The 144,179-nt window shown below is 36.8% G+C and overlaps 2 protein-coding genes and 1 non-coding gene across 27 annotated transcripts; 1 reads left to right on the top strand and 2 right to left on the bottom strand.

Moving 5' to 3' along the window:
* The first annotated feature begins 13,463 nt into the window (after nucleotides 1-13,463).
* Nucleotides 13,464-13,566, top strand: LOC118973843 (U6 spliceosomal RNA). Its single transcript, XR_005063372.1, has one exon. It is a non-coding gene; the product is annotated as a U6 spliceosomal RNA (small nuclear RNA).
* Nucleotides 13,567-25,483: 11,917 nt separating this feature from the next.
* On the bottom strand, nucleotides 25,484-82,115 carry LOC108386307 (caspase-12-like). 20 transcript variants are annotated; one of them, XR_012132558.1, is made up of 16 exons: nucleotides 81,910-82,064; nucleotides 80,714-80,965; nucleotides 79,359-79,418; nucleotides 79,116-79,193; nucleotides 78,879-78,956; nucleotides 75,755-75,849; nucleotides 75,154-75,327; nucleotides 74,039-74,273; nucleotides 73,467-73,613; nucleotides 70,541-70,650; nucleotides 69,321-70,159; nucleotides 49,979-50,013; nucleotides 48,100-48,191; nucleotides 45,818-45,902; nucleotides 35,801-36,753; nucleotides 25,484-27,503 (listed from the first exon to the last, which is right to left on the bottom strand). XR_012132558.1 is itself a non-coding variant. In XM_073239355.1 (12 exons), exons 1-11 carry the CDS (start codon nucleotides 81,914-81,916, stop codon nucleotides 70,061-70,063), a joined length of 1,335 nt encoding a protein of 444 aa, XP_073095456.1. In that variant the 5' UTR covers nucleotides 81,917-82,064; the 3' UTR covers nucleotides 66,904-69,446; nucleotides 70,042-70,060. The 20 variants fall into 20 exon arrangements, 3 of the variants coding, with proteins under 3 accessions (XP_073095456.1, XP_073095457.1, XP_073095455.1); XR_012132559.1 differs by lacking the exon at nucleotides 49,979-50,013 and having other exon boundaries at nucleotides 35,801-36,008; nucleotides 36,484-36,753; XR_012132561.1 differs by lacking the exon at nucleotides 49,979-50,013 and having other exon boundaries at nucleotides 69,321-69,446; nucleotides 70,042-70,159.
* Nucleotides 82,116-88,868: 6,753 nt separating this feature from the next.
* LOC108385984 (caspase-13) lies at nucleotides 88,869-118,295 on the bottom strand. 6 transcript variants are annotated; one of them, XM_073239352.1, is made up of 15 exons: nucleotides 118,126-118,295; nucleotides 117,256-117,573; nucleotides 115,409-115,468; nucleotides 112,444-112,559; nucleotides 111,647-111,820; nucleotides 110,988-111,222; nucleotides 110,422-110,565; nucleotides 100,868-101,119; nucleotides 97,198-97,307; nucleotides 96,261-96,434; nucleotides 94,853-95,087; nucleotides 93,922-94,065; nucleotides 92,642-92,751; nucleotides 91,047-91,150; nucleotides 88,869-89,311 (listed from the first exon to the last, which is right to left on the bottom strand). In XM_073239352.1, exons 2-14 carry the CDS (start codon nucleotides 117,533-117,535, stop codon nucleotides 91,052-91,054), a joined length of 2,133 nt encoding a protein of 710 aa, XP_073095453.1. In that variant the 5' UTR covers nucleotides 117,536-117,573; nucleotides 118,126-118,295; the 3' UTR covers nucleotides 88,869-89,311; nucleotides 91,047-91,051. The 6 variants fall into 6 exon arrangements, with proteins under 6 accessions (XP_073095453.1, XP_073095454.1, XP_017499094.3 ...); XM_073239353.1 differs by having other exon boundaries at nucleotides 117,256-117,522; nucleotides 118,126-118,210; XM_017643605.3 differs by lacking the exons at nucleotides 110,422-110,565; nucleotides 110,988-111,222; nucleotides 111,647-111,820; ... (2 more) ...; nucleotides 117,256-117,573; nucleotides 118,126-118,295 and adding an exon at nucleotides 105,558-105,659.
* Between the last annotated feature and the right edge of the window lie 25,884 nt (nucleotides 118,296-144,179).

Genomic DNA, 144,179 nt, shown 5'->3' with positions numbered 1-144,179 from the left:
TATACACAATGGAATATTATGCAGCCCTACAAAAAAAAACAAATCCTACCATTCGCAACAACATGGATGGAGCTGGAGGGTATTATGCTCAGTGAAATAAGCCAGGCAGAAAAAGACAAGTACCAAATGATGTCACTCATATGTGGAGTATAAGAACAAAAGAAAACTGAAGGAACAAAACAGCAGCAGAAGCACAGAACCCAAGAATGGACTAATAGTTACCAAAGGGAAAGGGACTGGGGAGGATGGGTGGGAAGGGAGGGATAAGGGCGGGAAGAAAAGAAAGGGGGCATTACGATGAGCATGTATAGTGTTGGGGGGCACGGGAGGGCTGTGCAACACAGAGAAGACAAGTAATGATTCTACAGCATCTTACTATGCTGATGGACAGTGACTGTGAACTTGGTGACAAGTAGTGATTTTACAGCATCTTACTATATTGATGGACAGTGACTGTGAATGGGGATGTGGGGGGTCTTGGTGAAGGGGGGAGCCTAGTAAACATAATGTCCTTCATGTAATTGTAGATTAATGATACCAAAATAAATAAATAAATAAATAAAAATAAAAAAGATGTGACAACAAAGCAAGTCTGGTTTTGCATGAAAAAGAAGATTGTGTCAAAAGAGTTTTGTCTTGGTTGTATTCTAGATGCAGATAACTATCTTGAGTGATTATTCACATGAGTGTCTTTCCCTACAGTCCTCAGCCTTTTTGATGAGATCTTTATCTTACTCACATTTGTAATTTCAGGACTTAATACAATAGATAGTAAACCAGAGAGAACAAATAAATATTCAATGAATAAATGAAAATAATGGACCACAATTTCCTGCTTCTATAAACTGAATACTCTAGTATCACCATCAACAACCTGTAGTACTTTATAAATCTAAAAAAGAAGCTTCATCGATCAATTAATATAATATACCTCTCATTTTAAATAGAAGTGAATAGAGACCTAAAAAAATAATTTATAAATCAGACCAGACTTCTACTCAGGTTGTGTATTTATTGCATCAAGTGTGAGAGTTATTTAAGATGAAATGTGAAAAGTAGAAATAAAAGATTATCATGATATATAGAAAGACACATCACAATATACTTTTTTTATTCAAAAAAGCACGCGTGGTCATTACTGTGTTATTGCAATGCATTCCAGTGCTACTCACATTTAACCAGATGTCAGCATTTCATACATAGCCTAGAAATGAAGGTTAATTCCATGGAATTACTATTTCTTTCACCTTTGTGTTCTGAGATATTCTATTATTTTGACCTTTAGTTTTACTCCCTGGTTTCATCACAAGATGGTGCCAGTGTGTCTCTGTCACACAGAGAAGAATTAACAGATGCTCTGCATGTACTTGCATTGGAGATTGGGTACATATATAGTGAGTTCCAACCACCTTCACATTTTCTTCTTTCTTTAAAAATTCCAGTACCCCAGCGAATATGTCTCTAAGAACTATCTTCAAAGTTTGAATATTTTTATATGTTAGAGAATTCCATGTCTACATATGACTCACATATGGCTTCTGATTTCAATGAGTAGCACCCATCTGTAGGAACACATGCACAGTATGCACACATGCTCAGGATTATGGCCATTATTCTTGTTCCGGTCCATACACAGAAACTTTTCTACCAGGGACCTCTATGTATTATAGGCGCTGGACTATTATATCTATCTATTATATAGTGATCCAATTTCTACAGGCTGGTGGAAAACGTGACTTCAACTATGCTTGTTGTCTTCCTCACTCAACTCTTTGAAATATTTAACCACATTAAACATCATGGAAGATTAATTGGTCACTGATCATCTAAATTCTATTTCCTTTGAGAATTCCATCCAGTTGACAAGGCCAATTACCCACTGTTTCTGTGCCTTCCTTAGATGTGGGGATCATTACAGTGCTTGGAAGCCCTGAACTCTTCCAGACTTCTTGATTTAACATGTGGCTATTCATTCTGAGGTTCTGCCACATCTTCAGATCATTTGGCCTCCAAATCTTTTGTTCTCTCTCATGATCTGTGAGATGTATTGATTTAGTGAATATTGCCAAGTCTCTCTTCTTAAACAGCACAGCTTACACACACATGCGCGCACACACACACACACACACACACACACACACACACACACCTATCAGCCTAGAGGCATTTCTTTTTAGTCTAGAGATAAACCATATCTCCTCAAATCCTATTATTTTCAATGGGCTTAGACAATTGCAAACAAAAGCCAAGAAGCCCAAACATAAACCTTACCCAAGCAAAGAAAGTACTTTGTGGCTCTCTACTTAAAGAAGGGAAGGGAAAGGCAGAAAATGGAAAAATAAAACCAGATACAGGTAAAAAACAAAATTTTGTCTCAGAAAATCAGCTTGACAAAAATTTATTCAATAGCTATAGACACCAGGCCTCTTTTCCCCATTGTTTTAGTAGATGTAGGAAGCTTTGCTAGGTTTTGCTAAAACAAAAATCCTTGACCAATGTCTGCAAATGGGGGAGCTCACTGTATAGCAAATGTCCCTGAATCAAAGAATCAGTTAATCCATTTATGGTAAATAAATTATTTTTATAATGCCTTAATCATAAAAGGATTCATGCAGCCCTGAACTATTCAACTACAGTGCAACAGGCACAATTTTCCACTATTAACCTGACTTTTTCTTCTGTTAGTCCATGATGAGACTGCATCTTGAGTCAGGCTAGTGATGGAATGGTTTGGAGGAATGGGGAACCTATAATACTCCTTGATATTAAATATTAGTTTTTAATCTTCTCACCTATGTATACATTGCTTTATACCATTATTTGTTATTTTCTGCATCATTTATTAGTATAGTAGACCATTTTCCACTGAAGAATCTCCTGAATAGTCCATGCAAAAGTCCTACCTCTAATAATCTTGGTTAATTTGAGAAGCAGTAGTTAATAAATATTTTTAGGGAAGCTTTCTTTCTTTGATAGATTTTACCAATGCTTCCTCCAAATAATGTGTGTGGGCACGTATACATGTGTGTGTTAATAAATTTGATCCAAAGTAGAAAGCAAAATGAAACAAAAAAAAATCTACCCTTTAGCAAGAGAACTTAGGGCCTACTGACTTAAACATTTAATCCTTGAAATATTTTTAGATGTAATAACACCAGCAACCCAATCACTTTTATGCTCTGGAACATGCCAAAATAAACACTAAATAAATACAAAATTGTCACATATCATGCCTTTAAAATGAACAGTGAAATGCTTAACAGGCACAGTCCTTATAACTCAGCTACTTTTTAGAGCAAAGGAAGTGTATATATACATACATACATGTATTTTTTTAAGTCTCTAGATAATGATGACATCAGATATTCAGTGAGTTTTCTTCTCTCCTGTCTTTTACTCAACCTGTCAAAATTGGTGCATTGCTCTTTTTCTATGGTTTCAAGTTCTGTATAATGCATAGCTTTTTAGAATGTTTTAGTTTCTCAAATTAATTATCTTATATTAATTTAATTTTTCCCTAATCTCCTTTGCCAAAGTACAAAATAATTGCATTTGTTTTACCTATATATTTTCTTTCTCACTGCTACATTCTATTTTATCTTTAATACTTATTTTATTAACTTCTATGCTCATTATTAGAAGATTTTTAGTATGCATAGAGCTGAGGGGGAATATGAGATGTCCTATATTTTATTCAATCATTCATTTGTTATTTTATTCATGAAACATTTATTTAATAGTACTATGAGCAAGACTCATTATTTTTATCATAGTGTCCAGGGTTTTCAGTTGTGCTTGTCAAAAGACACAGCAAAAAATGCATTTACTCCATCTACATGGACGTGGAAGTCTATTATTGCTTTTTATAAGTGATTTCAGTGAATATTCCATATGCTATTTTGAATTTGAAACCCTGGAGTATGTTTCAAAATGCTAATCTGGCTTATTAGTCATGTCGCTCCCTTATTAAAACTATCCAATGGTTTTTGATCATTCTAAGGACAGAGTCTCGGTTCTTTAACAAAGCCTGTGAGGTGTCAGATCGTCGGGACTCAGGCCATCTCCAGCTGCATTTTACGCCTCTTGCTCTTTACCTTCTCCTCTCCAATCATCCTTCTGTCAGTTTTTCACTCCTTTTCTCCCACCTCCAGTCTTTAAGCATGCTCTCTCCACTGGGAAATCCATTTCCTCTGTTTGCCCGAGTTACCCTTTCCATCCTTGCTGCCAGCTTTAAGGATCTTTCCTTGGTGATGCCTTCCCTGTGTGCCCAAATCAGGTTAGGGCCCCGTTAGAACCGCCCATGTCACCCCGTGCTTCCGCTTTATAGCATACTTGCAAGTAGTATTTCATTAACCATGTGAAATAGCTCATTCTCCAGACTATGAGCTTTGCAAGGGGTCCTCTCTTCTGTTCTCTCTCATGATCTATGAGATGTTCTGATGTTACTTCCGTTGTTCAGCATTGCCTCTGGCATATTATACACACACACTTCCTTTCATTGTGCTTTGCTTTATTGCACTTCATAGAAACTGTGATTTTTTTAAAAATTGAAGGTTTGTGGCAACCCTGCATCAAGCAAGTTGGCATCATTTTACCACAGCATTTGCTCACTTTGTGTCTCTGCATCACATTTTGGCAATTCTCTTAACATTTCAAACGTTTTCATTGTCATTATTTGTGTTACGATGATCTGCAATCAATGACTATGACTCGCAGAAAACTCAGGTGATAGCATTTTTTAGCAATCAAGTAATTTTTATTATGTTTATGTACTTTTTTGTAGACATAATACACACTGAATAGACTACATTATGGTGTAAACATAACTTCTATTTGCATTGGCATACCAAAAATTTCATTTAACTTGCTTTATTGTGATACTTTAATAGTCTGAAACCAAACCCACATTTCCAAGTTATGCCTTAATGATCAATGATTACACATTTATTAACATTAAATATTTTATATGTAAACACAAAAACTACTCTTGAAGAGGCAAAGAAACTATCTCAGGATTTGAGCAAATCCACCGTTTTATTTATTTGACAAGTGTTCAGTTGACCCTACGTCTCAGGCACATAATCTACCTATGTGTTAAGAGTTAGAGTCATCCAGAGATACCCAATCTTTGTCTTTTAAAGTCTTGTATCTTAATAAGACAGGCAAAAACATAAAGTACATAAGAATTAGAAAATGTGATAATTTCCAGAAAAAATAAATAGAATAATAAAATAGAGCAAAACTGGGGGAGGCTGCCTGGTAAGGTTATTAGGAGAAAGAATATTTTAGACAGATCAAACAACCAATGCAAAAGTTATGGTCTTATTTTGCTGTTATGTGTGTGTGTTTTAACTTAAGGAACTGGGTAGATAGCAGTACTGTCACCATACTAGGGAAGCCTGGGGTTGTTTTAGGTATTTTGGAAGAACTCAGAGAAAGAAAAAGACTGGGGAGTTAGAAATCTTGTTTTGAAAATCTTACGTTCGAGTTACCTATTAGATTTACAAGAATATATGTGAAGTAGAAAATTTTATGTATGAGACAGGAGCTCAGTTTTTATACAGTTCTGTATATTCTTTCAATTATTGTGAAGGATCAAGGATACTTAGAATAATGTTAGACACACTGTCTTCAACATTAAAAGTGAGCTGAATAGCTGAGAAATCCTTATTTTCAACAGGTGACTAGTACAGTCCTGACTTAAAAAAATAGTACTTCAAACTATAACTAAAAATATTGCTTTGGTTTCCTTTTCACACGGAAAAGCAACAATCACTCCTTGAAAATTTTTGAGGAACTGAGTCATAAATTCTATTTATTATGCCTGTCAAGTCTATAACCTACATGAAAGCACTTGTTTCCCTAGGAAATCTAGTAGTGGACAAATCATAAATATAGAATATATTATTTATTTGTCCCAATATACTTAATCATTACTGAGGTTTGTTTTGCATAGTTATTCTTTAAAAGTTAAATAATTATTGTGTGTACTTTTCTGAATTTAAAAGAGTATGTCTCATTGAAGTTTTCTGAACTAATTCAGAAAAAGAGGCCAAATGACGTGAAATAAATTTTCCCTCGACTCATCTTAGCTTTTTCATTATTTTCTCCTTAGTTATAGTTAATAATGTAACTGTACAATGTGTTTGTGGACACTAAGGAAGGTCATGACTTCAATGAGAAAATGTGGCCTATAACCTGGGAGTGTAGGTGTCATCAGCTACCAAGCCAATGAAAACCTTACGCAGGTTCTGGCCTCTAGTAGAGCTTTGTGGATGCTGATTCTGTGGTCTCACCTTCCACTGTGAGCTGACACCTGAGTTCACCAGGGAAGGAAAGGTGTCCTGCAAAGAGAACAGCTCAAGCTCAGGCCTGGAAGCTTGCCAGGATGGGTTTTGAGCAATAGGCCTGATGTTCTGTGTGTGTAAAGCAGAAGTCAGCTGGGGATGAGGCTGGAAAGGTTTTCAGGAATAAGATTACAGCCACCAAAGGCCATTCCACAGAACTGAGACCCCTCAACTGAAAGGCCTCCAAAGGAGAACATCTGGCTCTCTTTGCACCCACAGAAATATAAACAAACAAATAAGCAAGCAAACAAATAAATAAAACCATCTGAATGCCATCTTTCATTTTTCTTCCCTGTGACCAAGCTGATTTTGGTACATGTTGCTCATCTTAACCTTAAAATTCCCTTTATTATCTTCTTCCAAAGGTAAAAAAGTTACAATTCCATTGGGGACATCCTGCATGACTATTTCTCTCCTCGGAGCAGTAAGTGGGCAATGCAGGCTCTTTTTTGGGATGACGGTTTTTTAAAGTTTTTTAAACATTATGCCATATATCATACTTCCCTGTGGGATATTCTTCTTTACAAAGAGTGCATTGCCTATAGGTGCAAAACTACCCGTAGGGGTACATGACTTTCCCAACAAGTTAAATTACATGTAACCTTTGGCAGAAAGACATATTGTGCCTTAGACTCCAGAACTGCATACTGTCCCACTTGTTCAGTGCCAAGGTTAAATCCACTGTACTCTATCAGTGGCCCCTAATTCCCTCATCAAGATAAAGTGTGATTCTCTCACACGTTAAGAAATCTCAGAAATTACGCTTAAGAATGTACCAACTAGTTATTACAACAATAATGCATGTAACAAATTATCTCAAAATTTCAGTGGCAACTTTAGGTCAGTTTTTTCTCACCCATTGGTGTCCAGGTCAAATAGGGAAACCCCTGCTTTCTAACATAGGTCAGTTTGGAGCATCCTACCCATGTTTCTCATCCTCCCCCAGAACTGGTGGTCTTCTGCCCTGGCAATGGAAGAAACTGAAAAGACACATCCTACTCTCTGAAGCACATTTCAGGTCTATGCATCAATCCATTGGTCTTTTCAACCACGTAACAGTTTCTATGGAAGACCTAATGCATGTTGCCCAAGACGCTTTTCTTATCCTCTACTTTCTGAAAATTTCTCTGATGGACCCAACCCAGAGAGCTCTGTTGGTCTCCTGAAGCAATTATTTTCTAATCTGCTTAACAACAACAACAAAAATGTTTCACAACCTTTCCTGTAAGGTAAGTTATTTCCAATCTGTAATTTTCTCTCATGTTTGAAGATACCTTGAAAGCATACACTAGTCATTTTCTTTTTCAGATTTTATCACGTGTTCACAAAGTCTTAAGCAGAATAAATTATTGTCATTGATGGTAGAAACTATAGAAGAGGGTAATGAATTTTGGAGTCAGACAGTTTGGTTTGAGCTCTGTTTATCAATGTGTATCCATCAATATAACTGCACAGTCTACATTATGTGTGTGTTTTAATGCAACCAAGGTTTATTACTGACTCCATACCCAATACAGTCAGCAAGGGGCTCTGAAAATTCAGGTGCCTGGAAAGGTGCAAGCTCCACCTTGCAAGTTGGTTTCACCATGGCAAATAAAAGGAACATAGCAAATGGTACACAGGCTCCTAACTTACTCTCCCACCTGGAGGTCCTAGTGTATTACTTCTGCTTATTTCATTAGTGAAAGCAAGTTATATGTCTACAACTAACTAGAGACAAGGTGAATGCTGAAATCCTAACACACCCCCAGTGGCAGAACCAAGAGATAAGAACCTTTATTACTTATATGGAAGAAAGTAAGATTGAAGGCTGTAGATAATATCTGAAGCCACACAACTAGAAAGTTGCCAGTTTGGAATTTAAATCCATGCTTTTAAGAAAGGATAAGCTAAGCTTTTAATCATAGCATTTTTCTACCTTTCCACATGAAATGCGCTCACTGAATTAGACAGCACATCCTGAAAAGTATTCCGTCCTGTTTTTCTCCCCTAGTGCATTTTCTAGTTATGATGAGCAAGATTTATAATATAAAGATTGAATAATAATAATTTTTAAAATGTTGTTTCTCTCAAGCTGTTTAATGTCCAGGTCTAAGAAAAAGGGCTCGTAGGCTGTCAGTCAAGAGACCTTGCTGGTCCTTAGTTTAAGGGATGCCCATTATCAATAGAGATGTTAGTTAAGCTTAAGAAGCCATAATATAAGTCAAAAATATCAATTTCCTCATGAGTTATACAACTTCTATAAAAAAGAGAATATTTGTACTCATATAGCAAGGCCATTTTCTTTCAGTTAGCTGACCCAACCTGTAATAAGATTGCTAAGTCAAAACAGAATTAGCTAAGGGAAATCAGATAAATCCAGGGTAGTGTCATCAAGCTAATAATTCCAGTTTGCAGAAGAAATGCTCTCACTTATGGATTAGGGTATTAACAATCCACTGGTTACCATGCTTTGCATCACCACTAAATATTTGTCATCATTTGACTAAGGGTCCTTCTCCCAGGAAGGAGAGAGATGGATACTTCCACCTGCTGTTCCTGTGATTCTTTTTTCTTGTTTCAGTGTCTGTTTAGAAATAGTGTTCCTTGAATGTGTATTTACATACATTTTAGTTACCAAGTCTCTTAGGCTTCAGAGTTGTTCTTTACTATCACATTTCATACCTTTGCACTATTATATTTTATAGATTTTTAAAGTTTAATTATCAGAAGAAAATAGTTTTCTTTTATCCAAATTTATCAGGATATTCTCATGTATAATAACTATAACATAGATGAAGGTATAGAAAAAGGATTAAATGACCCCAGATTTACTTCTAAGGACTTTTGATTTCAATGGACAAAATATTGTGGCAATACTTGGAGTAACATTATATACTTATCTCTTACTAATAAATGTGCAGTCTATTTACTTTAAAATTACTTATAGGTAATTTCCAAGATAGGTTCCCGAACTCAGTGAGAGTATCACTACACAAGATACAGCTTTTAAAACTAACTTGGCATGTGAGTCAGAAATTTTAAAAAGAGGTGGTGGAGGAGAATGTTTTCAGATAATGTAGAGAGAGGGTCATAGTTTTTAATCTTTTGAAATACTTAGCCTATTTTCTATCTCTTGATTCTGATATTCAAAATTATCTCATATTTTTCTCCTGTTGCTATATGTATTTGTGCCCTCCAAAATAATTATAAGATTATGGAAGCAAAAGATTACAGGATTCATGTCCTCAAGCACCTACAACATATTTGTGAAAACCATGTATCAATATTATTTCTCTCTTTAACTGTATGATTAGGGAATCAGGGAGCAGGGTGTATCTTTCCTCGAAGTAACAGAAAATGTTTTCCCTAAGTTATTTGTTTTATTCCAGGAAATGCCAGTTCTTCCAGGACAGATAAGAAAATATTTTTCTTTTTTTTATGTTTAATTGTTTTTCTCTAAGTCTAATTCTTCCTTTCTCCTTGGCTCACATTAGTAATTATTCTACCCTACATTCGAATATAGTCACAAAGAAGTAACTGTCATGACGGAGAAAGAGACGTTGACAGGAAAGGAAAGGGCAAAGAAGAGAAAGGGCTAATTGAATCCATTTCGTTTGTACTTTGGTTCTTAACTCTGCATTCCAATTGTATACAATCTTAGGTTCAGAAATTTTGACCTACACCTGCTAGCATGGGCAGCTGTGGTTTTACATATACTATTCAATCTGCCGTCCATTCCACAGGTCATCTTTCTTAATCACAAATCTGGCAAAATAACTCCTCTGTTTAATATTCTTACATGGCTTTCCATTGTCCCTATCCAGCATACCTAATGTTTTCTGCCTATACCTCATCTTTCATTTATAACTATAGAAACATATTTAAAATTTTTCCTTATTTACTCTCATCCTCAATTTTTGTACATGATTTTCCCTTTACCTGATAAAAATCTCTTAGTTCTTATTTTGATTGCTCATACTCAGTCCTTTCTGGTCTAAATCTTAAGAATCATCAAAGATGATGGAAGTCACTAGGAAATCTTTCCATATACTACCAAAGCATCCTATCTCAGGGTTTAACAGACTTGAGTTATAGCAGCTTATTTACTAATACATTCATATGACTAGACTTTGAAATTCATGAAGATAGTAATTGTGTCTGATTTTTAAAATTTTACATGTAAGGCTTAAAACAGTTTGCATAGATGATTCAGTAAGTATATTTCAATGGTGCATTCTGTTTGGGGAAAGTTGCAATTCTAATTTTCTATGATTAATTTATACCACAATTAGTTGTATCTCAATCAGCTGAAAAAAAGAAGGCTACTATCTGAAATATTTAGTTTGAGATAGAAGAGCTGTCCTAATGGTGTTTATGGCCACTTCAACCTCTTTTTCTACCCCAAAAGGCATTTTATTTGAGCAAAATAAGAAAATCCATAGTAGACAAAGGGGGAAGGTTCAAAAGTGCAGGACAGGGTGAGCCTCACATGTGAAGAACAAGATGCGAGGGGCCAGGAGGGGAATTGGGGTGCTCTTGGTTTTAAACCAGTCCCCGGTACATGGGAGAATTTAACTGGGTTTTTTGTCATGTATGCAGTCCAGATAACCGCAATACCACATTTCTATTTCAAGGCTGTATCCTTGAAGCAGCTTCTGAGAGTAGGGAAGACAAGAGGAACACACATTCGAAGGACAGGGGAGGGGATGGGAAGCCTCCAACTGCCCTGACCCCGCTGGCATGTCGACTGGTGGTGATGTCTTCTTGATGACCTCCTCCCGTAGGTACAATTAGAAATGATACACGTCTCACCTCAGTAAGAGACTTCTGAAAATACTAACTGTAAACCTCTCTATCCAACTCTGTGCAGAGCCAAATAATAGAGGCAAAGAATCGACTAAGATCAATCATTCTAACTGGCTTAAATGGAGGGAAGGCTTAACCTTGTTAGGCTGGTTGATAATATCAATATTGTTCAAGTGAACACTGCTTGAAACTATAGCATTAGGTTTCATGCAACCATATATCCCTTAATTCTAATACAGTCATGGTCTTTATTTAGATATCACTGGTTTTTTCGTATTTACTCTTGTTTATAATGCAAATTTTTTGACATGGAGTGCGTGCATGTGTTTATGTTTAGTTCATGTACTCTTTGATAATTAGAAAAAAAACAATGAAACACTAATTGCATATATAAACTGAGATTGGATTGATCATAAATAGTTACAAAATTGATATTCAACTGTAACAGAACCATATGTCAGCACTTAAATTTTATCCCTGATTTCAAATCAAGATATTCAGAAAAGATTTACAACAGGACCTGGGCTTTAATGTAGTCACTCTCTCCAGTCCTATATCCAGCCTCTTTTCACTGTATATTTATTCCCTTTCCCTACATGCCAATGAACTTAAATTCTAAATCTCTTGCTCTGCTTAATCTATATTTTATTCTGTTTAATTTCTCAAAAGGTTTATGATAATTTTTATTTAAAATATTTCTATTATTTTTCTGATTTTATTTGTAATAAACCCATTGTAGAGTACCAGAAAAATACTTACAAAATAAGGAAGAAAAATACACTATTGGTAACATCTGTCAGTCTTTCCTTCTATATATGCATATTTTCTAATGATACTGCTTTTTACCATATTTTTAAAAACTAAGCATGTATCATGAATTTTTCTCTTTTATCTATTTTAAAAATCATGACTTGTAATGGTAACATAATATTCTATCCTGTGAATTTACTGTACTTTTTGTAAGAAATTTTGTGGTTCATTTTATGAATAATATTTAGAAAAAAATCTGGAAACTATATTTGCTCATTGCTATTAATGTAGAGTCATTTCAGGTCCACTCTGACAGAGCTAGCCTATTTCCATACCTGTATCAGTACCTATATGTGTCTATCTATATCATTTATCCAGTAAGAATTGTATGTTCACTATACATCCCCAATTCATTCAGAACCATAAGGCTCATTCTAGTTTTTCTTTTTCTATGTTTGTCTCCTTTTTCTCCAACAATGAGAAACCTGCTTCCCTACCTCAACATTTTTATTTTAATTGATCAATTCAGATATTAATAACTAATTTTGTGGGTATACAGACACAGTACTCGCCCTACTCCAGCTCAGATACCCTACACTGGGCTGCCACCATTGTCTCATTTGGTTGCCTTTCTCATCCTGCCTGAACTTCAGCACTGTAATAAGGTGCCCACCATGTCCTCTTCAACATGCTACGCTGTGACACCCCATGCTGGGCCCCCGTTGTTACTCTCATGAGTGGAAACTTCATTGACCCCCTTGGCCTCTAACATCCTACACTTAACCATCCTCATCTTTGACATCCCATGAACACTTACTTACTCTACCGAGGCTCTGAAAGATCTTGCTGGATTGCCAAAGCTTGGCAGCTGCCACCACACATACATACCTTGCTTAGTTAGTACCAATTAGTTTTTATTTTTAGTCTGAACTGCCCAGGAAAAGTAAGAATATTCTTTTTTTGTCATTTTTTAAAAAGATATATTTTCATATCAGTTAAACATTCATAATCTTTGTCTTTTAATTGGAGCATTTAGATCATTTATGTTTAATAGGATTTTTCATATGGTTCAGTTTAAATATACTGTCCTGCTGTTTCTTTTCTATATGTCCAATTTTTAAAATACATTTTTTCCTTTTTTCTACCTTCCCTTGGAGTACTTGATTATTTTATATGCTTTCTTTTTATCTCCTTTGTTGGTTTATTAGCTATAACTCTTTGTTATACATTTGTTGATTTAATGTTTATACTATATATCTCTACCTTATTCTAGTTTAATTTCAATTGATATTATACCATTTTATGTACAGTGTAAAAATTGTTATACAGTTGTTGATTTAATGTTTATACTATACATCTCTACTTTATGCTAGTTTAATTTCAATTGATATTATACCATTTCATGTACAGTGTAAAAATCTTATATTTATAATACACTTTTATTTCTTCCCTTCTAGCTTCTGTGGTATTATCAAATTTTAATTGCACATATGTTATAAACTCAACAATATAGTGTTACTATTTTTCTTTAAACAATCAGTTACCTTTTAAAATTTTTAAGCAAGAAAGAAATCTTTTGTACTCAGGCAGTACATACACTAATATTGGAACAATACAGAGAAGATTAGCATGGTCTTTATGCAAGGATGATATGCAGATTTGTGAAGCATTCCATATTTTAAAAACAATGAAAGAAGTCTTTTATATTTACCAACAGTTACCATTATAGGTGTTCTTCATTTATTTGGGCCATTATTTTCTCCTCCTTTATCATATTTTATAGTGCATATCTGCTGGTGATGAATTATTTCAGCTTCTATGTGTACAGGTATTATTTCAGTTATATTTTTGAAAAATCTTTTCCTTGATATAGAATTATAGTTTGACAGCATTGTTTAAGCACACTGAAGATATGCCTCCACTAACTATGCTTTACAATATTCTGACAAGAAATCTGCTATCATTTCTTTTCCACCTACTATACCTTTTTCTCTGGCTGTTTTTATGAATTTTTTATGACTAGAATTGAGTAAATTGATTACAATGTGTTGTGGTATAGTTTTCTTAATTTTCCTAGGGTTTTGAGGTTCATAGAGCTTCTTGGATCTCCATGTCTATAGTTTCTATCAAATTTGGGAAAAATATTGGACATTATTTTTTGCAAATAAATTTTGTCTCTGTTTCCTCCTCTTTAGGCACTCAAATTCCAGATATATAAGGTTTCTTGAAATTGTCCCACAGCTCGCTGAATCTCTGTTAATCTTTTTCTCGGTTTTTCTTTTTCTCTGTGTATTTCATTTTAGACAGTTTTATTCCTATATCTCTAATCCTTACTTCTGCAATGTTTAAACACTGTTAATCTCATACCCTTTATATTTCATCTCAGACATTGCTTTCAACTCTACAAGTTTACATTAGGCCTTTCTGGTATCTTCTGCTTCTCAGTTTATCATGTTCAAATTTTCTTCTTCCACATACTGAATGAATTATAATAATCATTGTGCTGCCTTTACCTATTCTATAATCTGATATTTTTTTAGAGGCTGTTTCTTTTGATAATTTTTATATTGTATTGTATTTTCTTGTTTCTTATTACACTTAGTAACTTTGTATTTGATACCAGCCACTGCTAATTTTACCCTGTTTGGTGCTGGATATGTTTCTGCTTCTACACATATTTATAAGTAGTTACTTTATGTGGAAATTATTTGATCCTTTTGGTTTGGTTTTTAAGGACATTTTTGGACAGGATGAGCTTTTAGTCTGTAGTTAATTTTATCCTACTTGTGGAGCAATCCCTTTCCTAGTACTGTATCCATATACCCGAAAGTGTCATGAATTATGAAGGTTTCCATTCTTGCTATTGGGAATAGGTAATATTCCTGGTTCAGTGTGAGTTCCCCTTATCTTTCTCTCTCTTTCCTTCGGATGTTTTGTCCTTGGTCTCTGGTAGCTACCTCACATGCATGCACTGATCAATACTTAACTGAAAACTTGAGGGAACTTTGCACACCTCCAGGTCTCTCTCCCTTTCTCTCTCTATCTCCCTCCTTCACGTCCTCCTCTCTTCCTGCAGTTCTCTCCTCTCTGCTACTCTCCACTCAAATTCTAGTTCCTTTTCCTTCCCATACTACTAGTTCCTTCTTTTAGCTCAGGATAAACACTAGACTGTCCAAATTCTTCTTCACTGCACTGTAGTAGGAATCTCTTTCTAGGCAATAAAATAGGATAATCCTAGGATTTACCTAGTTTGTTTCTCATTTCTCAAAGATAGCTGTCCTACTTTCCCTGGTATTCAGTATCATGAAAACTATATTTTCATATTTTTTCTGTGTTTTTTATTTGTTGTTGTTTTGGATAGAAGGCTAAATCTAATCCCTGTTAATCCACACTGACTACAAATGAAAGCCATTTATATTTAGTTTTTAGTATGCTGAAAGTCTTTCTACACCATCTCCATGGATATAGAATTTATTCTACAGTAAATCAAGGGCCAACAAAAATCTTTTAAAATACACTCAATGTATTTTTGGAAATAAAGTAATTTGACATTGTCCAATATGGATTTGGGAATGAGAGATAGTGGTTGTGAGAGAATTTAGGTATTTACCATAATTTGTAATTTACATGACTGTAAATTCTAAGTTTACATACTTCTGAAGGAGTTCAATAGAGATAAAAATGGAAAAAATGAGAATGATGAAAGTTGAGGAATATTTTTTAAATTCATACAAAATTGCCTCAGTGTGGTAACTGTCTTAATTTGTGTTTCCTCAAATGCAGAGTCTTAGTCAAGGACTTGTGTGGAGAGAGGTTTTTAGAAATTGATTCATTATTTTTTTCTTTAATTTACCCTATTTCTCAACAGTTGCCTTAATTCTCCCCTTTGTTTTGAAACAAGGAACATGTTAAGCATGCTAGATCTGTGAAGTTACATACTTAAATTAAAATTGTCTCTGCAGCCTAAGAAAGGTGGTGCTGATCCAGTCTAGAGATGTTTTCTGTCACCTTAATTTGAAAACTTGTTTCATATGAAGAATATGAAGGGATTTCTCTTTTTAAGGTTGGGGATAGTGAGTGGCTAAGAGTCTTGTATTCATTCTGCCTAAACTCAAATCTGGGCTCTTTCATACTAGCTATGTGAACTTGGACATGCTACTTAACTCCTGTGTTTTTCAATGTTGTTCTTGTCTATAAATTGGAGATAACATTACTAAATATATCATGGAACTGTTGTGAAGATTAAATGATTCATACATGTAAAAACTTAAAAAGTACTGACATTATAGCATGCAAAATTATCTGGCTATTATTATTTCCTTAGCTGAAAAATGGTTATTTTTTCTAAGTAAATCTGTTAGTGCTTTAATACTACCATGATTATTTTATTTCAGTCTAACTATCTCATTACCTTAGATCTATATATAGAGAGAAAGAAAGGTTATTACCTTACTAACTACCCAACAATAATCCCAAGAAGACTTTGTGATTAAAAGAGATGGATCTAATTTCTTTCCAAATAATATATGCTCTCATCTGACCTTGGGCAGTAATATCTGTGGAATAGTATTCACATAAAATATCACCTAATAATCATAAAAAATCATTTCATTAAGGATACTATAATAGAATAAAATGATTTTTTTCCTCTTAAATTTGTATAGTATATTAGGAAAAATAAGAAAGTAAAGATTATATTTGAGTCCTCCTGCTTAGGACTGTAAGAAAATTAATTTCTATGTAGTATCTTGAGACCAAACTAAAATAGAATGTTTGAAGATCTAGGTCAGACACTGTGATTCAGAAATGATGACAGTAATGAACCAGCAATCTCTTGAGGTCTGCTGTAGTGTTTTCTGAAATGTTTCTCTAGAATTGTTGAATCTATGACCAGTAACTAGAAAGAAACATATTTTCTGATGTCCAATATACACAAGGGAAAAATAAATAAAATGTACCATGAATAATTATTTTAGAGGCTTGTTTGTCAAAATAAAAATTAATAAAAAAGAAAAGTTACAAAGTAACTTTTTTCAGTACATATTCTTAGAGAAAGGAACTAGAACCACTAACTAAAAAACACAGCAGTTAAGACTTACTAGGTGTTCTAACCTATACAAGCATAGTGGAGAGCAATCATTTTTAAATATAGAGACTAAAGTTGATCACAACTTAGACAATTTAACAGAAGCATGAAACTGAAATATAGCTTTATTTTAATATGCATTTTTCCTATTTATGAATCTTTCATATCTTTTGACATTTGGCCTAATCTCTATTAGAATTTTCTATTAAAATATTCTTGAATTTTACGATTCCGTTGACACTGGTGTTTGTTTTGATTAATATTTGTTTTCATGCACAAGCAGTATCATAGAGTTGAATATTTGGGGAATTTTTTCAGAAATTCAAATGCTATCTATGTAATTTCTCTGTTACGACATCTTGCTGCCTCCCACATTTCTTAGTACATAAAATTCTTTAATTAGATATCTTGGTTTGATGCTAATATCTATTAATTATCTTAGTGTGGCAAAAACCTTTGTAAGTGTACAAGTGAACGCATAATCAACAAAGGGAAATTCACTCAATTTTGCTAAAGAAAATTAGAAAATTCTGAATTTCAGAAAATATCACAAACCATAATAAAAGAATAAAGACAAATAGAAATAACCTGGTTGTACCAGATATGGTATTGAAAAGGTTAGTATACTTTAAACTAAAGAACTTTTACAGATAAAAAAAAGAAAATTCTCATAATTTTAAATGTCTTAAAAATAGACATGTAATTCACAAATAAATAAACATTCAATGAATGTAAAGAGAAGTTCAAATCAGTTTTAGAATTGTAGCAATAACAAATAATCTCTATTAAGTCCTTAATGCATTCCAGGTACCACATTAAATTATATCATTTAAACGTCATGGCAGATGTAGGTGGTAAATATTACTGTAAAACCTTCCTGGCAGGTGATAAAATTGATACATGAAGAGGGCAATTAAATTGCCCCAAATTACTCAGTGGTAGTGCTGGATCAAAAATGTAGGGTTGACCAACTTCATTATACAATGTTATTAACCACTCAGCTACAGAAATATAATTTAGCACAACAGTGAGATGCTATTTAATATTTTTACCTAGAAATTAGCAAACAATAAAAAAGTGATAGTGTTCAAAGTTGGCAAAGATATATAAAAAGAGACCTTCTTTTACATAGTTGGGTGAACTGTAAAGTAGTAAAAACTTTTTAGAGATCAATTTGAAGAAAATATATTAAAAAATCTTAAAGGGTGATTTCACTGATCAAATAACTCCGTATCATTTATACTTTAATATTATAACCAGCAAATTGTCAAAGATTAAACTAAAATTGTACCTGTTATGGCATGTTTATTCAATAAAAAAATAATATACAAGAAATAGAGAATTCATTATGGTATTATGAGATATTCATACAATTATTTTATTAATTACTATTTATCTTTATTAAACTTAAATTTGTTAATAAATTGTATATAATGTAAAATAAATTAACAAATTATAATTTATAAATTACTGTTAATTTTTATTATATTGCATTATAGCTAATAAATTAAAAATTTATTATATTTATGCTATTTTATTCAAATTTCTGTTTTAGGAAAATATTTAATACCACAGAAGAAGTTTTAATGTTTTTAAGAGAAAAATAATTACAAATGTAAACCCAATTATACAGTCACAACACAACTAAAGCATATATGATAGAAAAACTGGAAGACTAAAGCAGCAGTTAATTGTTGCTGCCCACGAATGATGGTGTTATGAACAGGTTTTACTTTTTTCTCTGTCCTTTTCTGTATCTGACAAGTTTTCAAACATGATTTAAGAAATGCTATTTTTAAATTCTTAAAGAAACTATTATCAAAAAATATTTTAAATAGTTATAATAGCACATTTTGCCTATATTCATTTATATCAATTACCTTATTATGTAGGATAAAGAAACAAACCTTTTGTCCTTCATAATCCATTTAATTTTTTTATTAAAAATCAACTTTTTCAAAATATTGCAAAAGTTATGATGGTCAGTGTTAATGAACCATATTTCCAAGATGTGATATCACAGGTCAAGACACTCAAAGAAAGTGAGGCTTGATTATGCATGTGTGTTTGTCGCCCTCTTAGGATGTGAGAGTAAACTAGCTGATGCAGACATGAGAATTCCTAAGCTCTGCCAGCCATGTTATCAGCAAATGAAAACCATTTGCACTAAGTAAATCAGGTGTTTACTCCTTACTCCCAAACCATCTTGGGTGCTTCCTTCAAGTATCCCTGTGGGTATATACAGTGATTCATAAAGAAGTTATGGTGTGAGTTTAAATAATATGGCTTTTTTCATTTGTTTTGAAGACTTAAAGCACATGATTTAGATCATATGGGTATGTCTGAAAGTATTTGTAAGTTTGAAAACAGTTGAGAACCCTTCACATTGAATCATTTACCATATGCTTACTAGGAAACGACATCAAAAAGGTAAGTTCAAATTATTGAATCACAAGTTCTTCTTTTCTTAATTTCTGTTTCAATTTCAGAGAATCAAGAAAGCAATCTAATACTGTGTGCAAAGCATAAAGACTTCTATGCCTCCAGAATCATCACAGATTTGGTGATGATTTCTTAATTCCTACATTTGAGGGAAACATCCTAGAATACACCTCTGGGAGCTGTAAAATCTGACAATATAAAACAGTCTGATGTCTGGCTGGAGAGATAAGTAGTTCAAGATCACAGATGGAAAACATAGATGTGTCTTGAGCTGGTTTCATAGAGATTTTGTATATCTGAGCCTGTATTCTAAAATGTCCTGCTTAGGCCTGTTTCATTCTTATAGGCATATTCTTTTCATATTCTTCTGCTTAGTTCTGAAGGTTTATCACAAGATGCTACCTTTCCTCTGTTTGTAAAGGTATTTAGTTTATCTGCTGTCTAGTAGAAAACATATGAATTATTTGCTGTAATAATGCATTTGGATAGCACTATTCTTAAAGAACCTCTGTGTTTATTAAATGATTTGATTCTGACAACAATGTGACATAAATAGTATAAATATTATAGTAGCTATTCAGTGTAGAGAGTTTCAAAAATCTAGGTTGGGGTACACAGTTGAGCAAAGGATGCAGTGAAAGCTTCCCCTATGAGTAGATCGGGTTGGTGGTGTCACTGAGGAGCATTATCTTGACTTCGCTCCAAGATCTCTCTTTTACCAAAATGTTCTTCCATCTCTCCCTATAAAATTATGTATGTTGTACACTTACGATGGGTGATTTTATATGCGTTAATTGTATTTCTATCATATTGTTAAAAAAAAGCCTGGCCATTATGTCTTTGAGTAACTTTTTAAGTGAATATGAGGAGGAGTAACACATTAGTGTAGAGAACATATATTGAAAATTCACTTACTTTAAATCCTGATGGGCCCAGATGCCAAAGAAAAGGAGAGAACCGCTCATGGCTGGAGTGTGCTGTAGATCCCTGGGGCTGCTTCCCGCTTTTCACCTGGGGTGACTCTTTCTCTGCAAGGACGTTCTGCCTTCCAGTGTAAATTAGGTTCTCCCACTGCTACATGCCACCAAGAGGGAACACTCTTTATTTACACCTATTCTGAGCAGCTGTGGCAGCAACTTTATACAGTGTGAAGCCCCACAGTCAATCATACATAATAAAAGTGAAGCCTATGTAAGTCCTTGAGACACAGTGAGAGCCAACTCCTCATAAACCGACAACAGAGCTTACAAACAACTACATGGCTGTCATTTTTGAATAGCCCTATATCATAAAATTTATATTTTACTTTAATATAAAGGCAATGCAGGCACTTCAAAATTTTTACAAAATTATAAGAATGGGGAAAGAAGGACCTTTTCGAAGTATACAATTTAAAGGTAGAGGCATACAGATTTTAGGGAAAAAAACACATTCAAGAAAACATTAATGTATCTTCTATCTTAGAGGATAGAGGATGAGAAGGAGAATGGACAGCCAGTTAAATTGAAATTATTTCTGATTCAATAATAGAGTTTATATTTTCCACTAAGTTTTTGTCAAAATTAAGCAAAATCATTAAAAAGACTTAAAGGTTAGAATATATAAAGAAAACTCTGTTAGAGGATCCACTCTACCAATTAATCCTTATTCTAAATTTATGCTAGGTACTGTGGTAAATGCTGAAGACATGCCAGAAATTAATTCAGATCCCTGCCATTACATAAGGCTTAGGTAGGCTCAATATAAGATGTTTACAGTGTTTATATATACATGTCTCAAAGGGATAAAAGATTCAGGGTGAAAACCCACCATAGATTGGTGGAAGCAATAAACAGAGGAGGCTTCAGAAATATGGACTTTAAGCCATTTCTTAAAGAATAGGTTGAATTTGTATAAGAAGGAGGATAGGAGCTAATGATTAACTAGATCTTTAATGTAAAAGCTCAAACTTATGTTTAAAGCACTATAACCACTCATTTAAATTTTGTTCTGAACCTCAATTTATACAGTATATATAAACATTTACAATTTTCTTTACAAGTAAATAGCATCACCAGCAGTTTTTTATAATCCTTAAGGGTATATCCATAAAAAAGGATACTTTACTATTGATAGGGTGATATAATATCAAACATAAATTAAATAATAACAGAACTCACAATCCTACTACATCATCATATTTATACTTTAAAAAATTTACTTCCAGTGTTTCCTTGTAAACTCCCTTGCTGGTATTTTTCAGGATATTTGTATTTTGTTCTTATAATTGGAACTCAAGAAAAATTTGTTGAGAAATCAAGAAAGGGATTGTTCTGCAAGGTTTAAAGCTGAACAGTCCACCTAGAGACATCACTGAAGGAAGATAAGCTGATATGCAGAGGCCAAGGGTAAGGCTGCCATTTCACAGGCAGGAGAGAAATGCCCATGACCTCATTGGTCAGTCTTGTCTGTATCTGTAGTTATGAGCATCCATCTATAGTCCTCTTTGGCTAATGGTGAATCATTTTTGCAAATAAGGTATCCAAGAAACAACAAGTTTAGAAAACAAAATAAGCCCTTAAAATGGCAACTTCAACATGTGAGTCTATGTGTTGCTGTTAACCTTGCTAGGTGAGCGTAATAATATAGTATTCAAATACTGTCCAGTAATGATCACAAGTGGTTTCCAGTATTTGAATATTCACTGTACACTGCAGTTCCTTGCAAATACCACTAATCTTAAAGTTTCATTTATATTGAACAATTTTCTAAAGATATCCTTAATAATTACTAAAGGATATGAAGAATGGTGAGATTATTTTTAAGAATGACATGATTTTGGCAATTTCCAAGAATTCCTAAGAATTCAAATTCTTTGTTTCCAAATCTGAGATTGGTATCTGATTAGAAACACCATACCTTTGAATCTTAGTTCACAGGAAACAGTGTAAATAACAAAATTTTTGAAGTTTATTCTTACCAGACTTTCTAATGATATTTTCCTGTGCATCATGATTATTCTTAAAGCATAATATTTGTCTCTGACTCAGTTTGACTTCATTTCTGTGATTTAGCAAATTCTGACTGTTTCTGCAGACATACAGATTTGGGGTGGATTAGTTCTTGACCTCACTGCTTTACAAGTTTTGTTCTAAGACTTGTCTATCACCATAATCAAGTTCTATTATTTAAATTTCTTTTACTTAGAGCAATATGAAGATCTAAGAATAGTTCAATTACCATGGGATATTTCAATTGCAATCCAAATATTTTAGAGCTATTTTAAATGTATATTTTCAGGGGTCTGCTTGGAGATTTCAACATTCTCAATTCACACATTATAAGAAGTAGGCTTAGGAAGTGACTAAAACAAAACTCCAAGAATTGTAAGAAGAGGATGCATTTTGATAAGAGTATAAAAATGATCTACCTCAAATAAGGCCACATTTAACACCCTTGCTTGTCTTGTGGAAATTGACACATCACGTTTTCTTTTTCAAACCCCTGAAGCCATCTGTTTTCAGAAGAAGGTCAAGAAGGAAGAATGCTGTCTTCAGCATCATTCTGATTTTAAACCTAAAATTACATCTGCCCTGGATTCTGGGAAACATTTTTAAGCAATAAAATATTTCATCTAGTAAATTTGCTCTGATTCCATGTTCACATTTCCAGTGAATACTGGGAAATTCAAGAAATTGTGAGTCAGAGGTGACATAAAATGGTAGTTAAATGTTTATACTTATTTAAAAAATATTTTCTTAGAAGATATCAGGTGTTTATTACAGTGAAAAATGGGAACATTACTTTTGCTAGAAGTCAATAAAATACCCTAAAAAGATTCACTAAGTCAAGAAAACTCATTGACTTACTAATAAATCACATGACAAGTTCCACATGATTGACATGTTTCTTTCTTAATTGTCTACTCAAAACTAGCAATGTACTTGAAGAGTGAACAGACAACTATTTTCCATATATGTGTATAGAGACAAGCATGTGAAACCTTTATAAAATGAGAAACCCAAAGTGTAAAAAAGCAGGGTGCAGACAGGGACTATGAAGTTGTTCAAACTGCTGCTGAAAGGAAGTCAAAGCTATGGTGCCATTTATCTCAAATTTCCGCAGGTGATTCCTGACATAACTGGTAAATGCAAATTCACTTGTTTTCTGCATAGGAAGATAAAAACACCAAAAACAGCACCATTAGCAGAGCTGAAATTGTTTTTTGTCTAAAGATATTTGCAGTGTATATGAACAACTGCATGGTACATCTATAGGCCCAGCCTCAAACTCAAAAGTAGCCACATGAGTTTCCTGAAAGAAGGAAAGAAAAAACAGAGGAAAATGGGAAATAAAAGAGTGATGACATAACTCCAGTTGACTGTGAATAGTGATTTATTTTATTACCTAAATTTTGAAACTAATCACAGGTATTCTAGTTTAAGACAATGAGGCATTCCAAAGTAGCTAAACTATAAGGGTGTGCATAAAAAAATATCCCTGTCAATTGCCCTTAAGATACCTTAAATTGTCCAGAAAACTAGAGGTGCTCATTCCACTTGTCTGTGCAGACAAGTCTGCAGTGTGCTCCCAGTTCACTCCTGTCCGAGTACTGCAGGCTCAAGGACCCCTTTACTTGACCAAAACATGGCTATGCTGTATCTTAATCCTCCACACCAGTCGCTTGTCATTTCCAGAGTGAGAACTAACTTATTTAAGAACTTAGCCTTGGTTTCTAAGTTATTAGAAGATTAAGAAAGGATCTCCCCCTCCCCTATCTCTGTCATTATTTTCCTTAGTGGCTAGAAGTTTCAGCAGCATTATCTTGGCTAAATTACCCAGTCTTTGTGCTCTCAAGTTTCTTCATTTGTAACGTAAAGGTCATACAATGTTTTCACTAGGCTACTATGAAGATTCATCAAGATAAACTTGACACATTTTAATGGTATCTATCCTATAGAAAACAATAATATTTAGCAGTTACTGTGGTTTTGTTGTAGTTGCTATTGTCATTGTCCCCAAGTAGTGGGGACGTGTGACCAATGGCAGGTTGAACCATAAGGCCTTGCGCTGTAAACTTACCAAGGACCTGAGTCTAGTTATTCTTCTCTCCATCTGTTGCAGTGTTTGAATACACAGGGGGTTCTCAATAAGTATTCTTTTTAACAAAATGAAAGTTTGCTGTTGATCTAAAATATAAGTACGATGGCAGGCAATTTTTTTTTCAAATTTTTAATTAAATATAGTTGATACACAATATTATATGGGTATTAGTGTACGATATAGTGATTTGATAATTATATAATTACTAAATACTCACCATAATAGGTATAGTCACATGTATACTATATATAGTCAGTATACAAAGTTATCACAGTATTATTGATTATATTCCCTATTTATACTTTTATCCCATGACTAATCTGTTTTATAGCTGGATGTTTATACCACCTTATCTTCTCTTCAGCTATTTCACCCATCCCCTCACCCTCCATTGTACAGCAACCACCAGTCTGTTCTCTCTGTTTGTGAGCCTATTTCTGTTTTGTTTGTTTCTTCATTTTTTTTAGGTTCCATATATAAGTGCAATCATGTTATTTGTCTTTCTCTATATGACTTAGCATCATACCCTAGGTCCACCCATGTTGTTGCAAATGGCAAGATTTCATTCTTTTTGTGGCTGAGTAATAGGCTATTGTATATATGTACCACATCTTCTTTATCCATTCACCTGTCACTAAACACTTAGGTTGCTTCTATATCCAGGCTATTATAAACAATGCTGTGATAAACATAGGAGCCATATGTATCTTTTCAAATTAATGATTTTGTTTTCTTTGGGTAAATTCCCAGAAGTGGAATTACTAAGTCATACGGTATTCCTACTTTTCACTTTTTTGAGTGAAACTTCCATACTGCTTTCCATTGAGGCTACATCAACTCACATTCCCACTAACAGTGCCATGAGGGTCCCCTTTCTCTGCATCCTCACCAACCCCTGTTATTTCTTGTCTTACTGCTTTTAGCCATTTGACTAGTGTGAGGTGATATCTCATCGCGGTTTTGATTTGCATTTCCCTGATGATTACTGATATTGAGCATCTTTTCCAGGATCTGTTGGCCCTCTGTATGTCTTCTTTGGAAAAATGTCTATTTAGTTCCTCTGTCCATTTTTAATAAGATTATTTGCTTTTATTTGGTATTGAATTGCATGAGCATAGCATTCTTTATATATTTTATATATTGGCCCCTTAAAGGATATATAATTTGAAAATATCTTCTCCCATTCAGTAGGTTGCCTTTTTATATCGTGGATGGTTATCCTTTGCTGTGCAGAAGCATTTAGTTTGACGTAGTCCCACTTGTTTACTTTTGCTTTTGTTTCCCTCACCAAGGGACACATATCCAGAAACCACACCAATGCTGACGTTCAGGAGTTCACTGCATACATTTTCTTCTTGGAGTTTTGTGGTTTCAGGTATCATATTTAGGTCTGGATCCTTTCTGAGTTTCCTTTTTTGCATGTGGTATAAGACAGTAATCCAATTTCATTTTTTTGCATGTAGCTGTCCAGTTTTCCCAAAACTGTTTAGTGTAGAGACTGTCTTTTCCTCATTGTATATGCTTGCAGATGGCATGGATTTTAGATCAGTGCCGAAGAGGAGGTAGTCAATTAATTCATGGCCAGAACAAATGAAGAGTGTCTGGGAGTGAGCCAATAATGACTCAGCACCTCTGGAAGTTGATGGGAAAGTCTGAGGTCTGCTATTCCACCTGCTGTTAAAGTTTGATTTATTTCTCCAGGAGTACAGACAGTCAAGTTCCACAAAGGGCGAGGGAAGTAGAGTCAGATGAGTGTGGACAATACACCGGCATCTTAAAGAGTTCCAAACTAAAGGCAGTGGAATGTCCATTACTGAAAATCCTCAAAGTTATTCTTCTTACATCTTTGGCCATTGGTTTATCTTTTACTGTAAGTGATGGAGGCTAAGATGCACATTTTCTTATCTCCATGGCCAGGAGTACACCAGTGATTCTTATTTGTAGATGAGAAATTATTACTGTTTCTGGAAGAAAATCACCAGGCAAGTTTGTCTTCTGCTGAATACTACAGGCGATAACTAGGCAGAAGACTGCATTCACTGAAATGATCTGCACTTTACCAGATACTGGGCCATAGAAAAGATAACAGATCCTCTGTCAGAACTTACGGTTAAAACTCAAGCAATGAACCGATAAGTAGTGTCTGGCTCCTTCCCCACTTCTACCTATGTCATCTTGGGGAAGTTACCTTTTTCTCATATGTAAAATGGTAATAATGATAGTCTCTATCTCACTAGGTTGTTCTGAAGATTAAATTGAGTTAATCCCTATAAAATATTTAAACAGTAGCAGTTTATATAAGCACTCATTAAGTAGTAGCAAATAGAACTAGCTTTTACTCTTCCCCCTACAGGAAAAATTACCTCATAGTAACTTGGTTATTAAGTATCAATAAGTCAGGCAATTAGGTAGGTCTCTTACTTTATTCAGATCTCAGGAAGACTAGTTAGCCAGTGTTGCACCAAACACCCAAATAGCTCTAAGGGAAATCTGGTCTCATACCTCAAATTGCAAGTAAAGTTTGAAAAATATACCTGGAGAAAATAAAGAAGTTTTTCAAGTTATTCTGCACCTCCCTTCTCTCCTAAAACAAATGCCTTTTGCAACTCAACCAGCCCTAATGAAGAAGAGGGCTTAGTGTTGCAGATCCATCAGTTTGCTTTTAATGATTTCTTGAGATAATCTTGGAAACATAGACTCGCAAAGCTGAACAGGGCTTTTATTGTCATTGAGTTCAAAATTCGTATTTTACACTTGAAGAAATTGTCTTCATTTGGACTCTCTAATTAAGCTCTTCCTTTCCCTTTCTGTTTGAGGAGAGTCTGGAAGGGGAATGCTGGGCCTTAGCAGGTGTTTGCCAGCCAGACGCACTCCCGCGTGCTTGCTCCTGGAGTAAGCGCTCACGGCAACGCGGGACAAGGCCTCGATGACTGTGCTTTGCCAAATGCAAGGCGCTTCATCTAATTCTCTCCGGCCATTGCATGATCACCAAGCCCATAGGTACAATGCTGGCAACACAAAGCAAAATGAATCTGCTTTATTAATACAGTTGTGAACCTCTTATCAACCTTGAATTCTCAGGAATGTATTAATTTGTGACCTGGAATTAAAGTTTCCTGGACTTTACAATATTCATATAAATATGAATATTTATATCTAATAGAGCCTCACCCACAACAGTGATGAGGTTTTTCAGTTCAGATTTAGAATGACATGATGACAAAGATAAAAATAATTAGACGTAGTACATTAAATACCTTAATAAATGTCAAAAATCCAATTCAGCAGAATAACTGCACACACCAGCATTTACAGAGCCCCTATGACACATAGGGTGGACTGCTAGCCAGAGGAAATGTGGTGGCCCAGATAGTGCAAATGACAGTTCTGGCCTGAGGTGAACAGAGAGCGCATTGTGTTCAGATGAAAGAACAAGAGGCTATGGAAAATTCAGGGCTGTGGGTTTTTAAAAACTGTACTCCTGCAGATTTAGGCTTCTATGATTTCTCAGAAGGAGAAAATCATATTGTGAAACCAACATTTTATAAAAGAGAGATTATGGTTTTACATGCCTAGGAAATGGGATAGGGGCATGTTATTGTTGTTCTAAAAATTGACTAAATTTTTACATTTCTGAAAAATGAAACAAAATATGCCTCTATGTGTGCACACAACAGATTTACTAATAATAACTGGACTCGTGTCCATTATTTGTGTATTCACATATAAAAGATAGTATTAGAATTTCCAAGATTAACATGCTGAACAATTGAAATGATAAAGGAAAGTACACATATCCTGTTTATGCTTGTGATTCAGAGAGACAAGACCAAGTGAAGATTACTTTCAGTTTTGCTATACACACGAAAGTTTTCTCTTTCTGGCATTGATTTTTCTTGTTTAAATGCTGTTTGTATAAATAAATCTTTAGGACTAAGGGCTAGTATCTGTACACCATTTTATTAATAGAAGTTAGTAAGAATACAAATGGTCCAAAAGAATTAAGTAGTATCAATTTGATATGTGTATAGCTTTGTATTGCCTTGTAGAATACAGACAAGCAGGTACACACACACATGCCTTAAAACAAAACAAATCAGACACAAAATAGCAGTGGTGTTTTTTCTCAAGTACAAGGGCATATATCCTTGAATAAAGAAAATACTGATATCACTGTAGGAATTTAAATAAAATGGTAGGGTAGTTCTGGCTAAGACAAGTTTTGGCTATTCAAGTTTTCCAGTGAAATAGCTGCAAAGTTGTCTTTTGAATTACAGTACATTTCTACAGGCATCTGTATGTAATACTGTAAATGATTGTTATGAATAAATGAATTATTAGAAAATAATGTGCTCAACAGACCATTCTGACCTTTCTATACTGGAGACTTTATAATAAGTATCTTTCAACCATAGCTGCCAACCACATTAGAATAATCTGGAAAGATTTTTTCAAACATCTGTAGTCTAACTCCACTTAACTTTCATTTCCTGAAATATTAGAAAACAAAATACACAAAAAGAAATATCTGGTTTCTAGACCTTAATATACCAGTAACTGATATCTTAGGTGAGTGATTTAATATTTTGAGTACACATATTCATCAATAATTGTGTTTCCTCATTTGCAAAATATTAAATTCTTATGGGGTTGTGGGTTTTTGTGAGCATTAAATGAGATAATGGCTGTGATAGGGTTTCAAAATGCCAAAAATGCCACACAAGTGTAAAGTTTTATTATTGTAATTAAAAAAAAATGTTTCACTCTATAAATATTTTCTTTTTTATTGACTTTTTACCATCTTAGTCATTTTGAAGAGTACAGTTCAGCTCTGTAGTGTTCTATCCATCAGTATTATTTAATTTATTGAAATATATTAGCAAATAAAATCTTAACATATTTAGAGTATACAATGTGATGATTATATACAAATATATGTTTTGAAAAGATTAGCACATCGAATTAATTAACACATCTGTCACCTTGTAATTTACCTGCTTTTTGCTTTTTGGGGTCTTTCTTGGTGAGAACATTTAAGTTCTACTCTCTTAGCAAATTCCAATTATATAATACAGTGAGTGTTATGAAGTACAGTGAACATGTTTTACATTAGACTGTTAGACCATATTAATATTAAGCTGAGAGTGTATACCTGCTTACTGCCTCTTCCTATTTTCTCCATTCTCCAGGTCTTGGCAATCACTTTTGTACTCGATTAGTTCAGCTTTTTATTTATTTTTTTTTAAGATTCCAAATATAAGTGATACAGTGAAGTATTTCTCTTTTCTATCAGGCTGATTGCACTTAGCATTATGTTCTCCAGGCTATCCCATATGTTACAAACAGCAAGATTCCTCTTTTTAAGGCTTAATAATATTCCATATTATATATACACCATTTTCTTTATCCATTTCCCTGTAGATTGACACTTAGGTTGTTTCTATCCTTCATTATTATAAATAATGCTGCAATGAACATGGGAATACAAATATATATCTTTTAAATAAGATATAGTGGGACTGTACCTCAATATAATAAAGCCCATATATGACAAGCCCACAGCTAACATCATACCCAAAGGTAAAAAACTGAAGACCTAAGACAAGGATGCTCACTCTTATCACTTTGATTCAAAACAGTACTGGAAATACTAGCCAAAGAAATTAGGCAAGAAAAAGAAATGAGAGGCATCCAAATAGGAAAGGAAGTAAAATTACCTCTCTTTGCCAATGACATGATATTAGATATAGAAAACCCTATATCTGCCACCAAAAGACTATTAGAACTAATAAACAAATTCAGTAAAGTTACAGGGTACCAAACCTATTTATAAAATTCAATAGCAATTCTAGACACCAACAATAAACTATGAGAAAGAGAAATTAAGAAAATTATCTTGTTTACAATTGTATCAAAAAGAATAAAATACACAGCAATAAATTTAAATAATGGGGCAAAATATCTGTACACTGAAACTTATGATGATGATGCAGGAAAGTGAAGAAGATACAAATAAATGGAAAGATAATCTGTGTACATGGATTGGAAGAATTGTTAAATGTCCCCACTACTCAAAGTGATATACAGATTCAATTCAATCCCTATCACAATTCCAATATTAGGAAACCAAATTCAACAATAATAAAAAGGATCATACACATGATCAGGTGGGATTTATTGCAATTAAAATTAACACAAGAAGTTGAATGATCAACAAACTAGTCCTTAATGCTTCTAAAAACCAAACAAACAAACAAAATCTGGGCTCTTTGTCAGCATATCTAAATTCAGTATGGAAGCAGTCAGGGTGTATAGAATGAGAAAATAGAAGACCAGAATTTAGAGAAGCAATGACCTTAATGGAAGACAGTAGAATAAAAAAGTAAGTTCCAATAGAATACTATGCATTGTCTACACATAGTGCAGCCCTCCAGGAATTGCTTAAAAACCTTTGATTGACTTTGATCTATTTTACAACTCTTTTAAAATTGTAGGTCACCAACAGATATGCACATTTTGTTCTGTCTAGTAAAGGTTCCATTATCTTCCCTCCTACCCTGTGGAAAAACCAGTTTTGCCACCATTTACATATTCATTCCATATTCTTGATCTGTAAATGTACCTGTTTTTAAATTCTCTTTTGAACAAGTTATAAGATCTGTCTGATTCCCTCAGCAAATTAGATCTTTAAAACATGTTCACTTTTGTATTTGTATGAAAGTTATAATTTTATGCTTTACTGAAAATTATCTTTTAATAAGACCAGAGAGGAAAAGTTGGCTAGAAAGAAGGCAACTGAATGGTCATTCAGAAAAGTGAAAGGACACAAGAAGTAAGATATGTACCTGAGATCAAGGGAGGAAAAAGTTTTGGGAGGAAGGGAGTAGTCACATAACTGTGGGCTATCTGGCAAACCGAAAGAGTTTAAAAGTGTCCGTTGCATTTGGCAACCAAATAACCACTGGTATCTCTGCAAGAGTATTTTCACAAAGCAGTGGGATTATCAAGTGTAATGCAGAATGTTGAGGAATTAATAAAATGTGAGAAAGGAAAGCAGTAAAAGGAGATGTTCTTTTTCTTACATTTTTTTCTTTTGAATCTTACTCGTCTAGAACTGAAAATATGATAAATGCCCTCTGTCAAAAAATAAATAATCCATAAACATTAAAGAAATTAATGCAAACTCCACCTAAATTCACACTGACACTTTTGAACATCTTTCTATATGTTCTCCTAAATAAACACAATTTAAAATAAATAGAATTACAATATTTCTCCCTGCTGTTAGGTCTCTAACATAATCTTTTAACATCATATATTAGTAGATCACCTCAGCTGAACTTTTTATTTTCAGTGCCTATGTTGAAAAAAATGTCCTTCTGGCAAAGAAAATAGCAAGTAAAATATAAAGCAGCAAGTAAAAAATATAGCAAATAAATAATAAGATAGGTGATTTGAGTCTATCTCAATGATGGTTTAATTCTTATACCACTCACATTTATATAATATTTTGCAATTTACAAAATGTCTATTTTATACTTTATTTAAATACAAAAATTTATTTGTAACTTATTGAACTCTCAGACTCTTTGGGGTAGACTGATGAAGCATTATTGTCTTTATTTACAATGAGTAAATTGAAATTTAATATGACTAAATATTTTTTCAAAAGCTCACAAAACTAAGTGGCGACTTTTATGTTTGCATATACAGATAAACCATGTGTTATTCAAATCATTCATTCAACAATATGGCAGATACGATGAGCATAAAAATGAGTAGAAAATGGTTTCTTCTCTCCTTTCTGCAAATTCAAAGTTTAGTGAGAAAGGCTTTATAAGTCAGTATGAGAATCACTTTGAGAATTCTTGTAGGAAACGCCTGAACAAAGTAAAGGATAATAGTCATTTCTTACATGAGGATAGGATTTGGGGTGCAGATCACAATAGAATAAGTGTGTCATGACTGGGAGAAAAAGAAAAAAAAACAATCCACATCAGACAGTCTGATGATTAATAGATTAATGCCTTTGTTAGAGAGCTCTTCTTGAGAAATGGACTTGTATATAAAGAAAAATTTTGATTCCAAGACTTCACTGAATTTTAGTGAACACAATATGCAAGTCTGTGGGCTTCTTTTCAAGGTAAGTCTGTCATGTAGACACAATGAATATGAATTAGAGAGTTTTACCAAAACACTATTAAGGTATGCATGTCATCTTCTTCAATTTTGAAGATTCATGCTTTTGGTTCTTACTGAGAAAAATTGTCTATTATTAAAGAAAAACTCTGTGAAGCTGAAATACTCAGCGAGCTCAGGCAATTTCAGCGATCTTCAAAATGGTAGAGACAAGAGGATGCATCAAAATCTGATTTGTTACAAAGATTAGAGAAATTATTTAGCACACCACAGAAGTTGGCTGACTGCTCAGGAAGTGAAGAGTCAGTGGCTGGTAACAGAAAGACAGAGAGACTTCACTTATGGAAGTCATGGAAATGGAAGAGAACTCCAGAGAAATGAAAGGGTCTGCTCTGAATTCAGTTTGCTAATATTTTGTTGAGGATTTTTGTATCTATGTTCATCAGGGATATTGGTCTATAATTTTCTTTTTTTGTAGTGTGTTTGTCTCATTCCTCCTACACTGTTGGTGGGAATGTAAATAGTATAGCCACCATGGAAAGCAGTATGGAGGTTCCTCAAAAATCTAAAAATAAAAATACCATACAATCCAGTGATTCCATTTCTAGGAATTTAACAAGATAACTATATTTCTGATTCAAAAAGATATACGTACTCCTGTGTCTATTGCCACATTATTTACAATAGCCAAAATATGGAAGCTACCAAAATATCCATTGATAGATGAATGGATAAAGAAGTGGTATATATATATAGTGGGATATTCTTAAGCCATAAAAAAAGAAAGAAATTCTGCTATTTGTGACAACATGGATGACAAAGAGGTATTATGTTAAGTGAAATAAGCCGGGCAGAGAAAGACAAATACCATATGATTTCACTTACTTGTGGAATCTAGAAACAAAACAAAACAAAATGAACAAAACAGCAGTAGACTCATAGACCCTGAGAAGTGACTAGTGGTTACCATGGAAGAAGGGTTGGGTTAGGTGGGTGGGAGGGACAGGCGCATAAAGGGGCACAAAAATTCTCAATTATAAGTTGGTCACAAGGATGATACTACAGCATGGAAAATAAAGCCAATAATTCTGTAACATCTTCCTATGTTAACAGTAACTAAACTAGAGAGGGTGAAGATTTAATAATATGGGTAACTGTTGAATCACTGTATTGTATACTTGAAACTAATATAAGATTGTATTCAGCTATACTTCAGTTCAAAAAAAAAAGAAAAGGGTCTGCTCTGAACTGAGTGCAGCCATTATCCTACTTTAGCATTGAATTATAAATTGATTTTAAGGAAGTCCTCCTACCCTACTTACATATGAAAAAAAACTTTTTTTCTTTCAAAAGACAATAGGAAGCTAATTCTTTCAAAGGACCATAGAATTACTTAGTGGCATCAGCCTACTCTAGAGATACTAGGCAATGTTATAATTTGTTGACAATATTAGGAATGCATTATCACAAAAATGTTGAGATACATAAATATCCTTTCTTCGAGGATTAGGACTTTCATTATTTTGCAGAAAAAAAATTAAAAAACTTGTTATCAAGACTTTACTAATGATCATATCATATTTTACATCCTTTATAAAGTAACACATTCTTTAATTTTCAGAATTTTAAAATTCTTCTCTGAAGAAGATATCTATGCATTGTAAACTCAGCCTTGTGGAAATGAACAAAAAACACAACATACTAAATATCATCCCCCTGACATGTGTTACCTCTAAGTAAGCTGATCTAAATAAAGCATTATATCAACTTATGTGGGAGAAAAAACAGGAGGTTTTTTTTTTTTCATTTGCAATCACTCTACTTTTAATTTAAACAGAGAAACTCATACCTACATTGTTAGTTCAGGATCAAGAATGATATTTTGGGCATTAAGATCTCATCCAGGAAAATAATTTATATGTAAGAGAACAGATTTTATGAATAGGAATTGGGGCTTCACATTTAATTAACTTAAAGCTTACTTGCAGAAAATATATGCCATAGAAGACTGGAAAAATGTGCACTGAAAATCACTTGCAATTGATATAACTAGAGGGATTTCTCCCATTTTGAGAAGGATTCACATTGTGTGCATTTTATAAAAATGCTATCAAATGCAGTTTGACATATAAAACATGAAATTTATAAATGACTTTAATATTTAATCTTTGATTTAGAAGTGGAAAAGCATCAATCATTGTGTTCAGTTACTTTTACATACCTGTAGCAGGCATGAGTTTTGATCTATGAACTCAGGTGAACATGTATTTCCACATTATTTTTTTTGTTGTAAATCAACTTAATTTCTATTCTGAGCACATTCCCCAAACCTGGAGAGAAACCAACTTCAGTCACGCTTTGGACTGTACCCCTCTGTCCCAACTCTTTAGGTACGCTCACATCCTGGGGTCTTTCTTGGTGCTGGTACACTGGCTGTGTCTGGAGACTGGTCTGTGTTGACACACCACTGCTGCAAGGAATCTTACTGTCCTGACCTGCTTAGTCACACCTGAGTTACCACTTTTCTGCTGCTGTGTCATATGGGGACACAGGGATGTTTGATGTGTAACATTTTTAGGTTTTTCTCATCGTGTTTTTGACAAAGATATGCCATTTCCATCCTACTTGCTAGAATGGAAGAAATGGGAGAAAAAGGTAAGAAAAAAATTAACTTAAAAATTATCTTGCCATACCCTCAAACAAGATTTTTATTTTGGGACTGTCTCTACATCCATAAATTAATCTGCTAGTTTTAATAGATCTGCCTTTAGAAACCAGCCCTTCTCCTCAACAAAAAATGAACTTAGTCAACTCATTGGACTTCTCAGACTTAAATGTAGTTCAGCCAGCAAAAGCCAAATGGAATTTATATTACACGGGGTTAAGATAGTATATTTTCTCTTTGTGTGTGAGCATGCATATTCATTATTCTTCTTTTGTATGATAAATTGCTCATGAACTCTATAAAACTATTTTAAAGTTTTCAACACCTTCAACTATCAATCTAGAAGAAATATGTCTCTATTTTCCTACTCCCTTACCATTTGCATCTATATTTTTTTGATGCCTTATTACATCGATACACTTGTTTTGTAAAATAAGTTTTCCCTATCTAGGAACAGCTCCTTCAGGATTTTAAATGATCTCTTTTCATGGGGAAACTTACATAAAAGTGGGAGGAGGTAAAACTTCCAGCTGTAGAAACTGCTCCAATGGCTACAATTGATATTCATCTTTCCGTTCTTCTTTCTATCTTCCTTCCAATTTTGTCTTGCATCTTGCTAGTGGAAGGGTTATCTGGTGGCATGACCCAGATCCACATCACTAAGGGGTCCAAGATCCTCTTCACCAATATCCTTTTATGGTTCTGGCAGCTGTACATTTTTATGTTATCAAAATTAAGGAAGGAATATCAAGATATACCTCGTGGATTCCCTGGATAACAAGTGTATTTTCACTGCCCCCACCCACTGCACCTCCCCCCTTCCCCCACCAAATGAATAATATCAGCCTTATCTTATGAAGATCAGAGTCATTTACCCATACCTGGAAGGTGACTCCATTTCTTGTCTGATAGTGTCCTGGCACAAGTGCCCCCAAAAGGCAGCATTCATAGCTAAAATTTAATGAGATTCTTTTCTAGGTGCTCTGGGAGAAGCATTTCTTTTCTGGAGACTTCTAAAACCAAAGTTCTTTGAGTCATAAGAACAGGGAGCATAAACTGTCCGATTGAGTCATTAGGAGTGTGGGAAATGGTGCTTCTCCTATTTGTAATCATAATGCCAAGACTCAAGTATATTATCTATTAGGGACATAGCATCAGGAAATGGTTATGGGTTTAGAATATACCTGTATCCTGGAGATTGGTGAGCCATTTATACAGAGCATGATATCCAAACTGGCACCTCTGCTGCACCTTCAAAAGGACCTTTCAGCATTCTTTTAGACAGGCAGCCTTTATGTACTGCAGTATATGTTAGAAATTGTAGATTTCGTTATCATATGTCCATTCCCACACCTTCTTTCCTTAAAGTGGGTTCCGTGGTTAATGCAATAATATGTGGAAAGCATAAGTAGGTGGGTGTATATATTCTCTTGGGTAATGTACTTGTTTTGATTCTGTGGATAGGAAATAAATGTAAATTCAACTAAGAATATCTATTTATTGCAGCCATGATAACTAACTGTCTCTTCCAGAGTAGAAGGGATTCAATGTAATCAACATTCCAACAAGTGCTTTGGCATTCCTCTCCGAGGATAGTGCTGTATCAAGGGCTCAACACTGGTGTTTATTTCTGACAGATTGAACATTTGACAGTGGCAGTAGTATTAAATATGTCAATATTTGATCAACAATTTTTGCTTCATACTTTAGTAGGCAAGCACTGAAAATCAGGAGGTCTATTTCTGAGCTGACACAGAGTCAAATTTTTCTGATAAGAAAGGGGAGGAAGAATATTAAATGCACCCCCCTCTAGAAAAAAAAAGATTAAACCTAGAAGATAAATTAGTCAAGAAATATCCAGTGGTAATGTTTGGAGTGAAATTCTTTGTGATGTGTAAAATAAACCCTTCTTTTGCCTCTTTTAAGAAAATAAGGAGATTTATTAATATTTTTACTGCACACTAATACTAATGGTACATATTTTCTTAGGGAATACCAATAAGCGCTTTTTCTTGCTTCAAGCCTAACTTTAAACAAAAACAGTGCTGCCACTACAGAGATTTCACCATACTTATATATGAAAAAATGAATGGCAAAACCTCATAAGGACATTGTTGAACAACATTTCATAACTGGACTTTGTATTCTGGGAAGGAAATTACTACCTCTATCTCTTTATTGTTTTATCTGTAGTACAGAGGACAAAATACCTCAGATATATGTTTCCACTTGTGTTAATGAATAAATCAATATAATTGTACTGTTTACCCTGTGTAATTGCATATATATACACATATGTTTTTCATTCTATATGAGTTAAAGAAAACAAAATATACTTCATTTAGTTGCTATTAATGCATCCATCTGTTCAACAAATGTTTATTGAACCTATATTCTATTTTAGGCATTTTACTAGTAATCAGGAATAGATAATATCTTCCTTGTACTTTTAATCTAACAAAGAAATATATCCTTAAGCAAAAATTAAAATACAGAATGGCAAGTGCTACGATAAGAGATACACAGGTGCTGGTACCCAAATGTTGTGTAGGTGAATTAGGAAAATTAGAAGAGGCTTTTGCTAGGAAATAGTAGACTTAAACTATACATTAGGACACATGCACTTTACAGACATTTATAAAACATTCCATCTGACAGCAGCAGAATACAAATTCTTCTCAGGAAGTGTGATGCCTCCATATTTGTCCTTTATTATCAAGATTTCTTTGACTATTCAGGGTTTTCTGTAGTTCCTTGTGAATTAAGGAGTAAATATTAAAAATATTTAAATAACTCATTCAACTCAATAGCAAAAAACTAAAAAAAAAAACCTGATTAAAAGGGGGATCAAATAGACATTTTTCGAAAGAAGACATCCAAATGGTCAACAGGCTCATGAAAAGGTGTTCATTATCACTAGTCATCAGAGAAGTACAAATCAAAACCATGAGATATTATCTCACATCTATTAAAACAGCAACTGTCAAAATGACAGAGAACAAGTGTTGGTGAGCATGTGGAGGAAAGGGAAAAATTGACAATTTTACTTGTCAGTTACAGCTCAATAAACTTGAAATTTAAAAATTATATATATATATATATATATATATATATATATATATATTTGCAATAACAAAAACAAAGCCCTGCCTCATAGTGTTGACCTAAAGTGCTTACTTATGAAATTTCAGTTTTGTCTTGCAGTAACTTTATTTTCATGTATTTTTATGTGTAAATATTCCATTAAATTCCAAGTTAAGAGGCGGACCCAAGATGGTGGCATAAGTAGGACAGTGGGAATCTCCTCCCAAAAACATATATATTTTTGAAAATACAACAAATACAACTATCCCTAAAAGAGAGACCAGAAGACACAGGACAACAGCCAGAATACATCCATACCTGCAAGAAACCAGCACCTGGTGAAAGGGTTAAGATACAAGCCATGGCCCGGTGGGACGCGATGCCCCTCACCACAGCTCCCGGCAGGAGGAGAGGAGTTGAAGTGGGGAGAGAGAGGAAGCCCAGGACTGCTAAACACCCAGCACCAGCCATCCGCACCAGAGTGCACACATAGTCCATGCGTGGGGTGCTGGAAACTAGGAGCACAGGACAGTAAGACCTTTGAGTGGGCGCCCCTGGGACAAAGAAAAGCGAGTGCTATTTGAAAGTCTTAAAGGGACAGGGACCCTGCTACTGGATGGAAGCATCCCAGGTCACACTCCAGCAGCTGAAAATTCCAGGGAACTCCAGGCACACTAAGCCCCTGGGCAACAGCTCTAAGACCCCTCACAGAGGTAAACAGCCAAACAGCCCACCGTCCATTACCCCTCCGAGGACCCACCATAGGAGAGCAGCAGCCTGAGGCCGGCCACGCCCACAGCAACGGAGCTTCCTCCATACCGGCAGAGCACGATACAAAGACCCAGTCTACATGCAATTGCCCAACATAATCCACTAGGGGTCGCAGTTGTCCCAGTAAAGAAAGGCCAGGAGCAAGTGGAAAGAGGCTTGACTCTCCCAGCTGACAGACGAGTCAATAGCATTCAACTGCATCAATCAACATGAAAAGGCAAAAAAATTTGATCCAGACAAGACTAACCCAGACAGTTTCAACATCTCCTACATCTTCCCCTGAGAAGGAACCTGGGGAGATAGATTTAACCAGTCTTTCTGAAAAATAATTCAAAACAAAAGTCATAACCATGCTGAAGGACTTGCAGAGAAATATGCAAGAAATAAGAAGGGAGAATACAGAAATAAAACAAGCTCTGGAAGGACTTCAAAACAGAATGGACGAGATGCAAGAGACCATTAATGGACTAAAAAACAGAGAACAGGAAAGTGGAGAAGCTGATGGAGAGAGAGATAAAAGGATCTCCAGAAATGAAAGAATTTAAAGAGAACTGTGTGACCAATCAAAATGTAACAATATCTGCATTATAGGGGCACCAGAAAAAGAAGAGAGAGAAAAAGGGATAGAAAGTGTCTTTGAAGAAATAATTGTTGAAAACTTCCCCAAACTAGGGGAGGAAATGGCCTCTCAGACCACAGAGGTACATAGAACTCCCACGAGAAGGTATCCAAGGAGGGCAACACCAAGACACATAATAATTAAAAATGGCAAAGATCAAAGACAAGGACAAAGTATTAAAGGCAGCCAGAGAGAGAAAAAAGGTCACCTACAAAGGAAAACCCATCAGGCTATCATCAGACTTCTCAACAGAAACCCTACAGGCCAGAAGAGAATGGCATGATATACTTAATGCAATGAAACAGAAGGGCCTTGAACCAAGAATACTGTATCCAACACGATTATCATTTAAATATGAAGGAGGGATTAAACAATTCCCTGACAAGCAGAAGTTGAGGGAATTTGCCTCCCACAAACCACCTCTACATGGCATCTTACAGGGACTGCTCTAGATGGGAGCACTCCTAAAAAGAGCACAGAACAAAACACCCAACATATGAAGAAGGGAGGAGGAGGAATAAGAAGGGAGAAAAATAATCATCAGACCGTGTTTATAATAGCTCAATAAGGGAATTCAGTTAGACAGTAAGATGGTAAAGAAGCTAACCCTGAGCCTTTGGTAACCACATACTTAAAGCCTGCAATGGCAATAAGTACATAACTTTCGATAATCACCCTAAATGTAAATGGACTGAATGTACCAATCAACAGACACAGAGTAATAGAATGGATAAAAAGCAAGACCAATCCATATGCTGCTTACAAGAGACTCACCTCAAACCCAAAGACATGCACAGACTTAAAGTCCAGGGATGGAAAAAGATATTTCATGTAAACAACAGAGAGAAAAAAGCAGGTGTTGCAATTCTAGTATCAGACAAAACAGACTTCAAAATAAAGAAAGTCACAAAAGATAAAGAAGGACATTACATAATGATAAAGGGCTCAGTCCAACAAGAGGATATAACCATTATAAATATATATGCACCCAATACAGGAGCACCAACATATGTGAAACAAATACTAACAGAACTAAAGGAGGAAACAGAATGCAATGCATTCATTTTGGGAGACTTCAACACACCACTCACTCCAAAGGACAGATCCATCAGACAGAAAATAAGTAAGGACACAGAGGTACTGAACAACACACAAGAACAGATGGACCTAATAAACATCTACAGAACTCTACATCCAAAAACAACAGGATACACATTCTTCTCAAGTGCTCATGGAACATTCTCCAGAATAGACCACATACTAGGTCACAAAAAGAGCCTCAGTAAATTCCAAAAGATTGAAATCCTACCAATCAACTTTCAGACCACAAAGGCACAAAACTAGAAATAAATTGTACAAAGAAAGCAAAAAGGTTCACAAACACATGGAGGCTTAAGAACACGCTCCTAAATAATCAATGGATCAATGACCAAATCAAAATGGAGATCCAGCAATTTATGGAAACAAACGACAACAACAACACAAAGCCCCAACTACTGTGGGATACAGCAAAAGCAGTCTTAAGAGGAAAGTATATAGCAATCCAGGCATATTTAAAGAAGGAAGAACAATCCCAAATGAATGGTCTAATGTCACAATTATCAAAATTGGAAAAAGAAGAACAAATGAGGCCCAAGGTCAGCAGAATGAGGGACATAATAAAGATAAGAGAAGAAATAAATAAAATTGAGAAGAATAAAACAAAAGCAAAAATCAATGAAACCAAGAGCTGGTTCTTTGAGAAAATAAACAAAATAGATAAGCCTCTAGCGAGACTTATTAAGAGGGAAAGAGAGTCAACAGAATCAGAAACGAGAAAGGAAAAATCACGACGGACGCCACAGAAATACAAAGAATTATTAGAGAGTACTATGAAAACCTATATGCTAACAAGCTGGGAAACCTAGGAGAAATGGACAACTTCCTAGAAAAATACAACCTTCCAAGACTGACCCAGAACTAAACAGAAAATCTAAACAGACCAATTACCAGCAACAAAATTGAAGTGGTAATCATAAAACTACCAAAGAACAAAACCCCTGGGCCAGATGGATTTATCTCAAATTTTATCAGACACACAGAGAAGACATAATACCCATTCTCCTTAAAGTTTTCCAAATAATAGAAGAGGAGGGAATACTCCAAAACTCATTCTATGACGCCAACATCACCCTAATACCAAAACGAGGCAAAGACCCCACCAAAAAAGAAAACTACAGACCAATATCCCTGATGAACATAGATGCAAAAATACTCAACAAAATATTAGCAAACCGAATTCAAAAATACATCAAAAAGATCATACACCATGACCAAGTGGGATTCATCCCAGGGATGCAAGGATGGTACAACATTAAAAAATACATCAACATCATCCACCACATAAACAAAAAGAAAGACAAAAACCACATGATCATCTCCATAGATACTGAAAAAGCATTCGATAAAATTCAACATCCATTCATGATAAAAACTCTCAACAAAATGGGCATATAGGGAAAGTACTTCAACATAAAAAAGGCCATATATGATAAACCCACTGCCAACATCATACTGAACAGCGAGAAGCTGAAAGCTGTTCCTCTGAGATTGGGAACAAGACAGGGATGCCCACTCTCCCCACTGTTATTCAACATAGTAATGGAGGTCTTAGCCACGGCAATTAGACAAAACAAAGAAATAGAAGGAATCCAGATTGGTAAAGAAGACGTTAAACTGTCACTATTTTCAGATGACATGATATTGTACATAAAAAACCCTAAAGACTACACTCTGAAACTACTAGACCTAATACTGTAATTCAGCAAAGTTGCAGGATACAAAATTAACACATAGAAATCTGTGGCTTTCCTGTACACTAACAATAAACTAATAGAAAGAGAAATCAGGAAGACAATTTCATTCACAATAGCAGCAAAAAGAATAAAATACCTAGGAACAAACCTAACCAAGGAAGTGAAAAACGTATATCCTGAAAACTATAAGACACTCTAAAGAGAAATTAAAGAGGTCACTAACAAATGGAAATTCATCCCATGCTCTTGGCTAGGAAGAATTAATATCATCAAAATGGCCATCCTGCCCAAAGCAATATAGAGATTTGATACTATCCCTATCAAACTACCAACAGCATTCTTCAATGAACTGGAACAAATAGTTCAAAAATTCATATGGAAACACCAAAGACCCCAAATAACTAAAGCAATCCTGAGAAGGAAGAATAAAGTGGGGGGCGGACCTCACTCCCCAACTTCAAGCTCTACTACAAAGCCACAGTAATCAAGACAATTTGGTACTGGCACAAGAACAGAGCCACAGACCAATGGAACAGAATAGAGACTCCAAACATTAACCCAAACATATATGGCCAACTAATATTCGATGAAGGGGCCATGGACATACAATGGGGAAATGAAAGTCTCTTCAACAGATGGTTCCGGCAAAACTGGACAGCTACATGTAAGAGAATGAAACTGGATCACTGTCTAACCCCATACACAAAAATAAATTCGAAATGGATCAAAGACTTGAATGTAAGTCATGAAACCATAAAACTCTTAGAAAAAAACATAGGCCAAAATCTCTTAGACATAAACATGTATGACCTCTTCCTGAACATATTTCCCTGGGCAAGGGAAACAAAAGCAAAAATGAACAAGTGGCACTATATCAAGCAGAAAAGCTTCTGTACAGCAAAAGATACCATCAATAGAACAAAAAGGTATCCTACAGTATGAGAGAATATATTCATAAATGACAGATCTGATAAAGGGTTGACATCCAAAATATATAACGAACTCATGCACCTGAACAAACAAAAAGCAAATAATCCAATTAAACAATGGGCCGAGGAGCTGAATAGACAGTTCTCTAAAGAAGAAATTCAGATGGCCAACAGACACATGAAAAGATGCTCCACATCGCTTGTTATCAGGGAAATGCAAATTAAAACCATAATGAGATATCACCTCACACTAGTAAGGATGGCTACCATCCAAAAGACAAACAACAACAAATGTTGGCGAGGTTGTGGAGAAAGGGGAACCCTCCTACACTGCTGGTGGGAATGTAAATTAGTTCAACCATTGTGGAAAGCAGTATGGAGGTTCCTCAAAATGCTCAAAATAGGAATACCATTTGACCCAGGATTTCCACTTCTAGGAATTTACCCCAAGAATGCAGCACTCCAGTTTGAAAAAGACAGATGCACCCCTATGTTTATTGTTGCACTATTTACAATAGCCAAGATATGGAAGCAACCTACGTGTCCATCAGTAGATGAATGGATAAAGAAGATGTGGTACATATACACAATGGAATTTTATTCAGCCATAAGAAAAAACCAAATCCTACCATTCGCAACAACATGGATGGACCTAGAGGGTATTATGCTCAGTGAAATAAGCCAGGTGGAGAAAGACAAGTATCAAATGATTTCACTCATATGTTGAGTATGAGAACAAAAGAAAAATGAACGAACAAAACAGCAGCAGAATCACAGAACCCAAGAATGGACTAATAGTTACCAAAGGGAAAGGGACTGGGGAGGACGGGTGGGAAGAGAGGGATAAGGGCGGGAAGAAAAGAAAGGGGGCATTACGATTAGCATGTATAGTGTTGGGGGGGCACGGGGAGGGCTGTGCAACACAGAGAAGACAAGTAGTGATTTTACAGCATCTTACTGTGTTGATGGACAGTGACTGTGAACAAGGATGTGGGGGGACTTGGTGAAGGGGGAAGCCTAGTAAACATAATGTCTTTCATGTAATTGTAGATTAATGATACCAAAATAAAATTTAAAAAATTTAAAAAATTAAAAAATAAATTCCAAGTAAAGTGATGAAATATACCATTTCTTTCCCCTTTCCCCAATGTCTAACACAGTATCTAATCGTTCTGTGAATGAATGAAATTAATATTAAAGCAGCCCATTTAATTACTACTGCATTTACTTCTGCAACAAATTGGTGACTAAATAAGTTTACCCAATAGAAAACAAACAGATAAGCAATTCCAATAAAAATGGGCAGAGGACCTGAGTAGATATTTTCTAAAGAAGACAAAAATAGCCAACAGATGTATGAAAAGGTGTTCAATATAACTGATCATCAGGTAAATGGAAATCATAACCACAAGGACGTCTCACCTCACAGTTAATAGGGTAGTTGTTATAAAAAAAAATAAAAGATAACATGTTAAGGGTGTGGAGAAAAGGGAACCCTTGTATACTTTCATGGGAAAGCCATTATAGAAAACATCATAGAGGTTCCTCAAAAAAGTACAGATAGAAATATTACGTGATCTATCAATGCTTCTTCTGGGTATATACCCAGAGGAAATGAAAGCAGGACCTCAAAGAGATATCTGTGCTCTCATGTTCATTGCAGCCTTATTCACAATAGCCAAGATACGGAAACAACTTAAATGTCTGTTGATAGATGAATGGATAAAGACCTTGGGAGTTATTTCTATGTATATGCTATTCAGCCTTAGAAAAGAAGATCTTTACCTTTGTGACAACATAAACGAAATTGCACATTATGCTAAGTGAAATAAGTCAGACACAGAAAGAAAAATACTGAGTGGCCTCACCTACATGTGGGATCTAAATAAGCTGAATAATCAGAAGCAGAGAGTAGGATAGTGGGGAGGTGGGGGAAATGGAGAGATATTAGTTAGAGGGTACAAAGTTGCATTTAGTTATGTAGGATAAAGAAATCTAGGGATCTAATATATAGCATGATGCTTATAGTAATAATATGTACTGAATTCTGGATTGAATATATAAGAGTAGATTTCAAGTCCTTTCAACACACACAAAGGTAACTATGTGAGGAAATAATATGTTAATTAGCTTGACTGTACTAATCATTTCACTATATATGTATATGAAATCATCATGTTGTACATCTTAAATATGTGTTTTTTATTTTTAATAAAAAATGAATAAATGATGTATCATGATTTCCTTTTCAAATGTATGTTGTAAATTCTTACTTAAACTGAAACCTACTTTATTATTTTAGTAAAATAAAATTCATTACCACAAATGACCTTTACACGATTCTGACCAACTGGCATGGAGGAGTCATCGGTATGCAGCATCTGTCACTGCTGAGTTTCCATCATCTGTGAAGCATAGAAAACAGCTGAGTTATATTATGTATTTGAAAGTGTAATTTTAGTTCAGTGTATTTTGTATTACACAAAATTGAAGTACAAAAAAGAAAGGAATAATGACAGAATCATGAGGTTTTCAACACAGGAAGGAAATTGGAAATACTCCAATTAGCAATAATTGCAGAATCAGCACTTACTATCACTTGAAATAAATGCCTCTTTAAAGAAACTACAAGTTAAATATTTCTCATACAAATATAGAAAGCAACACTGTCTCAAAGGAAATAAAATAGAAACATACTGATAGGCAGCTTAAGTAATTGCTGTGTTCAAGTTCTCTTGTCTATTTTTACATTTAAAAAATATGCCCTACTTTTTTATTCCTATCTACAAAAATAGAAAAATATCTATTTTTTGCATTCTGCATCAAAGCTTTGCTCACCTACTTTGAAGATAGTAAAAGATACTTAATGTCTCATAATATTGGGGTAAAAATAGAATAAATCCACATTAAATCAATAATAATTTTAACATAATGTATCTGTGCTACTATACTCTACCAATTTTTTTTAAGTAAAAGAGGAAAATGTTTGTGGTTTAACATTTTGACTTTTAGAAGGGTGCAAAAATAAGTTTTAAACAGTACTCTATTAGCTGTTGGTATTTTATTTCTTATTATGTTTTGTTAAATAAATTCATCAAATATATATATGAAAGGTCAGTTTTTTCTTTTTAATTTTATTTTGAAATAATTATAGATTCATAAGAAGTTACAAAAATACATACAAAGATTAGATGTTAATGAAAATGGCCTAGTAGGGAACTGCAAAAGTCTCTCACCAATAAAAATAGTGAATTAACTGACAAAACAGCCAGAATTAACTTTTTTGGAATTCTGAATACTACTCAAAAGCTTACAGCAGCCAAGTGAATGCTCAGTCGAGGAGAAGCATAGCTGAATCACAGTGAGATATAGCTCTGGAGCATCTCAACCTTCCTTGAGCCTGTCCCCTCACCCCCAGTTGGGTGATGGTCTCAAAGACAGCAGCCTGCATTTCCTGTCCAAGTTTTTAATGCCAGGTAGAATAGAGTGGCCCTTAATTTCAAAGAATCGTTGCTCATTTTGACTTGTCTGGTGGCTCCTTGAATGCCTGGCCCAAAGGGCATGTCTCTATTTTGTCTGACCTAGAACTCTCCCAGGGCTGAGGAGCCTGCCCTGTAGCATTTGTCAGAATTTGTCAGATCCAGTAGTTGCTGCTGCTTGGGCAAAGGATAACAGCTGGAACAAGCGATAGACTAATCAGAAAGTTGAACACAGAATTACCCAGCATTTCCACTTTAGCATTTCTAAGAGATTTGAAAACATATGTTAAACAAAATAAATACTTGTACATGCATATTTATGCATATTTATACCAGCTTTATTAATAATAGTGAAATAGTGGAAATAATCCAAATGTTCATTATCTGATTGGATAAACAAAAGTGGTATATTCATACAATGAAATATTATTTGGTCATAAAAAACAGAATGAAGCACTGATACCTGCTCTAGCATGGATGGATCTTGAAAACTTTACACTAAGTGAAAGACCCAAACATGAAAAGCCACCAATGATATGATTGCACTTAGACGAAATATCTAGAATAGACAACTCCATAAAGACAAAAAGAAGATGAATCACTAGAAGTGGGGGAGGGGGAAATGGGCTTAAGACTCATACAATCTTAACAGGCATAAGATTTCCTCTAAGGGTAACAAAAGTATTCTGAAGTTAGATAATAGCGATGGTTGCCCAACTCTGTGAATATACTAAGAGTAACTGAACTGTACACTTTAAAATGGTTTAGAGTGAACTTTCTGTCATTTGAATTTTATCACATACACATACTCACATATACACACACAAACATACCCACACACACAAGTGGCTCTGGGTCATGAGTGGAGCCATAGGTTGTTCAGGCCATGAGTTCCCTGCTGTGTTCCAGGGTAGTAGGGACGCTAGGATTCCCTAGATCTTCCCCTAAATCTTTACTAATATGCAAAGCCCCTACCCCATAACTTGTCATTTTTTGCTTTTATTACAGTGTGTGATTTCGTATGATTAATGTGATTATTTTATCTGTTTTTATCTACTACATAGAAATCTGATTCAAGCTGTGGACACTGAATTCACATGTCAGATTCTCAATAAGTACTCACCAAATAAATGAATATACAATAGGAGGGGGGAAATGCACAGAGATCCTGTGTACCCTTCATCCAGTTTCCCCCAATAGTAACATCTTCTGTAACTGTAGTACAATGTCAAAATGAAAAAATGGATCTTGATTAAATTCATATATCTTACACATATTTCACTATTCTTACAGGCCCTTATATTGTGCATAGATAGCTCTATGCAATTTTAATATATGTGTTGATTTCTGCAAGTACTACAACTATGATAGTGGACTATTATCCCTTTGTAGCCACATCAAACTCCAATCTCTATCATCTGGCACCAGTCTGTTCTCCACCTCTAAATGTTTTTCTCATTTCAAGAATGTTGTAGAAATGGGATCAAATAATATGTAGTCTTTGTGATTGGTCTTTTTTCATTCAGCACAATTTCCTTGAGATCCATCCAAGTTGCTATATCAATAGCCAATGATTCCTTCATATTGTTATGTAGTATTCCATGGCATAGATATACCACCATTTATTTAACCATTTTTGCATCAAAGTACTTCCATTTTTTCCAGTTTGGGGCTATGAATAAACCTTCTATATAAACATTCATAAACAGGTTTTTGAGTGAACATAAGTTTTCATTTCTCTGGGATAAACACCCAAGGAAGTTCAGGTTTGGGTGGACTTTATTCCATGATATTGAAGGCCAATAGAATGCTAAAGTGAAATGTCACTTGAACAAAAACATTTGCATTTTAGTAGGAAGATAGACAAAAACAGGTAAACAAATATGTTTTAAATATAACTAGATGATGATAAATGCTGTGAAACCTGGGCACCGGTGAGGGACACAGGAGTGCTGAGAAACTCTGTGTCCTTGGTTAGCTGACTCTCCTGGCATAATTCTGGCCAGGACGTTCCTAAAACTCTTTGACAGGACAATTATTACTTGGCATATATTTCCTTATTTCCTCGGGGGAAGCAGGCTTTGGGAAAGGAGCTACTTGCAGGTATCTCAAACTGTACACAAAATTCCTTTTGATGATTATTAACAAGATTATATGCACAGCTGCAGGGCTGAACAAAAGTCTTTTTCATCTTCTTGTTTTTTGATTTTTTCTTTTGTCTTTGGCCTAAAGGTTAAAGCAGCAAAGGAGACAAATACAGCACAGAGGCAAAAATGTCAAGCTTTTTCTGCTACACTAATAAGCATTTGTTAAACTCAACACGGCTGAAGGGGGAAAGGAAACAGAACAAAAACCCGTTTAAGCTCTATGTTGTATCTTCCTCAAGTGAGAATGTTTTCCTTTGGTTGTATTTGTTTTGACTAATAAAAGTCAATCAGCTGAAGCTTCTTGGGGCATGTATCTGGTCAGAAAATTAGCAGCTTCAGAAGTTGAAAAGTTTAGGCTCATGTGGCTAAATAACTATGTGGTCAGGGAAGCTTGTAACAGAAACAGGTGTTTAAACTGTAAACTGTAAAAGAGTTAGAGATAGCTAGGAAAAGCAAGAAAGTTGTTAACTGGGACTATGATATGGTCTCCTTTTGAATTTCACTCTTAGCCTACAAAAAATATGTTCCACCAATCAGGAAGGAGTAACACTGGGAATAGAATTTTAAACCTTCTTTCCATCTTGCTAGTTACCTCTTACAATGAGAAGCAAAGCAATTTATTTAATTTGTGGGATTAGAATACTCAGTCTGGCCTCTTCCTTGCTGCTTTTTTGGATTGGCATGTCCTTAGAAAGCACACAATCTCTTCTCTTCCACAAAATAAATTTACCAAAGCAGGTTCTGTGCTGCTGTTATGGGAGTGTACCTGACTTTCAAGCTAAAGTTATTCAAAATCCTTTTAGGACACCAATTTTATCATTAATAAAACATCTATTTAAAAAAATTTCTGTGTACCTGAATACTGTGTGTGCTTCTTAGTTGGTTCAGAACTAAAGGGAAGGGAGAAGAATGTAATTAACTGTCATACACAAATCCCAACAGTAATCAAGGTGCCTTACCTAAATTTACACTTACGTAGATCTATACTCTGTCATAGCTGATAAACTAAACCTAAAAGTTTTAAATATGCATGGTATCACTTTATTAGCTTTGAGTTTAACAAAAAGATGTGCTTAAATGATACAAACAACACTAGTTTTTGCAAGAGACATTTTTCACCTTGGGGATAATGGGTTGTGATCTGGGGTCGTGGGTTGATTTGTTCTATTTCTGAAGCCAGGTGCAATATGATGAAATTAAAATCATTATAACTGGTTCCACTGTACTCAAAGAATCAGAACTTGACAATAGTTCTAAGTTTCTCATGAGGTAACGTTATAGCTGTCATCTTCAAGATGGCAAGTTTTACATACCCCTGAAGACAGGCATAGCGTATATGAAATTATTGTGTAAGTCAAGAGTTAGGAAAGCTTTCTACATGTTATTTCAGGATATCTCCCTGCCAGTACAAAGTTGAACTGAAGGTTCATCTAGTGATTTGAATGGAAATTAATGTTTTGAGCTTTGCTTTGGAAGTTCTTTCTGGAGTAGACAAATCTCATTGTTAAGATTTTCTTGTGTTCGAATAGAATGGAACAGAGGTAGAATAAATCTCTCAAACCACAGCTCTTTAATATTCTAGGAGTCCTTATTAACAGTTAAGACTCTTAAAAGAATCAAGCATCTAAGGCTGTGCTTCTTGTGTCTTGGTGTGAAAATGAAACACTTTGAATTTGAGTTATAAGGGTACTTAAAATTCTTATTTTAAGTATAAGTATATTTTAAGTATAAGTGACTTTATGTCCTTCCTATTTAGCCTAATCTTCAGTATATCCAGCACTGGTAAATACACTTACTTTTGGGAAACATATACCTTAATTGAAGATTTTCCCCATCTCATAAATATTTCTGAGCACCAATTCTATTTCATATATTCTGGTAGGCACTGTGCATATGGGAATAAAATAGGCATGGTCCTGACCCTAATGGAGCTTACAGAATTAGAAGACACCCATTAAACAAACATACACTGGAAAACATATCATACAAATTTTGACAAATGCATTAAATGAGAAGAAAACATTTTATGCAAGTAAATACAGAGGACATCTAGTTTATATTGGGGGTCAGAGAAGTCTCAGTGAGACTCAGTGAGGAAGTACCTCTTAAGATGATGGTTGAAAGAGGCAATCAAGTCAACCCCATAGCCAGGGAAAGGAATATCATTTCAAGCAGAGCAAACCACACGTGAGTGTGAGGCCCTGAGGTGAGAAATAGTTTGGCCAAGTGTGGTTCAGAGAACACAAATGGTGTAAAAAGAAGTTAGAGAGGCCAGGAGGCTTGTTAAGGATTTTGTGTTTTAGTCTAAGATCACTCAGACTTGTTTTAAGAATGAAAGAGGAAGGTGGAGCCAACATGGTGGCATGAGGAGGACAGTGGGAATCTCCTCCCAAAAACATATATATTTTTGAAAATACAACAAAAACAACTAATCCTAAAAGAGAGACCAGAAGATACAGGACAACAGCCAGACTACATTCACACGTGCGAGAGCCCAGCACCTGGTGAAAGGGGTAAGATACAAGCCCCGGCCCGGTAGGACCCGAGCACACCTCCCCCCAGCTCCTGGCGGGAGGAGAGGAGTCAGAGTGGGGAGTGAGAGGGAGCCCAGGACTGCTAAACACCCAGCCCCAACCATCTGCACCACAGCGCAGCCACACTGCATGCGTGGAGTGCTGGAAACTAGGGAAACAGGGCAGCAAGACCTCTGAGCGGGTCCCAAAGCCAATGCCCCTGTGACAAAGAAAAGCGAGTGCTTTTTGAAACTCTTAAAGGGACAGGAACACAACAGCTGGACGGAAACAACACAGGTCACAGTCCAGTAGATGAAAATTACAGGGAAAACCAGGCACACTAACCCTCTGGGCAACAGCTCTGAGACCCCTCACAGAGGTAAACAGCCAAACAGCCCCCCGTCCATTACAACCTCTGGGCAAGGCGAAGGCAGAGAAGCAGCCAAAGGCTGGGCACACCCTCAGAAAGGGAAGGGAGCTTCCTCCATATCGGCCGGGCAAGACACAAAGACTGAGTTTACACGCAATTACCCAACACAAGCCAGTAGGGGTCGCAGTTGTCCCAGTAAAGAAAGGCCAACAGCAAGTGGAAAAGTTACCCCCCCACACACATGACAGTCAATAGCACCTATCAACATGAAAACGCAAAAAAATATGATCCAGACAAGACTAACCCAGACGGCTTTGGCATCTGATACATCTTCCCCTAGAAGGAACCTGGGATATAGATTTAACCAGTCTTCCTGAAAAAGAATTGAAAACAAAAGTCATAATCATGCTGAGGGACTTACAGAGAAATATGCAAGAAATAAGGAGGGAGAATACAGAAATAAAACAAGCTCCGGAAGGACTTCAAAACAGAATGGATGAGATGCAAGAGACTATTAATGGACTAAAAAACAGAGGAAAGGAACATAGAGAAGCTGATGCAGAGAGAGATAAAAGGATCCCCAGGAATGAAAGAATTCTAAAAGAGCTGAGGGACCAACCGAAACGGAACAATGTCTGCATTATAGGGGTACCAGTAGAAGAAGAGAGAGAAAAAGGGATAGAAAGAGTCTTTGAAGAAATAATTGCTGAAAACTTCCCCAAACTACGGGAGGAAATGGCCTCTCAGACCACAGAGGTAAACACAACTCCCATGACAAGGGATACAAGGAGGGCAACACCAAGACACATAATAATTAAAGTGGCAAAGATCAAAGACAAGGACAAAGTATTAAAGGTAGTCAGAGAGAAAAAAAAGGTCACCTACAATGGAAAACCCATCAGGCTTTCATCAGACTTCTCAACAGAAACCCTACAGGCCAGAAGAGAATGGCATGATATACTTAATGCAATGAAACAGAAGGGCCTTGAACCAAGACTACTGTATCCAGCACGATTATCATTTAAATATGAAGGAGGGATTAAACAATTCCCAGACAAGCAAAAGTTGGGGGAATTTGCCTCCTACAAACCACCTCTAGAGGGCATCTTACAGGGACTGCTCTAGATGGGAGCACTCCTAAAAAGAGCACAGAACAAAACACCCAACATATGAAGAAGGGAGGAGGAGGAATAAGAAGGGAGAGAAATAAACAATCACCAGACCGTGTTTATAATAGCTCAATAAGCGAGTTAAGTTAGACAGTAAGATAGTAATGAAGCTAACCCTGAACCTAAGGTAACCACAAACTTAAAGCCTGCAATGGCAGTAAGTACATACCTTTCAATAATCACCCTAAATGTAAATGGACTGAATGCACCAATCAAAAGACACAGAGTAATAGAATGGATAAAAAAGCAAGATCTATCCATATGCTGCTTACAAGAGACTCACCTCAAACCCAAAGACATGCACAGACTTAAAGTCAAAGGATTGAAAAAGATATTTCATGTAAACAACAGAGAGAAAAAAGCAGGTGTTATAATACCAGTATCAGACAAAACAGACTTCAAAATAAAGAAAGTCACAAAAGATAAAGAAGGACATTACATAATGATAAAGGGCTCAGTCCAACAAGAGGATATAACCATTATAAACTTATATGCACCCAATACAGGAGCACCAACATATGTGAAACAAATACTAACAGAACTAAAGGAGGAAATAAAATGCAATGCATTCATTCTGGGAGACTGCAACACACCACTCACTCCAAAGGGCAGATCCACCAGACAGAAAATAAATAAGGACACGGAGGCACTGAACAACACACTAGAACAGATGGATCTAATAGACATCTACAAAACTCTACATCCAAAAGCAACAGGATACACATTCTTCTCAAGTGCTCATGGAACATTCTCCAGAATAGACCCATACTAGATCACAAAAAGAGCCTTAGTAAATTCCAAAAGATTGAAATCCTACCAACCAACTTTTCAGACCACAAAGGCACAAAACTAGAAATAAACTGTACAAACAAAGCAAAAAGGTTCATAAACACATGGAGGCTTAAGAACACGCTCCTAAATAATCAATGGATCAATGACCAAATCAAAATGGAGATCCAGCAATAAATGGAAACAAACGACAACAACAACACAAAGCCCCAACTACTGTGGGATACAGCAAAAGCAGTCTTAAGAGGAAAGTATATAACAATCCAGGCATATTTAAAGAAGGAAGAACAATCCCAAATGAATGGTCTAATGTCACAATTATCGAAATTGGAAAAAGAAGAACAAATAAGGCCCAAGGTCAGCAGAAGGAGGGACATAATAAAGATCAGAGAAGAAATAAATAAAATTGAGAAGAATAAAACAATAGCAAAAATCCATGAAACCAAGAGCTGGTTCTTTGAGAAAACAAACAAAATAGATAAGCCTCTAGCCAGACTTATTAAGAGGAAAAGAGTCAACAGAATCAGAAACGAGAAAGGAAAAATCACGACGGATGCCACAGAAATACAAAGAATTATTAGAGAGTACTATGAAAACCTATATGCTAACAAGCTGGGAAACCTAGGAGAAATGGACAACTTCCTAGAAAAATACAACATTCCAAAACTGACCCAAAAAGAAACAGAAAATCTAAACAGACCAATTACCAGCAACGAAATTGAAGTGGTAATCATAAAACTACCAAAGAACAAAACCCCCGGGCCAGATGGATTCACCTTGGAATTTTGTCAGACATACAGGGAAGACATAATACCCATTCTCCTTAAAGTTTTCCAAATAATAGAAGAGGAGGGAATACTCCCAAACTCATTCTATGAAGACAACATCACCTTAATACCAAAATGAGGAAAAGACTCCACCAAAAAAGAAAACTACAGACCAATATCCCTGATGAACATAGATGCAAAAATACTCAACAAAATATTAGTAAACAGAATTCAAAAATACATCAAAAGGATCGTACACCATGACCAAATGGAATTCATCCCAGGAATGCAAGGATGGTACAACATTCGAAAATCCAACAACATATCCACCACATCAACAAAAAGAAAGACAAAAACCACATGATCATATACATAGATGCTGAAAAAGCATTTGACAAAATTCAACATCCATTCATGATAAAAACTCTCAGCAAAATGGTAATACAGGGCAAGTTCCTCAAAATAATAAAGGCCATTTATGATAAACCCACTGCCAAGATTATACTGAACAGCTAGAAGCTGAAAGTTTTTCCTCTGAGATCGGGAACTAGACAGGGATTCCCACTCTCCCCACTGTTATTTAACATACTACTGGAGGTCCTAGCCATGGCAATCAGACAAAACAAAGAAATACAAGGAATCCAGATTGGTAAAGAAGTTAAACTGTCACTATTTGCAGATGACATGATATTGTACATAAAAATCCCTAAAGACTCCACTCCAAAACTACTAGAACTGATATCAGAATACAGCAAAGTTGCAGGATACAAAATTAACATGCAGAAATCTGTGGCTCTCCTATACACTAACAATGAACCAACAGAAAGAGAAATCAGGAAAACAACTCCATTCACAATTGCATCAAAAAGAATAAAATACCTAGGAATAAACCTAACCAAAGAAGTGAAAGACTTATACTCTGAAAACTACAAGTCACTCTTAAGAGAAATTAAAGGAGACACTAACAAACGGAAACTCATCCCATGCTCGTGGCTAGGAAGAATCAATATCATCAAAATGGCCATCCTGCCCAAAACAATATACAGATTTGATGCAATCCCTATCAAATTACTAGCAACATTTTTCAATGAGCTGGAACAAATAATTCAAAACTTCATATGGAAACGCCAAAGACCCCGAATAGCCAAAGCAATCCTGAGAAAGAAGAATAAAGTATGGGAGATCTCACTCCCCAACTTCAAGCTCTACTATTAAGCCACAGTAATCAAGACAATTTGGTACTGGCACAAGAACAAAGCCACAGACCCGTGGAACAGACTAGAAACTCCAGACATTAACCCAAACATATATGGTCAATTAATATTTGATAAAGGAGCTATGGACATACAATGGCGAAATGACAGTCTCTTCAACAGATGGTGATGGCAAAACTGGACAGCTACATGTAGCAGAATGAAACTGGACCATTTTCTAACCCCATATACAAAAGTAAATTCAAAATGGATCAAAGACCGGAATGTAATTCATGAAACCATTAAATTCTTGGAAAAAAACATAGGCAAAAACCTCGTAGACATAAACATGAATGAGCTCTTCTTGAACATATCTCCCCAGGCAAGGAAATGAACAGCAAAAATGAACAAGTGGGACTATATTAAGCTGAAAAGCTTCTGTACAGCAATAGACACCATCAATGGAACAAAAAGGAACCCTACAGTATGGGAGAATATATTTGAAAATGACAGATCCGATAAAGGCTTGATGTCCAAAATATATAAAGAGCTCACACACCTCAACAAACAAAAAAACAAATAACCCAATTAAAAAATGGGCAGAGGAACTGAACAGACAGTTCTCCAAAAAAGATATACAGATGGTCAACAGACACATGAAAAGATGCTCCACATCGCTGATTATCAGAGAAATGCAAATTAAAACTACAATGAGGTATCACCTCACACCTGTAAGGATGGCTGCCATCCAAAAGACAAACAACAACAAATGTTGGCAAGGCTGTAGAGAAACGGGAACCCTCCTACACTGCTGGTGGGAATGTAAATTAGTTCAACCATTGTGGAAAGCAGTATGGAGGATCATCAAAATGCTCAAAACAGACTTACCATTTGACCCAGGAATTCCACTTTTAGGAATTTACCCTAAGAACACAGCACTCCAGATTGAAAAAGACAGATGCACCCCTATGTTTATCGCAGCACAATTTACAAGAGCCAAGAAATGGAAGCAACCTAAGTGTCCATCAGTAGATGAATGGATAAAGAAGATGTGGTACATATACACAATGGAATACTACTCAGCCATAAGAAGAGGGCAAATCCTACCATTTGCAGCAACATGGATGGAGCTGGAGGGTATTATGTTCAGTGAAATAAGCCAAGCGGAGAAAGAGAAATACCAAATGATTTCACTCATCTGTGGAGTATAAGAACAAAGGAAAAACTGAAGGAACAAAACAGCAGCGGAATCACAGATCCCAAGAATGGACTAACAGGTACCAAAGAGAAAGGGACTGTGGAGGATGGGTGGGTAGGGAGGGATAAGGGGGATTAAGAAGAAGGGAGGTATTAATATTAGCATGCACAATGGGGGGTTGGGAGAAAGGGGAGGGCTGTACAACACAGAGAAGACAAGTAGTGATTCTACAACATTACGCTATGCTAATGGACAGTGACTGTAATGGGGTTTATGGGGGGACCTGGTATAGGGGGGAGCCTAGTAAACATAATATTCTTCATGTAATTGTAGATTAATGATAACAAAAAAAAACAAAGAAAGAAAGAAAAGGGGGATTACTCCCTGATAGGATAAAACTAACTGTAAATCAACAATTAATGCATGCTTTAAATATCCTTAATTTTGATCACTTAAAGGGTGTCAGATGAATGGCTATGAAGGTACATTTTTCTGATAATATTCCTTTCTCTTAAAAAGAAAAGGCCGTTCGTGTGTGTTGACCTCCAATGAGTTCTATACAATAGTATAAAGGGCATATCAAAGTGTGGGCAAAGGGTCTGTTTGTGTTTATACAGAGGATCAAAGCCTAATTTGGCTACCCAGAAAATGAACTAAGATATGATAGGAAGAAGAACTTCCAACATCAGCACTCTCTGGAAGACTCATACCAGAAGATGATCATCAAAAAACCTCAACAAAGATCCAGGTGCTGCTACAGTTTTAGCTGCATTCATCCCACCGGTTCCTGGACTTGCCATGGGAATGAAGAAGGAGATATCTAAGCTGGCCTGTGCATACAGTAAAACAACAAATTTGACTGGATCTATACTGTTGGAACTCAACCAAGAATTAGGAGAAGTTCAAGTTGTAGCGCTCCAAAATCTTACGACTACAGACTATCTACTGTTCAAAGAACATATGGGATGTGAACAGTTTCCAGGAATGGGTTGTTTTAATTTGTCTGATTTCTCTTAGACTGTTCAAGTTCAGTTGGACAATATCCATCATATCATAGACAAATTTTCACAAATGTTTAGGGTGCCTAACTGGTTTTCTTGGTTTCACTGGAGATGGCTGGTAATTATACATCTGCCTTGGTTATGTAACTGTATTCCTATTATGTTAATGTGTGTGCGCAATTTAATTAGTAGTGTAAAACCTATACATGCTTAAGTTACTCTACAGGAAGATATGTCAAAGAAATAATCAATCTTCCCGTGTTTTCTTCCACCTGCTACTTCTATAGCTTTTCTTCTTCCTTCCTAATTACAACCCTTAAATAGAATTCATGCCTCATATCGCATTTACCGAGTATCATAATTCTTCCAAGTGGTAAAGATACCTCAAGACAAATGCTGGGCATAAAAGCCACAGGGCATAAATCTGCAAAGAAGTAAAAAGCTAACCTTTTCAAACAATATTGCTTCCCTCTCACTTACCAACTTTACATTTCCTTGTATGGACCCGGAAGATGACTGGTTAGCCAGAGACGGGTAAGATTCCTCAAGGGAGGAACAACCTAAGATAGGCACAGTCGCAGGGGGGCCATCAGGTGAGATATTGGGGATCAACAGAGGTGAGGCTTAGAACCTCATCCCCCTTTTTTGAGAGAAATCTCCTGCATCTGTTGATGTTTTATTGTCCTTGTCTAGCTTGGATTAACACTTAGTGTACAGGCACACACCTGATCATCTACATTTGCTCTCTTATAGCACTAAATTATGTTTTCTACCTTTATCTTGCATCTACCTGCCACCTCAGCATTTTATTTAAAAAAAATAGTAATAATAATAATAAGGGAGAAATGTGGGTCTCACATATAAATTAAGTATAAAAATCAAATGAATATTCATATTTGACCTGATTGTTTATAGTTCATAATGCGTCAAAACTGAAAGTTTCTGTGATGACTGCCCTTGTACTGTTCACCATGTAAGAACTTATTCACTATGTAAGAATTTGTTCACCATGTAAGAACTTGTTCATTATGCTTCAGAAGATTGGATACTGATGAAAATTTAAAAAAAAAACAAAGAAAATTATTCAGGGGTGACATATGTGGCCCTCAGAGCTTAAAACACTATCTGGCCAATTGCATAAATATTTGTCAACCTCTTGTCTAAAGGGTGCCAGTTTAATTGGAATATTTAGTCCATTCCCATTTAATGTAATTATTGGTACATTTAGATTTAAATCAGCCATATTACCATTTGTTTTCTGCTTGTTGTCTGTAATCTTTGTTCCCCATCATTTACTTTCATAGTTCTTCTAGGTTAATCAGGTATTTTTAAATTCTATTTCCCCTCTCTATTTGCTTTTAGTATTTAGTGGTTACCTAAAGATTACATCATGTATCCTTAAATAAATAGAGTTTGCTCTAAAAAAAAAAAAAAGAAAAAAAGAGAAAGAGGAGCAGAGACGGGAGTGGGGAGGATGCAGAAACAGCGACGTAAACTTTAAGATGAATTGAGTTTAGCAGGCTCTCTCCTTCCTGTCACTTGCTAGCCTGTGATGATATCACAAGCTGCCTAATGAAGAAAGATCAGGAAAATTGTTCTGGTTTCTCATGCTCAGGGAACAATTCTTCTACAGTTTTCTTCAGATAAAAAACCATCAATATCCTCCTTTCCCAGTTCTAAAGGTATTACAAAATGAGGGTATTTCTTCCTAAGAGTTTTATCAGATCAAAGATACACTAAATTCCAGTAGAGGGTTGAGTTGTTCTGAGTCAGAAGAGGTGTAAATGCCTCCCAAAGCAAGGCAGTGGGAGGTGAGAGGTGAGTCTGCCTTCTCTCACATCAGGGTGTGGGGGGCCGAGGGGGAACTGGGAACACCAGTTCCAAGTGTATTAAATTTTCTCTGGAAAAATACATAGTCTATTCTCATTAAGGAATGTAAATTTATCTTATTAATTTGATTTTTGACCTCACTTGAAAAATACTAGCCTTGGCATTATTGCGTTGAGAAGCATTTGCTTCCTTCCCACATCTTCTTTCAAGATAAGAGGCTGCTACATTAACTGAGAATTTGTCATGTGGGAAATCACCTGGATGCAGTGGTACCATTCAAGTGCACTGACCAAAAGGTCATCCCAGAGGTCACAGAACAAACATGCTTTCAGACTAAATTAAAATGACCAAATACTATGGCTTATTAAATTAAAACACTGAGCAGAAAGCAAGAAGAACAGAATGGGGTAAGTTAACTCCCTCAGAGGGATGCAAGCAGGGTAAAGGGCTTTCCCGGTCCTGCTTCCTCTTGCGCTGCGTCAGCCCTCCCAGCTGACGGTTTGGTGATAAGGACCAGAGCTGAGAGGTCAGGAAAAGGGAGCTTCTCAGAGGAAAATGTCTTGTGCTAATGACACACACACTTTCTCTACCAGAGCATTACAGGGGGGCTGAACCTGATGCAAGAGTGCCTGCCACTTGGCTTGTTGAGCAGCCTTTTCATTTCTAGGACAGAGCATGTATGCAGGATCAGAATGGAACCATAATGAGTGTCAGCAGGTGGTGGCCGTTTCAGATGTGAAAAAGTTCTTGTCTCGAGGTGGCATGATCATATGCGTGTCTTTCCTCCGTTTTTCTTTAAGGAGCATATTTTTGTTCCGTTACATTTTCTGCTCATTCTATCTCTGGCATATCTTACATATGACTAACTTACTATCTATAGTTACCAAATCATTTGAAATTCAGCCTATGTCTCCCCAAGTTATTTCTTATTCATTACATATACTAAACCTATCCACTAAGTTGTACTTATATTTCGTATACTTATTATGATATTTTATTACTAGCATATTACTATCTGTGCTTAACATTTATGAATTCCATCCATCCTGTTTGTTTTCTTGTCTTCTAGAGTGGAATTCAGTAGTTATAACAGTATGAAAAGTGTCCATTACGGAATGCCATTAGTTGAGCCATCTAATTTGATTAGTGTCATATATCACAAAATCTAGTCTACTTTCCAATATTTCCCCTGATAAAAAGGAGAATTTGCATGTTTTAATGACATTAAGAAAAACCTGGGGTAGTTCAGATGAGATATGATGGTGTCTCAGTCCAGACTGAAAGTAGGGATGTCGAGAAATGGATGAAATTGAAGGGGAATCAGCAGATCTAGGTGACCAAATGTAAGCAGAGTTTGCAGGAGAGATGGATATCAAGGATAACTTCCGAGTTTCCTTATATATATATATACATCACTTACTAAGAACATGTGGGAAAAATGGAAGAGAAGTAAATTGAGGAGTGGAGGCTGGGGAGTAATGAATGCAAATTCAATTTTGGAATCATGCTCAAAGGGAGATGTCCAGTTGGTGATTAGTTAAATATTAATGTGAAACATGGAAGACAAATCTGTCAAGCATATACAATGAGAATGTCTCAACATAAAGATGATAATTAAATATTATTTAATTGAATGATATCATTTATGAAAAGAATGTAAATTGAAAGAGAGACTCAATGAGAATCAATATTATAAGCATCTATATGAAGTCATGTTTTTAATTATGTCAACATAGCTAAGCTTGGATGAGGTTTCTTAGAATTTCCTTCCCTGTAAAGCTCCAGGTTAGCTTCAGTCACAAGATATATTTCTCATGAAATTATGAAGATGGAAATGAAGCAGCAGCTATGTTCTTCTTGAGCACAGAAGGTCAGTGAAGGACAAGAACGACTTTGCAACTCAGGTATGTTGTGATTCACCTGCTTAACTTGGGAAAACATCCAGCCCACAACTCCTCTGGGTCTAGCCAGCTTTTCACCTTCAGCTTTTGCAACTCTTATGTAAGAGGAATATTTAGCTCCAGGTGTGAGTGTAGCATTAGCTTCACTTCCACCTCTGAGGCTAGAGGCTTGGAAACAGTGAGAGACTGATGACCGTTATATTGGGTTCCATCTAATCCCACAGGTTTCAGCTTGTCTTGCTTCCTTTACTTCAAACCCATCTTCAATCACGTGTTCAGCCTCCAGCCATAGACACAGAAGCATCAGCTTCACTCAGGCCATTTAATCAGCTTCCAAGTGGTTCTCCTTCTCTGACTGAAGCATGAATAACAGGTACAAACAACCTGAGTGTGTGTGTGTGTGTGTGTGTGTGTGTGTGTGTGTGTGTGTGTGTGTGTATGCGTGTGCATGTGTGTGGTAATATTACTGTAGCACTAGGAAAAGAAGAGCAGAAACTGACAAACTAGGGACAGTGCAGGGTACTGTTACAGCATTACACTGTCATTTACAAGTTTCAAATTCACCCTTCCATACTCTCTTCTCTGATTTGGGGACTAGAATTCGGCAAACTGTATTTTTCTCCAGTCAGCTAGCCCCCTGCTAGGTTCTGCCAACAGGAAGGAGATAAGAAAACAAAGGCAAGACAGGGACGTACTCACTTCTCGATTCCTATCAGCATTGGGCGAGCAATGATCCTTTGCTCTAGACGCGGGGGTGGGTTTCTGACCTGGGCTTTTCTCAGCACCATGAAGCCAGCCTCAGCATAGCCTGGGGAGAATCACGGCAGCTGGGGGAGCCCTTTCTTCAGAAGACCAGAACCTCCAGGGACTCCCAAGACCAGGCTTTAAAATACCAACACCTGCTCGCCTGGGCCCCTTCCTCAGAGGCCTGAGTCCTAGTTTTGCAGGCTTCCCCTGCCAGCATTTAGGTTCTCATATCCTTAACTACTTGTTTTCGTGTCCCTTAGCCTAGGAATGAGTGGTTGATGCTTCCTACTGATACCACCTCAGGGTTTCCTCAATATTTCTTGTTTTTCTTTTTTAGTGTTTGAACACCAGTTAAGAAAACCTCTACATCAAGTTTCATCTCTTTTTCTATATAGAGTGGTATCTTTTTTCCTGCATGGACCCTGTCTAATAGATACTGCCTCTCAAGAACATGTAAAAACTGTTGGAGGAGTACCAGTATTTGGAGGAAAATTATAAAGGAAAATTTCCAGTAGAAGCTGGTATCTGGGCTGAATCTTCAATGAGAGAATTCTTGCTGAATGTCATGTGAAGCTCCTGGAATTAACACGAACATTCAAAATGAATATGTTTTCCTAATGTTTGTTTGTCTTGCCACTGTTGCTCTTATTTTGTTACTGTTGTTATTATTATGAGTAATAATCAGGGATTAAACAGCTAAAAGTGCCCCATCTTTTAGGGAATACAGAATGTGATCATTCTAGGGAAGTAAGATTAGTACACAGAAAGGTTTTTAGAGCTTATCGAGGTACATAGAGCATAATGTAGAAAATTACAAGTAGTTCAGTATAGCTGGGCTTCAAAACAGAGGAGCAGAAGTTAAAGGGCGTAAGGACAGAGTACGGTTTGTAGGCTTTGAGAGTGCTTGTGTTTTGTTCTGAGAAGGGTAGGGAGCTAGTTCACTGAGGGCTGACGTGCACTGCGGAGCAGCCTCTCCGGTGGTGGTCTAGTCGTGTATTGGGGAAGACACATGGGTTTAGGTTGACCAAGGATGAGTCTCTACACTGTTTCAGATGAGAGAGAAAGTTGGTTTCACCTGGACTGGTGGGAGTGGGTATGGGACGAACAGAATAGATTTGAAAGTTAGGAAGCAGTGTTGGTACTTTGGTGATTGATTTCCTGCAGAGATTAAAAGAAGAAGGAATTAACTTGCAAAGCTAGGTGCCTGGCAAGGCCAAGCGTGTGAATGGAAATGCCAGCAATCAACACAATGGCTCTGGAAAGAGGAGGAGAGATGGATGCACATGTTACAACAGAATATCACAGCAAGGGTTGCTTACACACAGCAGAGACTCGTTGCTCACAGTTCTGGGGGCTGGAAGTTTTGAGAGCAAGGTGCCAGCATGGCCAGGTGAGGGCCTCACAGACTTCTCCCTGGAGCCTCCTCACGTGGGGCAAGGGGCCACGCATCTCTCTGGATCCTCTTTCATAGGGCAGTGATCCCATTAATGAGGGTCCCAGTCCCGTGACCTAAACCCAAACACTTCCCTAAGGCCTCACCTTCTGATACCTTCACATTGTGCCTTAGGGTTTCACAATATGAATGTTGAGGGGACGCTGACATTCAGATGACAGCAATCTGTTTTAGGAATCTAAGGTTAAATTATATATATATGATTTAATAAAGTAGGCTTAATAAAATAGAAAAAAAAATCCTCAGCTAACAAAATCAAAGTTTTGTAGTGAATAAAAAAGTTTGAATAGCAAAGTCATTTGAAAAATATATTACATATTCTATCTCTATAGTTCTACAGTGTAATGTTTTCTAGATGGGTCCATTCATCTAGTCAAAAATTGAGTGTCTGTTCTGTGCCAGGCACTGTTGTAAGCTCTGTGAATACCATAACAAAACAAAGCCACAGCCCTCATAGAGCTTATATTCTCATGGGATGAGATGCACATATAAATAGTAAACAAATAATTATGTAGTGTGTCATAAGGTGAATCGTGCTTGGAAAAAAATAATTAAGCAGGGTGAAGATGCAGGGAGTCTCAGCAGCTGGGCAGCGCACGCTGTTTTATTTAGAGTGGGGCAGGAAAGCCTCATAGATAAGGTGCTAATTCAGTGGAGGCCCAAAGAAGGGCAGTAGCAAATCATGTAGACTTAAGGATGAGAGAAGGACTGCTCCAGGCAGTGTGGTCAGCAAATTGTAATGTGAGAGTGTGCTTGTCAGGTAAGAGTAGCAGCCCTGGTAGAGCCTGAAGCCAGAGAGGTAGCCCAGGAGGCAAGTTCCTATATATTTAAGGCAACTCTGTGTGGAACCTGTGGGCAAGAGGCACCAACTCTACTTACCATGCAGAAGGGATTAAGGTGGGGGATGAAATGGTAAAGGGGATAAAGAGGCACAAAATCTCAATAATAATGTGAATTAGTCATGGGGATGAGAGTACAGCATAGAAAGTATGGTCAATGATTCTGTACCATCTTCCTAGGTTGACAGATAGTAACTACACGAGTTGGGGTGAGGATTTAATAATGTGGGTAACTGTTGAATCACTGTATTATACACTTGAGGCCAATATAATACTCTATATCAACTATACTTTGATAAAAATAAATAAAGATAAATAAATAAAAGAGGCACCAGCTAATTAACTTGTCATATACAGTGACCAGTAAACACAGAAAGGATACTTAACCCATTTTTAAAGAAAAGAAATAAAAATAAAGTAACTTTGTTTTTGGCCTGACAGATTAACAATATTGTTTTGTGTCATGTTGGTGAAAACATAGGAAAATGAACTATATCACATTCAGTTAACAGGGAGTGTACACTTGGACAATATTTCTCAAACAAAACCCCACATAGAAAATTTTAATTTTAATGCTTTTGACTCTGTCCTTTTAGTTCTGAGGTTATTCCAATAATATTATCAGACAGAAACCTAATACATATTTACAAAGAAATGTGTATTATAAAATACTTAAGAGAATGAACTTGGAAATTACTTACATTAGCAAAATACACTCTAATACACCCATTAGATAGAATGTTAGGCAGCTGTTAAATGTGGAAGAGACAAGCAGCTGAGACCCAGTGTCTCTTTTTCCTCCCTTTCCTAATAGAAGCCCCAGTTTGTTTAGCTGGGCAAGTGGAACCATGCAATAAATACTTCCTTTCTCAGCTTCCATTGCAGCTATGATTCGCTTAGTGACTAAGTCATGGGCAATGGCTCATAGAAAGGAACTGTGCTCTGAAAGGGAAGAGGCAGGTGCTGTTTTGCCTCCTCTCTCTTGCAGACTGGAGTGTTGCACTTTTAATCATAGTGAAGGCTGTAGCTCCAGCAGCCCTCTTAAACCAAAAAGTGACCTTTGAAATATAAGGCACTCACTGAAGAATGACAGAAAGGACAGCATGGGGTGAGGACACCACAGGGACACCCCCAGCCCTAGATGCCTTCCCCCAGACTTCTAAGCTTATGTGGTTTATATTACTGATGCTTCACATTGCTGTTATTCACTTTAATCCTGGACAATTGTTAAAAAAAAAATACAGGTCATAGGTGAGCCTACATGCTATGTTGCTAAAGATATCTGTGGGTCTGTATATGCGGGGCGGGGAGGAAGGAAGACTGCAAGGTGGAGGAGAGGGACACAGACCATCCCGCGGAAGACGTGATGTCATTTTAACTTTCGTCTTTATAACTTTCAATTCTAATAGGGTCTTTCTACATAATCTTAATGTGCTCAAGATTAAAACAAAAGTGTTTTTTAATACTTGTACTAATTGGCCTTCATCTACTGATTGAATTAAAATAATGAATAGACACATGTAGACATATATTGGGTAATTTTTTTTAACTTTACAACACTTGATAATTTTAAGTTATTACTAAGGAATAAATTCAGACTGGTCTTTATATATGTTTTTAGGTACCTTACAAGTGAATTCAGGGAAAAAACGTTTCAGATATTTCAGGGCTCATAAAAATACCACTCATAGTTCAATGAAAAACTATTAAAAACATCCTATGATAAAGTTAGAAATAAATCAAATGAGAATCCTATCTATACATGTAAATATGGGAGTTCTAAATTAAATATTGGCAATATTATTTCAAGTGGAGAGTAAATGAAATATCTCTATAACAAAGATTTCATCCCAAGAATATAATCATTGCTTAATATCAGGACACTTATTAATATATTCATGTAAGTAGTTCAAATAGAAAGATCATACTTTCTATTTCTTCTATTCTACATAAGGACCGAGGTAACATTTATCCCTGGAAGGCAGACAAAAACCATTTGAAAAACACCAATGTCAATATACATTTTATTATGAAAAAAGTCTAGCATAAATTAATAGGAAATATTATATTAAATGTGAAATCCTGGAGTTATTTTCATTAAAATAATGACTGAGAATGCCCACTATCACCGAATTTTCTATTTTACCTAGAGGTACATGATAAATATAAAACTTCATGAAGTTTTGTGATAAGAGCTGTGAATCATGCAAGGAGGAGACAAATTTCTTATTTTCCAATGATAAAATTTTATATGCAGAATTTTCAAAAGAAAAACTAAGTGAAAAATTCTCTAGATAAATGAATGTTCAGTAAGTCTGCTGACTTGTTCACATATATTTGAGAATCAATACTGCCTATCATTTTCTTAACACTGATGGCAATAATCAATTGGAAATGATGGAGGAAAAGAGGTCTTGTTCAGAAAAGTGAGAAAATAGAATCTGCCGAGGAATACTCTCATCCAAAAATTTGAGGAGGTTCTACAAAGAAAAATATAAACCTTCATTTAAAGATTAAAAAAAGAATATGTGGGTTAATGATTACCTAAAACACGTTTTAGGTAATCAAATGCACATATTTAAATCTCATTGAAACCCCATTTTAATTGTCCTAAAAGTTGTAACATCATTCTAAATTTCACCCAAAAGCATGTAGAATACAAGACTAACTAAGGCAAGTGTGAACAAGGGAGGACTAGTGTAGATTATAAAATAATAGTGATTCACAGTGTGATGTGGCATAGTCTTGAAAGATGCACTAGTGCATGTAATGACTTCTACTATAAATAACTGCCCACCATGTGGTAGGCAGTGCTCTAAGGGAGGCACTTTGTATACATAACATACATTGCTCTCCATGGGTCAAGTGTGAGTGTATTCACTTCTTACCTGGAAACAGCTGTCAGAGAAACTAACTAATTTATTTTAAATGGCACAATTAGAATTTTATAAATGCAGGATTTAAAAGGACTCAAATTCTGTGTTGGAGATACTAATTACAGAGAATGATTTCCTGACTTCTTATTTTCTACACCAGATTTTCAGAGACTTGGCTGTTTTTTTTTCCATGCAAAGGAATATCAGAATATCTAGTATATGCTTACGTGAAGATTATTGTTTTGTTTTGTTTTGAAGCTAGTTTGAGTGGATTTTAATCCTTTGTAGTCAAAGATTTCCTAATGTAGATACCAAAGTCTAGTATCTTTATTTTATTCTTCCAAAACAAATAGCTCAGAGAACAGTCTAAATTAATATTAAAGACAATGTTATAATTAGTAAGAAAATGAAGCATGATTCAAGAAGTATATCTTTGGTAATCCATTGAAGAAATATCAATAATATCCTCAGGAATAATATCCCCTAGTTCACAGAATATAGTTTACATATAGTTTAGAGGATAAAAAGAATCCTAAGAACAACTATAAGAAATTGTAGATAGAGTACATATCTAAATTTTAAAATTTCTTGAAACAAACACTGAAAGTAATATAAATGGATTCCATTAGTGGAAATTTGAATGTTCTACATATCACATATTATCATACACAAAATTTAACATCAAACAACTAAGTGAAAAATTTCTTGATAACATATGACCATGAGCTAATGTTATTATGCAGAAAGGATTTATACAAGTTGACAAGAAAAACACACAGAACTTGAAACAAAATAGAAAAATAACATGAATTAATAATTCACATTCACTTAACACTGATGGCAATAATCAGTTGGAAATTATGGAGGAAAAGCAGTCTCATTCAAAAAAGTAAGAAAATATTAAAAACTAGCTAATAAAGATGTTGAAGAAGCCAATGGTAGTAACAAAAAATATGTCAGTGAAACTGACTTTTTCATTAAACTGGCAACAATATGAAAAAGACACTTCTCTTTGTTTCTCTGCCAGTAATTATCTCAGATTTCTTGTATGTATATGATTTGACAAAATTTTGACAATAAAAAGTATAAAAATATTTATACTTTCATATAGAAATTGTGCATTTAGTAATACATTCCAAGAAAATAAACTTGTAACTAGATGAAAATAATCATCATCACGTTGTGTAGGAGACAAATATTGAAAGCAGCATCTAAAAGTAAGGTAAGGGTTTAAATAATACATATTATACATGTCTGATGGAATATTAAAATATAAAAAATCATATTTAGGGCCTGTTTTATTGCTGTTAGTAACGGTTATGACAAAATAACAAAAGAAAAGACACAAAAGTGATTATACAAAATTCATGAACTTTATAAAATTGAGTTTACTATGAATAGAGTTGCAAAAAACTTAAGAAGCTTTATTTCTTCACTAACTTGTTTTTTATGTGTTTCTACACATAAAATTTGTTTTGCAATGAGCATGATTTTCCTTTATGTTAAAATGAGAAAGCAAGTATAAATTTAAAAGAATTAGTTAAACATTACCTCAGCAACAGTATGAGAGTGACTTTAACCTGGTATTTGTGGAGGGTGAGCAGTTGGGAAATTTGACATGAAAATATTCTTTCACAAAATGTGACCTAAAATAGTAACCATAATTCCTCTATTTTCCTGGAAAAAGTTGAGAGAAGAGAACATGAGTAACTGGGCTATTGTAGGTAAGGTATAAAAAGAGCTAATCTCTACTGTCATACATCTTCACAGAAGGGCTGTGGGTCTGTCATCCCTGAATGGGTAGATCTGCAGTAGCGCTTAACTGCCTGAGCATAGATCCAGCAGTAGTCAGCTGACACTGTGCAACAGGCAGGCTTATCCCAGACAAGGGATGTGACTCAGCAAAACTGACTTCCTGGGGAGCAAACCAAACACCAGCTGCTGCGCTGTCCATAACACATCCAATTATTTTGTTTTGTGCATGGATCAGAACTAAGTATTTTCCACTCACTAAGTAGGTGCTTGAAAGAAATGAGGACTGAAGGGTTTTCTAGCTGGCCACCACTGGACTTAACATTTCTTATGCAATCATTATACTATGGTCAAAGTAAAATAAAAACAGGGTTTCACCAAGAACCTTTAAGAAAAGGTAGATAAGATGAGCATCAGTGACTCCTGGGCACCTGTCCTGTGTAATTTTTCTCCATTCTATCTAGACTTCAGGTAGACTCTAAGCTGGCAGCACCCACATCCACTTCTTGGATTTGTTTACCTGAGATGCTTCTTGAGTTTTAATTCCCAGGGAAGAGGTAGAAATAGCGTGTCATGGATACTCTTTCAATCGTGGGCATCTGGGTCAATACTTTTGGGATTTCGAACGAACGTTGAACCTAAAGTAGTAAAGAAAGCCTTTAGAGATTTTTAAAAAGGGAAATCTGAACTTCTTTCTCAGGAGTGAGAAAATGTATAGTGTCTATCAATGCTGTGTCCAGATAGTATAAACAAAAGAAATTTTTAGATTTTCCTTAGATATAGTGCATATACAAATAAAATAGTACTTTCAAAAGTGTTCCCTGAATATGCAAGCTTATCAGAATCAAAGAAACTCACATCGTTCTGGATAGTACACCAAAAAACTTCCCCTTTAAATAAACAAGGAGTACAGGAAGGAGCATCAGAATGACTTCATAGCTTTAGGATTCTTGAAAAAGGTTTGAAAATGGTTCTACAAAATTTACTGGGGCATAAAATTGAAAAGATAAGATTCCTACCTTTCGAAAAATCTCCTCCAAATGATAACACCAAGAATATTCTTTGAAGTAGTAGATTAGTTGAGAAATGAAGAGAGAGCCATCTGTGTCAAGTCTCCAAGAAACATTATCTATAAATAAAAGGTATGAAGATATTGGAGAATGGCCTTTATATAAGTGTGGAAGATTAGAGCCATAGCTTTTGGACAAAGTTTGATTTCAGCACTTCGGAAGAGAGAGGTTGCCAAATCAGAATAAAGTTGGAATCTCAGGTTTCCATAGAAGACCCAGAAAAAAATCATCATATATCTGCTTGACTTTCTTAGTAAGCAGGGTGAAAGTTATGACCCCTAAGATTGCAAGTGGGAGAAAAAAACCGTAAGTCCTTTTAGCCCTTGTTACACAATAGAAAAGAATTATCCAGCTTTTGACATTCCTTGATTCTGGATCTCCATTGTTTTCATCCATACTGTTACTTACTCTAATACTTTGCACTTACTTTTTTATTGTGTAAGCATCTTTTAAATTACTACTTCCTTCTACCATTGTAATGTTATCAAATCTCTCCTATCATTAAAAAAAGCTAATATTCTCTTAATTGTCACTTTATCTGTAGCTACCTACCCTCCTTCCTTTTCATAATTAAATTTCTTGAATTAGTCTCTACTCACCATCTTCATTTCCTCCTCGCCTGCTTACTCCTGTCTAGCTTCACCCTCCCTCACTAACTTCACTGAATGGCTTCTCCAAGGCCATCCATAACGTCCAGGTCGTTAGATCTAATGGTCATTTATTGGTCCTCACCTTCATCTGATCTCTCATTCTCATTCAAAACTGTTGGTAACTCCAACAGACTTTTTCTAGGTAACTGACAACACATGTTCCTAGTTATCTTTCTTATTCTCTAACAACACCTTTTCAATCTAACTCACTAACACTTCTACCTGATCTTGAATCCTGGAATTATTCAAAACTCAGATTCAGGATCTCTTATTCTGTTCTCTGTTCCTAGATAATTTCAACCATTTTTAGAATATTAAATATCATCCTTAGGCAAACATCTCCCCAAATTCTAATGCAGACCTCTCCTGTGAAATATACAGTTATGTACTCTTTACTCTTCATCTTGAAATATGGCAAAGGCATCTCAAACTTTCTTGCAGGATTTCCATTTTAATGAATGCATAATAGTCATCACTTGCAAACTTGAGTCACTTCTGTCATCCCTCCTGTTCATCTGCCATAACCAGTAAATCATCAGGTCATATTAGTTGTGTATACTAATTATTTCATGAATTAAGCAACTTAACTCATCTCAAGACCATAATGATCGCCCATGACTTGTAATATTGCAATAGCATTTTAACCTATCTCCCTGTATCTGCTCTTGCTCTACTGTAAGCCATTCCCCACAGAATCCCCAGAGTGATCATTTAAAAATGAAAGTCTTATTTCATTTTTAAATTTTACCAAAATTTCCTATTTCTATTAATATAAAGCAATATTAGTAATAAAACGTATTAGTATAAAAGACCAAATCCTTCCCAACTATATGAGGCCTCAAATTATGTGGCTCCTGCCTACCTCTCCCATCTCCCTCTTGGTACTCACCCCTGGTTCTGTGCTCCATCCACACTGGCCCTGTTTTCTGAACCCCTTTCTTTCTCAGGTCCTCCATGTTCACTGCTTTATCTGTCTGGGATACTTCTTTCTTACCCTTGATGTGATTAAGTTCATCTTTCAAACTGAGCACAAATTTTTTCTAAGAGCACTTATCACATTTGAAAATCATTATTTATTTGTTATGTTGTATATACATTTTCCACAATTAATTTCTGGCTCTCTGGCCTGACTATACCCTCCTTAATGTTCAGAAGCCTGTCTGGTTTAGTTGTGTGCCATATGCCCTGCACCTAGCCCAGTCCCAGCATGCAGTTACATGTACGAAAGTAGATGTAAGAATTTCACGTATTAGACATTATTTCCTCAATGGGATTAAACAATCTCTTAGGGTATGTATCAAGCTGTATGGCCTTTTTAACATCCTTTAATAACTAAAAATATAGAGTTCTTCTTTCAAATAAAATGTTATTAAAAAGCCAATAGATAAAAAGACATAGAACACAGAGGGTCCCCTAGTCCCTTGCTCCTTACATGTGGCCATGGACCAAGAGTACTAGCATGGCTATGGAGTTTTTAGAAAGGCAGAATCTCAGACCCCACCCCAGACCGGCTGAAACTGAAATATACATTTTAATGGTATTCCCAAGTGATTTCTATGCACACTCAAGTTTGCAATGACTACACTAGAGCACGTAGAACTGTGGCTTGTGTAAACTAGATTCTAAAATTGCCTTTTCTATGTAAGTCATTGATAGAACAGAATCATGGACAACTGTTAAATAGATTTTTCACAAGTTTGAGCATGAACAATCAAGAATATCTTCTATTTCTACCTTCTAGTATGACTGTCCTGCCAAATAAAACTTTTCAGTCATTGGCTGCCTTACCCTGAAGGCAGGCATTTGGATGTTAACTGATTTCCTAACTCAGTTCAGTTAACACGTCAAGAGGTTCTAGGATATGGAGAGCCAGTGTTACATCTGTACTGTTTGGCCTGTTAAATTGCTAATAGATGATTAAGGGGCCAAACCATGAGAAGATGATATTTTTCTGTGTCATTGCTATATTTTAAAAAACTTATTTTCTTACAAACTACTTTAAGTCTGGATTTTCACCAAAGCCCGGTTTACTTTGAAAGTTTCCCCCAAAATCAAGACTTACAGCTTTCTACTTATGAAGATCTCAATATTTTAAATCTCTTCTCCACCTAAACTATCTCAAATAAGAAATATTCTTATATTAATGATAAGATATGATCAGAGCCAAGCCTGTGATTTAGAAACTAGTAGCAGATTTAGATACTGTTCTCCTTAAAGTCACTTACGTGGAGTCGAAGATTTGAAAGCAATGAAGTCCTTCTCCACATGAGTCTTTTTAACAGCATCACTCAGGATGCACTGCTGCAAGAGCCTGTTGCATTTATATGCAGAGGCTTCTCCCATGTCAGTCACCCAAGCACTCCCAGCACCTTCTGGGAAAGAAAGACACACATGTCTCAGGGAAGATGTGATATTGACACGCATATATACATACACAATCTCTTTTACCATTATACCTTTTCTTCAGTATATTGAAATATGATATTTATAAAAAGTGTCAGTATCTTAGCACCAGAAAAACTGCCTCACTAACTGGGAAGCACACAGAGTCCACTTAGGTAGAGAATGGCCATGTGGAGACCCTACTCCCAAATAACTGGGGCGTTCTTCATTATTTTAGGCTACTTATCATTTCTGAAAAAAAATGACTTAATACAATTTCTTTCTGGGTTGGACCCAAGAATAGTACTGAAATATTGTGTATCTCATCCATCCTTGGGAAAATGGGGACTAGCCATCAAGATGATAGAAAAAGAGCAGAGCCACCCCCGCCCGGGTTACCCAGACTTGGACTCACGGCCTCTGCAGGCTTGCACAATGATGACCTTGGGTTTGTCTTTTAGACTCTGACAATTGCGGTTGTTGAAAATTTGGAAGATAGTGTCATCGGGAAGAATGTCTGGTTTCTCCTCTCTGTGCTTTGTCCCACAGATGCCATCCAAGAGTCCGTGTGACATAAACACCAGGAAGGTACTGTCTGAGAATTTGTGTTCTTGGCGGTCGGCAAACCGCCTCAGTGCTGCTTCCATTTCCTGAAAGGAAAGACAAAATTACTCTCAAGGAACGCTTCACAGTTTGTACCCAAACCATAGATGGGGTTACCTAAAAGGAGCAGGCACTAAGGAGTCCAACGATTTGGACTAAACAGAATTGTAAGAGAAATTATATTCTGACATAAAACTAGAAAATTAGATGTACAGCATATTAAAATTAGCCTGGTTTTTATATAGCATCACCCCAGTGGTTTCCAATATAACCTTTGACTTAAGAAGATATTGCGAGACGGGGTGTAACGAAGGGCAAGTGAGTTGACAGGTCTCCAAAGGGGAACTTTGCCCTTCAGCATTTGTATGTGTTGGTGTTCCTGTAAGTTTTCATTAAAACAGAAACAGAGATAAAGAGAGAGTTTTCTATTGGCAAAAATTAGAAACACTTAATAAATTCCTTCATTATGAAACAGCAGAGCCTTAGGTTTAATACAGGTTGTCTAACATCACCCAGGATATTTTTTGTCAGAGACAGAATCACAGCTTTTTGGGTGTGCAGCTTTTTTCTTTCTTTTCCTGCTTACCTGGTTTTATGTTTAGACACACAATATTGAAATTTTAAAAGTCTCATGAGCTCCTTTTGTAGATATCAGGCAATTATAGGTTCCAAAGCTTGCACATCACCTACACTATCAAGTAATTTAAAAATAGCCAATGTTTTTAGTGAAATACTACTATCAAGAGCTGCTCTAAATCTTGGCTATGAGATGCACATTAGTGGGGGCTGTAATCCAGGGCGTCCAGTTCTGAGCAAATATAATTCCTCTGACATTCAGTCCATTCTGATAGCTGCTAAGAAAGAAGTTCAAACTTGTTTAGGTATTTAGGAAAGCAAGAGACTTGTCCCATTCTCCTGGGCCATTACCAGAGCTGTGAGATTCTCCTCTACAACCACTGAGTATCCAAGGTTTTCAAGCAAGTCTTTCATCCCAAACAGGTCATTTTCAGAGCCATATCGTTTGGAAAGACAGTCAAATTCCTTGTTGCAGATGATGAGAGCCAGGCGAGTTCGGCCCTCCTTCTCCATCACTGGGTATATCTGCAATTCATAGGCACAGAGTGAGCTGCCTCTGGCATCCTCCCTTTTGCCTCCAAATTCCACACAAAACAGGCCCTTAGAATTATCGAGTGGATGACTTGAAAGCTTGCAAGTAGAATTCTGTATGCCCTCGTGAGGAAAGAGATGGACCCAGACTGAAAACACATACTAGTTCTGAGTCTACACTCTGGGAATCTGACTTTGGTTGGGTGGGTTAGGAGTTTGGTATATGTTCCAGGCTGGGATGGAAGACACTGGAAATCTAATGTAAGAACTACTTAATTAGGTCATGTGATTAGATAACATATGCCTTATGGCCTAATCCTAAAGTATTTGTACCAGGAACTAAAATTAATTCCCAGCAAGTCCCCAGTATCCCAACTATTGAGTGGGCAAGCTTGTGTGTCCCTATTTCAAAGCATGTCACCTCGTCTGCCCTTGTCATCTTCAGTTTGTGAAAATGATCACGAGGACACAGCTTCAACTTATCACTGGGTTGGGAAGCCTGGGCTTCCTGAGGAGCTGAAAGGAAAAGAATAACTCATGAAGCAGTAACACCCACGGCCTTGCGACCATGCAGGTCTTTTGGATAAGCTCTGATTCTTTGGAAATGGTTACTGTCATCTTGCTGAAATAAGAAAATCATTCCATGCTTAAAAATAACTAAAGCAAAAATCTGTAGTACTCCCCTTTTTCTCACTGATTCTTATAGACCCCACTATAGATTTCTGCTTTTTTTAGTGGTCATGGCACTGACTAACTTTTCAGACCAAACATGTTAGACAGGATCTAAGATTTGGAAGGAAACCTAATGTCCATTACTCAGATATTTGAATTCCACTTACAATATCCCCATTTTGTTATTACTACTCTCCAAATATCTCCACTAACAGGGAACTTCCAACATTTTGAGGCATTTTTTAGCAGTTCTGAGTATCATAAAGTGTCAGCCTTATAATCTAGCTTTTAAAAAAAATAAGTATGTACTTCCTGCACTGGCAATATACAGTAAAACATCTAATGTCTTTCTCTGTGAAAGTCCATGAGTTCTTCCATGACTTCAATATATCCTCTTGCATTTTTCCATTATTTTATGTAAATGCCCCCATATAAACAAAGATTTTTTTTTACCTTAATTGTGGTCACTGTACTGTAAGCTTATGTAGGATAGAAAAGATGTCTTTAATCTTTATATTCCAAGTGTCTTGAATGACACCTGGCACAGATTAAAAGTTTATAACTGTTTGTTGATGAATAATTATCTTCAAAGACTTGAAAAGAGCTGCCAAGCATCCCCAGGTTCCTTGTTTTCCTTTATGCACCAATACTTCTTTTCCTTCCAATACTTCTGTGTAAGATTCATTTCATGTTTTTAACTAACAAGCCCATCAGTTTACCAACATCTTTACCTGCATACCATACTTTCCCTCCTACTACAAAGAAAGGCATGTTCTTCCTCTTATATAAGGGTGATCCCTTTACTTATGCCCTGAGTTCCATTCCCTCTCAGCCACAAAGGCTTCACCAGGCATTTATTCAGCTCTCTCCCTTTTTCCAATTTCTCCCTCTCTTGCTACTGTGTTGCCCGCATTGGCATATCAATATGCCAGTATTAAATCAATTTATTTTTTAAAAACATCTTCCTTTGACCCTATTATCCCTCTAGGTATTGTCCCAGTTCACTAATACACTTCTCCATACAATTCTTTAAACACATTGTCTATTTTCATTATTTTAATTTTAATTTTTTTCAGCTCTCATTTTTTTTCTTGAATACAACATAAAATGATTAGTTTCCTCACCACTTAAATAAAATACTTGTTTTCAAGGTCATCACTGATAGTTTGTTGCTTTCTTAGCATTTAGCATGGCTGAACACACTTTCTTTCTTGGGAAATGTTCTCTCGGCTTCAGTGATGCTGCATTTTCCAGCCAATCTTTCTAGATCTGTTTGTCTTCACTGCTGACTCTTCCTTTTCTGACAAACCACCAAAAGTTGGGTCATTCTGTATTGCACCCTCCAGTATTCTCAATCAACATTTCTTCCCAAGTGGCCTTACAAAGTTCGGTCATCTTAAATATTACCTGCCTGCTGACAACTCCCAGGATTCATTCCCTTCCCTGTTTTTTCTGTGAACTAAGAAACTGAACATCTGTTTACTCAACATCCACCCTTGGGTGTCATACATATTTCAAACTAAACACATACAAAGAAGGACTCCTGATATTTATCCACTCCTACAAATCTGTTTCTTCTGAGTTTTCACTCAACCACAGGTTTTCTGTATCTCAGTCACTGGTACCCTTCACCCAGTGCCAAGCCAAGCTATCCTTGGTTCCTTCATCTCTTTCATCAGTCCATATCCTCTGCATTCGTAGTTTCCTTTGACTCTATCCCCAAAATGGATTCCAAATGTAACTTCTTGTCATCATCTGTATTAGTATAACCCTGGCTTAACTATGTTTTAATTGAAACATCTTTCAACTAGCCTTTCTAATTTTATACTTGTTTATCAATCACTCTTTTGCCTGAAAACTTCTGAAGGCTTTATACTGCAAACAAAATCCTAACTCTTCCCCACTTTTAAGAGGTCCATCACGGTAGGCCCAGTCTCTTTGACCAGCTCCTCCCACCAGGCCCCCTTAATTTCATCGTCTCCAGACAGACTGGTCTTCCCTATGGCTCTGTTACAGGACAATACCATTCCTGACCCAGCACCTCGCTCCTGTTCCCCCTTTCCATAGAATGCTTTTGCCTTAGACTCTGTCACAGCTCTTCTCTGTCGTTAGGTATGCACCGAAACATCTCTCCAAGAGCTCTCGTAACTGTTCAGCTTGGCCAGTGGTGCCTTACCACCCCTCCCCACCCCTACAACATCTCCTCTTTAGCCTAATCCTCTTGTCTCTGCTATACTCCCTGAAATCATACTATTTATTTATTGCATACTTACCATACATTTATCTTCACTACACTGTAAACTCCATGAAAGCAGGATCTTTATTTATTCTGCTTACTGCTACAAACATGCTACTTAGAATAGTATATAGGTATGTAGTAGGTCTGCAGTTAATTTATGAATATATATAGTTATATTATGAATGGATATAATAGTGAATAAAGATTACAAAGCTTTTATTTCTTTGTAAGTTTGTCCAGAACTTCTGAAACTATAGTACTCAGAAAACAACACTATCACTAACCCCTTTCTAAACACTGATTTTTTAATGTAGCCCCAAAATTCATCTGTTTCTTTGACTCATACTTTTTTAATGTGTTTTTCTTAACCATATCTTTATTCTATGTTGCACAGTTAGTTGCTTATGTCTTTAATGTTTTATGGATCTTTCTAAAGATGTTATTAATCCATTCAAAAATATGAGTCTTTGAAAGGTTGCATTATTTATACTAGAGAACACAGTCAGGGACAGTGATGGGCTCAGTGTACAGGTTTCTTGGGTTGCACTGCATTTCTCTTTCCACTACACCATAGGGCCTTTCTTTACCTGTCTTTCTTAGCTCAAAAATTGTCATTAAATGTCCATGACATTACCTATCATAGGTAGAACTGATGTCTGGGACAACACAGCATTCTTTTCAGTTTCATCATCTTCACTTTCACTTGTAGATTCTTAAGAGAATTGAAGAACAGGGATGTAAGTGACAACTGCCGAGGGATTTTTCTCAGGGCAGAGGGAGAAATGGCCCAGAATGCATGATTCTCAATTCGAAGGTCTCCCACTGACACCCAGGGCGCCTGCTACAACTGCCTGGGTCTGGTGGTGGTTACCTGCTGGCTGGGGCGACAGTGCCTGGACTGGTCCAGGCCTTTCCTCGTCTCCACTTCCTTCACTTTCATCTTCAGATTCTGAGGTGGAATGAACAAAAAGAATCAGTGCTCTACCTTGAAGGTCATTTTCAAAGCTGAAAATTGACTGAGAATACAAGCATCCTAGATCTTTACAGATACACCTCTGACAATATTACGGGTCTAATAAGAGTTTGGGGGTCTGTGAGATTTGGAGGCAGTTACCTGTCGAAGAAGATGACTCTGTGCTCTCAGATTCATCATTCTTATTTTCAGGATGAGATTCTGAAATAATATGGAGAAAAGAGATTTGTCAGCAGAACTATGTTTGTAGGACCTACACACGTCAAACTCCTTTGCACTGATGAGAAAATGACTATGTTCAACCTGGAGCTCCCCTGTGAAACATGGAGATGTGGCTCATTCTCTAAGCTCCAGGTTTGTTTTAGAGGATTGTAGCTCTCTTCCCAGTGAAAGAGGAGGCAGAGTTTCCATGAAGCAAAGAAGAGCTCATTAGATTCTGTTTCTATAATATAAGGAACAATCAAATTCTTTAATCAAGGCTTTTTTGCAATAGCATTTTTCATTCTGATGAAGGAAATTACATTACTGCACAGAAGTTAGATGGTCTTTCAACAACAAAATAATCTCACAAGGTGTTCCAAGAATTGGCTGTATACTCATGTACATTTTATTCTGGATTAGGGGTCAGCAGACCAAGACCTCCAGGCTGAACTCAGCCTGAGAACTATTTTTATAAATAAAGTTTTATTGGAACACATCCAAACTTATTTTTTCTTTATTATTTATCACTGATTTTATGCTACAACAGCAAATTTGAGCCATTGTGCTGGAGACATATGTGCTAGAGACATAAAAAAATATTTTAAGACAAAAAGCTTAAAATATTTACTCTCTTGGCCCTTCAAAAAAAGTGTGCTGACCCAAACTCTACAGAGAAAGACAGATTTGTACTCCATTAACTCTCAAATTCCCTATGTCCTCTTTAAACATGGAGAAATCTAGGTTCCCAGGGATTTATCCCTTGGACTAAGCCCCAGTTTAGCAGAAGATGGTGGATTTTTTTTTCTATTAAACATTCTATATCAGAGAATGACTCTAGAGTCCATAATGTATGGCCACAATGTATTAGCTACAGACTATTATTGAATTTAATACAGCTCCAGGATTATTTATTCACTTGACAAATATTTATTCTGCACCTATTACGTGTCAGGTGCCATTTCCATGAGTTTGGGATATATTCATGAACAAAGCAGGCAAAGATCCGTGTTTCATGAGCTTTCCCTTTAGCAGGGAGAGATATATAATATAACAAATAAATAAATGTTACAAAATTACTTTGACAACCACTAAGGATAAGAAAATATGCAGCTGTGTAAATTGATGGAGGACGCTGAAACAGGGGCGAGGGTTGAGCAGGATATTTTGTGGTATTAAATTTGATAAGCAGACAAGTGCTAGAGATGTGAATAATTTACTCTCTCTTTGCAAACAGAAATTGCATAAAGACAGTACATAAAGAACAAGTTACTAGCCCTTTGGCTGGGAATACTTACTTAAACTCAGCTGTTTCTTGGAGTTGAAGAAATGGTCCACAATTACTTTTCCTACCGTTTGAGTTTTTTCACTGAGATCATTAACCAGGTTTTCGGTCCTGTTCACAATAAACTTCATTCCTTCCCCTAATTTTAGTAACTCATCCCTATTTAACACATTGTTTTCCCTCAAGTCATCAAGGAAGCCACCAATCGTGTTCATGGCGATTGACTTCATAGTGCTGAAAGGATCTTCATCCGGGGATCTCTTGCCTGTGAGAATGACAGGGTTTTCGGTAGGTACAGGACCTTAGAAATCTGATTCTGGGCCAGCAATTTGCAAATATTAACTGGCAAAACAATCTCCTGAAAGCTTGGTCAGCAGAACTTCCTCAATCCCATTCCTGGAAATTCTGATTTGATAGATTAGGGTGGAGCCCATGAATTCTCATTTTTAACAATTTCTCAGGTGATATCAAAGCTCCTGTGTGAGGTTCACACTAAGAGTAACACCCATCTTGCTCAATCATCTGCTATTTTACATATGGAGAAACTGAGGTTCAGAAAAGTGAAGCAACTTCACTAAGGAGCTTAGTGATATCTGACTCAGTTCAGTCTTTCTACCGTCCATGATGCCTTTACTTCTTGTCACTTTTATCAAGATCTAATTTAATTTTAAAACACATTATATACAGTCAATATGTATAGCAGTAAAATATAAGTGCATTACATCTGTAAAAGAATGGATTTTGTTTCCTCAGGCAGGGCAGCCCTATGCACAGAGATTGAGAGCACAAACTAGCTGGTTTACTGGCTGCCGTAAACTGAAGGTCATTCAGAGAGCAGAAACATGGAGGAAATGAGTTACTCTGCTCAACTGCATGGCCTCTCATCCAGAAAAAAAGCACTTATAATATGGGTAAGAATTCTAGATCAGTATAAGTCCAAATAAAAGACTAAAATCACAGGAAAGTTTTTTGGAACATAGGTCCAGATTTTTTACATTTTTCCTAAGAAGCTGTTTACATATTAACTAAAATACTTTTTCTATCAGCAGCCTCATCGTTGTGCCTCAAGCTCCCAGCTCCTTAATGCCCAGAGTACACTAGCCAGGTCTAGGGAGTGCCCCCTTACAGCTCCTTCTCCTACCCGCGCCTCCTGAGCTGCGATTCTCCCAAAACGCAGCCACAAACGACAGAAAACCTCGAGTCACTCACCAGCCATTGCTGCTTCAGTTGCCTGCGTGCAATAAAAGTGAAACTGAAAGCAGCCTTCTTTCTTTCTCTCACTGAAGGAGGGTGTTGGGCCGTTATTACTCACTTGCGAAACACCAGCTTTTCAAGTTCTCTTGTTCTTTGCCAGGACAGAACCTGATTCCTCCTCTGACATGCGGTTTCTTCCCTTTGGAAAACAGGAAGCAAAACCTGTCTTCTTTTTTGTTATAACAAAAGCACTAGGATGAAGTACACACCACACACACACACACACACACACACACACACACACACACACACACACACACACACACACACACACACACACACACACACACACACAAATTTCTATGTTCTAATTTTCAGTCTATTTTTAACACAGCTAATATACTTAAATTGACCCTTGTCTCTGTGCCCCCACTTAGCCACTTAAATGGCAGGGTGGTCGCACTTGAACAATGATTGTTCATCCTTCTAAGTGAAGTGTGAGTTTGGGAGCCTTAAAGGAAGCGAGAACCTGTCTGAGGCCTGCCAGGCAGTGATACTCCTACCACTGTTTTGAAAACAACCATAGGATCTCTTTTCTTCTCTTTCTCCTGATCTGCTTGTTTGTCAGTTCTGGGATAATGTATATATTTTTATTTGTGGACACTTATTTGATTTAAAAATAATAGATATTTGTGTTAAAATTAAACAATAGAAAATTTTGTCAAATGGAGTGAGGTTATTCAGCCTATTTAATTTCACACTATAAAGGAATGACAATTACATTTTTAGTTTAACATCTTTGTGAATTTTTTCCTATGGTCTTTAAAAACAACACAGTACTGATTTTATTGATGTCCTCAGTCATTGGCTTCCTGTGTCCACGCCCTTTGCTCTGACTACAGACTAGCTTGTCACTTACTTTTGGCCAGCACGATACAGTAAAGGGACATTGTTTAGTTCTGAGCCCAGGTCTTCAGAAGCATTGGACAATTCTTCATCTTGGACCTCTGAACCCCCATACGAATGAACCTGGGCTAGATTGCTAGAGGACAAGAGATGGCATATGGAAGGGATGCCAGTTTTCTCAACTCAGGTCATTTAGACCAACTTCAAGCTATTCAAAACCAGATGATTTGCAAGGTATTTTGGAAATCCCAGCCATGTTTTAGAGATGGCAACCCTAGAGCAGATGATCTCAGACAAATGGATAATTCCAGAGACAAGAAGAGCCACCCAGCTGACTGAGGAACTTGTGAACAATAGCAAATGCTTATTGTTTTAAGCCACTGTGTTTTGAAATAGTTTATTGCTCAGTAATAGATAACTGACAAATACATTTTCACCTACAACTTTTTCCCCATATTATCAATAATTTGCCTCTTTAAAGTTTGACAGTGTATGGCAAACATTTCTAAAAGCCAACACATTCAGAACTATCTCATGTTTTGATGACTGTATAGTATTAAAAGTGTTGATAGATTAAAATTTTTAGATATTTTGTCACATTAATGCATACATAAGTCAACTAATTCAGTGGTGTGAAAAAGTGTATAATAAAAACCATATTCTTCAATACAACTCTCTACATCAATCCCACATGCTACAAAAAATTTCCCTGAATTGTTTCTGTTTTTATTTTCTAGTGGTAATCTTCAGAACTCTCAATACATGCCCATTTTATCCCTCTCCTTTCTGTTATATAAAATACAAGCAGTACCACTAACACATGAGATCTGGTTCACTTACACTGTCTCACTTCTGTCCTATTCTACCTAATATTTGATTTCATGATCTTCAATTCTTTTCTTAATATTTAAACATTACATAATATTTTTAACCCTCATATCTTTTCCTATCCATATTGCTTAGTAACTTCTCATTTACAAAAGTTATTAATAGTTTCCCTCATAAGTATCCTCCATCTTTTCTCACCCTCAATTAGACCATGATTTTTAACCTATAACTTTATCTTATGTTGTCAGATTTCCTAAGATTTCATTCACTTCTCTATCCACAACCATTTTCTATGCTTTGTCCATCCAATAACTCTAATGTTAAAAAACAGTGAAAAGCATTTAAATTATTTTTGGTTATGTATATATTGTCTGTCTGGCCAAATCATATGTTGTGATTACATTTTCTTCTCTTTGATCCTGATCTCTCCATTAATTTTCCACTCAGAGAAGAATATATGTAGCTTAAAGATCTACCAACTTTCCATTACCTGACCTTATACACTTAGCCTTCTCTCCCATAACTCTACCTAAGACTAAGTCATTTCTTTTTCATTTGATTCACTCACTCTTACCCATGCAAGGACATTGCTCAACAATAGTTCCCTTGCTCTCCTATCTCCTATAGTTTTTTTTCTCACTTAATGATGTCAATACTATACCCACAAAACACAATATAAAGACCTTATTATAAAACAATAACCTCTCTTCATCCCTCTTCCCCACAACTCCTCAAAAGCATAGTCTATCCTTACTGTCTCTAAATATTCTGTATTCTTTCTCAAACCTCTTTTGTCTCTCTCTATCAAAACAACCCTTGCCAATATTCCACATTGCTAAATTAAATTTTTAATCCTCGTCACTTTTTTGACCTATTAGAAGCATTTCACAGTAATATGTGCACCTCTTCCTGAAACTCTTCATTTATTTGCCTTTCAAATTATAACCTTTTGTTCTCCTGCTACTTCTCTGGCTGCTTCTTCCAGTAACCTTTGTCAGTTAATTCATATCTCAAGGTCTCTGCTCCATCTATCCTCACTTATTTAGCAGCCCCATCCAGTATCTTGCTTTAAAATACCATTTATTTATAGAAAGGCAACTCAAAATTTTAACCTTCAGCCTATGCCTGTCCTCTAAATACTAAAGCCTCACAGCCAGTGTCAACTGGACATCTATTTCAATGCTTGGTAGATATCTCAATCCCCTCAAACCTACCACCTCTGAGAATGTTTTCCATTTTATTTTGCCAGTTATTCAAGCCAATTTCATCCTTCCTGTTATTCAGAGTAGAACATTTCATTCTCTTTTTCTTTCTTTATCCAGTTCTGTTGGCTTTATCTTCAAAACATGAAGATTGCTCACCACCCTTATTTCTGCCATCCAGATCTGGACCACAGTCAACTCTGAGTTTTTTCCAATAATCTTCTAAGTCCTCTTTCTGTGACTATCTTGGTCCCATCCTTCTCATTCTCATCTTAACCCAGTAGCTGGAGAGATCCTGATAAAGTGCAACTCTGCTAATTTCGTTCATCCTTCTGCTCAAAATTCTCCAACTGCTTTCTATCTCAGAGTAAAAGTGAAGCTTTTTTTTTATAACAAAGGCACCTTATATGATCTGGAGCTTGCCCCTCTCTCTAACCACATGTCCTAAACTTCCCCCTTTGTCCCTGGATTCTAGCCACACTAATCTCCTGGCTGCTCCTTAAATACACCAAGCATATTCCCATCTCAGGTCATTCCTGCTTACTTTTCCCTTTGTCTGGAATGCTCATTCTTCACATCGCATGGCTGGCTCTCTTTCTCCACGTCCCTTCTGCTGGTAAATTAGCTAGCTAGTTCCTGATTATTCTCTCTCCCTTCTCCATTAGACCACAAGCTCCATGAGGACAGCAACTTGGCTTTGTTTTCTGTGTAATGACCAATGCCTGACATACAGTCTGTGTCCAATATCTGTAGTTTTACTGAAGGAATGGATCTTCTGTTGACTTTGTGCATTTTAAAAAGCCCTTCCCTGGTTTTGCAGCTTGTCTTTTTTCCCCCACCAACTATGAATTCACATTCATTTTTATTTTTAAGCTTTATTGAGATATAATTATATACAAAAACAATTGAACTTATTTAATGTATACATTTTCACAAATTTGGACAGCATTCACCAGTCATGCCGTCGCCACGATCAAGGTCTAACCCTGTATACAGTGCTCTTAAAATGTGTTGTATTAAATTTATTAATCTTCTTCTTTATGCAGTGTGGTTTCTGAATCTTGTTGGGAATTTCCTCTCAAATGCATTTTATAAAGTCATTTTTCTATATTCTCCTCCTAATGACTTAAACATCTTATTTCTCACGTTTAGGTCTTTACTCCATCTGATACATTCTTCTGTATGTGGCTTGAGGTAGGAAAATTGTGAGTTCGTGTTTTTCTACAAAATAATTTTTTTTTAAGAACCGTAACATCTTTATTCTATTCTTCAATATAACAGAAGTAAATCAGTCTTGGGTTTTTCCTTAACAAAAAAAAGTTGTTAAAATAGATTTAGAACCTCATAACTCAAAATAATTTCTTGAATCATTTTTTATTTTACCTCTGCAGCATGCCATGTTCTAAGTTATTCATTTCTAGCCTTTGTATTCTTTTCTATGTATACATTTGTCTTTTCATGTGCCACTTAACACAGCTTTTTATGTTATCACTTGTGTTTATGCAATTTCCACCCCTTAAAAAAATGTTTCCTTAACTATTCTTATGACCTTCCAAACAAAGAGTACAAACAACCTGTGAAAAAAACAACTCTGTTGGGTTTTCTTTGGGATTTGGGATTAATTTGGGTGAAAAATTATGTCCTTTAAATTTATTCATCTTCTCATCAGTAATGGCGGTCTATCCCTCTATTCCTTCCAAAAAAAGGTGTAAAATTTCATTAATATCACTCAAAAAAATTTTTTCCATATATACCATGCAACTATCTGTTTAGAATTATCTTTAAGTATTTTATGATGTTTATTGCTATTGCAAAAAAAAGGCTTAAAAAAAGCAAACATTTCCTGATTATCTTTTGAATATAAGAATGCTATTAAATTTTGTATATTGATCTGAATTCTTGCATGTCTTGGAAATTTATTATAAATTTCAAGAGACTTTTAATGGATAAAGTCATATTTTCCAGGAATAGTGATTTTTTTTCTTGTGTTCCATTTTTACAATTGGCTTTATTGACTTGCTGGTTTAGTATAAAATTGAACAGAAATTTTTTTGACTTGTATTTTATTTAAAGGTAATACTTTAATATTTCTGCATAAGAAGGCTATAGATTTTCTCATATTAAGTATTTTTCCTCTATTCCTACAGTAATGGTAGGCTAGGCTTTTATTAGACACATGCTTTTAGATTAAGGAATTGCTTTTTTCCTGTTTCTCTAAGGTTTTTATTTTTATTTTTTATGAATGAATTCTGAATATTACTGAACGCCTTTCTAAACCTCTTAAAATTATCACATTTCTCCTTTAATCTTTTGTTTTAAGGAATGCTATCATGAATATTTTTATTGTTATACTGTAATTATATTCCCAGAGTAAATACAAGCTGGATAAAAATATTATTATTTTTTCATATATAGCTTGTTTTACTTTGCTAACATCTTATTTAGAATCTTTACATCGGTATTCCTGAGAAATCAGCCAGTCTTTTTCCAGCTTTTTCTCTGTTTCTCTAATTCTATATCAATTTTGTACAAGTCCTGTAAAAGAATTTAAGGAGTTTACTTCTCTTTTTATTATCATAAAGTGTTTATATAAAATGCAGCTCATCGATTTCTTAGAAGTTTTGAAAGACATTTCTTTACAGTCATTTTGATCTGTTATCTTTTTTTCAGGTAGACATAACAAAAATTAATTTGCTTAATGTTTACAGATACATTTGGCTTTTTGTTTTGTCATGTATTAATTTTGTTAATTTCCTTTTTTTTAGAAAATTGTCCATATTTCATCTGTATTATGAATGGTATTCTCCTGTTTTTTCTGTATGTATATTTATCTGTATTTATTATATCTTTTTATCTCTAATATTGATTTTTTACTGATTATATTTTTTTCTTAGTCAATCTAACTGAAAGTCGGCTATTTTATTTTTAAATGTTTTTAAAGGACCAGTTTTTGCATTTGGCAATCTCCTCCATCCTTAGTTTCATTAACATCTCCTTCATTTTTTCCTTTTACTCTTTATTTGTTTTCTCCTATTTTCTTCTTGATTTAGTATTTTTCTGACATCTCAGATTATGTGAATATGTGGGGCAACGTTGACATTATTGGGTTTCTACTATTGTCACTCAATAGTCAGCAACTGAGATCTCTGTAATATGTATTTAGGGATCTTTGTGATATGTCTCATGTTTCCACCTGGACAGGCTAAGTCCAGAAATATAAATATCATGAATATGTGTACTATTAGCTAACCCTTGCAATTCAAAATACAGTTAATTCTCATAATTTAGAATGCTTTTCAGTCCAGTCTCTCCTTGCTTTGGAGAGGCAATGCAGAGCTGTGGTTAATGACTCTGACACCAGAGCAGGTCATTTGCGTCCAATCCTGGTGTGGCCACCAACTAACTGAGTGGCTTCAGGTGAATCACTGACACCTATGTTCTTTCATTTCATTATCTGAAGAATGGGGATGTTATAGTAAGTATTTACTGTGTTGATAGTAAACTGTTTACAGAGCTATTGTGATTAAATTAGTAATATTGATAAGCTCCCTTAAAATAATCAAAATCCTTACAATAAACCTGACATACAATTAATCTCTATAAACAGTAACTATTATGATTATATCTGACACCTAAGGCATCTTATTTTTTTAACCCAGTTCAGCAAGTACTAAAATATCTAATTCAGCATTCTATGTGTATGTGGCAGAAATGGCATATCTCCTCACATAGTAGCTTGGATGGCCATCCTGCCAAAATTCCTCTAACACCCATTCACTCTTCCAGAAATTTGGATGCTTTCTCTTCCATTGATGACATTACCCATTCTCTTTGTTATCCTTTAATTATATGTGTATTCCTATACAAATACACTGAGGTTACACCATCTTGGACCAATGCTCAATTCATTCTTCTAGAATAGCTACATGCTTCCTAAAGAATAAAATTTCTCTGTGGAAGGTGTGGAAGTCTGGAAAACAAGTAATTGATGAGAAAATTAATTAACTTGGAGTAGAAAGAAAGAAAGATACATGGGAATGATTTGCTAAAATAATAATAGTTTACTGAAAAAAAATTAACTTAACCTATAATGTTGGTTAAGTACAAAGAAAAGTTCTTCTGGACCACATGAATGGTCCCAGGGCTGGAGTGTATAGTGAGGGGCTGGCCAATTTGGAATTATCGTCTCCAGATAGGAACCATTTCACACTTTTGCTGAAGGCAAGTCATAGACAGTTCTCTTCACTCAATGCAGTGCAGATATTATGTGACTCATAAATCTAGAAAATCCAGTTATCTTCTTTCACTTCATTTCCACTCACCCACTATTTTAATTGAAATTGTGTTCTCTAGTGGAGGACCAATAAGACACAGTCATTTGTTTTCACTTTTATGAGCATTCAAAGGGTTAAATACATGTGCTGTACTGATAAAGGTGCTTTTTGAAGTTGATCAAGACGGGCTGGATTGCCTGTAATTTCCTGAAGACAAGGAAAAAAACAGAAGGTCAAGAGACTATCCCTACATGACTTCAGTCTATACTCTTACCATGATTCTTATTCCACCCTCTTCCATGTACTTCTGTCACTTCCCTCAGCTTCCACCTGTGACCCTGGTAGTGTAGTCACTAAAAAGTACTCAGCATGATCTGTGTAAAATCCAAACTAGTGTATGCATTTCTTTCCAAAAGCATTCAGAGGATCATTCAGGATAAAAATTTTTAAATATTTACCATGTGATCACTAAGGTCCATGTCATCAGGATTTTCACCTTTTTTCTGAATTAATTTATGCCATTTTCCCCACTCTCATTTTCCTCCTGTCCACTACCTTCTTGCAGTTTTTTAAATACAGTAAGCACATTTTTGCCTCAAGACATTCGTACTTGCTGTTCCCTGTGCTGGAACACTTGCCTTGCATGGAACCTCAAGGTTCACTCCCCTACTCTATCCATTCTTTATTTTGATTTCATCATTTCAACACCTCAGAGAAGGCTTGCCTGAAAAATCTATCTATAGCAGAATAACACCTATCTTTTTGTGTCTCTTTAGCCTCCATTATTTTTCTTCTTAGCTCTTATCACACTCTCTGACATATGACACATGTACTTGTTTGTGTATTTACAGGCTGTCTCCACTCACTAGAGTGTGAGCTTTTTGAAAACAAGGACTCCATTTGTTTTGTTCACTGGTATGTGATAGCCATCTGGAACACAGCAAGTGCATAATAAATATTAGTCAAATAATTCAATCCCCAAATGTGGTTCTATTGGACTAATTAGGCATTAAAACTTCTGATAAAGTATCTATGCAATTATGTAATCAAGGTGACAGAAACCAGGGGTAGGAGATGGTATAGGTAAATAATTAAAGTAGTGATACAGACTTTAATAAAAAATATAATTTTAATTACATTCCTGAGAGGGAGATTAATATGTGCCTATAATATAGTGTGATATAAAGCTGTTATGAGTGAGAAAAGTAATTGTTGAGTGAACAATTACTTGATGAATCCATTCTAAAATATTATGACAAAAAAAAATTTGTATTAACATAGGTGCTTGAAGGAGTTTCTGAGCAGTAATTGAGGCTTGGAGAGCAGACAATGAGCATTCTGTGATCCACACTGTGAGAACAGTCAGAGATCTGGAGTGTGCATCAACACAAACTTGATGGTCCAGGATATATTTTACACTGTCTGGTGATGGTAGTTCAATGTCAGGATGTGATACGTGTGCTCAAAGGACCAAAGTCCTCCTTTCTCCACAGTTAGCACCTCTGTTTTCTGTCTTTGCAGGAACTGAAGCAGTGTTTGGTAACTATGGTGGTGGTGGTGGCGGTGGTGTGTGTGTGTGTGTGTGTGTGTGTGTCTGTGTGTGTCTGTGTGTGTCTGTGTGTGACTGAGAAAGAGACAGATGAATATAAGTAATAATGGAAACAGGAGTTTATTTCCATTTTAATAATTGCTACCCTGCATCCTTCATGTTTATTACTCCTTTTCTTGGTTTGGCTTACCCCCCTGATTAACTGATTGATTATAGAGATGTGGGGGGGATCCAGATGCATGTAAGTAAAAAATAGCAGCTAATCACCAAACTATACCAAGAAGGAATACTAATTAGATCGCCTAAGCATTTGGGGTTCATTGGTCATTGGACTTCACCACCAGTGTTACTCTCCCATTTATTTCCCCTGCCAACAGCAATCTTGATACTTACTATTTTCAATTGCCAGGAAACAGGTAGAAATATCTTGTCATGGATAGTCGTTCAATGGTGGGCATCTGAGCTTTAACATGTGGTTTTTCAAATGATTGTTGTACCTAGAAACAAAAAATACTTCTTGTGTATTTTCAGAAAATATTTTGCGCCATGAGCCAGAAAATTCTGGGAGTGAAGGGTGCTCTGAGGGTTGATGGGACTAAGACCATGGATATTCTAACACTCTGTTGAAGTGTTACCACTGTTTACTTTACCTACTAGCAGTGACATCCTATGTCAGAATATACTGTTTATCTCAAAACAGGCATTGCATGCCTAATCCAAGGTCTTTTAAACTCCATTTCTGATCTACAGATCTGATTATCAAAGATCCTCTAACCTTCAACTCCACCAAGGCTAACTCTTCATTTCAGTAATGCTCAAATCTCAGGATTTTGTCCTTAAGGCCTGAGCACTGAACCACTTTTACATCCCCACTACCAAGCTGACTTCTGAAGACTTCTGCTATGGACTATTCAGTCAGACCCTACTTACCCTATTTCCACTATTTCTAGTCTTTTCTAGGAATGCCCTTGAAAGTAGAGTCTAAATCCTATTCATCCAACAGGGCTCAACTTCCTAACTTTCTGTTTACAGACACCCTGACTCATGTTATTATACAATCTCCTCCTGTTTAGTAAGGGTAATTTTTTAAGTTTAAAAACTCTTTTTCCATAAGAGTGCCACTGTTTTCTATGGTTTTGAATTAAAAAAGAAAACCACACTTTTTCCCACATTCTTCATACCAATTTTCTTCTCCCTAAAAACTGGAGGGAACCTCCATTCATTCATTCATGCATTTATTCATTCAATGAATACAAATTTGTAGGTGCCAGAGTGTTTAAAGTGTTGAGTAAATCCCTGCCTTCATGAAGCTTGTATTCAAGTGAGTAAATACAGCTAGAAAACAAACAAGTGAAGTGTATACTGAGTGGCTGATGGTCAGAGCTAGAGAGGAAAATAAATTAGGAAGGATAGTGAAATCAAGGGTGTTCTGAGTTGGGGAAGGAATATCAAGTCTTCCCTTCTGGACCACTGCAAAGAATGTCTTCTCCAATATTCTTTTCACCTGTATAGGTCTTTCCTTCAGGGATCCCATCACAATCTCTAATGGCACATATTTTCTGGCCTGCTTGTTTAGTACTCTTCTCTCTCACAAGAATGGAAGTTGTAGGCAGCTCATGTCACATATGTCATACTTACCCCTGTGTCACCGGACAGAACCCATTACCAAGCACAGAACCCAATACATATTTATTTAATAAATCAAGCAATGAAAATTAATTCAAAGTACTTCCTATTCTTGAATTTTAAGAACTTATAGTCCATCATATACAAGCTTATATTTTATATTAATTTGTTCTATGTTGATCTCCTGCTGTGATACATTGTCTTCTTTCTCTAGATCAGATTTTAAACACCTGGGTGACAGTAACCAGGTACCACTCTCCTTTTGTTAGGCTGATACAGTCCATCATTGTCACTTGGAAGGTGGAAAGTAGTAACGTCTTCTTGAACAAATAAATGGTTAGAAAAAGAAAAAGAAAGCTTACCTTCCGAAATACTTCCTCTAGGTGATAGCGCCATGAGTATTTTTGGAAGCATGTGATGAGCTGCGCGATGAAGAGAGACCCCTTTGTGATGTCTCTCCAGGATACATTGTCTACAAAGAGAGGGAGTGGTGAGCCTTGGGCTGTGGCCTTCACTCATTTTTTGTTTACATTTGATTATGTAATTATTTGGGAATTATCTTGACATATTTAAGGGAAGCTCTTAAAACCCTACATTAACTCATTTTCCACACAGAGGAAATAAAGAAACATAAAGAAATGGTAGAGGTTGAGCTAAATGGCAGTTCATTAGAGCTGCAGGATTGCATAGTGACTCTTGTATTCTTGGGACTGCCTTTCTACTCTGTGACTTACGTTCATTCAGGGGGCATTGAAAAGAGGCTTGAGAGGTCATTGGAATTGTCCTATTTCACAGAGGAAAGAGTAGCAGCTCAAAAGGATTAAAGAATTTCCCCACGTTCACACAGTTGTTTACAGATTATATACCATGCTGTCAGTCATAATATAACAGACAAAACAGATGAACAGTCAGAGGAAGCTCTAGGAGGGGAGGGATAACTTATGGCGTAGACTGTGCTCATGGTTTCACAAGTATTACTCTACCTTCAAACTCATTAAGTTATAGCCATTAACTTTGGGCAGCTTTTTGTACATCCATTATACCTCCATAATGTGGTTTAAAAAAAAAGATTTAAAATAAATTTTCAAATCGAAGGCATTCAGATATAAGGCTTCTTAAGATGATTACCTGGAGCTCAAGGACTAAACACTGATGCCCCATTATTAGACTTAATAAGCCCCACAGTACCATTTTCTACCTTTAAAAGGCTGTCCATATTTCTGTAGCAGCATGCAATGGGGCCATTGTAAATAGCATTAGATGAAAAATATGAAAAAAAGGGGCTTAACTTGAGAAAGAGAAGCCAGTCCTGGGGCCCATAAGAATTCTACTCAAAATGTTAAATGTATTTAATAAAATATTAAACCAATCATTTTTTTTTAATGCTGAAGGAATTTCCCTGTATAAGTTGTTTTAATGTTTGGTATAACTGACTGTAAAGTGCAACACTTATAATAAAAGTACATTTTTTAAAATGAGGGAAAAAAACATCTGTCTCCATAGAACCAATAATATAAAATGTGAAATACATGGACAGCACTCAAAATATGTCTCAGATCAGACAAAGCCTATCTTGGATTTTTAGAATCATTCAGAGTAGCGCAGGTCTACAAACCCCTATCTTCAACTGAAAGACACATACGTGGGGTTGAGGAGCAGAAAGCAATGAAGTCCTTCTCCACGTGGGTCTTGTAAACAGCATCCTCCTCCAGATGCTCAGAAGGCTGGGAAGAACTGTCTGCCGAGGTCACTGGAGAGTCACTCACCCACAATTCCCCACGATTTGCTGTGGAGACATCAACTGTCTACACACTCTTGTGCTTCCTTCAGTGTGATTACCACAACGGTCCACCTCATTATTTTTAAATGTTTTTTCTAGCCACATTTATACACACTCACATGCAACTCCCTCTCCCCCCAAACTTTACCGCTCTGATGCATTGAGCGGTGTGTCAATTAAAAGTGACAGCAGCATGTCAGTAAATAGTGACCATGCCATAAAACTGGAATAACCCATTTGCTAAAAAGAGTAAAGGAATTAAAGCCCTATCTGCATAATTTCAGAGAAGTTACTATTTTTTTAGCTTAATTATTTCTGCTTTTACCCCAAACAGTAGCTGTAGGTAATTGGAAGTTAAAAAAAAATAAGGGAAAGAAAATTTGACTGCAGTCTCAAGTCCCCTCATCCTTCTACTCATTTTCCTTTCAATATCATATTTTTAAAAAGGTGCCCCACTTTCAAATGAAACTCTTTTCAAGCCAGAGAATGCCAAAATGTCAGTAAAACATCTACAGAGAACATTGTCACTGAAATGATTTCATTCTAAGCTTTGAATTTTGTTGTGTAACTTTTATTTAGGGATTCTGGTGATCTCCTTCACTACTTACCTTGGATTAAACTGAATAGAAATTTCTCAGCTGACAAGACAATTCTCATGATCACAGTTCCCTAGACGGACTTACCTAAATATTTAATTTAGCTTGTTTCCATTGTTTCTGCTAGAAACAAAGTATAGATCACAATCCTCTGTGACCACCTTCACGACCTCTGGAGTTGTCCTCTCAGAACTCACCACCTCTGCAGGCCTGGACGATGATGACCTTGGGTTTGTCCTTTAGACTGAGGCAGTTGCGGTTGTTGAATATTCGAAAGATGGTGTCATAGGGCAGCACATCTGGCTTGTCATCCCGATGCGTGGTGCCGCAGATTCCATCCAGGATGCCGTGAGACATGAGCACGAGGAAGGTGCTGTCGGAAGACCTGTGCTCCGGGCGGGTAGCGAATGCCTGCAACACTGCTTCCATATCCTGGAAAAGACCCCAAACAGACTGGAATGGCACAGCATCAAAATGAATCCGACTTCCTATTTATCATGAGCAGTGTGAGAAACCTGTAATGCACCAGTCGCGACGCCTTCACAGGGTGGTTACCCATGACAGCTGTTTTATTTTTTCTTCTGTAACAGAGCAGAGGGCTCAGCTTTCTGCTTCTGCTGACATTATATAAACTGTTCTCTTGACATAATTTGCATTTGCTATTGTCACTTATCTATACTTTTGCCTTTCCATCTCTCTTTTTTTCTTATTACTTAAGAAGAGCCTCTAGAAAGAAATACACTACTTCCCTTAACTCTCCCCACTGTACTTGGAATAAAACCAGACTTCTGACGTATGTCTACTTCTCCCTCCTGCCATCCTCCTGCCCCAGGCTCTAGTCACGCTGGTCTTTCTGTGCTTCTCATGTGCCAGTTTCACATTCAGTTCAGCCTTTCCACTTGGAGTTACCCCAAGCATCGCACTCCCATCTTGGGGAGCAATCTCATTCTATCGCGTGCCAGCCCCTAGGTCATCTTCTCAGAGAGGCTGTTCGTGGCCATCCCATCAACCATTATTAGTCCCTGCTCACCAATGTCACCGCACATTTCCTTGTCCTTTATTTTCCATGTATTTTTAACTTTCCTTTCACCCTCACAGAGACACACCAAATCTCTGAAATTTTCTGTTTTCCTTATAGTTTGATAACCCCCACCAAGTGCACCTGGATCAGTGTGAGCTGGGAACTTCCCGGTTCACATGCAGGTCTATGCCCAGTGCCAGGAGGAGCTGGGACAAAGTCTGGCTCACTATTTACATGATGGGTATACTCCTGCTAAACATTCATTACTCAAGAATTGTCTGGGGGCTGGGGGGGCTTAATCCCAATTATCTCATTTTGAAACTAATAACTGTGTTGAGTACACATACCAGTCCATTTTCATCCAGTTTTATGAAACTGAGGATATTTGGAGCAGAAAAGAGACACAGGGTTCAACCTATCTAATACTTTCATGTAATAAATACACACACACACACACGCAATCAGACCCACACGCACAGAGGAGGCCGCAGGTTGTTAAAGTATTTGCCTGACATTATAAAGCTGACTTGCTGCTGGGAGAATGTGTGATATATGTGGGTGTTGGGGGTGGGGAGGGCCCTTACCTTGGCAGTGAGGTTCTCTGCCACGTGCACACTGTAGCCCAGGCCCTCAAGCAGCCCCTTCATCCCTGTGACATCAAGGTCAGCCCCATTCCTGAGAGAAAGATGGTCAAACTGGGTATTGCATATGATAAGAGCCAGACGAGTGCGATCCTGTTTCTCCTTGATTGGATAGATCTGCAGGAAACGGATATGCGGTGAGTGTGACTTACCAAGATCTTTTTTACACCCTCACCCACCAATCACTGTTCTTTGTTAAGCACTCTGATAGATACTCTCTCCCCTATCCTGTATGAGGAATCACTGCCTTTCTCTCTTTTGTAATAAATGAAGTTCGTAATATAAATAAGTGTACATTGGAAAGGAAGTATTCTGTTTTCCAAGAGCCTAGAACAAGACCCAGTACATACCTGGGATGGTTACTTAAGAATCTTGAGGAGGTTAGAGTAACTCCTATCCTCTTTGTCTCCCCTCTCTTTACCAACATGTCAAAGCTTTCTTAGGATTCAAGATTCAGATCAAATTTCATAAAAACCAAGAAATATTTGCCTTTGGCTTACGCTAAAAATGAATACATCAAAGATCCCTTGTCTTTGGTAACAGTATTGTTTTGGTACTGCTGTTAATACATCTACATACAATGCTCTGCAGCCTTTAATTATATTTTTAAAATATGCTTCATGTCTAAGCTTTTCAACCAGAATGCACACAATTACTATTCAGCCATGTTATCTTATACATATTTTGATTCTATGAGTTGGGGGTTGAAAGATAATTGGAATCTGTGTGGGGCCACATAATTTCCTCCCATAATTTTTCATAGATGCTTTGATCTAACTGTGAAAGATTACCACCATCCCTATGCCCCCACCCTGCAATTAGTGCTTTAAAGTGAAAGCAATTGTTTGTCTTTCTCTATTTCATGTACAGAGCACAGCACCTCTTCAGCTCTTTCTTTATACAGTTTCAGGAACTCTTCAGGAGGACATAGCTTGAGAATATCTGTTGATTCTTTTAACTCATCTGGTCCAGTTGCCACATTTGCAGGAGCTGCAGGATATAACACATAATATAAATTATGATATCTGCCTATGTGAGCCAGTTATCACTCATAAATACTGACAGAGAAAGGAAATCATGGGAGGAGGTTTTTTAACATGTAGGAGTTACAGTTAAACCTAACCCTTAGTGTGTGGAGATAGATTATGACAGGGAAAGAGGGGAGAAATCTGTGTGTGTGCATGTGTGTGTGTGTGTGTGTGTGTGTGTAGTAGAGAAAGCACATCCACTTAAAAATGCAATAGTAGATTCTGATAATTCTGTGGAAAACACTTCAGTGACTTGGAATCAAACGTATCCTTTCCAAATACAGCAAAAAACAGTTTGATATTTCCAATGGTTTTACTCTAGGGTACTCACTCATCCATATGGACTTTCTGTTGTCTCTGAGCAAGAGTATATCAAGTACATTAATTAGAGTGTTACCCATTAGAAATACAACTGAGTCACATGTACAATTTTAATTTTTCAATGCCCACATTAAAAAACTAAAAAGAAAGAGATGAAATTAATTTTAATAATACATTTTATTTAGCATAATATATCCAAGATATTATCATTTCAATATGTGCTACTATCTACAAGTCAGGTACTTAATTGTAACCTCAGCCTGAATTCTTAACCTTTCCAGAGGAGATGGGCTTCAGTGATTCCTCACCAAGTTGTGAAATCAACTATTTAAAGGAGAAGTTCTATGTAGTAACCCGAGCGCTACATCCAGAGTTGAAGGGACAGTTTTTACCAGAGATTCTAACAGACTCTGGGTGCCCTTGCCTCGAAAGTGCTAAGCAACCAGCACTAAGTTTTACAGCCAGATTTTCAAATGCAAGGAAGTAACTCCTCCCTGTTGGAAAACTTTGGTTCTGACTCATGCTGACCTAATTCCCAGAGAAATGTTGCCCAACCCTGCTTGGCCTCATTTGATAAGATTACACAAAAGACTGGGAAAGTCCAGCGCTCTCTCGGAAGAAGAGAGAAGAGGAATTCATAAACAGAAATTAGAAGAGAAGTTTACCAAGACCTAACACAGCAAGTTTTTTGTCCATAAAAGGAACAAACATTAATGTTCACTTATATGAACCAACTAAGAAACTCTAATTTTAGTTGAGAAAAGCAATGCTATCCTGTAGAAATGTGTTACTTTTTATGCTTTATAGGTATTTTTCCCTATTTCACTCATTTGTTTCTTTATACTTTATAGTTGTTTTGTTTTGTTCCTATTTCACCCATTTGTTTCCATTAATTTATAAATAATAGTTTTTGGTAAGTGTTTTTCTTAAAAGTAGGCTAAAAACTTAAGCTCTGTAGTTGCACCAAATTTTAAGTCTTTAAAGATAACAAACGTTCTGAACATTTATTTTTATAGATTAAACAGTCACACATGTTATCTTTTCCTATTCCAGAAGATTCTGCCAGCATGAAGACTTACAGCGTCCTGGAATATTTCCTAGTCAAAAGGCATGTTTTCTCATCAAAACTGTCCTCTGTTTCCAGATTATTTACAGGTTTTGTGAACTCTCTAACTTAATAAATGTCACCTCTTAATGACTACTATGTGTCTATGTATAAATATAGTGTTTAAGATAAAATTGGGAATCAAACAGGATTTAAGTCTCAGATCCAATTGCAAAATTAGCAAAACAAGTCCTTTCATTATAAAATAATAAATGTCATAGTCAATCTGCTGCCCAAAAGCAGCTCCTGTTAGCCTGGAAGTACAACAGAAAGAAATGAGAGAATTAGAAGTCTAGGTAAAAATTTTAGTATCTGAGTCCTTTTACCTAATAAAATAAACAGGAAACCCCTTAAATTGATACAAGAAGGAAGACACAGGTGCAAGACAAAACAAAGCCATTTCCCTAGGCAGGTAGGAATTTGACCAGTTATCTCTCTGACAAGGTGACAATGCTTGGCATATAGTAGGTTCATACTGGGATTTATTAAATCAAATGAATATTATTTTAGATTCTTCCCATTCCATTCCCTGAATGCTATGCTAGGAAGTGTCACGATTACATCCATGTCTGAAAGGCCTGGCCAGAGCCCTTAGGCACTCTCAGCTCGCTAAGCCCCCGGGCCTGCTGAGCAGTGTGCTCCAGGTGTCCTAGGCTCCCTCTGAGGCTCCACCAGCAGAGAGAGCCCAGCCCAGGGAGCCACTGCACACGTCACGAGAGTGTGCCTTCCACCCGCCATGGACTTGCCGGTGGGATAGGCTTAATGTTCACTGTGAGTCCTGGGGTTGCTAAAACTATTTTGAACTTCCCATTACTTCAATTCTGATTCATATTTGCTGAATTATCTCTGAGTTTTTTTTAAACCCACATTGCTTACATCCTACCTCAGATTTAAGAGAAAATAATAAACTGGCTCAAAGACCAGCTTAATTATTAATGAGGACAATCTAGGGCACAGTCTTGGATAACTGTCAGAGTAGCATGTGCTTCCTGTTGGTGGGAGTGTCCTTTCTCCATAAAGAAGGACTTACTGAAAAAGCTTTGCTATGTGAGGAAGCTACAATTTATGTTGTATTTTGTTTATTATTCTTTCTTATTATTGATAGACTATACTCAGGGCTGGGATTTCAGGTTAAACCCAGCAAATTAAATCTGTCACTGGTGAATTTGGGCATGAGAATATTTATTTAGCCTTCTGGCAATATTTACAATTCAATCTATGTCAAAAAATTTGGAAGATTTTAATATATTGGACACTTTATAGGTATTCTGATCACAGTTTGTAACTCACAGAAATGAGTTATCACTGGAAAGTTCTAAATATTAGTGGTCAGATAATAATTATAACTAATATTTACTGCATGCATGTTCCCCATTTGTCTGTTCATCCTATATTTCTTATGTGCCTGACACTCTGCTAAGAGCAATTATTCATTGGTGAAGAAAACAGTTGTGATCCGCATTTAAAACTTCAGCAGATTGTAGTCTAGTCTAATGAGATAGAAAGGGGATAGAAGTGGAATGGATTTGACTTAGGGGAAATCAAGTGTTTAATTTTATGTATGGTAGTTTTGTGAAGCCAGTGGCATATTGGAGTGGAACTGTTGAATATGCAGCAAGAACTGACACATCTGGGCCTCAGAGGATAACTCTGGATGAGAGCTAATGTTCATGAGTTGTCAGTGTATGCCTCCATGACATGCCCAGCCTTACAGGGCCACAGCAGTTGCTAAAATTGTTCCCATTTCACAGAGTCTGAGATTGATGCCTAAGGAGATTAAAAAACTTGAAATCAGTCAATTAATGTCCAAAGTAACAGACCTGTCTTCAAGTTCATGTATCTCTTTCTACAGAGTTTCTACAATTAGTGATTTCTATGAGTAACCTAAGGACAGGATCAGCTTCTTAGCTGGTTGGAAATTGAATCTTCTCCAACAGTACAAGGTGGTTTCTAAAAGGACAAGGACAGTTTAGTGAAAATTATACATTAATGATAGATGAAAGTGGGGATTATAGAGGGTACTGGTGGGGGGTGGCTCTTGAAGCACATAGATTCTGGAAAATTTGAAAGAACCATTGTAAATTGTTCTAGTTTACCTTTTACACTTACGGAGTTGTCCTTATTAAGGAAGGTTTGGACGATGACTTTTTCTACTTGATGGCCTTTCTGTTGCATAGTGTCTGCAAAGACCCGGACCTTGTCTTTCAATTCAGCATCATAAAATTTGTCCTTTTCTTTTTCCGTCAAATTCAAGACATTTTTTTCCAACAAGCTGTACAAAATGCCAGTACAGAGTTCTTTGCCCAAAGATTCCAAATTCTTAAGGGGGTTTCTGTTGCGGTTGTCTCCTGTCAAAAATACAAACAGTCTTTCAACTGTGGGCACAGCTTAATAAGCTTTAGCCCTGTCTTTAGTGAGTGATTTGAAAGAACTTTGAAAATACCTTAGACAATTTCACCATTTCCCTCATAGCATATATCCTCTATCCTCTTTCAGTGTACCTGTGGAGTTATCTCAGGCCACCACATTCATATTAGGCTGTGTTTAATGATTCACTGTCACTTAAGACTTTTTTGTTAGCTTCTCATGTCTCTTCTGAGACATTGGACCTGATATGAACTTCGTAGTCATCCACTCATCTCATATTTTTTTTCTCACAGTATTGATGATGATCCACTTGGATATATGCTCCAAGGGAAGTCCAGGATCTTGTCTAGACTGTAAATTCTTTCATAGGAACTTTTCTTCTGTGTTTAATTTCCTTGGTGAAAGCACCATGTCTTTGAATTCACATCTTTGCACCCACATCTCATTCCCACACTTTTTGCTCAAAATATTTAAAAACACTCGTATGTTTGCTGACTACATGAATTAATGAACAAATTAATGAATGAATTTAGAGTCTAGTACTTTAACATCTTATCTCAATTAAAATGAATTCAGATTTGAAAATAATCTAATGACTAATATTTCAATATGGTTGATTAATTTAACACTAGGTTTATTTACTACTGTCTGGGATTATTAGAATTTTGATAGGGAAATACAGAAGTCAAAGTGATAAATACTGCATTTTAATGCCAAAGATATGATTTGAACAAGTAGTATATGGGAAAGTAGGATATCTCATCAATGCTCAGCTAATTCTGTAAAGATAGTTATCCAATGTATCTTAGATGTAAAGATATATAGATGCAAACAACATTTCCTAGAGAAAATGTCCCAGGTCATTAAACAGTAGCCCAAGAACAGTAGCCCAAAAGCACCAGCCTTATTGTCCATTTTATCTTGAACTTTCTTTTAAAAAATATTTATTGTGCAACTATTATAAACATGGAAATTACAAAACATGAATAAAAAGTTACTTAAATCAGTTAATAACACCTAAGATCTGTTGTACACTTAACATTTTTTAAAAAAATTAGCAAGAATGTTTGATATCTTTATCTAGGCAATGATTACATGAGTGCACACAAATGTCAGAATTTATCAAAACATACACTGAGGTTTGTGTATTTTATTGTATGTGTCTTATTACAAAAAGTTTAAAGTCTTTTTAAAAAGTTGACACATTTCTAGAGGAAAAAAAAGACATCTAATAATTTAGTTAGTGAGGAATGTTTCCAGGAAATAACAAATATTTTTTAAAAAAGGTAAAATAAAATGAAATAGAAACCTATATCAAGCAATGTAAATCATTACCATTATCATCAGCAATGAGATCCAATGACATAGTTAATATTTTCCCTATTTTATAAGTCATTTAAGTAAAATGTCCACATCACACTAATTACGATCCATATTCTGTTCAAGTACTGTATTCTGCAGTTAAACATGACACAGCTTCAATAATAATAGTATTAATTGAACCCCAATTGGTGCCAAATGTTTACTTGAATCTTCTCACCTAAATGTTAGAAATACTCCATGTAACAGTATATTAATTTTTAAATCTATTATATGGATAAGGAAACAAATACAGAGAAGTTAGTTAAGTAACTGACTCAAATCATGTGGATAGTAGACAGTGTATATAGTAAACGGTGGGGCAGGGATTCAAATGCAAGTGTTCAGAAACCAGAACCTTCATTCCTACATCATCAAACCCCATGACATGAGGCTTGATGAAGAGTTACTTAGAAGAGTGCTCAGCAACTCTGAGAAGACTGAGGATATTTCTGCAGGTGAGCTCACAGAGACTTTTTTAGAAAAGGTGGTAGAAATACTAATTTTGCAACTTAGTTTGCAGATGTTACAATGAAGAGTTTTAAGACCTATAAACAGCCCAGAATTTAGTGTATGGAATGTTTACTCTGCCTGAGCCCTGGGTTTCTATTTTATTTATTTGTGCCCTCAACAAGTAGAGTGTTGGTTGAATGAGTGATATGAGGAGAAATATGGTAAACAGACCAAAGAGATTTGGCTTTACATACTCTTATCATCTGCACATACTCAGGTCTTCAATTATTAGCTTTAAATAATACAAAAAATTCATCCCAAACTTATGGACTCAGTCCAGAGGTGGATCTCCAAATTTAGACCAACATATCCATCTCTTCTCCATATCCCACAAACTTGTAACACTCAACTTTTTAATGGTGAACTGCTTATTTTTCATTTATCAGCTTAATTCCCTGTATTCATAAATGACATCCCACTGCTTGGTGCACCCAATCAGTAAAATCTGGTGATATTGAACCTTTTCTGCCTCTTTTATATCTCATTTTCCATCTCACTTCAAATTGTGTTAATTTTATTTGCTAAATATTTTCACAATCTGACCACTTTTGTCATTTTTAATTACTCATTACTCCAGTTCAAGCTAACATCCCTCCTTTCTTAATTAGTCCAAGAATCTTACAAATCTATTCTGTCCCTTTCTGGTCTGTTCTTCACTATGAAGTAAAGTGTTCTACTAATCTAGATTTGACCATGAAACTTCTTCACTTAATCTAATCTAGATCTTCTCATTCAGCCTCATCTTCCGCTGTTGTTCCGCTCATCCTGCACATTAAATTTTAAATACTCTGCCTTCCTTTCCGTTTCTAGAAACCTCTTATTTAGGTATTTCAGTGTGTGCACTCCCCCTCCCGCATGTGCCTTTCTGTCCCCCTTCTGCTCACAGATGATCCTTCAAGCCTCAGATGCCACTTCCTGCAGGGAATTCTCCCTTATGCTCAAGACCAGACAGAGTGACAGGGGTAGGTGCTCCCAGGGCACTTTGCTTCCCCTAGACTAGCATTCTTTTCCTTGTAGCTGTTAATTAGTTGACAATGGCCAAACAAACTTGGCTTTTACATTTATGCAACCGCTTCACTTGTTTGTGTCTATGTCTTTCAGTTTCTCACATCCATTGTCTAAAACGATGCCAGTCCCATGACCAGTGAAGCCATCATGCCCAGCCAAAAGGGCAGCCGTGAGTCTGAATTCAGCTCCCCGCTCCCAGCCACATACTCTATTATGGGTCATGATGCAGATAAGAAAACAACCAATCCTTACATTTAGGAGCTTAAATTAAACATTAAATGAGACACAAACCTGGGAAAGATTTTTGCCACAGGGAGAATCAAGGAAATAAAGAATTGCAGCAAGGAAGTAAGAATAGGGTCAGTACAATAATTTTTTAAAATAAAACTGAAATCATGTTTTAGAGGGATTCATAGGAAAAAAAGGATAAATGTATTTTGTAAAGGAGGAAAACCTGTGTGAAAAAAATTCAGACTTTTTTAAAGGGCAATAGGGAGCTATTGTTTGTTTCTGGGTAAGAAAATTGCATTAATAGATACTTAGAACCTGAGAACTGAAAGATAACTGATCTCTTTCCTAATAGTGCTATCTACAGGCAAATCTAGGTCAGCTACCTAAGATCTTTAACAATTTTAAGTGCTTGTAGTCTATTTAAGATTGGACAATTCAAAGTCAGGGAGAGGGAAATAATCTGAATTTTTTAAAAAATCTACTGAATATTCAGATTTGTTATAAGGTTTAGAAACTACCGATAGATAAACCCTTTCTTTTCAAATTTTCAAATGAGATCGAAGCTCAAGATCTGACATAACATGTTTGAATACTGTCTGTATAAATAGCTCGTGACTCCATTTCTTATGCTTTTTCAGCTTTGGTGTGTAAGAAATGTGACCTGAAAGCAGTATGCGAGATGGTTTGAGGGTTAAATCCTGGACAGAGGGAGACCTGTTAAAAAGCTTGATAGCAATCCAAGAAACGCTAGACTAGTCAGAAAGAGGACTAGGAAGAAAAGCAAGGTGGAGGGACCGGGATTGGGGTGGGGGTGGGGGTGGGGGTGGGGGTGGGGATGGAGTCACTTTCAAAAGACCAGAGTATAATTCAATAAAGGAGATGGCAAAGGGGGCAGGAATTCAAAGGCACACTGATTTGATTCTGGGAGCCACGTTTATGACCTGAATGACTAAATTGGAATCAAGAGGAAATGGAGATTTCAGAGTGCATTTAGAAGCTGCCAGAGCTGTCTCACACACTAGTACCTTACTCTGTTTGTCTTTACCCTCCCTTTGATTCCAGAAGCTGAAAGAAAGGAATTAACTTGCTCCTGGCTCTGAGATTCTGGAGCCCATACTTTCCTTTAGCGTCTCTAAGGCAGGGTCCTCCTAATCAAGTTTACAGAGCTAACAATAGGAAAAACTCAGTTTGCAGACTATTTATTAGCTGACTTCCCTTTTGTTATCTCTGCCTGTCACACAGCAATGAAGAAAGTGTTTTCTAAGGCATATATTCCTGACCCCTAGTCAGAAAAGAACCCCTACTCACCAGCCATAGGTAACAGCCTATCCCTTCCTGCTGCTTTGCAGAGAGCAATTGAATTGAATATGAAAGTTACAGGAAAATTTCCTCAGTGCAAGGGGGTGGGAACATTTAGTCACTGATTGGGAAACTGCTGCTCAGAACATCTGAGTTCACTGTGGGGAAGTCCTCTCTAGGCAACCAGTGAGTTTCCCAGGCCTTGGGGAGGAAACATTTCTTCTGCTGGGAATTAAAAAATAAAATGGCAAAACATTGTCCTACAAGTTACTACCTGGGACACAGTTTTCTCTCCTTTTCCTTTTCTGTCTTCATTGCCCCCATACCTCCTTCTCTCTGTCCTTCTTCTTCCCATCTCTTAGTATTTCTCCTCTGTTCTCCTAAAAATACAAATCATGAAGTAGTTAAAACTAGCAGTTCCCCTTTCATTTCCACATAAGAATTACCCAAATAGTTTCTGTGCTGATCATGGTGGTATCATACCCTCCCTGTCTCCCTGTCATCTTAATCATTCACGTAGATAAATTCTGAAGGAACCCTCTGCTTCACTCCCTTCATGCTTTTCTCACATTAATTTTTACTGATGGTGACTGTCCCCTCCCTTTCTGATATCCTCTGAGTAAACACTGATCACAGAAGCAGTCGCAGCTACAGTAGAATGATCACATGATAGTACAGAAGAAATGTTCAGAGAAACATTTAGTGAAAGAAGAAAAAAAACACTCTGATATGCTCAACTTTGAAGGTCTTCATAAGGTCAGAAATCATCTTCACTTTTAATGGGTTAAGATTAGAAAAGGCTCATATTTTTAAGTGAAAGGGTAGTTGTTCCAGGCTGCCCTAAATCTAACCTTGCTAAGTGAAGGATTTCACCTCAAACTCATTACCACTGCACCACGTAGAATATGATCTTGCACACCACACACTCCAGTGCTTTTACTAGGTGCCATATATTATCTGCTAATTGTTTCATGTTCGTTAGCTACCTTGTTTTCTCAATGAGAATGTAAACTACTAGTTGCCTGAGGTTGAACCAAAATACTTTGTACCCCTGAAGTGCCTTAAAGGAGGATAGAAGTATGCGATTCTGGTCATAGCTTTGTCAGTAGTGAACTCTGGGATTTTGGGTTTGGGATTTTGGATAAGCCTTCTCTTCATTCTCCTACTGAGCTCCGGATTCTTTGATGCCAGGTATCTACTGTGATTTGCATCTGTATCCCTAAAGCAGAAATCCTAACAAATGGCTTCTAGAAAGAAAAGGATTGTGCTATCAGCCAGTTCAGCTCTTACGGATCAAGCCTAAAGATTCCAAATCCATTACCCATTCCAGTCTACCCCCTGTTTTCTCAGAGAGGCAAAAAACCCATGACAACTTTTCATTTTTATTTCAGATTTATTGGAATAGTTATAGAAATATCTGCTTCCTAAGGATGTAATTCCCAAAACATGTTCAGAAAATGACAGAACTCCTGGCATCCTGTAAAAATAGTGAAATAAAATATGAGTTATGGTAAAACAAATACAAGTTATAAAAATATGTGAGTATACATGTACACTCACAAAAGGGAAGAGCCCATAGTATGTCTACATATTGGCCTACTGAGGCGAAGGAGAGGAACACCCCAAACTGAGCTTTCGTCGTCATGACCACCTCTCAGTCTGCATCAGGGGACCCTGAGAAGGGGCCACCTAACTCAGCAACACCCTGAGAGGAGAACAATGAGCTTTGCGCTGAGCAGTGGGAAGGGGTCCTTCCAGCGAGCCCCCCATTCATTACCTGAGACCTTGAGGCCTGACAGTGATGCAGTTCCAGCACCCTGACCTCAGCCCCCCACCACACACCATCTGTCCCTGAACACTGACACACTTACACATTTTAATATCCTGGAAAGAGGTAGAAACATCTTGTCAAAGTCACTCTTTCAGCAGTGGGCATCTGTGCCCTACCTTCCGATTGCTCAAATGAAAGTCTGACCTGAAGGGAAAAGACAGACTGCAGGGGTTTTTTTTCCTCCTGAGTCAGAGAATCTTCACTGTAGCTGAGGAAATCACAAAGTGTATAGCAAAATAAATGATACAAACAAAACGGCTGTGCATCTTTGAGAAGGATAACAATATGCACATCTACGCATGGGAGTGACCAGATTTTTAAAATCCACTGCTGGATCTAACAGCCATGTACACAAGGAAATTAGAATCCACTCGTTTGTCTGTTGAAGGCAAGAGGGGAGTTGCATGGTTGGCTGCTAGGGGTTGTTTCTAGGTTATAACACCTTGGATCGGGCCCCCAGGTTTGCTGACTCACCAAAGAACCTCAAAGCTCACTTGGGAAGAAGGACATTTTTGGGAAAAAAATACGACCAGAGCTAGAGAAACCCTAGGTTTCCAACTGGAATAGTCAAACATCCAGGAAAATAGGGTGCAAAAAGCATCTAAAGCCCTACCTTTCGGAAAATTTCCTCCAGATCACAACACCAGGCATATTCTTGCAAATTTTCAATGAGTTTTATAATAAAAAGAGAGCCTCGCATGGGATGTCGCCAAGAAACATTATCTGTGAATAAAGTACATTCCAAATCTCACACAAAGCTCTTGCCTCGCCACAGAGACAGTGTCCTAGGATTTCCACTCCAGCTGAGGCAGGCTATTGAGTACATGCTATGTACTGTATGCCATGATTTAGTGAATACATTCATTCAGTGAGTATGTTTTTACTGATACTTGAGAACTGTTAAGGTCATATGGAGGATGCTGTACATGGTACAGATGTTAAGGTGGCATAGTCTCTGAGTTCTAGGTGCTGAAAATCTAGTAAAGAGGGAGGAAAAGGCAGAATGTGCTAGAAGGGAGTGACTGAAACTTGGAGAAGAAATACCTAAGTATGGATCCCAAGAATACTACTTACTAACTCTGATTTAGGTTACACACTCTGAAATGCATGGCCTAGGCTGCAAAGGGTAGGGCAGTAATTTCTCTCACAAAAAGATGTCTGAAGATTAGATGTGATGCATTACAAGTTTCTGGGTGAATATAGGAAATGTAATACCCAGGTGAAACAGAGTAATCATATTAATAACTTTTCCACTTACCAACTTTATAAGTGATGTAATTAAAATAAAATAATATTGACCACAAGGTATTTAGACAAATGAAAAGCTAACTAAATATGAAAATGGTACCAACAAAGAGGAAGTGGAAATGTAGAAAAGATTTAAGAGGGAAAGATCATATTCACTGGAGAACAAACAGTTTTATGGGAGAGAAATATTGAAAAAGAATTATATTAATTATATTAAATAGTAAAGATATAGAAGTCATAAAGTCATTTAAAAATTATGCAAAGAAATGTATAAGATGAAAGTGGTATCAACAGAATACATAACCAAGGTAAAACCAAATCTTTTAGGCAATAGTAATTTTAATAAAATTTATAATAATAATAGATAAAAATTCTACCTAAAGCCATACTTGTCTTACAAGGCTGGTTCCAGTTAAAGAAAATGAGGGGGAAAGAGGGGAAGATGCAGGTATCTGCAAGTTTCTTTGTGAAACTAAGGGAGTGAATGGTCACTTTTGTTCAGAAGAGCACTATGATAAGGTTGGATAAACACTGGAGAATGTGCAGCTAATTTTACTAGTGGAAACTAAAGATAATTGAATTGGAGTTTCTAAGAATCATCTGGAAAGGAGGGATAAGGAAAGTAAAAGAAAAGGAGACAGAAATCAGCAAGATGATGTTGACAAACCAGCGGCCTATGAAGGCCTAGATAACCAGAGAGAAATTTCCTGGGATGGCTGGAATCAAAGATTCTAAAAAATAGTTATGCCTAACAACTAAAGTCCACTAAATACACTCAAGCTTTAATCTGTGGACTTTTTGCCTAGTGTTATTGTATTTGATAGTTGAAAAAAAGATCCTTAATTTCTACATTAAGACATGAGCAACACCATGTAAAATGAGGCTCTCTCCTGAGAAATGGTACCTCATTAGAGAGGATGATCTGTAAAGTAAATTATTGGAGCCCAGGCAAAGCCTTAAGGCCAGAGGTAATCAAGAGAATGCAAATGCTCAAGAAACCAAAATGTAGTCGAAGCATTCAAATGACTTTTATTTAAACCTTGAGATAGAAAGTAAATCAAGATAAAGCCTTGAGTTAAATTACGAAATAGAATCTTTAGTAATATCAGTCATATTAAATGTGTTTTACTTTGTGTCAAGCTCAATATTTCACATCTATTATCTCATTAGATCCTAGAAAAATGATAATTGTGATATATTAGTAAGGAATTCAGAAAAAGCCCAGAGAGGCTGAATTCCTGGAACTAGTTTACAAGTATTGAATGGCAGGTTCAGAATATATTGGCAGTAATCTTTAAAAAAAAAAAACCTGCATTTATAATTATTTAGGTTTTGTTTGTATCATACACTCCACACTTGTAGTGAAACCTCTTTGACTTAGAGACAGTGTATGCCTTGTCTGCTTTTCTGCCTCTCCCCCTTCTATAAATATTACTCTTCTATAAATATATGATGTATAAGAAAATTGGACTGCTGAATGACTCCAAAGCTGTAGATCTTTTCTATGTGGAGTCAGATTCTAATTTTATTCAGCGTAGATATCTTCTATTTATTTCTCCTGGTTCCCGGAAAATATTTTGTACCATGGGAGTTTACGAATTACTAATTTGGTGAAAATATATGCACGTTTGGTCTCTGTGGATGGGGGATTGAAGGTGTAACTGGGAGGACGACTTGTACTGTTCTTCAAAGGTCTCACAGAGAGTTCGACACAAATATTCACACTCTAATGGGCGGGTATGAGTATCTGCTTTGGTAATGCCCACAAAGGTGTCCTAAGGAGACCCTCATTACCTGGTGTTGAAGAACAGAAAGCAATAAAATCCTTCTCTATATGAGCTCTCCTGATGGCATCATTCTCAAAATCATCTTCAGACAGGGAGGAGGTGTTTCCAGGAGCTTGTACTGAATCTTTTAACCATACTACCCCTTGGTTCTCTAGAAAGACAAGATTTGGTTTCTTATTACTACCAACAACCAAAGGAGCTACTTTCTCCTCCAAACCTCTGTTCAACTGTAGTTATCAATTTACTTTTCACTGTCTTTCATTCACACATACATATACACATATATCTGAGGAATCGTCTTTTCAACAGCTCTTATCTCTCTTAAACTTCAGATGAATTCTAATGACTTCCAAACATCAAAATCTTACAACTAAAAGTGATATCCATTTTGTTGAAAATGGAACAAATATCTATCAACTAGTCATATAATTCACAGAAGCTACAATTTTGTTTGGTGACAGTAGGCGTTCTTTGACATTAAGGAGTAACGCAAAGAAAATAAAATATACTGGATGCATACAGATGATGAGGTCTATGTGAACGTCTTGTGCTTTCGCAGACATCAGCACTCACCACCACGGCAGGCCTGGATAATGATCACCTTGGGTTTGTCCTTCAAACTTGGACAGTTAGAGGTGTTCAAAATTTGAAAGACGGTGTTGACTTTCAATACATCTGGGTTCCCCTCAGAGAATTTCTTCCCACAGATGCCCTCCTGAATACCATGAGACATGAACACCACGAAAGTACTGTCAGACTTCCGATGCTCTGGGCGGGCAGCAAATCCCTTCAGCTCTGTAATCATGTCCTGGAAGAGAACACACCATTGATCTTGGACTACGGGACTCATGATCATGGTATCTTGGGAATTCAAGAAAGACACACTTACAGACTTCCTGGGTGCTAAGAAAATCAATGTATTGTGAAGACAATTTAAGTTTAAATTCAGAGAATGGCAAAGAAAGGGCTCTAGGATGCCATGCAGGCATTTCTAGTAAAGTGAAAGGGGCATTACTGAGTTAATAGAACACTTCCCAATTAAAAGTTCCACCAGACGCTTGCCCAAAAGTTTCTGTCAGAAACGGGTATTGCTGAATTAAGCACCCTACAATAGCAAATTTAGATTTCACACTATCAAGAGACTGAGATTCTGGTGCTACAATCAAGCTCTCTAACAGTCTTTAAGAATATGAAGAGTTTGCCCATTGTTTCTACATTTTGATAGACATTACCGAAGCAGTAAGGTTTTCTTTGACTTCCACACAGTACCCCAGACCTTCTAGCAACATCTTCATGTCTCTGATATCAATTTGAGCTCCTTCTCTCCAGGGAAGATGGTCAAATTCTGTGTTGCAGATAATGAGGGCAAGACGCATGCGGGTCGATTTTGCCATTATTGGGTAAATCTGCAGGAAATGCAGATTGGATGAATAGTCTTATTCTCTTTAATTAAACATTAATCTTGAGTGTTTAAGATAATTTCTCCTCCCTTAGTCCTATCCAGAACACATATCTCATGAACTATGGATAAAAACAAGAAGGAGACTAAATCCTACTATAGGAAGGGAATGGAGTTTTCCTATGCCCAGACAGCAGTTGAGCACTTGATTTAGTTATTTTTGAGAGGTGGGATGGTGAGAGATGAACAGGCTTTTAAGCCAGAATGACTGAATTTTAAACTACCTCCTCAAAATTTACTGATTTGGTCAAAGTGTAAATAACCCATGCCTTAATTCCCTAAATGTGTTATTTTGAGGGCTCATGGTACTATATAAAACCTGCTTAGAACAGTGTTTGATTCATATTAAGCATTCAATAGATGTCATTTTTGTTATTATTATAATCACTCAGGGAATTGTACCAAACCTGGAGCTTTTTACATAAGCCTGGGATTTCTGGAAATTGGAATACTTAATGTAAGGGAAGCAGCAGGATGACTTTCTAGAACCTCTCAAGGAAACCTCTCATGGTACTTTAGCATCGTCTCTATTGTAACTTTTGCCCCAGCCTTGTATTCTGAGCACAGTACCTCTGTTGACTTTTCTTTCCATATCCTTTGGGCAGTTTCTGGGGGGCAAAGCTTGAGGCTGCCTCCTGGCCTTGAGTATGAGGACTTACCCATGTTGTCCTGCAATGCCTGAGGAGCTACAAGAGGCAAGAAACATTATGAATACACATCCCTGAGTGTCTCAGCTGATGCTCCTCACAGCATCATCTATGCACAAAGCCACAGAGGAGGAAATTAATTCTTAGGAGGATAACCCTGGGCTAGTCATTAGCACTGTTGAGCATTACTGCTGATGGAAGACATTTCAAGCCAGAGGAGATTCTCTGCAGTGTGATATAAAGGTCTACCTTTATTTCTTAAGATCGGCCTAGTTATAAATAGTTTAGAAAATATAAAGGATGTTTTTCAAGGCTGTGCATGATAAAACTCTCAGAAAATAATATGTTTGATAATAATAGTTAAGATATATGTTTACTTAAAAATACCTAAAGCTTAGGATAACATTTAATGGAGATAGGTCTTAATGACTCTATTTCAGTTTTTGAAAAAATCGTATATGTTTATCTATTTGTTTGCTTAACAGGCATGATGTTAGTCATTAGAGATAGGAAGGAAAGAAGGGAGGAAGGCCTTTAAGTCCTATCCTATAGGATCTTTGTATGGTGTGTATGTATGGCGAGGAAAATCAAATATATGAACTAGAATGAATATGAAATGAAATGACAAAGGCTAAAATCAAGGTGCACACTAGATGGATTCATAACTCCAAAAATTGATTGTACAAATATATGATGAAGAGTTTTCATAACAGGTGAGGACCTTGAGGGCCCATCTGACAATGATGTGATATATTTGCTAACAAGAAATTAATGTAATCTTTGTTTCAAAATGGAAATAAGTTTTCTTGATATTTAGTGGATCCTTTAGAAACTAAATTATACAAATAAGACAGTTATATTCCATTTTGGAGGAGGGGAATTTGAAGAAATGTATGTTCCATTAGGTAAAGCAAGGTAGCAAGAAGTGCGTTGACTAAGAATGTAAGAGACAATTAGAATGGATGTATTGGAGAAAACCATGGAAATCATTACTAGGTGGAAGAAATGTTCTGTTTCTTCATAAAGGAGTTTGAAGAATAGAAAAAAAAATAAAGAGAAATATTTAGATTATATTAGACCTAATTATTCATAGTAAAAGAATGGTGGACTTTGTTATATAGTGAGTATTCCAGTCCATAAAATATCTAAGAAAACATGCATGGGATAGCCACCCTTAACAGACTCAATAGAGTAATTTCTGAACTCATTGAAAATATTTGCTTCCCTGGCCTCTAAGTTTCTTCCAAATATAGAACTTTTTATTTGAAGAGAAAAGCGTCACTTTTGGATGACATTACTCAGAATTATGGATGAAATACTGTTCCAGGACAAATGGCACACTGATTACTTAGTAAGCAAGAGGCTGGTCTCATACAAAAACAAGGTTTGCTAATAAGAAATCTAATGCATGTTGACTTCGACAAGACTCAAAAGAAGTCGAGCACTAAGAACATTAAGATCTTTCTTGTCAACTGGGATGTAAGAATATCTCCTGTGCTACCCCCCAATACTATGTGAAATGAAAATGAAAAGTTTGTGTTTAAATTGTTGTGGCAGAGACTGGCTATCTCTTCAAAACACTTTCCTATTCATCCTGGGCATACCACTAGTCTATATTGCCAACCACTCTAGCAGTTAGATGTGGCCATGTGACTGGGTTTTAGACAATGGAACACAAACAGAAATACAGTGAGACACATCTAGGCCAGGCCTAGCAAAATCTTTCACAGATGATTCTCTATATTTCTTTTAATGCCATTAGCTGCATGGTTATGACCATGGTTACTTTGGCACCAAAATTACAGTTATCAGGGTCATAGGATGGAAGAGGCCTGAATATCTGATTTAGCACTTGGAGGAGAGCTGTCTGTTGATGAGAATACACACATCTTAGAATTTTCTTGAATGAAGAATGAGTTTCTATCATACCTGAGCCATTGTACCTATTCATATTCACAACTCATATATTCATAAAAGTTCAGTAGAAGCAGGAACCTTGTTGTCTTGTTTGTTACTCTTTAAACAGTCTATAGAAGAAGGTTGGCCCTTCTTCTATATAGGACACCCAGTTGGCGTGTCCTAAGTGTTTTTCTAATGGACTGGTAAATAATAGCAATTTTGATGAAATTATTCAGTGAAATAGTGTTTTAAAAATATTTATTGCAGATACACTATGAACCAACTACTATTAGATGGGAATCATACCTATGCTTAAGTCAGATATGTCCAATTTTCTCATAAAGCTTAATGTCCAGTGGAGGAAAAGGATGAACTTATAAAATTTAAAACTAACTTACGAGAAAAACATAGTGAGAGTTATGGCTGAAGAATCACAGGAGGTCACTGTAGGAATAGGGGCTCTAAAATATAGTAGAAGTAGAGGTAGAGAGATAGATCTGGATTTGAAGAGAGGAATCAATAAAACTTGGCCATTGCTTGAATGTTGTAAATAAGGGAAAAGAAAGAACTGCATGTAATTTCAGTTTCTGGCTTGAATAACTGCATGATGGTGGCGCTATTAATAAAGATAAGAGAAATTGGTGAAGAATCAAGGTGGGAGAGGAGAGCAAACTCAATTGTAGGCACACTGGATGAAGGTGTCTGTAGGAGATGTGAATGCACATGTTCAGCAGGCACAAGAATAGTGAAGTGTGGCATTCAAGTGGGTAATCGGTATTTAAGACAGATTCAAATTTGCATAAACATGGTAGTAAAGCTATAGGAATGACTTCTGCGAAAGCAAAAGAGATTAAGAAGAGAAAAAGGTATACGATCAACCCATGTGAATTACCCATAGCCCTCTCACCCTAGGTTGATCCTATGAATCTGTAATAAATGTCAAGGGCGATGGGATTCAAAATTTTTTCTTGTTTCGAAAATACCATTACCTAGGAAGGGAGGAACAGCTACTTGGAATCCTTGGTTAAGAAAATCATCAGGTTGTGGACCTGAGGAAAGAAAAAGGACATTAAAATAGTCACTTATCTTGCCCCAACATGTTGGACGCTTCCCACTGAAAATACTTTTTACAGGCTTTGATCCTCTTCAGGATGTGACTTATCCTGTAATTACATTCATCACTGGCAAACAAAAGCCTGTACACATGAATGGTTGAGGCAGATGACTTAAGGCAGAACGAAAGTATCTGGAAGTGATTCCCTTGATTTCTGCTTTCTATGATGATAGGAAGTGAGACAGCTTCAGCTATAGAATTAAGAGTTCTCAATCCACATTTCATGGTGGCTCCTGAGAGGACCACTACTACCTAACAGATGTATACTAAGTGAAGTTTGCTAACTCAAAAATGACCTGGGTTTTGGAGAAAACTAAGAAGAAAGGCATCTAAGCTTGGACACTTTGCTTTGCCAAGGTGGATCAGAGCAGAAAATGATGATGGGGTGACCCACTGGTCTATCAACAACCAGTGTTAAGTAAGTGCCGTAGAGCAAGAGAGTGGTGGAGCCCAGGAAAGGAACAATTGCATCTTATCAGTTGTGGGGTGTTCACTAAGCTGCCCTGTCAGACCACGAAGGGAACAGTCCACAGTCTCTGGAATCTGCATTTGCCCTCCTCAGGGCCATAAGCCAGACCTAAGAAGGAGCACACCGGAAAGCCTCAGTTACAGCATTAGGTCGCATGGAATCACTGAGGCCTGACCGAGGAGGAGCTAACTACATGACAAGTGGAGCGGCAGACTCCAGGTACTGGAGTCATCCCAGCAGGCTGTACGGGTGGGTCTGGGATTGATTCCAGGACTGGGGACCAAAGGGATTGGGACAAGAGGAAACTTTGGCTATTATACAATTATTCTAGACCCTTATTATTATTCATAATATTTAATTTTGGAGGGTCTGTTAAATGAAGAAGAGGTATTGAAGTAAAAAAAATGAGCATTTGCTATGTCACTCAGACAGGCATAGGCTTCCCCTAATCCTTAGGAAAAGAGGCTTCTTGATTTCAAACATCTCCTTCGAACAGATTTGGACAAAGACTGCAAAAGAGACCAGGGGGCTGGGCGTACGCCAGAGCTCCCGTCTTTGCTGTGCAGAGGGACTAAGGAACCACAGAAGGTGCAGCTCAGAGGGCTGAACCCTGTACTGGGCCCTCAGGAAGGCTGGAGAGAGGGGGTGCTGGGCCTCACAGAGTGTCCCACAGCTTAGGGCCAGGCTACTGGGCAATCGTACTCACAAGAATAATGCAAGATGGTAACAAGAAGAAAGAGGTCACTTAAAATCCTTACTCTTTTGTGAACATAGAGGTCATTCTCTGAGTGTTCCACCATACTGAAATATATTTTATTCCTGAAGAGCAAAATTTTGAAGTTGTAAGAAGTATTTGATTACAGACCTTAAGATTTCATGTCTGATAACTCTGTAAGTTCCTAAAGACTGCTAGACGTAACTAGCTTAGTAAAAACTGTAGCACCTTACCAGGACAGCTGGAGAATAATACAGTATGAAGCTTTGCTAACTGTTCTCATGAATTTCAACAAAGAAGTTACCACATATTCAGGAAGGGAAATGAGCTTTAATTAAAACAGGGCACTGAGGCTAAACGAACAGGAAGAAAAAGGAAGTGACAAGGGACGTGCCACAGGGTGACCGATAGAGAAATGGGGTCCTGAAGCCGGGGGTAAGTTAGCTGTCTGCCAACTGACATGACCAGTGAAGAAATCAGGTGTTGGGCACAAAGGCACAGGGCCGTGCGGGCCTCAGGCTGAGTCACTGACACTTACCTGAGGCGAGGCCCAGCATCCCTGCAAGGTGGGAGTCCTCTTCGCAGATATGATCAATACAAATCTGGCATGCCCGGGGCCCTTTCAGAATGACGGAGTCAATCAAAGCTCGGGCCTGATCCATAACTGTAGCGTTTGCACATTTTACTCTCTCCATCTCCCCCTGGTTCAGCACTTTTTTCTCTAATAGTTCATCCAGCAAAGCATTTATTACACCCATGCCTGCTGAACGGACGAACGGCCTCCTCTTCTCCTTCAGGATCTTGTCTGTTTGAAGCATAAGGATTCTTCAAGTCATGGAAACAGCCTCATTTTCCTCTCATGTCAGCAACAGAGAATAGCCTCCTTTAGATTCAATCAGTGAAACGTCCCTCTCCACACAGTTAATCCTGAGGATACCCACATCTCATAATCTTCCTTCAGTGTTACTCCCTGAGCGGCCGGCAGACTAAGATTCACCATCTCCACATTACTATCTGAAAATCACGGCGCATTCTGACACGCCCCATGTTTATTCAACTTTACTTTAAAAAATAGTGAAACAGATAGTGCCTATATCCTCTGGGACAACAGCTACTGGTCGCCGTCCTGTGTCAATTCTGCACCTTCTGTTAGACAATGGCTTTTAAGGATTCAGTTAAGATTGCAAAATGACAGTAGTAGACCAGTGAAGCCTGTTTCTCTCGGGCCCTTGCTTTGCTTTCTAAAAGCTGTGAAATCTCTGCAACTCTTTCCTTCTCCCCTTCACCCTCTCTCCTCCCTCAGTTCTGCTCTCCTTAGCACTCATAGAACCTAGCTTCTAAAAAAGCCAGCCCCTTCTGAAACTATTTCTTCCCCAACATACATCCTTTTAGATGGTACAAAACTCACCAGCCATGGCTTTTCTCTATCAGCCTGAGTGTGTGGTATGAAACTGAAAGCATATTCCAACTTCCTTTTCAGCAGGGTGTGTATACATGTTGAGAAATAACCGTTGTTCATGTACATGCATACATTTTTTTTCTTTCCCTAAAGAAAATAATCAGTTCTCTGAAATGTAGACTGTGCCAGGGAGTGTATCTTTGAGGAAATTCCTTCTCCAGCACTTGGATATAGTCAGAGAAGGCAGGAAGTAGGGTTTAAAGAGTAAGAAAGGAATAAGGAAGCTGTATACAATTAAACACACAATGATGAATCTCCCATTCATTAGAAATCAGGAATTGTGATCTGGAAAGATAACTAACTCATCCTTTGGTCACTATAACATGCAGGTCACTATAACAAAATTCCACAGGCTGGGTGGCTTATGAACAAGAGAAATTTACTTCTTATAGCTCTGGAAGCCGGAAATCCAAGGTCACTTGTAGTGAGTGGAAGTCCTTTCTGGGCTTCAGACTCCTATCCTCACCTGGGATTGAAAGCACAAAGGATCTCTCTGGGGCCTCTTTTAGAAGGACACTAATTCCATTGGAGGGAAATTAGATGTTGGGTACAAAAATGTATTCAATTAAACTCATACAATAATGAATCTCCCTGAGATTCAGAAAACATTTGATTTCCTCATTTATTTCTTCATCAGGTTTCCTCCATCTGCCTGCCTGACCTAGTCAACTCAAAAAAGCCCCACCTCCTAGCACCATCATTTTAGGACTAGGTTTTCAACATAAGAATTTGTGGGGGAGGCGGCTGGGGGGACCCACACGGACATTTCATTCTACAACATTGGGAGAAGCTGACTTCTTATGTCCCCTACCCCCTCCTGTAGCAATGAGCTGTGTCCTAGGAGTTCCCTGTGAAGCAGTTCTGCTTTCAGGAATAGAAACATTTTCCATCAGAATCCAGTCTTATCTTACGCTCTTCCTCTTCAGATGGCTCTACTGTCAGGGACACTGTAGAGACTAAAAGCTCAGGCTCTAGACTCAGAACATCTGATTTAGCATTTTAACCAGCCATTCTTGCACAAGGTATTGAACTATTCAAGCTTATAAAACAATGACAGTAATAGAGCATATTTATACAATTCTGATCATCAAGTGAGTGGGGACACTGCTTAGAACAATGTCTGGTATGTCCTAAGCATACAATAGGTGTTATTATTTTTAATATAAATATTTCACACTGAAAGTACAGTCAGGGTGATTTGCAGATTATCTACTTAAGTTTATCTTTTGTGAGAATCCTTGTGCATCTTCTCCATTCATTCATTTAGCAAATATATATGGGTGACCTACTCCATGCCAGACACTCTTCTAGGTGCCAGGGACTCAGTCAAATCAAACAATGAAACCCTAACCTCATAGCCTCACATTCATGAAACCCAGTATGCAACTGGAATGTGAAGAATGTGTAGTGTGGTAAGGGTTAAGGAAAAGAAATTAATTAGGGAAGTGTGCTATGAAATATTGGAGAACTCACTGGAAATGAAGAAAGAGGAGCCTGGGAAGGCCCAGAAAGTTCACTGATTTTTACAAAAAGAACATGTTCAATTGATTGTCCCAGAAATAAACTCCATATAGATGATTTATTTTAAAGATATGTTTGATGAGTGATGAACTCATAATAAAATGCATATATTAGTTCTTCACACTTACTAACTTACAAACTTGCCTTTTGTCATGTGGGACACCAGTTTTGCTTCCTGTGTTTTAGTCTAAATGTTAATTTGTATTAATTAGAAGTAATTCACTGTATAGATATTGTAATGAATAAATCTTAGTGAGACAACTGACTATAACATTTTGTTTTTTCTTTCTGTAAAACCATCCCTTTTTATAAGCTTATCATCATGGTCTTTCAGGTACAATATTATTGGCATCAACTTCTATTCATTATCCTGGACAATTTATTTAGCATCTTTAAACTTGTATTTTCTCAGCTGTATGGTGCAGGGAGGGGCTCATAATCCTTCTGACTTTCTAGGATGGAATGGCATTGTGTAACAACTATGCCACAGAGCCTCCCGCCCATAGTAGTCAGGAGCTATATCCTGGAAGCAAAATAATGCCAAAATATACTTTATTTGAAAATGCTTCTTAATTTTATGCATGCTTTATTTCATGGCTTGTCACAACAGCTGTGTAAGTCAGATAGGTTAAATAAGTATTGATTCTATTTCATGAATAAGAAGACGAAATGAACAGTTTGTTCAAAGACTTGACAAGCACAAGCTGAAGGCATCTCTCCTCCTCCTCTCGTACTTGCTCGAGGGGACATAACACTTCCAGCCTACAGCTTCTCTGGGAAATACGGAATATAAAAGCAGAGGGTAGGACTCTGTACTTGAGATTCTAGAATTGAAGATAATTTGGGGAGATGCAGTGTAAACATTAATAAGAATTATAATGGCAATAAGTGAAGGCATAGATAAAATGCTGTGAGGTATCAAAAGAGAGTCAATTCAATATGACCTTGAACAATCAGGAGAACCTGCACAGGCTGGCAAGACACACCCTGAGGCTGTAGGAGGGAGGTGCTTGGATTGGTAATGGGAGAAGAGTTAGCTAATTTACTGAGAGATTTCTGCGTTCTGGACACAGAGGCAGGTTGTGTCACCCACTCAACAATGCTAAATATTATTATTAATAGCCCAGTTTTAAAGATCAGAATATTGAGGCTCAGAGTAGACAAGTCTCTTTCTCAACAGAAGAGTCCATGAGTAAGAACTGTAATTTTATTGCTCTACTCTAAATTCCATTAATTATTTTTTTATCTATGGAGAGTAGAAATGAGACCAGAGTAAACCAATAAGGAGAACAATATAAACAATATGCTAATGTCAGAATCATAGGAAAAAAGGAAAATTTTTAAAAATTAGCTTAGATCAAATGGTATTTCCTTAGGATTAGTGGGAAGTGAATTTTGAAGGATAGATTGAGTCTAGATTGTGATGATTTGTAAATCAGATTCAGTGAGGAATTTAAGTGACAGGCAGTAGGGAGCCAAGGTGGCTTCTTGGATAGGAGAGTGATACAAACATAACAAGAACTATGCTCTGGAATAAGTACTTGATCTACATTGATTCTGCTATTGGAAATTTTTGAAAATTCTCATATTCAGGCTCACTCCAGATTACTGAATCAGAATCTCCAAAGGTTAGGTTATGGGTTATGAATACATAAAAATAATCCTGGGGTTTTTTGATACATATCTTCTGTTGAATATCACTGCCGAATGTCCTCCTCTAGTATCAGGAATAACTAGGAGCTCTCTGTCTTTGAGGCATTGCTGGTTCCATATGAACCAGGAGCTGGACCCTTAGTGGCCAGGACATTGAGATCCAGAGAAGAGGTAGAAGCACCTGGGAGTTGGGTTGCTAGGAAAAGAAGCTGAAGTGGTTGTGAGCTAGAATGGAGGCAGCTAGGAGCGATGTGGTCACCGTGCATTAAATTTCTCTACCAACAGTATTATGAAAATGCTGACCTATGGAACCTCTGCAAAGTAGAAAAAGAGATCTTAGAATCCCACTGGGGCCAAATCCTTGAGGAGGGATGGATGAGGTCTTGAATATGGTAGGTTACCTGCCAAGAGAAGCAGAAGGAATTTTTCTCTAAGTTGGTTCCTAAAGTCTTCTACTTAAAATAAGAACTATACTGACAGATGAAGGTTATAAATACACTAGAGCAAGCCACTATGAGAATATATCAGCAGGAAGGAAAAAATCCACAAATTTATGCCCCCAAGGATATTCAGAAGTTGGACTGATCAGATATAACACCTCATTTTATTGGGCTTCAGAGATATTACATTTCTTAGCAAACTGAAGTTTTGTGGCATTAAGCAAGTCTGTCCTCACATTTTTTTCAACAGCATTTGTTCACTTCATGTCTCTGTTACATTTTGATAATTCTCTCAATATTTCAAACTTTCTCATTATTATTATGCTTGTTTTGGTGATCTGTGATCAGTGATCTTTGATGTTAACACTGCAATTGTGTTAGGGTGACATGAACTGTGTTCGTATAAGACAGTGGATTTAATTGGTAAGTATTGTGTGTGTTCTGACTGCTCCATAGAGAGTCCATTCTCCCATCTCACTCCTTCTCTTCAGGCCCTCCGACTCTCTAACACCCAGCAGTACTGAAATAAGGCCAGTTAATAACTATGCGAAGACCAGTAAGTGTCCAAGGGAAAGGAAGAGCTGCACATCTCACGTTAAATCAAAAGCTGGGTGTGATGCAGTTCAGTGAGGGAGGCATGTTGAAAGCCAAGGCAAGCCAAAAGCCAGGCCTCTTGCATTAAACAGTGAGCCAGTGTGAATGCAAAGGAAGAGTTCTTGAGTGAAATTAAAAGTGATGCTCCAGCGAGCACACATATGAGAAGAAAGTGATATGGAGAAAGTCCCAGTGGTCCAGTTAGAAGATCAAATCAGCTACAATACTCCCTTAAACCAAAGCCTGATTCAGAACAAGGCCTTAACTCCCTTCAATTCTGTGAAAGCTAAGAGAGGTGAGGAAGCTACAGAAGAGAAGTTGGAAACTGGCAGAGCTTGGCTCATGGGGTTTAAGAAAAAAAAGTCATCTCCTAACAGAAAAGTACAAGGTGAAGCAGCAACTGCTACTGTTGAAGCTGTAGCAAGTTATGAATAATTTTCTAGGAAAATTAATGAAAGTGGCTACCCTAAACAACAGATTTCCAATATAAATGAAGTGGCTTTATATGGGGAGAAAATGCCATCTAGGGCTTTCATAGCTAGAGAGGAGAAGTCAACATCTTCAAAGCTTCAAAGGACAGGCTAACTCTTTTGTTAGGGATTTAATGCAGCTGCTGACTTTAAGTTAAAGCCAGTGTTTATTTATCATTCTGTTAATCCTGGATCCCTTCAAAATTACACTAAAACTACATGGAACAACAAACCTAAAGGACAGCATATCTGTTTACAGAGTGGTTTACTGAACATTTTAAGCCCACTATTGAGACTCAATGCTTAGAAATAAAAAAGATTCCTTTCAAAATTCTACTGCTCACTGACAATGCACCTGGTTGCCTAAGAGCTCTGATGGAGATGGACAACAAGATTGTGTTTCCATGCCTGCTAAAACAACACCCACTCTACAGTCCATGGATCAAGGAGTAATTCTGACTTTCAAGTCTTATCATTCATAAGAAATACATTTCATAAGGCCATAGCTGCCGTAGATAGTGATCCATCTGATGGATCTTGGCAAAGTAGTTTGAAAAGGAATGGAAAGTGTTCATTCTAGATGCCACCCAGAACATTTATGATTTATGGGCAGAGGTCTAAAATGTCAACATTAATAGAACTTTGAAAGAAGTTTATTCCAAGTCTCATGGGTGCCTTTGAGGGGTTCAAGGCTTCAGTGGAGGAAGTAACTGCAGATGTGGTAGAAATTGCAAGAGAACTAGATCTAGAAGTGGAGCCTGAAGATGCTACTGAATCGCTGCAGTCTCATGATCAAACTTGAATGGATGAGTAGTTTTTCTTATGGATGAGCAAATAAAGTGGTTTTGCAAGATGAAATCTACTCCTGGTGAAGATGCTGTGAAAATTGTTGAAATGACAATAAAGGATATAGAATATTACATAAACTTAGTTGATAAAACAGCAGCAAAGTGTGAGAGGATTGACTCCAATTGTAAAAAAATTTCAGTTGTGGGCCAAAGGCTATCAAGCAGCATTGCATGCTACAAAGAAATCACTCAAGAATGGAAGAGCCAATGTGGCAAATTCCATTGTTTTATTTCAAGAAATTGCTACAGCCACCCTAGCCTTCCACAACCACCACCCTATTCAGTCAGCACTCATCAGCGTCAAGGCAAGACTCCACCAGCAAAAGGATTACAACTTGCTAAAAGCTCAGATATACATATTTTAGCAAGAGAGCTTTTTTGGTAAGATACTTATCTTTTAAAATATCTAACCCTATTGCACTGAGTAGACTATATTATAAACATAGCTTCTATATGCCCTGGGAAATGAAAAAGTTCATTTGACTTTACTTTATTGCAATGTCCACTTTATTGTGGTGGTCTGGAACCAAAATGACCATATATCCAAGGTATGCCTGTATAGAATATAATAATATAAAATAACAGCATATGAGGGGTTCATATAAAGGAAGCAAAAAACAATTATTTCATAATCAGGAATAATTAGAATGATTTCATGAAAATGGAACATATATAAAGGAAATATATCAGTTGCATTTAATAGTGACTAGGTTAAAAAACAGAAATACAAAATTCGTGAGAGCATAAGTGATCTAGAAGATACGTCCAAATAAATTATTTAAAATGAAATAAACAGAGATGAGGAGCTGGGAAATTTGAAAAAATGATTAAGATATATGGAGGACAGAATGAGAAGTTATAAGTTATAGCTGATTATAATTCTAGAAAGACATAATTGACAAAATGGAAAAGAAACAGCATTTAAAGAAAATTGTCCGTAACTGAGGAAAAATATGAGTCCACTGAGTGAGGAAATGTAGTGTTCCATAGACAGAAGAAATCCAAAGAGCAGCTGTTTTATTACAGCCCTGAGAGTTAGGCGTTGTTGTGGGCTGAATTGTGTGCCACCAAAGTTGAAGCGTTAAGCCACAGTAACTCAGAATAGGCCATTATTTGGAAAAAAGAGCCTTCTGCAAATGTAATTGGTTCTGATGAGGTCATATTGGAGTAGAGTGGGACTAGCCCGGTGTGATTGGCATCCTTATAAAAAGAAGAGGCTTGGGAACAAATAGAAAACAAGGAAAACAATGCATGAGAAGAAGGCAGCACCGCCATGATGAGGACAGAGATCAGATCGGCATGTCAGTCTCTGCAGGAAGCAGACAGCACCTGGTCCGCCCATACCTTGATTTCAGACTTCTAGACTCCAGACCTGTAAGAAAACACTCTACTGTTTCAAGCCACCCAGTTAGGGATACATCGCTACAGCAGCCCCGGAAAAGAAATACAGGCATTATTCTTTCCATTTTGCAGATGAGGAAACAGTCTCAAAGAGATGAACTATGGTCAAGTGAGTGAGGTGCAATCTCAACCTCATGGATTTGAAATCTGGGAGTAGAGCAAAGGAAGTGCTCAGTAAAGGTGAGAATGGTGGTGGTGGTGACAATGATGATCTCAATTGTCTCAATTTCGATGCTCCTGAAATCAGAGATGGAGTCAAGGACTTACACATATGTAGCTTGATTGGGAAGGCTTCTCAGGAAACCATACTGAGGGCATGGGGAAGGGAAAGAATGGGAGAAAAATCGCCCCAAAAAGCTGCATTAATGAATGCATTACTATTCTGAGCAACTAGATTTCAATCTTCCCAGGGGATGCTCTGAAATCATGGAGAATCTACCTTACTAAAATATAGGGCAAGGGGGAGGGGGCACCAATATGACCACTAAACCTCACTGGCTGTAGTCCGCCTCCAGTGGTGGACCCCTACCCCACCCCTCCGCCCACGAATCTCTGGGCGTGCTTACGGCTGAGCAGTCTTCAGTGCTTTGATGAACATCTCTGGGAAGCAAAGCAGAGAGAACCTGAGTCACAGAGGCTTGATGTAGGACCCTGGCCACATTTCTGGAACCCTCAACCACAGCAATATTCAAATCAGGTAGACTAAAGGCCTGAGGGCTGTAGCATATGGTAATAATGATTTCCTCAGATTCATGGTAAAATTAGGATCACATAGTACATTGCTTATGAAGCTTACGTTATATTACCTATGCTTTTTAAAAAAATCAGTATAATATCATGTCACTCCACCCTCTTTTCACCCTTGAAATGGATGTAATTATGCTTTATTTCCAACATAGATCATCTCATGTAATCCTTACTACACTAAATTTATTTAATTTTAGTGTTCCATGCATCTTAGTACAACCATCTTACCTTAGCTTTTAAAGCTTGAAACTATGTTTCTAATATGTCTTCTCAGATTTACACCCCCTGTTCTCCACAATATTCACTGACTTTAGGCAAATCAATGTGATAAGTGATCCCTAAAATATTTGTTTTGTACTGGAAGATTTTTGGTTCTTTGGGTTTTTGAGTTTTGTATTGTTTTTGGCTGGGAGATCTCTACATTCCTCTGATGTTCTTCCAACTGCTCTTTGAAGAGATCATTAAATGGCAAGCAAACTGCATAAGGCAGGGATGTATAGGCTTATTTTTGGTGAAAAAGTGGAATCTGAGCACAGGGAGAAATTCACAAAATATTTTGCAAAAATCAGTGTGAAAACAAAGGCACTCCTTTCAGCTGTCAAAACTCTTTACTTGGATCTGCATATTGCAAGGCCTCCTGCTTCTTCCATTTTTGGATTTATTGAAGTCTGAGGGTTGGTGATCTCAACTCATAAAAACACTCTAGAAGACTACTTCTTTGAGATTGAAGGGAATAAAACAAAAAAGTTTTCTTCCCATGGACTTTGTTAATGACATCATCTGGGTCCCCCAGAGAAGTAATCCTCGCTATTCTAGTGACTTCTTTACCCATGCATGTTCTTTCACTGAGCAGGTTTTTTATTGCTTACTAGTCACTGAAAAAAGCAAGAAAATGTTGGTGTAATCATCTGCACATTTCTTTTTTCTCTCATAGTCTCCTTTTTTCTCCATGTTTATCTCCCCGCTGTTTCTCCCCCATCCTCTCTGTCTCACATGCACACACCTGCAAACACACCCATACTCTCAGTCAAAACCCACTTCCCCCCGACCTTCCCACAAATAGTCAAGCCTATATTCTGCTTTTCCTGAGAAGGATGCTAATTTAACACAATAAACTTTGAGAACAGACATAACAAACTCACTGTCCAGAAGTAAAATAGTGGATTAAACATTTATCTCCAAGTTCCCTCAGCACTTGGTAGCAAGAGAAATGCAGCAAAAAGATAAGGTTTTAAGAAGCACTGGACACACTCTTTGACCTTTACCAACCTTCAGCTAACAGTGGATCTAGTGAAAAACACTGGATGACAGTAAGAAACTTGCAAATTCAATATTCCCTTCACTAAAGCAAAATGGTACTCACCCAACAGTAGGCCTAGGTGAGGATGACCTTCAGTTTGTCCTTAAAATTGGGAAGAGTTTCCAGGTGTCCTGTGTTTGGAAGATGGCATTGCAGCAATATTAAAGCATGCCCTTGATCTCTGATAGTAAAAGGTCATCCTTATACCAGCAGTATTGAAATTAGTTGAAGTGTAAAGACAACACACTCCTGAGTAAATCAAAGAAGAAATCACAAGGGAAATTAGAAAATGTCTTGAGACAAAGGAAAATGAAAACACATCTACTAAAACTTAACAGATGAACCTAAAACAGTACTAAGAGGGAAGTTTATACTAGCAGATGACTAGATGGGGGCTATAGCTGCAAATAAGACAGACCTGTTCACAGCCCTCAATAGAATTTAGAGTCTAGTGAGGAAGAACAATGAATTTAGAAAATAAAACTGAAATTTTATAGCATGAAGAAATGCATGGTACTCTAGGAACATAGCCTCTAAAATAAGGTGATGGTAAAGAGGATAGAAAAGTTGGGATACATTTGATTAAATAATTGAAAAGTGACACTGGTCGAATGCCAGGGGTACAAGAGAAAGAAAAGTCCAGGGTGCATCTAAAGTTTCTATTTGAAATGCTGTAGATAATGGGTAGATTATGGTGTCATTTGTAAATGAAGTAAATTGAAAGAAGAACAGCTTTGGGAGAAGATGATAAATTAATTAGCTTTGGGTAAGTTAAATTCAAGGTAATCAAACATCTCTAGTAGTCAGGTAAAGAGAGGTGGTGGGAGCTCTAGAGCTAGTCTGGATTTGAGAATTTGATGTATGGTAAGGTAATGTGTAGATGAGACAGTTCAGTGAGACCTTCCCTGAGTAAGGCTTGGAATCAGTCTCTGAGAAATTTCTCTTGTCTTCTCACTATCGATTAACTTTATGCATCAGTGGTTAATACTAAGGGAGATGGGCTCCCAAGGGTATAGTTTCTTTGGAAACACCATTCACACTGTCAAAGAAGGGCCCACTGCTAGGGAGCCTTGTGTGCTACGGTTATATCCAGAATGGGGCTCCGAGGAAAGATGAAAGCTATTATGATAGTGTCATACCAAGTTGGAAGATTATTTCCCCAGATATACTGGGTATTCCCTTACTGACATTTGTTTTCATAGGCTGGCTAATAATCCATTTCAAGGTTTGACTATGTGGAAATAATGGGATTTGCTGATGTCTTCGCATAAAACTCATCTCTTGAACTGCATGTCTTGAGGTGGCCCTGAAACTGACCTCCAGTGCGTGACAGCCCTCTCCGACATGAAGCTCTCCAGCCCCAGAGCTGAGCAGGCTCTGGGGAAATACTTGAGTAAAGGCCATCTCCCCTGGAACTCCAGCCTTGCAAAGATTTATTGCAGAAGCAGGTAGTTAAGTGATTGTCTTGTTTTCACCCAAATGGGTGAAGTTACTCAGGGGAACCAATTTAGAGGTTAGGTATGTCAGGGATCTTAGAAATGATGTAACTTGTAAAGCTTCTTCTCTGTTTTGGGGAAGAGACAGTTAATAGAAATGCCTCCTTTCATCTTAGAATCACAAATATTTGTGTAAATAAAGTTACCCACCTCCCCAAAAGAACTTATTGTGTCTATGGCATGCCAGGTACTGTGTTTGTCATTGAGGCTTAAATAGGAAATTAAAATTGGCATAGTGTCTGATATCCTCATGGGGATTTATATTTAGTTGAAGACAAAAATATAAAAATAACCACATTAAAAATTTTTTTTAAACTTCCTTCAGCCTAAATAGGTGCTATGATCATGAGGTAAATGGTGCTATTTAGGCTATATGTTGCTGAACTTGAGAGCTTAGGCATGAGATCCACTCTCACTAGCCTTCTGGAATTGGGCAAATTATCTTTGAGAAGTGGGATAAAAATGGTAATAACTTCAGAAGGCTTATATGAAGATGACATGAGACGATACTGAGTGGTTGTACATAGTAAAGACCCCAAAATGGTCATTATTAGAAGAGAAGAGTGTATGGAGAATATAAAGGTCAGCAAATACTTCCTTGAGAAGTGACATGTCGCCTAAAAATGAAAGGTAAGTAAGCGGTGGGCTGAGGTAAATAAGTAGCATTCTGATAAGAGGAGACAGTGTATAACAGGGGGAGGTGCAGAAGTGGAAATGAAGGAAAAGAGTGGGTGGAGGGCTTAGCCCAAGGACTAATGGGCTCAGTGAGGAGGCTGGACAGGGGACAAGGTCAGGGAGGGGAACCCTGCTGCTGTGTTAAAGACCAACAGCCGGAAGCTATTGTTATAACTTCCGGCTTCAACAGTGGCTGCTCTAAAATATTTACGGAAGAGGGTTTGTGATGGCCAACTGGTTGAGGTAGGTGGGAACTCATAGACCTAAAGGAATTATTGTTTTGAACTGTGTTTTAGATTGTACTGTTTGATTCACATACATGTTAACTTGGAGTTGATGGAGAGCACACTTTGGCAAGCTACATTGGGATGCAGAGATCAGGTCAGGTGAGGGGGTAAAAGGGCCGCCAAGAATGAGCTGTTCCTCTCAGTCCTTCCTCTCAGGGACCTTCACAAACCTCACTGCTGTCTGACGGCTGCAACCCACCAGGACCTGCCAAGGCCTGGAGCTGCTAGCTGCCTCTCTAGGTTTCATGAAGGTAAGTACACTCTTGCGTCATAGTAATCCTCACATGAATTACAGGACTGGACAGGTTTTTACCATCCTGATTTGGTTATCTTTTTTTTTTTTACTCTCCATGGAGTTAAGAAAAAATAATTTTGGGTATCTACAATGTGAGTTATAATTCTTATTCCCTGGAATTTCTGTCCTCTACTCATTATCATGACTAGCTCTATGAACAAACATGAAAATAAAATGATTATATTTGCATGCAGAATTTATCACTTGCTTTCTCAGTGGCAAGCACTGAGCTTAGCCCTTTCAAGTTCATTTAATTCTCTCAGGGACTCTATGAGGATGATGCTTTTAATTCCACTTTATGAGTGAGGAAACTGAGCCTCAGAAACATTAAGGAACTTTTCAAATTATCTTAGAGCTTATGACAGACCTATCTTGATCTTGAACCTGTGCTCTTGATCACTGAGAGCGCTGCCAAACTATCTTCAAAGTGTGATTCCTTGAATAAAAAAGCATGTTTCTTCAAAGAAACTATTGTATCAAAAATGAAAATGAAGCCCTGAGCCCAATCTCTGGTATCTTACAGACAGATGCAAGCATTCTGTCAGTGGCATCTTCTCCTTAGAGGAAAGCATTGAAAACTTTCAACTGCAGTATTTGGTGTCTACCCACAGCAATACTTTTCCAATAATTTATGATTGACAAGTTCAAAAAGGAAAAGAACCATACTAAGTTTATTTCATCTTTATAGAAAGCTCATCAAAACTGCACAAATGTGAAAAATGCTGTAAATGATTTGGTCTTAGTTCCTGGCACCCAACCCCTTGTTACAATCTATGCCAGAAATTTTCAGAATTGGCATGAATAACAAATTAGAAACCCTCCCAAGATTCCTAGAAGATAACACTTCGTTGTTATTACTGTATGCACAAGGAAAGTAGAGCCTCAGCAATACTAATAGTGATTTCCCAACTCAGGAGGGTGCAGAGCCATGGTGGGCCGTCTTGTTATACCGACTCTACAAATCTTCATTCCTTAGGCAGTGAGCACACCTGGTTCCGCCTGGCCCATTTAGTCTTGAAAGGTTATATTTACTATCAGTACTTTCATGAACATTTTCTGAGGGAGCTTGTTTTCTGCAAATGGAATATCTGTCCATGTTTTCTCTAGCACTTTCGCAGCAAAGAAGGTTTGTTTATTACTTTGGGTAAGTGGCGGAGATCTGGGTCTAGCAAACTAACAAAAGATGAGCACGTTACAAAGAGGCAACGCTGCTGAAAACTCTGATTGAAGGCTGCATTTGTTCGCCATCACAGCAGCACCCAGATGCTGAAAGGATCGAAGTGGGCTGTACAAGTGTTTACAGGATGGGAAGGGAACTGAACAAAAAACAAAGGGAATTAGATTGCAAGCATTTTCATGGCTTTCGGTGCTATTGATGGCTTATCCTTGGTTATGATGGGGAGGGGGAGAATGAAAAATATGCGTTTTAATAGAGTGAGACATATTAAAAATAGATGACTCCTGGAGATATTTGTCAGCTTTGAAAGAAGCAGATGCTTTTGTCCTACAATAACGCCTCCCTCTGAAGTGGCTTTGGGAAGTGCTGGTAACGTAGTGCCCATAGTACACAGCAATCCCACCTTCACTCGGTGAAGGGAGCGAAGGGTTATAACAGTGGGCCGGCTCAGAAACCAGAACATGGAAGTGGGCTCTTATGAGGCCTGGAGGTAGAGGGGGGAGGCCTCAGGGGGCCACCTGCATGGCAGTGCCATGCAAATGAACAATATTACAAAAAATAAACAGCAAAGGAGTTGCAATGCAAATGTAATTATTCAATGTATGGCTTAATAGTATGTGCATACCCAATTTGTTCCCTGACAAGTCCACCATTATTACATATTCTGAAAACCCCATTAATAAGGAGGTGGAGTAAGAGCAGGGTGGCAGGTAGAAAAAGAGCTTGCATCTTCTCTTCTAATCCTAGGGCTCCAGGAGGCCTGATGTTGTACATTGCATCAAAAGATGCTGGATGAAGACATCTAGACTGTTAGAATGAAGTACTGTGTAAATGAGCTCCTGCACACACCGGACTGGAGATGAGCTGTAATCAGCAGAGGGAATGGGGAGAAAGATACAAGGGACACAGAAGTGTAGACCCAAGAGAACACGTACTAGGGCCACACATCCAGGAATGGGGTCTAAAGCTGAGATGATAGGAAGCCTATAATAAACTGACAAGACAAATGAAGATGCTAGATAACTGGGCGTAAGATGCAAGGACTACTTGGACTTCAGGTTGCATCACTGGACCTTACCTGAGTGCAGCCTCACCTTCTGTGCAAGTTGAGGGTCTCCCTCAGAGAAATGTGTAATAAATTCCTGGCAGGCCTGGCATCATTTTCAAGTAACAAAACCAACCGAGATTCATGTCTTATCCATGATGGTGGCATTTCCATCTCTTACTTTGTTCATTTCCTCGTTGCCATCACTCCATTTTCCAACAGGTCATCCAACAAGGCATTTATTGTACCTTTACCCACTGAACTGATAAAAAGTCTTCTTACTCAGGACCTTGTTGAAAGTACAAAGATTCGTTGACCTAATGAACACGGCCCAATTACTCTCTCAAATCATCAATAGGGAATTGTTTTACTCTTTTTCAACCAAATGTCCCTCTCCATGAGGTTCAGTTGTCTTGAGGAATGATCTAATACCTTTGAATCATGAGACATCTCTCTCTGGAATTCTTTCTGATTCTAGTATTACCCACATGTGCTCATTGAATTACTTGGGAAGCTTGATTTCATGATTTTGCTGTTAGATTCCTGAAAATCAGAGATCACTCTGCTCTAACACACCCCAATTTCTTGAACCCTAAAGGGATTTGACAGGTTATTTCCTTTAGGAGCAATAGCTGCTAATACCCATCCTGTGCCCATTCTTAGCCTCAAGTGATTTGCAGCTTTGAATTCAGGTAAGTCTAGCAAATAATAGCAGGTAACTAATAGAGTCCCAGATTCTTTCTGGCCTTTACCTCTCATCTTAAAAATGCTGTGAAAGGCTAACTGAGCTCCTTCCTTTCCTCCTCCTATTCCCCCCTCTACCTGAAGTTTGTATATATATCACTAAGCCTGGTGAGGAAGGTGGTCCTTGCCCAAATTGAGAAAGATTCACCAGCCTTGGCAGAGGTTGAGAAATGATTACATCCACATATGCATGTTTGTAATTATTATTTCCCAAGAAATTTTTAAGTATTGCCATTTCCCAAGATGTTTTGAGGTCCCTGAACCTTGGATTGTAGCAGGAACTGTGCTCATACGACATTCGCCTCATCATTGCCTGACGAGTGGGAAGTAAGAATATCAACCGGATGAGAGGGGACGTACCAAGTTGAACATATGCAGTAAGGAGACATCAATTCATTGAGGTTTAAATAAAAACTAAAACCAGATTATATAGAAGTTTTGTTACCCAAATCAAGTACTAAGACTTCTTTTTTTTAAATTGTGGCAAAATGCACATAATTATCTTGACCATTTTTAAGTGTCCAGTTCAGTGACATTCACTGTACATCTCCAGAACTCTTTTGATCTTGGAAAACTGAAACTGAGCCCAGAAAGTAATAACTCCTCATTTCCTTCTTCCCCCAGCCCTGGCAACAACCATTCTACTTTCTATATCTATGAATTTGACTACTTTAACTAGCTCATATAAGTGCAATCATGCAACATTTATACCTTTGTGACTGACATTTCACTCAGCATAATGTCCTCAAGATCCAACCACATTGCAGAGTGTGTCAGAATTTCCTTCCTTTTTAAGGACATATAAAATTGTACATACATATATATAGAGAGACATTTTACTTATCCATTCATCCATCTGTGGGCACTTGGGTTTTACCTTTTGGGTAGTGAGAATAACGCTGCTCTGAACACGGGTGTACAAATATCTCCTTCAGGACTCTGCTTTCAAGTCTTATGAGTATATGCCCAGAAGTGGAATTGCCAGGTCATAGGGTAATTCTATTTTTAATTTTTTTGAGGGACTGTTGTACTGTTTTTCACAGTGACCACACCATTTTACATTCCCCCAAACAGTGCACAATGTTTCCAATTTTTCCATATTCTCCTTAATATGAGTTATTTTCTGGGGCTTTGTTTGCTTTGACAGCACCCATCCTAATGTGTGTGTGATGGCCTGAGACTTCTTGACTCCTTTCCATGGTGCTTCCCTCCAGTTCTGGGTCATCTGTAGCCACAGGAATAGTGTGCATCCCTGTGAAGCAGTTTTGCTTTTAGTAATGAAAATGTTTTCTTACCTAAGGTCTTGTTCTTCAGATGGCTGCATTTTAAGGGACACTGTAGAGCAGGAACTGAGATTTCAGATTCTGAAGCCAGAATGATTGAATTATATTTTAATTTACATAATAAATGATCCCAGGCAAGGAAGTTAACTATGCCTTGATTTACCCATCTGCCAAATGGATTTCATGATAATTCCTACATTGCAGTGTGATTGTATTTAATGAGTATTTAACAAGTCATTAAAATAGTACCTGTCTTAGAGGAATCACTCAACAAATACTATTATGTGTGTCCATGCTATTTATCTCATCAGTTCATTCAACAGAGTCAACATAAATCCATACTTCAAACCAATTATATGTGCCAGACACTATTATAGATAGATGCTCAGCATATAATGATGACCAAAACAGGCAAAAATCCCTGCCCTGATAGAATTTATGTTATAATAAGAGGGATACAAATACTCACTAATTGCATACCAAACACTTGATGTTAAGAGTAATACATATAAGGAGAAGAAAGAAACAAAAAACATTGCGGGGATTGAATTACATATTGAGGAGCCAGAAAAGGCTGTAATGAGAAAGTCACTGATCTGCAGAGCACATGTTTAATTAAATATCCCAGAAATAAACTGCATGAAGCCACCTGCTTCATCAACATATTTGTTGAAACCTGGGATAAAATATACATGGTAATATAGATAGTAGTCCTTAACACTTTGTAAATGTTTTAACAACTAAAAGAAAACATATTCTCAGAAGATTTGAGGAATCACAGTTTTTACTAATAGCTTATATGTGTGACATAATTCAAGATATACTTAGACTCTGTGCCCGGTGCCACAGTTCAAGTGCCTGTTAGAGGGGAGTATATCAACTGCGTGAAACAGATTAGGGTGCGGAGGTCTGTGCCTACATGGAGAGGCTGGACTTCTCTGAATGCTTGGGGCTCCTCAGACCCAACTGATTTTGTCCAAGAGAATGAAGACCCAGTGTATTCTATTTTACGTTTGCGTGTATTATGTCTCTTACTAAAAAAATGTATGTTCAACTGATTTACTATTGTGTTAGAATTCTGTGCAGATTAAACAAAGCCTGTTGTGGTTCCCAGTTGACCTGCAGGTCCTTATTTTTCCCCTAGGCTCTTGGCAAAAAATGGCATTTATTTTCTTGGGACTAGGATCTACTTACTATCTTAGCAACATGTAGTAGAAAATTTGGGACATTTTAATCTATGATTTTCTTACAGTGTTCTTTCCTTTCTTCTTCCCCAATCAAGCTTGTAGGGGGCTCTATGTCCTCTTATCAGAGAGTATTTGTGTCAAGGCAGAAATTAGGAATAGCCAGAAAGATACTGGGATCTGGAGAAAGAAAAATATAAGGCAGAAAAAGAACAGATGGTCATAGTCAAATGATACTTCTAAGAAGCAAAAACAGGCACCAGGGTTACCAAACTCAACCCTGATTCTCAGCTTTCTGTAAGCCCAGTAGAGAGCTACTAAATATGAGAGTCCTCTGCTGGCTTTAGAAATGAAAATGTTAGTGGTTACAATGTGTGAATGGAAAGGACAGGATTTTCTTTTCTCATTCTTTTCTGTAGACCACCCAAGCATATACAAATCTGATAAGATTCCATAAGAAGATGGGGCTCCTATAATGACTAAAATTATAATTATCTACCACTCTGTTTGGCTAGAGATAGATTCAGAATATAATTTGGATTCAGATATAATTATCATAAAATTAATGTCTAAAGGACTAAATGATAAGTAGTGTTATAAATGACAAGTAATGACTTAAAAATTTGTATGTAGGCCAATGTCAGATTCTGGAATTTGATTTCTGCTAAGATTTGTGATGATGATAATTAGGTGGGAGGGAAGAGTAGATGTGATATAGGAGGTATAAAGTCCCTAGATTTGAGCTCTACATGTCATTTATGACTGAGAGACCCAATTTTTCCTCTGTCATTCCTCTATTCTTAGGTATAGACATTCTAGAAAAGATTCAATGCATACACCTAGTGGAAACACTAATTAACATAAGATGTTTCACTTTTATAGAAACCCTCCCATATTTGGAGTCAACTTATCTTTGATTCCAGTGCACTTAGTAGTTGTATGATGTTGAATGAGTTAGTTAACCTGCCTAGGCTAGTTTCCATATCTGTACAATTATCTTATCTGTATCACTTCTGGGAGATTATCTAGATTTGTTTTGGCAACTTATATAATGTGTATAAAATCATTGTCTGGCCATATGTGAAAGTAATTCCTATCATTAATTAGTAATAATCTTGAAGGAAGGTAATCTGGTATCTTACATTTCTTCATAAAGTGCTTTTCAATGATTTACATCCCTCATTTCATTCTCTTTTAAAAATGCCTCTCTCTGTTAAGCCAAAACTCATCAGTTTTATGAAGAATACTAAATATCAGTAGTGCAGAGATTTGCTGAGCACAGTGGGCCACCTCACTCAATATGGAGCTTTGTGTGATGGGCTGCTTGCTCTGCATCCTGCCACTGTGGGAGGAAGCAAGGAGAATGTCCACAGGTAAGATAGGATTCACACCCCACCCTTATAGAGTTTAAAATAATTTGGGGATGATAAGGCATAAGCATAAGAAAGGACTGTATGACAATACAGGAGAATATAAACTAAAAGTGATTTCTCTTATCAGCAAGGGGGAATCACATATGGTCTGGAGGAGGGAGGAGGATTTCACCCAGGCAGTAAGGTGTGCCCCTAGATCCTGTATGGTAAAGGTATGTAGGTAAGTACTGGGAGAAGAGAGGTTAATACCTTACTGATAGCTTATTCCATTCTAGGTACAATAACAGCTTGTCTAACCAATCCAATAGCATTGAGAAAGCAACATTTGCACCAGCTTTGCCAATAAGGAAATTGAGGCTCCCAGAAAACATGTCCTTTGCCCAGGATCAGTCAGTGAATGTGACATCAAAGCAGTTTTGATATATACCTTCTGTTGAAAATTGCTGTCTAGGCATCTACTTCTGTAACTGGGAGTGAAAAGATTCTCTAGGACTCCTTCATACCCCACATACCGCAAATGTTAGTACTTTACCATCTCTAAGAGTTGATGGTAAGAGAAAGGGCAGGAGCTGGGTTTGAGTGCTTGGGGTCTTAGATCCTGGGGGTGGGGAGAGAGCACTTGGGACTAGGGTTGCAGGGAAGAAACAGGGCAGAGTGGGAAGACAGGGTGGTGCAACTGGGAGTTGGCCTGTGTTGGCAGACAGCCAGGTGAGATGGGGTCCTCCCAAGGCTGAGTGCTGTAGTGGGGTTGCTGGGGAAGGTTGAGCATGAAACCTCAGTAAGCAACTCCCCAAACCAGAGTCTCTGAGAGGTAGTGACCCTAAACAGGCAAGGATCTGATATATCACTCAACTATCAGCAGAAGTATCAACAAACACATTCCGGAGGTAAGTTCCCTTAGACTCTGAAATAATATCAAGAAACATGATCACAGACGAACATTAAAAACATGGTAGATAGCAATCCCTATGAATGACAATCAGCAGAGAGAAGAAAACAGAAATTTGAAGACAGAAGGATTCACAGATATTGGAATATTCAGATAAAAAATACTGATAATTTATGTAGAAAATGCTCAAATAAATTCACAAAGAGCAAGTTGAATAAACATTATGTAGCAATCCCTTTGAAAAGATATAGATAGATAGATAGATAGATAGATAGATAGATAGATAGATAGATAGATAGATAGATAGAAATGGAATATCTAGAAATATAAACTACAATTGTTGAAAAAAAAACTCGAAAGGACAGGTTAAACACTTACACAATTGGTGAGAGGATTGGTAAACTGAAAGATAAATAAGAATAAGCTGTTCAGAAGGCAACAGATAGAAATGAGAAGACAAAAATATCAGAGAGAGAAAGAGGTAAGTTAGAATAAGAAAGTTGAGCATATTTGCAATATTAATTTTCTTTTGCTGCTCTGGAAAATTGCCACAAATTTAGTAGCAATGGCTTAAAATTAACAACACAAATTCATCATCTCACAGTTCTGTAGGTTAGGATTCCAACAAAAGTCTTACTGGACTAAAACCTGGGTGTTAGCAGAGCTGTGTTCCTTACGAGGATCTGGGAAATAATCCGCTGAGCTCCTCCAGGTTCTTGGCCGAATCCAGTCCTTGTGGTGATAGGGCTGAGGTTGTTTCTTTATCAGCTGGGAGCTGCTTCTTGCTCCCCATGACCTCCCTCTGGTCCTTGCTCGTAGCCCTACATCTAGAACCAGTGAGTGTGTTCAAACCTTTTGACACATGGAATTTTTCTGACTTCCTCCTGTGCTGCATCTCTTATTCTTCCAGTCGGGAAGAGTTCTCTGCTTCAAGGACTGATATGATCACACGGGGCCCATTCAGATCATCCAAGATTGTCTTTGATTTTATGGTCAATGGATCAGTAACCTTTGTTGTATCCACTGAGACTTTTTATCCCTGTGACAGTACAAAGTCACAATTGCGACACAAAGGAGAGAAGCCTATAGAAACCAAAATTCAGCACTTCTCATGTCAGATAAGTACAATATAAAGGATGAGGAAGAGATGATGTTTAAAGAGAAGTTTTGGAATCGTGCCATAATTCAGAATATTAGATTTCTGAAGTATACAGACCCACAGGTAAAGAAAGCACACTTTATTGAGCATGAAAAATATAAAGAAGGCCATTGCCTTAATACAGCCCTATGAGATACACAATATTGCCCTCATTTTGAAAAGGAGGGAAAAAAACAGAGAGTGCTATTTGTCAAAGGTCACCCAGGCTGGTCCAATTTGGGTCATGAACACTATGATGAGAGAGAGCCCTTTGTACCTCTGTTTTCATGAAATTAATTGTGAATGAAGAAAGTTATCAAATTCCAGAGCTGGCTCTTACAGTATCACAGAGGATGTAGAGATTAGCTCTACAATACTTTGTGTGTATATAACAGAAACCACCTTAGCTAGTTTAACTAGAAAATTATATATATATATATATATATACACACACACACACACACACATTATTTTGATTCTAATAAATAGAACATGGCAAATGTGATAAGGTAATGTCTTTTTTTTCCCACAGAACTAGCTTCTGGTCAACCACCAACGATGAACTGGATGCTGGCAACCGTCAGGATTCAGCTCACTCACTGTGCGTGAGACTAGAAGCCCATCTGACCATCTTATTGAGACTTCAGATGATACAACAACCTGGGTGACTCTTGTGTGTCACACATTGCCTGGTTTCCTATCACACATAAATGATGGAATAATAAATCCTTGTTTTAAGATGCTGAATTTTAGGGGGATTTGTTACACAGCAATGGATGATTAATAAGTGATGTAGTTGGTGGCTGACAATAATTTCTTGTAGAGCTTAAGAACAGGATTTAGACTTAGTTTCTGGGACAGCGATTGCTCTCTGAACTCCGTAGCTTCTGAAATAATTAGGAAAGTTACTGCCTAATTCAGGAAGTTGATGAATCAGGAAGTTAGGGAATACATGAGGTTTTCATCCATATATATTCTTTTACAGAGAAGATTCTGTTTATTGCTTACTTCTCACAGGAAATAAACAGATGCATAAAATCATCCTCATATCTGTTCTTATTAATTTCATCACTCCTTCTTCACCACCCATATACCCTTCCTTTTTTGGAGTTTTTCTGTCATTTAGCTCTCTCTCTGTCCTACACACACACACACACACACACACACACCATCACCACTGTTAATTCTATTCTTTTCTACAAACATCTAAAAATGTTTTCTCCAATCTAAACAGAATGCTGATTTAACATAACAGATTTCGAGAACAGGAACAAAAAAAATACATATCAAGGAGTAAATTATGAGAGCAAGTTCTTCATATTGAATACTCACTAGAACAAGAGGGATGACAGCACAAAAGGAAGGTTCCAAGGCTCCCCGGGAGGCATAGGTACCAGGTCAGCACAAAACACATGCAAACATACACTTGCAAACTTTTTTATACTTCCCACACTAAGACAACACAAACTTTTCATACCATCGTCTGGCCTGGATAATGATAGTCTTCAGTTTTTCCCTCAAAACTAGAGCTATTCTAAGGGTTCAGTGTTGGGAGTTTGGTGTGATTGCCAGATTGGGAATGTCCAGCAGATGATTCATGCTGTGATGACTTTCTGAAATACTGTGAGATTAAAGCAATGAGAAAGCAACCTACGGAAGTTTAGAATTTGGGGGAGGTAACAAATGGCTTCTATGCTAATGTGACTTCAAAGAACTCCAGAGTCAGAGTCGTAACTTTGGACCATATGCCTCACTACAATGGAATTAGTAAAAATGCAGTTTATTCAATTAAATTAATCTAGCTTGGCCTATTCTCCTACTACTATAACCATTTTCCTATGGGAAACTGTTTTTCACAATAAATAACACCATAGATAGACAGGGTTTGTTTGTTTTCATTTTACTGGAATGCAAAATGCTTTTAAAAATATGCTAGACAGGTAAATTTCCTTCAGGAAGTAGACAAGGACTAGACTCCTGTGATTTCTTGCAGAACACACAGAAATGAGGGTGAGTAGACATAGCACCAAATGCGCACCACAGATTAGTTTTGCTAGTTTGTTTTTTCATATAAATGGAATCATATGGTACATACGGTTTGTGTAAGTATTCTTTTGATCACTAAAATATTTTGAAAGAGTGTTTTACTTTGATAGATGTAGAAATTGTTCATATCTTTTTATTGCTAAGAAGCATTGCACTGTATCAACATGTAACAATTTGTTTATCCATTCACATAGTGATGGATATTTGAGTAACTTGTAGATTTAGGCTACCATAGTACTATTTTCTGTGGCTTCAATTTACATTTTCCTGATGATTAAAGTTGAAGAGCATCACCTCACGTAATTCTTGGCCATTTCTGTATTTCTTTCTTATTGTGTCTGAATCATTGCTCATTTTTTATTGGTAGCTTGTTTTCTTATTGAGTTGCATTCTTTAAATATTCTTGATATAAGACTTTTGTGAGATACATGTTCTATGAATATTTTCTTCCAAACTATTGCTTGCTTTTTAATTTTTTGAATGGTATCTTGAAGATCAAATGTCTTTAATATTACAAAGCCCAACTGATCTTTTGTTTCTTATGTGGTCTGTGAATTTTTCATTCTGTGCTTTGGGTTTGAATTGGGTCTCCTTTTCTGTGCTTTGACTTTACAGACCTATATCTCTATATCTAAAGCATATTTATTTTAGATACCATAGAATTGCATTTTACTTTTATTATCTGGTCTAACATTGTGTGTCTCTTATTTTAAAATGCAGAGGTAACTTTATTTAAAATACAAGTTCAAATTATATTTAATATGGTTCAGTTTAAACACTGATATCTTGCTAGCTGTTTTTTATATCTCAGCTCTTATATTTTCTACTTTCCTTTGTATTAGTCAAGTATTTCTTTGTAATACTTATCTTTTTAGTGACACCACTATTTTTTAGAAGTTGCTATAGATTTCACAATACACACTTTTAATTCATTGCATTTTACCTTCAAATATTATTCTTACATGGAAATAACTTAGAATATTCACCCTCCCATCTTTTGTGTTATTGTTATCATATAGTTTATTTGTTACTATGTTATAAAACCCAAAATATGTTAGACCTTTTATATTAAACAATTATCTTTTAAAGAAAATTTCAAAAATAAAAATGAAAAGACTTTAATAAGTTGGGGTTTGTCATTCTGCAGGTTTAAATCTTCTTCTGGTGCCATTTTTCTTATATTTGAAAAACTTCTTTTATTTATTTTCATTTACTTACTTATCATAACTCTGATCTGTTAGCTCTCTTCTTTTTCCTGGCTTTTTAAGTTTATTAAACCTTCATTTTTGAATGCTATTTTTTTTCTGCAAATAGTCTAGGCCGTCATTTTGTTTTCCTTTTGGTACCTTAAAAAGTGTCATTTCATTGTATTCCATGCTGCAATATTTCTGACAAGAAGTTTGCAGTCACTTTAATCTTTGTTCCCCTATATGTGATCTGTGTTTTTTTTCTAAGGCTTAAAAAAAATCTTATCATTGATTTTCAGCAATTTATGATGTATCTTCTTATTGATTTATACATATTTATCCTGCTTAAGACTCACTGAGTTTTTCGGGTGAGTTCACAGTTTTTAGCAATTTTGAAAAAATGCTGGCCATTATCTCTTTGAATTTTTGTTGTACTCCTCTGCCTCTCCTTCTGGAGATCCAAATACATAAACATTTAGGTCATTTGTTACTGTCACACAGATAAATGACACTTTGTCTTTTTTTTAATTGACATATCATTGATATACAATCTTACTGTAGCTTCAGGTATACAACATGGTGGTTCAACAGTTACCTGCGTTATTAAACCCTCACCCCCACTAGTACAGCTACCACCTGTTAACACAGGAACATGTCACAGAATCACTGGCTGTGTTCTCCAAGCTGTACTGCCAACCCTGTGCCCAGCCTACTCTATGTATCTGTCTTTGTTTGCTCGTTTTGTTTTGTGTTTCCTTGAAGTTTACTTTTTTTCCTACAGTTTCTAATATGTAGTTAACTACACCCAATGAATTTTTTACTTCAGATGTTATTTTTTAAGCTTTTCAAATTCAATTTGGATTGTTCATTTTACATACTTAACTCTCTTTATGGTCATGGCCTTCTGAATATTTGGCCACTGAGCCAAATTTTAATATTCTTTTAAAGTTTTGTCTGCTAATTTCATCATTTTATAGTCAATTTATATTTAATAACTTATTTTTTCCTGATATCCAGTGACACTTTGATGATTCTTTAAATGCATAGTAATTTTTGATATGTTGCCTGAAAGGACATTGTGAAAATTATAAACTCATATGTTAGTATCAATAAAACTTTTAAATATTATTGATACTTGTTTTGGCAGTCACCTTAGTTTATATGTGGGTCACTTTTATTATTTCCAGCCTTGTTTTTCAAGTGTTGTCAGCAAAGGAGGAGAGGAGCTTTATTCTCAGATTATTTCAGTCCCACTACAAGGCCTATCCCACCACTCCTGCTGCCCGTCCCGAGTCCTCCCTGAGGCCCGTCCTCTCGGCCCTGTGGGAATCCAAGCATCCACGAGCGCTCTGTGAGCCCTGTAAATGACTGACCTTACAGTTTCCAAGCAGGAGTTCTTTCCTGATCTCCTGCTCATCCTATAAAAGCCTAGACTGATATCCAGCCACGGACTCAAGTGGAACACTATAGTAATTTGGAATTATTTCTCTGCATATCTTCCTCACCTCTGGAATTTAATTTTTCATATTTCAACTACTTCAACATCCCTGAATTCTGATCTCTGTCTCAACCCAATGAGGCTGTCATATTTTATTTGTTATCCTTCCTGAACTGAATAGCAGGAATTTTGTCCTGGTATAAAACTGTGCATGGTATAGGCACAATTGGGGGACAACTTTGTTTCCCTTCTTGTAGCAAAAGGAGTCCTGCACTTCCCAATGTCCAATATCAAAAGAAAAAGAACTGTTTCAAATTGTTTGCCTAGTTTTTGAGTCATGTATAGCATGAAGACAATATTAATACCAGTTACCAGCCCAAGGCCAAAAAACAAAGTTTTCCTTTTGATAGATATTAGAAGGTAAGAATAAAAGAATTAATACAAAATACTGCATGCTCCATTTGGGTACCACTTGTCACCACTCTGTCCCCTACTCTAGTCAATTTCTTAATTTGCTAAGGCACCTATAAGTAATTAATAATTTTAATTGCCTGAAAAGAGGGAAAAATATCTGGTCATTGTTGTCTTTCAGGTGAGGGCATCTGGGCTTTAACACTTGGATCTTGAAATAATCTTGAACCTGAAAATATAAAGAAAGGTTTGTGTCTGACACTTCATGCAGAAACAAAGAACCGACTGCATCATTGGCCAATATGATAATCAAGATTGAGGATATCTTTAAAGATGTGAGGGGAGAAGAACAATAACACTC

This window comes from Manis javanica, chromosome 6 (genome assembly GCF_040802235.1).
Source record: "Manis javanica isolate MJ-LG chromosome 6, MJ_LKY, whole genome shotgun sequence".
In the NCBI taxonomy this organism is placed as follows: Eukaryota; Metazoa; Chordata; class Mammalia; order Pholidota; family Manidae; genus Manis; species Manis javanica.
Note: the sequence above shows the minus strand (reverse complement) of the source record. Positions and strands in the feature narration are given on the sequence as shown.

Excerpts from the sequence above, each read along its gene's own strand:
- LOC108386307 (XM_073239354.1), bottom strand. Across the intron at positions 79,194-79,358 it reads AGAGTCATCTTCTTCGACAG|AATCTGAAGATGAAAGTGAA; the intron begins GTAACTGCCTCC and ends ATTCCACCTCAG. Across the intron at positions 74,274-75,153 it reads AGGAGAATCTCACAGCTCTG|GAAATGGAAGCAGCACTGAG; the intron begins GTAATGGCCCAG and ends CTTTCCTTTCAG.
- LOC108385984 (XM_073239352.1), bottom strand. The coding sequence starts at position 117,535 with ATGCTTCAAACAGACAAGATCCTGAAGGAGAAGAGGAGGCCGTTCGTC. Across the intron at positions 111,821-112,443 it reads GGAAAGAAAAGTCAACAGAG|ATTTACCCAATAATGGCAAA; the intron begins GTACTGTGCTCA and ends CATTTCCTGCAG. Across the intron at positions 110,566-110,987 it reads TATCCAGGCCTGCCGTGGTG|AGAACCAAGGGGTAGTATGG; the intron begins GTGAGTGCTGAT and ends TTGTCTTTCTAG.